The following is a 144,179-nucleotide window of genomic DNA, read 5'->3' as shown; positions in this document are numbered from 1 at the left end:
CCAGGCTGGGTACGCCCAACACCTGCCTCCGAATATGGCTCTTCTCCTGGCATGGCTTTGAGGATGCAGGAACACATTCAGCTCTCAAGAGGTCTGCGTTTCTGGAACTGAAGGTAAAACTGCCCACACTGCCTTCTTCCTGAAAGACTGCCAGGAGCCCCCACTTCGTGGCTAGGCCAGCAGCTCCCTAGTGGCAAGTGTGGAACCAGGGCAAAAGGAGTTGAAGGTCTTAGTGGAAAGTGAAACTGGTTTCAATAGCCAGTCTTAGAAGAGAAGTTTAAAGCAACAGTTCATCAGAATAATCACAAAAGTGCCACAAAAAAAAAAAAAAAAAAAGTAAGAAACAAGAAATCTGAGACAAAATATAAGTGAATGAAAGCCCATCAGGCCAGGTTAAGAAGCCAAATATAGAACTGAAACTTTGAGAGTATTCCTATTAGAAATGTTGTCTTGTTCTGGAACATATGTTCTGTTTGAACATACCCCTTCTCTGTTCTAAGAATATACCGACGAACTAGATGGAAATCGCAGGTGCGTGTGCTGGCAAATGTTTATTGGTGTTCCTTTTTATCTGGACTCAAGACAGTACCCAACCTTCTGTTTGACAACATCACCTCAAACATGTTACAATTAATTATACCACTTTTCTTCACATCACATTTTAATTTGGAAAGACGTGGGAGACGTCTTTGTTTCTTAAGGAGATTTGCAAATTAATCTAAACTCACTGAAAATACATTTACAAACTCACAGTGGGTTAGCTATGTGTATTCTAACCTCGTTCTCATTTTTCAACTTCAAAGGATGGTTTTCTAACTGTGTGTCTGAAGTCTGAGGATATTTTGCGTCGTTTGAGAGATGAAATGAACTATACATTTATTTGTTTACTTTATACTTTGGATTTTAAATAAGCGGAAAGAATATGACAATTTAAAACATTTCTTCTGTGTCTTAAACCCTGATGAAAGCAATGGAGTGAAAGAATGTTCTTCCATGTCAAGACAAGCACTCAGGCAGTGGGCGGAAGGCAGGACTGTGTGCTAGGCAAGTCAGTGAGCAAGCCTGACCTGGGAGTCCGCCTTAGGGCTATCAAATCCAACAGTTAATGAGTAAAACTACAGAAACAACAGAGAGCATGAGGACAGGTAAGAAGGTCAAATGCAAACTGGTCAGAGCTGAAAATAAACCTAGGATTAATTATAAGTGAATTAAGCCTACCAGTGCAAATGAAGTAGCCAATTTTGCATTTGACATGTATATTTGTTAGTATCAGTTTTATATGTGTGTGTGCAAAGAGAACTTATTCTATTTGTACTTTTTCAATATTCATTAGGAAACTTCTTATTCTTTTAAAAAAAAAAAAAAAAAAAAACAGTATTTTAAAAATGCATGTGATGTTTCCTGTCAGTAGGGTTGGTTTTGCAAGTCATGCCCCTGGGAAGTTGTTTTCAAATCTTTATCTGCATCAGAATTACTGGGAGTCTCTGAGGCAGGAGGGCCAGGTATCTGCATTTTGTACACACTTCTCAGTTGAGTCTGAGGACCAGTAACGCTTGAAACCCATCACTCTACAAAACAGCTCTCTCTTCCTCTACAGCACGTGAGCTACGTGAGTAATTGCTACTTAGTGCTTTTATTCTCTCACTTCGCTCTTTCATTTCTACTTAGGAACTCCTTAGAATATAAGGAAAGTCACCTGGTTATTAGGAAGAACCTCCTTGAGATGTTATCCCTACCTCCCAGTTACTTACCAGGAGAACCTAGTAGGAAGACAAAGCATAGGCACGGAAGGTCATTACTAATATATGCAACCTGGGATGAGGTAAGGGTGGGAGTGTCCTGTTGGCACATATCTAGAAGTTTAGACAAGCAAAAGATAGGGGTACTGTGACTGGAGATGACTTTGTAATAAAAATGAGTTTTGGGAGTTCTAAAGGATGGGTAGTGTGTACAGAGACAAGTACTTGGAGGTGTGTTGCCAGGTGAGAGAAGGCTGCAACTTGAGGTTGCCGAGCAATTATCAGGGTTCCTCTTTGCTGTGATAATATGCTAATTAAAACTGCCTTCAGCTTCCACAGGCACTATCTAGTTAATGCTCAAAAAGGAGGAATTTTTAAAAAATGAGTCCATAAAATTTAGTATCAACTTAATTTTTATTCATTGTGAATCAATGCAGAAGCCAGAATAGACCTAACACATCATTGTTGAGTGTGTTTTGGAATCACGACACATTCTTGGCTGGAATCAGAAAGGTGTGAAAACTAAAGAGAAGGTCCCAGGTCTGCAGTTCCACTTGGGCTTGCACTTTTGCCCTTGGCATCTTCTAATAGGAACATCTCCAGGAACAGGAAGTCAACAAAACCCATTAATGGGTATAGGGTAAATCTATAGGGTGTATATACAGTACCACCCTGGACCTGGGTAACCAGGGCCTCTGCCCTTGGTTCCACAGTTTAGAGACCTCTGTGGTCCACCCCTCTTCCCTCTTATCCCCTTCTCAAGGGTGACGAGTCCACAGGTGAAGAGACATGCCCTCCAGGAGCCTATGACCTCCCTTGTAGATGACACTCTGGGTACTTGGGACACTGGAATTCCCTGCCCTTCACAAGCCACTTCTGCAGGTCCATATTCCCAAGGGTGGTCAGTGCCACAAATGTGTGCACCCCTCATACCCACTTGTACAAACAGAGCTTGGACAAGTGGGTAAAGGCCTTAAAGGATGGATGGGTGAGAGTTGAAGTCAGCAAGGAAAGAGCTAGAAGATGGGCTTAAGGGGCCTCAATTTCTACCCTTCCCTGGACCGTAGTAAAAATATTAAGGAGGTCACCAAAAATCCCAACCCGTTGGGATTTGTGACAGCCCCTTTCTATTTTGTGTCCAAAAGTCAAATATTAGGGGGCCATACCCTACATCTTATGTTTTCATGGCGAAAAGGACATGCCACTTCATTCCCTGGGAAAGAACAATAAAACTCCATTCTCTCTCCACTGCCTCTGGTTCTCCCCAAAGGAGAAGAAGTGACCTATCTGATTGGTGAGGTTGGAGAAATGTTTGTAAATGCGTAATTCAGCCCTTCCTGAGCTCTCTTATAGGCTCTACCTGCCTGTAGCCATCACCTTTTCTCCTCCGTGTGAGGATTAGGTCCATGTGGGGATTAGAGGGAGGCTCAAAGATTTTCTATTCTGTGAATGATATATTTGTAGATCCAATTCAGGGAGGATGAAGTAGAAACCCTGTATTTGGCCACAGATCTGACAGCAATCATAGCTGTCTCCAGCTGCAGACCCAACGTCATCTTCTGCGTGTGGAAATGGACCAGCAGCTCCACAATGCCAGGTCTGAGATAAGCCATGAGGGTCTTGATGGAGAATAAGACAGTAGGAAGTGAGAAGGGGGAGGAGACAGGAAACGTCTTATCAGTTTAGGAGGGAAAATAACTAGAACAAGGGATGAGGAACTACGGGGAACAAACTGTAAAGGGCATTTGAGGGCAGTTGAAAGAAATAGCTTTGTCTGGATACAGTAGAGGAAAAGGGGATTGAAAGGGAGATAGAAGATAGGGGACAAAGCATTAATGGAATTTAAGTAGGCCATGAAGCAAAGGATTTTCAGGTTCAAGAGAACCTAAAAGGGCTCTGGAAAGTGCAGATAACGTGCATAGGAGTAAAGGCCCAGAATCTAGTGATCTTAAGGGCCAAGAATGACTGCAGGATGTAAAAGTTCATCTACGTTAAGCTTGGTCAAACTGCATCTAATGAATGACTAAGTTGAATGCATACACCTATTTCTATCTGTGTATACCTTGAAACCTGGAGCTCCTCTCACTGTAAGGAGGGAGTTTGTGCAAGGAACAGCTGGTTGAACAGAAGCATGCTTTTGAACCTGGATGAAACCACAGTGCAGAGCTCAGTCACAATTTCAAAGTTAAAGCTAAAAATGACAATAACTCTCCAAGTTCCTGTAGCTGGAGGTGATGGAGGTGGCCATTAGGGCTGCCAGTTACTGCCAGATGTCCTGTTCTTTTATGCATACTTTTAGTTATCTAAATTAAATGATGGTTTGGCAGGGAGGGATTATTTCATTTTGTTTTGGAGTTTCCTGTCCACACCTTGGTTTAATTGAAGACACCGGGCTGTCATATAACTAATACTGGAGTTCATCATACTACACATTTGGGATGGTATGGACCCAAAGCTAGACCCAAATTAATATACGAAGGCATGGATGATGAGAAAATGGGCAACAAGGAGACATAGCTAATAGTTATTTCAAGAGAAGAAAATTTAGATGAAAAAAAGACAGAAACAGAGGCAGGAAGATTTTTTTAATTGGAAAGAAAGAAGGAAGGAAGGAAGGAGGATGAAGTAGAAAGGAGGCAAGGAGGAAGGGAAGCAAATAATTGGGTAGATTAACAGGGAATAGAGAAAGCAAAGGAGAAAATAAATGTTCTATAAGTAAAAATATCCTTATACGCATGACACAAGGGTATTTTCTGCATTTCATTCAACCTCTTTGTGGTTGTTTTGTTTTAAAAAGCAGCAGGGAATATCAAACAGCTGTTTTTACAGCTTCTGTCACTTTGTCAAAGCCAGCCTGCAGAGTCTGACTGTCAGGCACACCCAGACGGCCTGCTAGTGGCAAGGCGCTCTGGTGAGCAGATGGGCCAAGCCTGCAGCCACACAGAAAGGTCAGTGCTGATGCCCATCAGGCCCCTCAGGGCTAGAGCCGAAACCAAGACCCTGGGAACTGGCCGGAGAGAGATAAACACTCAAGGCAGCATTTCTCTTCCAGATTAAAAAGAAAGAAAGAAAGAAAAAGAATTCGCCTAGAGATAATCTTCCCTCAGTGCAAGCAGCAAAAAACTCAATGTCAGATGACATGGACTTAGGTCCCAACTCTGCCATTTCTGACCTATGTGGCCTCAGGCTGGTTGTTTCCCCTCTGAAAGTCTCAGTTTCCCCGTTTATGGAATAAGGATAATCCTTCACAGGGTTCTCATAAAGATTAAATGAGGTAACCCTAGAAAATAGAGGCCCGTGGTCAGTATGTTAGAAACTCAAGTTTGGAAAAAAGAAACCAACAAACATAGATGATAGACAGATGGAGGAAGGGTGAGAGATTAGATAGATAGGATGACTGACTGATAGGTAGGTGACAGACCCATAGATGAAGGACATCCTGCAAAGTCTTTCAAATAAATTTTTGGTTTCTGATAAATGTAAGAAGGGTCTTCTACTCTCTTCCTCTCCTCCCATTCCTGCCAGTAGCAGCCAGGCCACTTGGAAATCACAAAGGCGACTCTCCTTTCCAAGTCCCTTCCCAAACAAGCCCTCCAGTAGCACTGCTCATGGGCAAACACTGCCACGTCCAACAGAGAGGTTTTTATCAGGGTAGGGGACCCTCAAGGAAGGGGCTTCCTCCCTTGGTGGTGTGTTCCCTCCTAAGAGTTATTGCACTACTTCATGATGTATCTGTGATGGGATGGGAGTAGGGGACACATAGAGATAAGCAGTAGGAAGAAGAAGAGATGCGATCTCAAGAGCACCAGCATACGAAGGCAAGAGTAGCAAGTCTGTCTCTCCTCCCACAGGCTGGTGAGGTCATGGTCAAAGGTCAAGGAGGATGTACCTGGAAGAGGGCCCTTTCCTCACAAGACCACAGCTTACCCAAGTGCATCTTTACAGGGCTCCTGCCAGCTCACCAGCACCCTCATCTTTATCATTCTCTTCCCAGAGCAGAAGATTCCAGAAGACAAATGAGCCTTTTCTGCAGGGCCTGGAGAATCATGCAGTGTTCGCCTCCTCACTGAGCCCTTGGCTTGCCAGTCTGAAAGCATGGCCCTTGGCCTGGCCTCCTTGAGACACTTAGATGATAAATAGAGCCTGCTCTCGCCACCACCTGCACTTGGGCCCACCCCAAACACTTACCCAGGAGCACGATGGCTAAAATTATAAATCAAGTTAACAAACTGTTAAACAAAAATATACTCTACCCTCCTACCTTGACAAATATACCTTCATAAGCCTGGAAAGTTTAAATTTAGAGTTTCCCGGCTCCTGGGAGCTCACACTGGCAAATGGAGCTATGGGGAAAGATGACTTCCCGCCCCCAGGCTGCCCCCACCTCTTCCCACACTGGGCTCTGTCTTGCCCTTGAGAGACCTCACACACATGCGGACACCCAGCCCGCATGTCCAAGCTCTGTCCACAACCCCAGTGGGACAATCCATTCTTTAAAGGAAGTACTGGGAAGAAGCTTACACAGACTCAGCAGCAGGTGGGGAGCCATTTGGCAGGGAATTGCAGGTTCTCAGGTACCTGAAGTATGGTGTAGAAAGAGGGTCACTGTCCTTGGGTGGGTGTATCCTCCAGGCCTTAAGGATTTAGTGTCCTTTGGGGAGGACTATGGCTGGAAGGGGGTCAGAGCAGGCAGATCCAGAGCAGAAGTCCCTGTGCCCAGATCCTTGCTGTCAGCATCCTCATCAACATCATGCCCTACACCCAATAGCATGCTCATTCCCATCCCAGGCAGTGTAGAGAACATTACCATTGGATTCGCTGCCTGCTTGGGCCCTTGCTACACCCTTTTAGCCACAGTTTTACCAGCTCCAGCCAGGAACTCGAGTTTCTCAAGCCCGAAGCCCTTTTGGGAAGAGACTGCAGGGGCAGAGAGAGGAGAGCCAGGCTGGAGACTGAGGCAGGGTTGAATGGAGCGATGACTCCTGGGGCAGGTCCCATTGTTAAGCAGGCCCCCCACCAGATTTAATGGAGCGTTTCTGCTGTTCTTTTCACAGTGTTGTGGCTCTTAATAGGCTCCCCTGGCGGGCCTTTCAGAGCCCACTCTGCCTCTGAGCAGCTGCTGTGCTGAGCGAAGGAGCAAGCAGGCTCGTTTGCAGACCACGTGCCTGTCGCCTTCTTGGGAAGCCATCACAGCACGTCCTGGAACAGGCTCCCGAGGAGGCATCACAGTTTAGCGTAATTCATCAACTTCACAGCTGCTACTTGGGAGGGAGGGGGCCAAGGAAGCCAGCGCCAAGCCACTCAGGAATCTCAGGAGCATTCCCTAGGCCAGCAGCAGAGAGAAGGTGAGCCCCAGCAGGAGTGGGCAGAGCTTGCAACGTGCTGCTAGCTTCACCTCCAGCCCTGGCCCAGACCTCTACGCACCCTGAGGGTGCCAGCAGACTGGAAACAGGGAAACAGCTGGGTCTTCAGAGTCAGGGAGAGTGGACTCAAGCCTCCTCATCATCCACAATCTATGTTTCAGGTGATTCCGATGCACACTAAAGTTTGAGAACACCTGGTCAAGCCTCCCCCACCCCCATCCCAGTGGTCTCCCCATTTCTCCACCTTGGCCTCTCCCTAGAATTACCCTGACCTCCTGACAATCTAGCAACTAAAAAGGTCAGCGCCTGGCACGAGAGCAACCTCCAGGACCCTGCTCCAGCTGCCTCCATTCTGCTTGGTCAGTGCCCATTATTATACCATATCAGGCCTGCCTACCCTATGGGGTTGTTGTGGGCATTAAATAAATAATGCCTGTAGGGTGCATAACAGAACACCTGGCATAAAGAAAGCACTGGACTGGTGGAAGATACCTTGATGTTATTTTGGGGGTCCTTTACTTTCTTTGCAACCTCTGGGTGCACAGTTCTGCCCTGGGCCAATTTCCCATTTCTTGTCTTCCTTTCCTCTGCGGCAGAGAGCCAGCCTGCTTGCCGGCTTCCAGTGGTCACCAGAGCCTCCTTGGCCTCACCCACCTAGGAACATCACAGCACCTCTGTGTTCCACCCCACCCGTCCTATACCATGCATTCCAAAAGAAAACATACAACCTCAAAAAGTTAATGTTTTTTGGTTTTGATTTTTTTTTTTTTTTTTTTTTTTTTGAGATAGGGTCTCACTCTGTTGCCTAGGCTGGAGTACAGTGGCACAGTCATGGCTCCCTGCAGCCTCCATTTCCATCTTCCGGGCTCAGGTGATGCTCCCACCTCAGCCTCCTAGGTAGCTGGAACTACAGGTGCGCACCACCACACCCAGCTAATTTTTTTTTTAGAGATAGGGTTTCACCATGTTGCCCAGGCTGGTCTTGAACTGCTGGGCTCAAGCAATCCATCTGCCTTGGCTTGCCAAAGTACTGAGATCACAGGTGTGAGCCATCGTGCCCAGCCTGGTTGTTTTTTTAATAGATTGTTTTTTAGAGCAGTTTTAGGTTCACTGCAAAATTAAGCAGAAAGTACAGAGTTCTCATGTTTTCCCTTGTCTCCACACAAGCACAGTCTTCCTCACTGTTGTTTTAATCAATAAACCTACATTGACACATCATTATCACCCAGAGTCCATAGTTTATATTAGGGTCCTTTCTTGGGGTTGCAGATTCTGTGGGTTTTGACAAATGTAGAATGGCATGCATCCACCATTAAAGTACCATAGAGAGTAGTTTCACTACCCTAAAAATCTCATGCTCTGCCTGTTCATCCTTCTATTACCCCAAACCCTGGCAACCACCCATTCTTTTACTCTCTCTGTAGTTTGGCCTTTTACAGACTGTCATTCAGTTGGAATCACACAGTATGTAACTTTTTCAGATGGCTTTGTTCAGTTAGTAATATACATTTAGATTCCTTTACATCTTTTTATGGCTTGCTAGCTCATTTCTTTTTAGCACTGAATATATTCCATTGTCTGAGTGTACCCATGTATTCATTCACCTAATGAAGAACATTTTGGTTGCTTCTAAGTTTTGGCAATTATGAATAAAACTGCTATAAACATTCGTGTGCATGCTTTTGGGTGGACACAAATTTTGAACTCATTTGGGTAAATACCAAGGAGTACAATTGCTGAATCATATGGTTAAGAGTATGTTTAGTTTTCTAAGAAGTCACCAAACTGTCTTCCAAAATGGCTGAACCATTTTGCATTCCCACTAGCAATGAATGAGAGTTCCTGTTGCTCCACATCCTCACCAGTATATGCTGTGGTCAGTGTTCTGGATTTTGGCTATTCTACTAGGTATACGCAGTAGTGCAGCTCATCATTTTAATTTGCAGTTCCCTAATGACATATGCTGTTGAGCATCTTGTCATATGCTTACTTGCCATTTGTACATCTTCCTTGCTGAGGTGCCTGTGTGGGTCTTTTGCCCATATTTGCTTTCTGATTGTTGAACTTTGTATATTTGAGTTCTTTGTATATTTTGGATCACTGTCCTTTACCAGAAATATCTTTTGCAAGGATTTCTCAGTCTATGACTTGCTTTCTCATTATCTTAAGGTTCATTGATTTCTAATGTTTTGTTTTGTTCTCTTCTGTTTTGTTTTAGTAGCAAAGAGACAAAGGGTAAAAATAAGAACTATTTAGTAGAAGTGAATGTTATAAGCACTCTAAAAGGCCTCACAGTGGAAGTTCTCCTGAGGTCTAGGGACAGAGCACAGATGGCTTTCACAAGTCCCCCAGCTCCTGTCCTTCATTTCCATTCATCCACCCTTTGATTAAAAGCTCCATCCTTAAATAAGGAACTCCCCAGGCAAACTTCCTCAGAACAGTTTTTTGTTCCAATAGACAAATGATTAGCATTTCTCAACACCTTTGGGCCCACTGGCCTCTCTGAGAATCTAATCAAAGCTGCAGGCGCATCCCCATTAAAATGCGCATAGACACATAAGCCCACACTCTTACATGCCCTCTCAGGGTGTTCACAGGCTTCCAGAAGCCCATCCAACATTTGGTGCCACCAAATTAAGGAGCCCTGCTGGAGAAGAATAAAAGAGAGAACAGAGCTGCTAACAGGCAATCAGGCAGGGCACCAAGGAGCAAAGTTAAAGGCATTTTCTTTTCAAAGAAAAACCCAAATTCACAATTTCCTATCTTCAAAGCCCCTGAGACCACTCTCTTGTCAGCGCCTTGCTCTTTTGGGATCTGGGGAGGAAATAAAGAAATGCAGTCCTCCTCCCACCGCAGCAGCGCCACCCCCCACCTCTGCCCCTCAAGGCCCCCTAGTGGGCCATCAGTGGGTTTGCTGCCTGGGGCCTTCGTGGTTCACACAGGAGGCAGGTTAGGGCTAGGGCAAGGTGAGTAAAAAACCACAGTGCAAAATGTAAGGGGACACTCACTCTCTGGGCTCTGCAGAGAAGTCCATCTAAGAGACATTTGGCCAGTAGCCTTCACCATTTATGGAAACAGTCAGCTGCCAGGAGGGTAGAAAACTTTGGCCCAACCAAGATAGAGTTGGTTTGTACCAACCACAGCCACTTCAAAGCAAAGCTCTCTGGCATTTCACCAGCTCCCAAACCACCTCTGGTGACTTTTGAAATGAGGGCAGTCCAGCTGTCACATGGGAAAGAGAGCAGGGACCTTGTTATCACTTGACACGGAGCCCCAGAGAAGCGTGGCTGGGAGCCCTGAGGAGAGGGTCTTTCTCCATCCCCCTCCTGGGGTGGTGGCAGTCACGCTTGCTGGAGTGGCTCCTTCCCTGTGGTGAGATGAAGGGACCACCTCCAGGAGGTCTGAGTGTGGACGCTGGGGCCTGGTCTTCGCACACAGTCCTCTTTCTCTTCAGCGCCATTCACATGCAGCCTCCACGAGCTCACCCTTCCCATGGCTCCTGGGCATCCACACCACCCCTTTCCCTCTAGAAATAGATTCCACTGCCCCACAATCTTCAGCTCTGGGCTCCCTCCCTCCCCTCCCCTCTCCCCATCTGTCAGCTGCCTGAGGCTTCTCCAGTCTCCCCATGCCCAGGAAATACCAGCCCACCAGAGGAGGGGCAGAGCCCACCCACCCGCCTTCTGCCCCAACCCTGTGGCTGCGGTGGCTGAGGATAGGGGAGGGAAGTGTTGTAGAACAGACAGGAACTGAGAATGGCAGGGGAAGGGATCATCAACAGCTACTCAGGTGTGAAGCTGGTGAGCCCTGGAAAGTTAAATGGGGTGTGAAATTCATCCTTCCACGTCTTTCAGAAGTGGGAGTCTTCACTTGCTGGGGGGCCCCAGCCCAGATGGCCAAGGAGGCAGAACAGGTGAGGCCGGCAAATCCTCACGTAGAGGGAGACTCCCCTTCCTCTACCACGCACCTCTTTGTTCTCCTCACCTTCGCCCCATTACACAAACTTCATCCCACTCCCCTGTCACTGCTGTTATGTCAGGCCTTGGAAAAGACTGATGCTGAGACCACTGGAGGAGGTGGGGGAGCACACATGTGCCCCCCCGACACACACACACACACACACACACACACACACACACACGAGTAACCTGGAACTTGAAGGGCTTTTTCCTAAACCCCATCCCTTAGGGAAGGCGGTTTTTAGGATTTTCAGAATTTTCAGGGATGGGAGAGTGAAGGCAATGAACCTACACAAAAGTTGTCCTAAAATGATGAGACTATAAATAATTTAAAGTCTTCCTAACAAGGACTTGTTGTGCCATGGAAGACTTGAGGAAGACAGGACAGGAGTCCCGAAGTCAGCCATGTGACTTCATGATTCTCTGCCACTCCTCACTTGGAGACATCTAATGGCACATCTTGCCTTCCTGGACCTCTGGTTCATGACATAAATATTTAATGAGCATCCTCATTGTGACAGGAACTGTGCTAAGTATTGGAGATCAAGCTAATAACAGCTACATGCTTTTTATGTATGGGCATAAAAGTTCCACGTGTTCTAAGCACTTTGCTTATGCTATCTCACTTAATTCTCACAATAACCCTAGGAGGTAGACACTTTACAGATGAGGACCCTGAGGCACAGAGAAATTAAGCAAGATGCCCATAGCCACCCAGCTAGAAAGTAGTGGAACAGGGTTTGGACCCAAGTTGTCTGATCTCAGACCCTGCTCTTTACCACTATTGTATACTCCCTCTCAGACAAAAACAGACACAATCCCTGTTTCATGGACCTCATAGAGTTGGTTTGTACCAACCACAGCCACCTCAAAGCAAAACTCTCTGGCATTTCACCAGCTCCCAGACCACCTCTGGTGACCTTTGAAAGTGAGGGCAGTCCAGCTCTCACATGGGAAAGAGAGCAGGGACCTTGTTATCACTTGACATGGAGCCCCAGAGAAGCGTACTAGTGCAAAGAAGGCATACTAGTGCAAAGTATGCCCCGTGGTCCAAATCGAGTCCACTGCCTCTTTTTATAAAGAAAGTTTTATTGGAACACAGCCACACTCGTTTGTTTACCTATTATCTATGTCTGCTTTCATACCACAATGGCAGAATTCAGTGGTTATGACAAAAACTGTATGGTCCACAAATCTTAAAATATTTGCAACATGGCCTTTTGTAGAAAAACTTTGCAACTCCTGATCTAGTGGAATAGAATCATCTTGCCCTTCCCTGGGACATCAGGGGGACACGTGAGGTGATGATAGAGACAACACTTCGAGCTCATTGGGCTAAGGAGTCCCAGTGAAGCACAGGCAGAGTATGCCCAGCCTATTCATCCCCCAGGATGGCCAGCCAGGATGTGCTGGGAGCAGCCTACTCCTAACTGTTCCCACTATCACTCAGTGCCTAAGCCCAGGGGATAAACACCAGGCACTGGCTGGCAAGAGCCATAGCTACAGTCAGAGGATCCACCTAAAAGAGGGAATCAATACATTCTCTGGGACCCAGGCACTGCAGGCAGCTTGGGAGATAGTGAGCTCTGCCTCTACCCAGTGGGTTGCTGATTGATCTACCTTATCATTCAACATTCAATAAGTATTCACTGTGGGCCATGCCTAGAGTGAGTGCTGTGCTCATAGGGAGTCATGCTACGGATATGGCTCAGACACAATCACACACTGGACAAGGATTAGACAAAAAACACCATACTGTTCCTCCTAATTCTCGATGCTATGCTTTGATGTTCTCCCAGGGTTTGCGCATTTGCAAGGAAGGCCTCCAAATTTAGGTCACAGGTGGTACGCAGGAGAGGATCAAATTTGAATAAAGCTGCCCCACTACTTTTCTCGCTTCCAAGGCAAGCTTCCAGCTCTTTCCAAACCTACCCCATTAGTTTGCAGAGCAGCTCTCTCAGCAAATATTACAAATAGATATGGAAATATATATTTCCATATATATTTTTCCACATATATATTCCAAATATATAGTATACAATAAGCCCCAGATTATTTTATTCAACCATGATTAAATGGCAGCTAATGAAAAAAACATTCAGAACAAACATGAAGTAAAGAAGCTGTTGACATAAGTGCTTTGAAGATGTCAAACCTCAGGCTAGCATGGGACTTTGCTTAGATGAAAAAGGTGAGAACGTATTTACATATCTGATACAAAATTTAGGTTAAATCCATACTTTTTCTGTATCTTGTCATTGTTGAGTTTCCATCTAGGTCTACTTCTTTAAAAATGCAAACAATTTTCTACAGTATTGAATGGTTTAAGAGCTCTAAGAACTGTTGGCTTGTTAACTAGTAGACCACTGAAGTTTGCTGTAGGAGACAATGTGTGTTAAAATATTTGCTGTAGAAAATTGTTCACTTAAGGTAGCTAAGTTATGTTTATCAAAACAGGTTGAATTTTCTCACCAGCCTTGCCATCATTAATCCACTGAATACGACCTCCCTGGTCTTGTTATAATTCAACCAGTGAAAACAACTCGGTAGAGCCTCTTAAAATTAGGAGCATGACTAAAGGCATTCCTTCCCTAAAAATGGGTTAGTTTGAAAGTAAAATAAACAAGTGTTTCCAACAGATTAACTTTAAAACACCATGTAGAATCTCGATTTTCCACGACAGGGGAATTCTCATGTAAGGAGGTTTAATGAGACTCTGCCTAAAGAATTTTCCCTTTCTAGCACCAACACATCGGCACATCTTTAGGTCACCAGGGTGTATTTCTAGAGGCCCAGCTGCTGCTCATTCTTCCTACTTCATTCCAATTCTGAGAAAAATACACAAAGTGCATCTTTTCCACAAGCCACGAGCCAGAATCCTCATTACCTTCCCTGGAGCTCATCACCACAGAAGACTCTGGGAAAACTGGCAGGGAGGCTGGAGCATGGGGAGGCTCCTGGGAGGACTCCTGCTGTTCTCTGACCTAGCCCGGAGCCTCCCTGAGCCAGAGACCTGGGACTGGAGAAGTAATTTGCTTTTTAATATATTTCTCCCCTCAAACAGGATCAGAGAAGTGGTGATGGTTATTGCTGAAAGCTTTATGGGTTAGACACAAACATTAATGGAATGACAGCTGGAGAAAGACAAATATAACGTTATTATTCCAGGCATCTCTCGGGGGAGCTGGCTAGATGGCCATAGCAGGTGTACCAGAAAACCATGTGGTGGCATCCATCAGTGGCCTCCCAGGCCAGGCGTGTACAGACTAGAATGAATGACTTCTTCCAAATACGTCCTGCACACATTCCAAGAAAAAGCAGGGACATGCTGAAGGTGTGGCTTGCATGGCCCAAGAAAAGACTCAGAGCGGGGCTAGGTTTTGAATAATCAATTGCTCAGGTGAAAACAGATGAAACTGTTCTCAGTTTCTGGGTGAGGCTAAAGTGGGAAGCAGCTATGTTCCAGAGAGGCATCAAATCCTCATCTATTCTCAGGCGCTAAAAGACACCCAAGCATCCCAGGGGCAGCCCACCACCTCCCTTCCCACAGAGAAAACAGCCAACTCAAGATAAAAACCTCAAGGGGGGAAGTGTCTTCCTCCCTCCCCTTGCTTTTCCCTTTCTTTCTGTGTTTTGCACCATCTCAGCTGCTGCCTCTCTCTCCTTTTCTTCCTCTTCTCTTCACTCCTTCCACTTTCCTTCTCCTAAATACCCCCCTGACCCCCTCTCTATTCCCATTGTCTGGTGACCTCTGCCTGTTCACCTGAGGCTTCAAATGCTCACAGACAGGAGTTTCTCCCAAACTCAGGAGAAAAAGGTGTTTCTCAGTAGACAGACTTACTAGCGAAAACAGCCAACACCATGAGGAAGCCCAGGACGGAATCAGGGGGTCGCTTTCTCAAGCTTGACCTCTTCTTTATACCTCTACCTTGTTGGGAAGGCTGCAAGATACGGTGTCAGGACACGGGCTTTTAAGACAGAGATACTGAGGCTTGAATCCTGGCTCTAATATTTACAAACTATGTGGTCCTGGGCAAGTGACGCTACCTCCCTGGCCTCAGTTTCTTTATCTGTAACAGTGAGAATAATACCTATCTCAGAATTGTTATAAGGATTAAAAGAGTTAATGTAGATTAAGTGTTATGGCCCATGACTGGTGATCAATAAAGTGAGCCCAGCCCTTTCCCTTCCCTCTTCTTTCTGTGATTCAAAAGTGTGGTCCCCTAATTACTCATGACTTCCTTGGAGAAATGTCCCAGAAGACTGGTGTTCGGATCCATCCATATCACACCCCACTCCTCGCCCACATCACAGGACAAGTCAATATCTCCAGGGTGTTCTGTGTCTTCTACCAGGCTTCTGTTAGGCCAGGCCAGAAGGTTATGGTTAAAAGTCAAGTGTGATCAAACACTGGGAGCAGCCGCTTATGATGAGAACAGAGCTCTGGGTGGCTTACAGGATCAACAAGGCTTCTCAGGTTCTGTTAACAATTGATCCAATTTCACCTCCCTTTTTTAGTCCTGGTGTAGCTCAGCCCTCAAGCAGTCACTTTTAAGACAGCCAGCCCCGGGCTCTTCTGATGGACCCAGGTGCTGGATATCGCCACCCAGTGTCTATTTTGAGATAGGCCTACTCCTCCACAAATGGGCTCTTCCTCCTGGCAGGAGTCTTACCCCGACACCGACTCACACACACCTCCGTGCAGTCAGACCACTGCATATTTTCCAGTGGCCTCTCCTCTCCATCCTTGAGAAAATGCAGGGAGTATATGGAGCACTCCCAAAAACACTCCCTAGCTGTGCACACAAAAAGTTTTCTAGAATGAAAGCCATAAATGGTGCAGTGGCCATTTATGGCTGTAATCCCAACCCGTTGGGAGGCCACGGTGGGAGGATCATTTGTGCCCAGGAGTTTGAGACCAGCCTGAGCAACATAGTGAGACTCCATTTCTATTTAAAAAAAAAAAAAAAACACATTAGGCTAGGCTTGGTGCTTCACGCCTGCAATCCCAGCTCTTTGGGAGGCCAAGGCCGGTGGATTACTTGAGCCCAGGAGTTCGAGACCAGCCTGGGCAACATGGTAAAACCCCATCGCTACAAAAAATAGGGAAATTGGGCCAGTCATGGTGGCACACACCTGTAGACCCAGCTACTTGAGAGGCTGAGGCAGGAGGAACGCTTGAGCCTGAGAGGAAGAGGTTGCAATGAGCCATGATCATGCCACAGTACTCCAGTCTGGGTGACAGAGTGAGACCCTGTCTCAAAATTTAAAAATAAATAAAAATAAAATAAAATAAAAATTAGCTGGGCATGATAGTACATGCCTGTAGTCCCAGCTACTCGGGAAGCTGAGGCAAGAAGATCACTTGAGCTTAGGTGTTTGAGGCTGCAGTGAGCTATAATTACACCACTGTATTTCAAGCTGGGCAACAGAGAAAGACCCCATCTCAAAAAAACAAAAAACAAAAAACAGCCATAATAACAACCAGTATCATATTGAATAACCAGTAGCATTTTGAAATTTGAAACATTTTATCCATTTAAACTCTGTCAGAGTAGGCCAACTGCCACAAAGAATGACCTCCAGATTTCAGTGGCTTAACATAGTGAAAGTACTTCTGGTTCTCATCACAATTCAATATAGGGAGGTAGAAAGGAGAGGAAACTCTGTCCCTCATAGACATCAGGGACCCAGTCTCCTTCATCTGCGGCATTGCCATCCCACTAAGTCTTCCTTAAAGTCAGAGCCTCTAAGTCTTTTTTTCACAGTGCACAGACCAGGAAGGAGAGAGCAGAAGATCCTGGGGGATGTTTCTATGAGCCAGGCCTGGAAATGGGGAACATCAATTCCACCCACATTCATTTGCCAGAACTTAGTCACACGCTTACCTAATCGTAAGGGAGACTGGGTGCTTGGAACAAAGGAGACCACATTTGGTAAACAGATAGTACTGCACTGTCTCTGCTATAAAACCATTAGACAAGTATTTTTCCACAGAGAAGGAAACTATGGTTTGACACACCCAAGACGCCACTGTTAGTAAATGGGCTTGAAACCAAGTCTTGAACCCAAATCTTCTAGCTCCAGTCCATTCTTTAATTCATGCAGAATTTCTTCCTCCTGTGGGTACATGTTGCTGAGCAAGTTATGGAGTCTTAAGAATGACTAGGCCCTGCCCATGTCATCTCCTTTTCTCTTTACCTCCAGGCATTTGAATAGCCAAAGAGAAACATCACTAAATACCTCCCTTCCACTCACTCACAAGCAACCCTTCCTTCTCCTGCATTATAGGAGTGGGATCCAGCCCTCTCCTACTGGCATAGCCATGAAAATAAAGATGCTTGAGCACATCTACATCTTTGATCCTGCACTCATCCTTGGCTTAGAAGAGCTCACAGTCTAATGAGATAGACAGAAATGTCAGAAAAGCTATAACTAGTCTTGATTAGACAATAGCAGAGGCCTTGGCTTAGAAGAGCTCACAGTCTAATGAGATAGACAGAAATGTTAGAAAAGCTGTAACTAGCCTTGATTAGACAATAACAGAGGCCTCTACAATGTTGTACAGGAACACGATGAGCAAGAAATTGATTTTTTTAGAGAGTCAGAGGAAGTTACAGAGAACAGGTAATGTTTGTCCTGGGCCATGAGTCAGGAATAGCCTAACCGACAAGACAGGTGAGGCACCACAGCCCAGGGAAGAACATTTGCACAGAAACAAACAGGGGAAAGGAGATGCTCAGGCAAGTCCTTGACAAGGAGAATCCCAGAAGGCTCCAGAAGGCCCCCTTCTTACCTTCTGGTTCTTCTGGAAGCCTGGGAAGATGAGGGACTTTGAAGAAGGTCATAGTCTGGACAGAGTCCCAAGGTATTATGATACAAAAACAAAGGATGGTATCTCCACGTGGGGCCCAACACCTGCAGTAAAGTTAGCCTGTCACTTACACAACACTAATATTTAGAGGCACTTTTATACATTATCTCATTTCATTCCTTTTTTGCAGATAAGGAAAGCAAATCTTAGAGAAGTTAAGTTACTTGGCTAGCAGGCCACAGGACTAGAACTCAACCCCAGATCCTGGACTCTAAAACTCAGGTATTTTCCACTGGGACTTTTGTCCGTAGGACAGGAAGGGGTAGTATAATGAGGGAAACCACAGGGGACTTTTCAGGGTCCCCGTCAGGGTCCTTCCTAAAATGGATAGCTTATTTCAATTCTTTTTCCTTCCTTCCTCACACATAGAGTTGAGAGCTGATCCTGAGAACCTGCTCCTAGAGAGATTTCCTCGTCTATGTCCCCAACCTAAAGAATGAACGGATCTCCTCTGATCCTGGAGAGCCCTAGCTTTCCCATTCCCAGGTCATCTACAGTTCCTCTACCTTATCCTGATCATCCTTCTAGAAAGCCACCAGAAGACAGAAGAACAAGAACAGAAGCAGAACCCAACACAGAAGACAGCGTCATCTTCCCCATGCTCTGTGAACCCCACAGGCCCCCTCGTGACCTCCACAGAAAAGCACCTGAGCAGAAACAACTTTCTCTGCAGTGTCAACCCCACCTTCTGCCACCCCAGTGCCGAGGACCCCTCCATTTCTCTTTCTCCTAATCCTGCTGTTCTTTATTTTCTTTCAAATCAGAATTGGATCAAGAGAGTAAAGACTGATGATGCTGTTTTTGATGAGGTTCTCTGACCTCTCTGGAAGGTGACCCGAAGGGAGGTATCCCTTCTGAAGTTGATCAGGGCTCCTGTCTTCCTCTGCCAGAGAACAGCAGCTGGGGGGAAACACTGGTGGCCACGAGAACCTGGTGCTCCTCCCACAGAACCTGAGGACTGAGCGCGGTGGGGACTGCTGGATACAGCTAGAGGCACAGATTCTCCCAGGAGTAAGCAAATGTTCCATGGTAGAGGCTACTTTCTTTTTTTTCTTTTTTTTTTTTTTTTTTTTGAGACAGAGTCTCGCTCTGTCGCCCAGGCTGGAGTGCAGTGGTGCAATCTCGGCTCACTGCAACTTCCACCTCCCAAGTTCAAGCGATTATCCTGCCTCAGCCTCCCGAGTAGCTGGGATTACAGGCGTGCACCACCACGTCCAGCTAATTTTTGTATTTTTAGTAGAGACAGGGTTTCACCATGTTGGTCAGGCTGGTCTCGAACTCCTGACCTCAGGTGATCCACCTGCCTCAGACTCCCAAAATGCTGGGATTACAGGCGTGAGCCACCACGCCCAGCTGAGGCTACTTTCTGTCTTTGCTCACATATAGGAGCAGCCAGATGTTCCAAATCAAAAAAGAGGGATATAGTCTACTCAAGGGAATTTTTTTCTCACTTATATTTGTTTATATGCAAATTCCTATAAAGGTACACAAATTAAAACACACGAAGTTATCTGTTAATTGAATCACACTTACTCAAAAGAATAATGCTATACATAGATGTAGGACTCCCCCCCAAATCCAGTGTTTAGTGCTGCCAGGGGTACTAAAGAACATAATCCTTTCTGTAATCTTTTCTTCCCTGCAATGGTTCACAAAGAAAGAAACAGGAGAAATGTGGTGTTCAAAACTGAATAAGGAGATTTTGGAGCAGGGCTCCTCAGATAGCACCTAGGAGATGAAGGAATCTAGAACCTTCTTAACTGTGTTGAAAAAAATCCCACCATTACACGCCTCCCTGATTGTATTTGTCATACTACATTGTAAAACTTTTCCTACTTGTTTTTTGTATACACTAGGAGTGCTCTGAAGCCAAAGTCGTCACTGTGTTCATCTTTGAATCCCCTGTGCCTAGTGCAGTGCCTCACAAGGAACCCAGTAAACACTTGTTAAGCAATTCATGTATGAACTGGTAGACTGTAAGCTATGCCAACCAGGAACTAATGCTCTCTAAACTCTTTCAGATCTCAACTTTTCAATTTGTTTTGTTTCCTTGACTTCGAAGTAAAATTTCTTTTTTAAAAAATCCAGGCCAGGCATAGCAGAGTGGCTGACATCTGTAATCCCAGCACTTTGGGAAGCTGAGGCTTGGTTGCATCACAGAGGGATTTTGTCCATGCCTACGTACAGTGCCTACGCGTAGTGAAAGTGAGATAAAGATTCCTTTTAAGGATAGATGAAGACTCCACAAGAAAAAAACTGTTAAGTCTCATGCAAAAATTCTTAATAGAAACAGAATAAGGAGTGTGCGACTAAGCCCCAGGCTATAGAAAATTTAAGGGTCATTCAACACTGAGGAGCCAGAAAACCAGTCTGAGAGTGGAGATACGTCAAAAAAGAAAAAAAAAGGAGAGCATGAAACAGTTGGGCCAGGAATATCTGCCATCAACCTGCTAAGATGAATTTCCATCAAAAGAGCCCCTAGAAATTCATCACAGGAATCTTTTACCAATTGTGCTGTAGCATCTATCTCCAGGGTGTCTTAGGGGCAACACAGATCAAGTGGAAGACCATCATGGCTGCCTTTTGCTGACCATAGGGATCTCTCACAGAGTCTTCTTTGCTTGTGCCTTGAAAGTTCAACCCCTGATAAACCCAGAAGAGGGACTCACACACAGTGAGTTTGATGACCTTAGGGAGTTAAGGAGGACATGAGTGCTATCTGGGCAAATAAGGGAAAGCAGCTGGTTCCCTTTAGTTATTTAATACAATTCTGTTCCATTTGCAGGAATAGACAGATCTTCCTCACCAGGGAACTCAACAAAGCATTTATAGAGCACTTTCTATATATCAGACACAGTGAATACAACCATGTATTAATTAGTGCAGGCTTAACTTTGGTAACAAACACCAAAAGTTTGGGGACCAAAAACACAAGAAGTTGGTTTATTTTTCATGTGACAGCCTGGGGAGAACGGTTAAATCCTCCACAATCCTCCACAGCAGCCTCCAAGGTCACTGTGGCTATCACCAGCCCTTTGGGCCTTGTCATCATCTGCAGCAAGCCACAGAAGGGGAAAGGGAATGCGGAGGGGCTCATTCATTCGAGCCACTGCACTGCAGCCTGGGCGCCAGCAAGATCCTGTCTTGAAAAGAAAAAAAAGTCATTAAACAAATAATTTCCAAGAGCAATAAGATTTCTTTTAACCCTCCGGAGTTCAAGCGATTCTCATGCCTCAGCCTCCCAAGTAGCTGGAATTACAGGCGTGTGCTACCACACCCAGCTAATTTTAGTATTTTTGGTAGAGATGGGGTTTCACTGTGTTGGCCAAGCTAGTCTCCAACTCTTGACTTCAAGTGATCCGCCCACCTTGGCCTCCCAAAGTGCGGGGATTACAGGCGTGACCCACTGTGCCAGGTCAGCAATAAGGTATTTAAGGGAAATAAAACTGTCATGTGAATGAAAGGTCCAGGGTCAGAGGGCTCATATCAGCAGAGAGGCTGGAAAAGCCCTCTCTGAGACCCAGGAGAAGAGAAGGAGCAGCCATTCAAACACAGGGGGAGGTTTGTGCCAGGCAGCAAGTCCCGAGTCCTAGAAGCAGGAATGGGCGTGGCACATCTGAGAGTCAGCTGGATGGCCAGCATAGCTCATGCCCTATGGGAAGGGGAGTGGCCTGAGATGAGATCAGAGAGATCAAGGGCTCCACATCACAAAAGGAGAGCCCGGATAAGGTCATTCGGTCACTCTGCAAACATTTATTGAGCACCAACAAGTCCAGAGACTGAAGATACCACAGTGAAGATAAATCCCATGCTGGTAGAGTTCACAATTGCCAAGGAGACATAAAGTCAACAAATAAATGAATAAATAAACCATATTACATCAGGTAGTGGTAAGAACTCTAAAGGAGAAAAAGCAGGATAAGAGAGTCGATTGCTATTGTAGATGGGATGGAATGCGAGTCCTCTGGTGAGGTGAGCAGAGACTTGGAGGGGGAGAGGGAACAAGCCACACGCGTACCCAAGGGAGCAGCATTCCAGAGAGCCCTCAAGGTCACCAGGCAAAGCACGGGATGCCAAGTTACATACAAAATTCAGGTGAACAAATATTGCATGGAGCATACTTATATTAAGAATTCTTCATTGTTTCTCTGAAATTCTATTTTGACTGGGCATTCTGTGTTTTTATTTGCTAAATCTGGCAACCGTTGGAGAGAGGGAACAGAAAGTGTGAAGACTCTGAGGCAGGAACATGCGTGGCACATTCAAAGCACAGCATGGAGGCTACTGTGGGGCATGTGGTAGGAGGGGAGGCTGGAGAGGGAGGCAGAGGCCGGAGCACACAGGGTCACATGGGCCATGGTGAGCACTTTGGATTTCATTCTCAGTGGGATGGGGAGCCTGGAAGAGTTTGAGCAGCTCTGTGAAGGACAGCAACAGAAGACACAGGGTTGCTACTTTAATCATCCCCCTCCAGAAGGGCCATATGGAGGAGTTGGAAGTGCAAGCTTATTCCACGTCCAAGCATCCCACTGCATTACACCTGCCATCATGTAGCACAGAGATGGGAACTGAGGATTTCCAACTCGAATAGGTACATCATTCCATAAGCAGTGATCGGGGCACTCTCTCTCAACTTGCCCTTCTCTCATTCTGCTTGAGGTATCCTTGAATCAGCGGGAGTCAGAGAGTTAATCAGAGTATCCAAAGCTCCAGGCACCACTATTTCATCATCCTCTAGGGAAAATGCCATTCATGCTGCTTCCCACCAGCCTCTGGCCACAGCTGTGGAGCCCACTGGCACCAGCCTCCATGGAAATCTATGCCACTGCTTCTTTCCATTCAAAATGGGGCAGAGAAAGTTTCTATCCTGGGAGAAAGTTGCCTTAGATGACCGTCCTCCTCTTCCCTTGACCTGACTCCTCTTCTGTCAAGTCTAGGGTTGTAATCATGGGAAAGAAGGGACTGGGTTTCCTTTGGTCTAGCCACTGCCATTGACTCTTTCCCCTCTTGTCAGCAGTCGTGTGCCTACAGCCTCGGCTCCTGGTGCTCCAGCTGTCAGCTTTAATCAACAACAAGAGTAAATACAGGCAGATGCTGCCTGTTCCCAGGATACTCTGTAAAGCTTCTCACACACAGCTTGAAAAGGAACATTTTCTGGGATTGATTTAGGACATGTGACTCTATAAGCATCCGGAGTCCTGCTGAGAGGGGAGAAGGAAAGAGCTGGGGCAAGGAGGTGCTTCTCTTAAAGAAATGAAGGAAGCAGATTTCTCTGTAACTTCTTAACACACTCTAGACCTCAATTTCCAATAGCAGTATCTGATTCCAATTCCAGTGGTTGAATGATCCCCTACAAAAGCATTGATTTAGGGATAGACATAAGAGCCATAGATCTACCTAGAAGGGGTTCTCCAGTGGTTTGTCTCTGTGCTTGGCTTTGTCCTGTGAAATACCTACTTCAGCAGCTTAAATTCAACCATGACAGTTAGATTTACGGAAAACCCAAAACTAGGAGGTAGTGTAATGTAGGGGGAAAGTGCTGAGCCATCTAAGCAACCTTGGGTGATTTGCCGAACCACTCTGAGCTGCAGTTTCTGCATATGTAAAATGGAAATAATAAATCTTGCTTCTTTAGCTTGCTCTGAGGATTAACCAAGAGGCCCTCAGCAAAATCTGGCACAAAAGACTCACTCAAGAGGTCATAGTTTCCTTCCCTCAGTTTTGTCATCTGCAGAATGGGGGCAACAAAATTACAAATGTTGTTAGAACCTGAAACCCAACTGACTCTCAAAAGGAAGACTTAGTTGTTGGATAACTACCACAGGCTAGAATACTAGATCAGAATCAAAGCAATGAACATTAATAAGCCATGCAGTTAAAAACTAGTAATAGCACCGAGAATGCAAGCTTGATAACAATTCCAATGAAAAAGACCCAAGAGTTTCAATCAGTCATAAGCTCAGTTTGAACAAGAATGGGACACATTTACCATGAGAAGCTATGCAACGTATATTACATCATAATAATAATTAACATATGTTGAACACATACTATGTCCCAAATGATACTCTAAGTACTGTACTTGACTCATTTAATACCTCCAACGATCCTATGAGATGCTGCTTTTATCACCAGTTTATAGGTGCCAAACTGAAGCAAAGAGAAGTGAATTGCCTATATTCACAGAGTTCGTGAATAGCAGAGCTAGGACTGAATAACTTCACTCTGTGCATAGTTCACGTGGAGCTACTGGGTTAGTTCTAAGTACCATGCCAGGTACAGCCATACTTTCCCTACCCTGGTGTCACCCCTGCCTTCAACTGTTCTATGCCAACAGGCTAAGGAGGATGTTAGGGATGGCACTGCTTGTAAATAAGCCACCCACCCAGGCCCAGGTTCTAAAGGCCAAGCCAAGACTTCAAGATGCCCACATTGCTCTCCATATCATCTCGCTGCAAGGGACTCTGTGCCTCAAGGAAGGACTCTGGGCGCCCTTATTGTCTCTAAATTGTCACTTAACTCTTCCCACCTCCCCTTACACACAATCTATTCAAATGATCCCCATAAGTTAATGGCTACATGCCATAAAAATGATGATACAAAAGAATGAGTCAAAGGATATTTCTTTGAAGTCTCATATTGTCTCCTAAAAATTCATGTAAATTTTGTACTCTGCTCCATACCATAGCTGGGTTGGTTTAAATATTAAAATAATATTTTAAGCAACTTAGCACTGAATAAAATTGATGCTGTAGTGTGATGAACCGCAATTTTCCTGCAGCTGATAGAAACCCTAGCACACTGCTACATGTCCCCATTTGAAAAGCTCAGAACTACAGATGCATATTTCATAACATGGAAAGATGTCCAAGGCATATCATTAAGCAATGAAAGCAGGTTACAAAACAGTACGGTTCTGTTTTTGTATACATTTTGGAAGGCTATATATATATATATATATATATATATACCAAAATATTAACAGGATATCTCTGGGCTGTAGGAATCTGGGAGATTTTTATTTTTCTCTTTTTCCTTCTCATAGTATTTAATCTTTCTAAAACGAGCATATGTATTGTTTGTGGAGGTAGAATATAGGGTTCTGTGATGATAGATTTCTTTGCAGAAGATGTGGTTAGTTTTGGTTTGTAAGATTTAACGGCTCATGGCTGCCTGAATTGTGCAGACACCTACTTCAGCAAACTACACCTTTCACATCCTGAGACCCTCTGAAGCAGGGAACCAAACCACAAGAAAACGTCATGCAGAAGAATGTAATCAGGCGTCCTCCCTGGTTCCCCACCTTGTTGCTTTGTTAACTCTGCCAGCTGTGACCTCAGATTCCTGGGATATTCACACAACCCCTCTCACCTCCAGAGTTTTCTGTGGCGCACTCCAGTGGCCAAGTCCCCAACACTGCTTAATCTTTCAGCAATAGGTTTCCTGTGTGCTGCCCACACTCTCCCAGCAGCCACCTCCAGGATTTACCAGGTTTTGCCTTTAATCTCATTTTAACACCGACAGTTTGCATGCTTCATGCAGACGAAGAAGTAGAAGATTCCCCAGATTGGACTGGTCTTCCTCACACTGGATGCTGCCTGAATCTTGTCACAGCTCACCGCACAGTTGGCACCTGTGGCTTGACTCTCAGCTTATTTCCCCAGAGGCTGTCCCACTGCAAGTTCAGTTCCCCATCCTTCTGTCACTACCTAGACCTGAGGTCTCAATCCAGATCACCCCTCCTATCTCACTCGTGATGTCATTAATCATAGTTAATAATTTATTGCCTAATTATTGTGTGGCAAGCACATGCTAAGTACTTTTTATGCATTGTCTTTTAATTTTCACAGTAATCTTCTAAGGTAGACTTCATAGTCCTCATTTCACAGGTAAGAAAACTGAGGCTCGGGAGCTCCAGCAAAGCCTAAGATCACTGTTCTGATGATCTATTGCTACATAATAAATCACTCCTAAACTTAATGACTTAAAATGATTATTTTATTCTGGGGCTAACTGGGCTTAGCTGGGTGATTCTCACCTGAGCTCACTCATGATGTTGCAGTCAGATGGCAGCTAGGGCTGGAACCATCTCAGTGACTTCCTCACAACACGTCCGGTGCTTGACACTAGCTATAGATGAGGAATTCAGCTCGGCTATTAGCCAAAACACCCACATGTGGCTCTCCATTGGTTCTTTCCACCTGGGTCAGCTTGGGCTTCCTCGCAGCATGGTGACTGAGTGCCAAGAGTACACAACCAAAGAGGACGAGGTGGAAGTGCATGGCACTTCTGTGACCTAGCCTCACAGCAGCACTTCTGCCATCAATTACTGGCCATGTAGTCACAAATGTCAGCCCAGGTTCAAGTGGAAGGGACATAGACTCCACCACTTGATGGGATGCGTGTTGCCACACTTTAAGAAGAATATGCAGGACAGGATGTATTGTGCTAGCCATCTTTGGAAAATGCAGTCTGCCACAATCACACAGCTATTAAATTGGGCAGGGCCAGGATTTAAACCCAGGTCAGCCCAACTGCAAAACCTGTGCTCTTAAATCATGGCAGTACACCGCCAAAAGAGATTCATAACATCCCAAGCACTGAGCCTGAGATACAGAACGCAACACATCAGGGAGATATTAACCAACAGTTCGTACGCAAAAGAGAGGCCAACATGTTGAGATGCCTGGAAACAATGTCATATGATTTAACAAACAGTTGAGGCTATTTAGCTGGAAGATGACAAAACTAAAAAGGGACATGACAGCTTTCTTCAAATATATTAAGATCAAGTGTAGAAAAGGGAAGACATTGTGTATTGCAGCCTCCAGCAGACGAAAGAGGCAGGGAGGCCGACAGGGCTATCAGCTCTTCCCACTACATCGAGTCCTCTGTTAGACAGGCATAAGAACTCAGGATCCACCAAGTGTTGGGTACCAGCTCGGAACTTTAGGATCCATTGATTTATTTAGCTGCGGCGGGGTGGGGGGTGTGGGGGGCTATGAATCAACAGTATTCTGGCCTGCCTTGGGCACAACGGGCCCAAGGGAGGGATGGGTCAGTCAAATCTCAGGGTCACCACAGGGTCTCAGTGCCCTGCCAGGGACAGCATCCCCAGGGCAGGACAGCAGTTTCCTCCCCCTAACCTGCCACTTCTCCCCTACGAATGCTGTCATGCCTGTGGTAGGTGTCACAGTGATAAATTTCAGTCTCTGATGGTAAAACTCCAGGGCCCCATCCCTGTCTGCCTGTTAAGCTGCAAGACCTTTCCCTGGCTCACCAGGGAAAACCTCGGAGAAAAGGGGAAAAGACTGGGTTTCCAGAACATTAAACTTCCATTGCCACTACTGCCTGCCAATCTCCCTGCTAATCACTTGGTGAAAAGAAAGCCAATGTACCTCTGAGGAAGTCAGGAATGGGGGCCTGCTCTCCACAGCAGTGCCTGCTGACAAATCCTTGTCTTTTCAGCAGGAAGAGACCTTGGAAGGTCAATTCATCTCTTCTTCTGCCCTGGACTAGACTCACTTCACGCAGCGAAAGAAGCCTGGCCGAGCCAAAGGGACAGTTTTCCCTCCATATTTGGTGACAAAAATATCAACCAGAGTTTACTCAACAGCCAGCAAATATTTAGTACTTGCCACGTGCCAGACACCAGGCTGATTAAATAGGCCTCCAACATTCTGTCTCCAAAGTGTATAATCAGGGGCTTAAGCAACAAAGGCCAAGGAAGGGAATGGTCCTCCGATTTGAGGATATAAATGTTGAAAACCTTTCTTCCCCAGCCCACTCTACCACCTCCAGCAACCCACAGTGTGCACATTCTTCTTGCCTTCTTTTCTGACATGGCTAGACTAGGAAAGATTTTTACGTGCAGCAGCAGACTGTGGCAACACACAGGTTCAATGGAGTTTGGCCAGCAGTGGGATATAGCAAAAAGACCATGCACTGAACATAGAGGCAAGAGCCCGGACCACAATGTGAGCCTGGACCACAGTGTGAGCCTGGACAAGTCACTCAATCTCAGTGATTTTCAGTTTCCTTATAGGTAAAGTGGGATTAATTATAACTCCTGTTTCATAAATTGTTCATCCCACTCCAGTCTCTTCAAACAAGCCTAGCTCACCATGCTGGCATACATGACTGGAGGACATTTTAGAAAACATGCACAGAAAGGGTGTAGGTAAATGGGCCTTGTTAGGCACTGTCAGTGGAAGTATAAGTTGGTGCACCCTTTGGGAAGATAGGTGACAAAGTTTCAAAGTAAACTTCCTGTACTCACCCTTTTCCTCAAAATCTTTCTAGGAATTTACTTTGTCTGTGAAATAATACGTGCTGCAACAATGGTCATCACAACACCATTTGTAATTTGTCTGTTTTTATTATACCATAGAAAAAGTACATGTAATCAATATTTACATTTTAAAGAATAGCCATAGGCCGGGCGTGGTGGCTCACGCCTGTAATCCCAACACTTTGGCAGAGGCGGGCAGATCATGAGGTCAGGAGTTCAAGACCAGCCTGACCAACATAGTGAAACCCCATCTCTACTAAAAATACAAAAAGTAGCTGGGGGTAGTGGTGTGCCTGTAATCCTAGCTACTTGGGAGGCTGAGAAAGGAGAATCGCTTGAACCCGGGAGGCAGAGGCTGCAGTGAGTCGAGATCACTGCACTGCACTCCAGCCTGGGTGACAGAGCAAGATTCCATCTCAAAAAAAAAAAAAAAATAGCCTTAATGGGTTGGGCGCATTGGCTCACACCTATAATCCCACCACTTTGGGAGGCGGAAGCGGATAGATCACCTGAAGTCAGGAGTTCGAGACCAGCCTGGCCAACATGGTGAAACCCATCTCTACTAAAAATACAAAAATTAGCTGGGCATGGTGGTGGATGCATGTAATCCCAGCTATTTGCGAGGCTAAGGCAGGAGAATCTCTTGAACCCAGGAGGAAGAGGTAGCAGTGAGCCAAGACCGTGCCATTGCACTCCAGCCTGAGCAACAAGAGCAAAACTCCATCTCAAAAAAAAAAAAGAATACCCATAATGAAAAAAATAAGCAGCCAGTACCCAGCACCCACCTTAAGAAACAGAATGTTTAAGATACCTCAAAGCTAAGCCCTCTGCATGCCCCATCCTATTCCCTCCTCCTCCCTTCCCAACCTAGTCACCCACTACCCCAAATTTATTTATTTATTTATTTACTTACTTACTTATTTATTTTGAGACGGCGTCTTGCCCTGTCGCCAGGCTGCAGTGCAGTGGCGCTATCTCAGCTCACTGCCACCTCCACCTCCTGGGTTCAAGAAACTCCCCTCCCTCAGCCTCCCGAGTAGCTGGGACTACAGGCACGCACCACCACACCCGGCTAATTCTTTGTACTTTAGTAGAGGCAGGGTTTCACCATGTTGGCCAGGATGGTCTTGATCTCCTGACCTCGTGATCCGCCTTCCTCGGCCTCCCAAAGTGCTGGGATTACAGGCATGAGCCACCACGCTTGGCCCACTACCCCGAATTTTATACTAATCATTCCCTTTCTTTCCTCTATAGTTTAATCACACATCTATATATATCTAAAAAAGAAGTTTCATTTTTCCTGTTTTGATCTCTATTCAAATATGGTCAATTTGTGTACTTTTGTGCATGATTTTAGTTCTAACTTGATTTTTACCTTTATAATTTCAGTTTAATAATGATAAATTAGGTTTTATTATTTTACATAATCAATATTTATTTATACATATAAACATTTACTATTTTCTTCACCATTTCTTCTTGCATTTCAAACCTCCTTCTGGGAGCACGTTTCTTCTACCTGGTGTGTATCCTTATACATTTCTTTAGTAAGTGTCTCTTAGTGTATATTGTACCAATTGTGTTTGTAAAAACATTTTTAAACTGTCCTTATTTTGCCCTCATGTTTGAGAGGTAATTTTGGTGGGAGTAGAATTCCAACGTAATAGGTATTTTCACTTAACATTTCAAAGCTACCATTCCATAGTCTTCTGGCTTCCATTGCTGCTGTTGAGAAATAAGCAGTGGATTGAATTTTTACAGCTTTGTAGATAATCTATCTTTTCTCTCTGACTCCTTTTAGGACCCTCTCTTTATCTTTAGTGTTTTCAGTTTATCTTTTTCTTTAATTATACTTTAAGTTCTGGGATACATGTGCAGAACGTGCAAGTTTGTCACATAGGTATACACTTGTCATGGTGGTTTGCTGCACCCATCAACCCATCATCTACATTAGGTACTTCTCCTAATGCTATCCCTCCCCTTGCCCCCCACCCCACAACAGGCCCCAGTGTGTGATGTTCCCCTCCCTGTGCCCATATGTTTTCATTGTTCAACTCCCACTTATGAGTGAGAACATGCAGTGTTTGGTTTCCTGTTTCTGTGTTAGTTTACCGAGAATGATGATTTCCAGCTTCATCCATGTCCCTGCAAAGGACATGAACTCATTCTTTTTTATGGCTGCCTAGTATTCCATGGTGTATATGTGCCACATTTTCTTTATCCAGTCTATTATTGATGGGCATTTGTGTTGGTTCCAAGTCTTTGCTATTGGGAATAGTGCTGCAATAAACATACATGTGCATGTGTCTTTATAGTAGAATGATTTATAATCCATGTTTTCAGCTTTTCTATAAAATGTGGGTTTCTTTTCCTTTATCCCACTTAGGATTCACTGAGCTTGTTAGAGCTGAGAACTGTTCTTTCATTAGGACTGGACATTTTTCAGTCATTATCTTTTCAAACACTTCTCTCCCACTCTCACTGTCATTCTTTGAAATTCCAATTATATGTATATCGTATCTCCCCACTCTGTTTTTTATATCTCCTAAATCTTTCATATCTTTGTCTTTCTGTTGTATTCTAGGTCATTCTTCAGAACAGCTTCCAGATCGCCAATTCTCTTTTCAGCCGTGCCTAAGTTATCATCATATTTATTTAGTTGCTAATTTCATTGATTTTTTTCCTAAAAGCCCTATTTATTTCTTTATTATATCTAGCTAGGTTACTCTCAGTCTTTTGTTTCCTCATTATACTTCCAGTACTCTCTTTTATTTCCTAAACAAATTAAATATATTTCTTTTGTATTTGATATTAAATAAGTAAATCAAGGTCATTACAATTTTCTAGAAACATGCTGTTCTCACTCAGGGTAATTTATTTTCTTATGTGTTTGTTGAATTTTGATTGTGAAGTCCATGTCCTCTGGAACTTCATCTGTGAGAATTCTCTGAGACCAGTGCTTAAAGAATGTTCTATCCGGGAAAATGTGTTGCTACTGTTATTTGAGCCCTAGGGATAGTACCAATCTAGAAAACTTCAAATTTTTGAGAGATATCTAAGTTTAAGATTAGAAATTCTCCAAGAAAGATTTTTCTTTGTTTTTTTCTTCTATTCCACCAAGAGTCAAGGATGACAACCAAATATCTTCACCAACTCTCTTTCTCCCTCTGGGTGTGTTTTTTCTAGTTCATCTACTGAGAATTTCACCCCTCAGGGATCCCAGCTTTGTATATAGATTCAATCTGCTTGATCCCTGGACTATATCTCTCATCTCTCATGTATATGACCCACATTACCTACTGACACCCAGTTAGACCCCAAGACAAAGACTAGCTCAACAACTCACTTATTCTTTTCATTTAATGTTTTTTTGTTGTTTCTTATTCCCTTTGGCTGGGTGCGGTGACTCACACCTGTAATCCCAACACCAGGAAGAAGGAACGCTTGAGCCCAGGAGTTCAAGATCAGCCCAGGAAACACTGCAAGAACTCAACTCTACAAAAATAATAACATCAGCCAGGCATGAGAGTATGCTGCTCTTTGTTATGCACCTGTAGTCCTAGCTACTCAGGAGGCTGAGGTGGGAGGCTCACTTGAATCCAGGAGTTTGAGGCTGCAGTGAGCTATGATCGCACTCCAGCTTGGGTGACAGAGCTAGACCCTGTCTCTAAAAAAAAATAAATAAGCCTGGGTGACAGAGCAGGATCCTGTCTCTAAAATAAATAAATAAATAAAATTTTGTGCCAACTCAACCATGCATTCATGTATTTTTAAAGGTGGGGCAGGAACATATATATGTGTGTGTGTATGTGCACGTGTATTAGTCTTTCTATATATACATACATGTATGTGTACACAAACATACCATCATTTGGAGGCATACTGTCCCTGGAGGAGTTTCATAGAACATCTAGTCTACTATATTTCATGGAAAGATACATTTAATTATATTTATTGGCAAGGGAAGATGTCAATATAAGGAGCGAATGTAAAAAAATCAAGTAATACAACAGTGTTCTCTTTGTATTATGGGTTAGGTGATGCTTGCTTTGTCTTTGTATTTTTCCAAATTGTTTTACTTTTTTGTAATGGGAATTTATTATTTTAACAAATCCCGTTGTCTCAATTCTACTCATGTTTTATGCAAATATACAAAACATTTATGGCTTGTTTCTCTGTAACGTGCTTACTTGTGCTTCTGGAGTCTCCATCCTAGTGAAAAGTACAGGACTGTGGAATAGGAGTCTACTGTACCAGACACAGTGTATGGGTCTCACCAGATTTGCTCCACTTGCCTCTCCCCTCAACCATATATTCAATGGATAGTCCCAGCAACTACCACCACAGCCGCATCTACTGACATCATATCTATCTCAGCCTTCTCCGTGGTGAGGGCTTCAGCAGGTACTCTCGTGTCTCCCATGGCAGAAGACAAGGCTCTATTGCTCAGGTCTGACTCAACGTGACTTATGAAGGTTCAAGTTCCTCTCACCACTCCCAGACTCAGAAAAAGGGTATGTTATTACCTATTGCTTTTTAACAAATTACTTCAAAACTTGTGGCTTAAGCAATAAACATTATCTCACAGATTGAGTGGGTCAAGAATCTGGGAGTGGCTTAACAGGATGGTTCTGGCTGAGGGTCTCTCATGAAATGACTGTCAGGATGTTGACAAGAACTGCAATCATCTGAAGGTTTGACAGAGCCTGAAAGATCTACTGCCAAAACGCCTGACTCTCATGGCTGTTGGCAGGAGGCTTTAGGTCCTCACCATGCAGGCCTCTCTATGGGCTGCTTTAGTATCGTCACAATGGAAGCTGGCTTGTCCCAAAGCAAGGATAGTTTACCTTTAAACAGCATGGGTTTGAACCAAGAGGATAAACTTACATGTGGACTTTCTTCTATGTCTGCCACCCCTCAGACAGCAAGACCAACCCCTCCTCTTCCTCCTCCTCCTCAGCCCACTCAAGGTGAAAACTACAAGGATGAACACCTTTATAATGATATACTTCCACTTAATCAATAGTAAATATATTTTCTCTTTCTTACAATTTTCTTATATATAACATATAAAATATGTGTTAACTGTTTATATTAGTTATAAGGCTTCTGATTAATAATAGGCTATTAGTAGTCAAGTTTTGGAGGGAATCAAAATTATACATGCATTTTTGACTACGCAGGGGTTGGCACCCCTAACCCCCATGTTGTTCAAGGGTCAGCTGTTGTTTAAGAGTAAGGAAGAAGACACAGCGCCTTTTATGACCTAATCTCTGCAATCACACAATGTCACATTCACTTTATTCTATTTGTTATAAGCAAGTGCCGAAGACCAGCCCACACTCAAGTAGAGGGGAATTAAGCTCCACCTCTTAAAGAGAGAATTATGAAAGCATTTGTGGACATATTTTAAAACTATCATAAAGGACTATGGCTTGAGCCTTGGAACTCTAACTTCTTCAGCATCCTACCATAGGGAACAGGTAATATAACCTCATAGCGTAGTAGAGTTAATATACCATGGGGCAAATGGTGGTCATTGAAAGACAAGAAAGAAGAGAATGCAACAGATATATTCAAATCACCCCTCCCCACACAGACTATTCTGAGGTATGATGGTCCTCATTGCTCATCTGGATGAAGTCACATATGTCTGAAACCAAATGAGCTTTTTGTGAGACTATGGCTTACTTCTCTCCTTCCCTGCCTGGCTTTTGTTTTTTCTCTTATTTTTGCTGCCCTAGGCCTGCACCATTCAGTAAAACTTTAGCATATAATCTTTATCTCAAATTCTGTGTTCTTAAAACCTGGTTTAAGACAATAAGCTAAACTTGAAAATTACTAGCGCTGACATAAACATATTTTCAGATGGTTCAGTTTCTCCAGGGTAAATGTTCAGACTTCTAAATTTCCTCCCTAGACACTCCACCACTACCCTGACTCTTCCTTATTGGTAGCAGGCACATCATGGATCCTACTTCACCTTGTGGTAATGGGAGAGAACTAACCTCTGGTCTAAGCTGACCTCTGCCTGGGTTATTTGTTTAGTTTGTTTCCTAGACTCTTTCATAACCAATCATGACTTGTCAGAATGATGCATGAGCTCCCACCACTAAAAGCCACAGTTTCGGTCCTTTCTCTCCAGTTGCGAAGTCCCCTGTTCAGTGAACACTGTGTTCCATCCCCAAGCCTCTGCTGGACTACAAGCTCTCTCAGCACCTCAACCAGAGCACATTAGGACTCCTAAGTTCCAGCGTACAACATTTCCAGGCCATGGAGAACAGGAGCATTGCCTCAGTCTCATCTAATTACCCATGTCCTTTCACTTTAGCTCCTGTACCATGTTGAGGGGAATGTAAGGCTGGAGACAGCAACCCCATGTTCTTAGCTTCCTTCATATCTAGCTGAATGTTTCTTTCTTTTTTTTTTTTTTTTTTTTTTTTGAGACGAAGTTTCACTCTTGTTGCCCACACTGGAGTGTGATGGCATGATCTCGGCTCACCGCAACCTCTGCCTCGTGGATTCAAGCGATTCTCCTGCCTCAGCCTCCTGAGTAGCTGGGATTACAGGCATGCACCACCACGCCTGGCTAATTTTGTATTTTTAGTAGAGATGGAATTTCTCCATGTTGGTCAGGCTGGTCTCGAACTCCTGACCTCAGGTGATCTGCCCGCCTCAGCCTCCCAAAGTTCTGGGATTACAGGTGTGAGCCACTGGGCCCGGCCTCTATCTGAAAGTTTCCGCTGTGTTCAGTGATTTGGCCTACAGGAATAAAAATGAGGACCCAGCACTCTGACTCCATTGTCCTTCCTCCACCTCTCCCTTCTTTCTCCATGCCCCTCAGGTGAGAAGGGTTGAGCTTCCCAAGTGACTTCCGTCATACCATAATCTGAATTATCTCTACCCTATTGTTTACAGGGAAATTCTATGATCATATTATTGGGAGGTTGCTGAATTTAGAAATTTATTTGCTTTCTACACAAAATCTTACTTTCAAGACTGTTTTGTCTTGATGGACTCAAAAACAAGAACTTGGCTCTGAGATTTAAACTGAACAATAACCTTGTGTTGAGGTGGTTCCTGCCCTTCCTAAAGCACTAAAACCTATTGCTTTCATAGGTGGAGAACCCCAGGAAAACAAAATGTACAGGATATGGATACACACCCAAAATACATTTTAAACATGCTATCTCTGTCTATTGCCTTAAGCAATTGGAGTATTTTCTCCAAAACTACCATTATTGTCATCAATTCTTCATTGAGGTCAACTCCAACTTGCCTATTAAGGATACCCTCCCTCTTCCTCCAGACCCTAGTCCCAGCTACTAAATCCCTCTTTATACACAGCTCAGTTTGGACCCATTGTCCCGGCTTTGAACTTAGCCATTCTTCAAGCGTGTGAGTTCCAGTACTGACCCTTCTTGACTCAGGGTAAGAAAGAACTTACCCAGCCCTATTTCTTCACCTCACAGTCAGGAAAGGAAGATCAAACACAATGATGTTTTAAAACATGGAAAGAAAACATGTATGTGAAGTCACTTTGCAAACTGTAACACACTGTACAAATATCAAGTATTATCTCATGAAAGAAGCCTTCTCAAGCAACTGAGAATGGTTCTTTTCATCTTTTGAACCACAACAGTTGTCTCCAGAGTCCAGGAAAGATAAAGTTAGTGTCAGAAGGGAGGCTTAAGTCATTGAAGAAAAAGGATGAAGGAAAAGGGGCCACCTGTGGAAAGTCAGTTTCAGATGCATCTTATCTGCCCAGACAACCACGGCTTCAGACTTCTGCTCATAGAGCAGTATTAGAAAACACAGCTTAGGGATGGTACTGACAGAGGTCCAAGTCACAATGTTGAGATGGTGGCAAACAAGGACATCAAAAACTTCAGGCTGGCATCTTCTGTGGCCATGGGCAGAGATCTACTCAGGCTGCTGTCCAAATTCACTCTGTTGGGCAGAAAGGAGCTGATTTATGTCTCCAGCAGGTATGCCAGAGAAAATTCAAATTGATCAAAAATTAAATATTCATAGGACATTATTCATTAAGATTCATCTCACCGAGTGGATGAAATGAGGCAAGGGAAGAAATTAGCTTGCTTGAGAGTGTCAAAGTGATTATGTGATTAAATTGCAATTTATAATTTCTCCTTCAAAAAAAGCATCACTTCTTGATTTGTGTTTCTCCTCTTGCTGTGCCCCCTTTGTTGCCTAGGCCTGAGCCAAGGACACTCGGGGTTAATAGGAGACAGGAAGGCTCCTAACACAGTGCCTGGTCTTCCTCCCCTGTCCTTCCCCATCCACCGCTGACTCCGAGAGACAGGCCTTTCTACCCAGCCTCAGGGCTCTACTCTGGAGGCTGAGAACAGGGCTTCCAGAAGCAGAGGCCAGACTAATCCCCACAGTGCCACTCAGCCGGGGGATTTCCCAGCCTCAGGCCACTGCCCATCCTTCCTCTGCAAGAAAAAAGGTACAACGTACAATTTCCCGGTAGCTCACCAGTCATCCCTGTAGAGCATAGCTGAATGGTCTATAGGGAAGTCCCCCCTGGCCACCTTCCACATTTAAAGAGAAGGGATATGTTCTTCCTGTACTCCTGGCCTCCCCTCCTGAACTTGATGTGGAGCTATGACAAGCCTCCTCCAGGCAAAGTCTGGATCAGGTGGTTGGCTCTTGAAGCTTACCAGCTGAGATGCCATCCTTACCTCAAGGTCAACAAATCAGTTCCTCAGTTCCTGCCAACAAAGATCTCCAGGGAAAGTGAATATCAAAGTTCAAGGACCAAACATGTTCAGAGCAAGAGAGCAGGCGTTCCCTTGGGTAACCCACCTCTTTTACCAACTGGCGTATCCACTCTACCACACCCCCTTTCTGGGGGACTCTCAAATTGGGCTAAGCCTAAATCCAGAGAAGAACCAGGAACACTCCCAAAGGCTTGCCACCCACAGGCCAAGCAGCTTTCATTTTCCAGCTGTGCTCTCCTGAGCCCTGAAGACCCAGAAGACACAGGGCCTGCCCTGTAGCGGAAGAGGGGAGGGGCTTGGAGGAGCAGCAAGCTCCAAATGGGGCAGGTGCACTTTCATCTGCTTTATACATGGCCCTTCTGTGTATGATTTCATTTCAGGAAAAGGTTCTGCTGCTAAAAATAATTCTTAAACCACTGAATTAGATGACCTCTCACAAGCCCCTTCCAGTCCAGGAGCCTCTGATTCTCTGACTTCAATGATATGGAAGCAAAATGTACTCTGAACTTCACAAAGCCTCTATTTTCTCCTATCTCTCGCTCTTAGGAAACACAGTCTGTCTCTCTGTCTGTCTGTCTAGGATTCAGAGTGTAGCTAAGGTGATACGGATGGGTATGGAGGCAGATGGCTAGCTGCGTTTATCTTCCTCTGTCACTCTATCTGCTTCCATCTTGGCCTCTTACTGTCTCTATAACTCTCTCTGTCTCTCTCTTGCTACTACCCAGTAAAGATTTAGAGGCTGGTTCCAGCAGCTGAGAATGGCAATATTAATTCCAAGCTTGTTTCCAAACACCATGGAGGTCTACTCGGGTTAATTAGTTGTGCAGGCTTTTCTACAAGTGAGCGAGCCGGCAGGGTTTTTTACAGCTCTGTCACTGTGTTTATTTGTTCGTTTTCTGTTTTATTTGGAAATACATTTATCTGACAATAAATAACATCCGCCATGACTAGAGCCGATAAAGGCAATGAACAGCCCCTTCAGGGCCTTGGGGGCCGTGGTGAGAAGGCTTCAAGATCGGGTCCCCCTACTCCAAGGGGTACTACCAGCCCTTGAGAAAGATGAAGAGGATGTGGGTCAAACCAGTGTGGGGAGGCTAGAAGAGACAGGATCAAGGGCCATGGACATGGCTAAAAGTGAAGGAAATGCCCACGGAGAAACAGAGACCATAGAAAGGAGTCAGGAGCCTGAGGCTCTTGGCAAATGGCAGTAAGGATAACCCCTTTGGCATGACAGGGTGGAGGCAGAATATTTGGCTCTGGATCCCAGTTTCAGCACATACAAGCTGTGTAACCTCAGACAAGTTGCTAACCTCCATGCCTCCATTTCCTCACCCAAGAAACAAGAGCGATATTAACACCTTCTGCTCAGAGCGGTTGCAAATATATCTAGGAGACGATGAAAGTACATGCACTATGCAAACAATAGAGATTCTCATTTTTCAAATGAAAAGTATTTCTCAGGAGTATATAGTCAGGATTCTAGGCCTCCCTGGGAAAAAATTAATCTAAGATATTAGAGCAGGATTTGTCCTTGTGTCCAAAGGCTCTGTGCTAATGATTTCAACATGACCACACAGTTTGGCCCATTTATTTGTTGACCACAGTCTCACCAGGGCTAGTTCAGCTCTTGCACAAGCCCCAACTGGGAAGATTCCATTAGTGTAAACAAAAAAAATATTATGGGGAGTACTTCACTGTGATCCACATATACTTATTTAAGGCTTTCAGGGTAAGGGATGAGGAGAGGTGAGGAGGCAGAGGGATCACAGTATGAAACCAAGTAGGCAGAACAGAATATCGGTAGACAGTAGAAGCTCCGAGTTCAGCGTGCCTCTTTACATCACTTTCTGACTGTAAACCTAAGGGATGCTATTTAACATTTCTATCTCAGTTTTCTCATTTGTAAAATGGGGACAGTGACAGTACCTGGCTCATTGGATTGTGGTGTGAGGAGATGAGATGAAGTATGTGACATGCTTGGGACAGTAGATGGCACATGGAAGCGCTCAATAAACACTAGCTATCCTCAAAACACACGAAAACTACTCAAGAGACATTTCATTTGTGGGCACATGAACTTACTACCAATTGAGAGTCTGAGTGCTGAGGGTGAGCAGTGAAGGAGCATGTCAAATGGTAGGAATTAATCAAGAAATCCTTCCAGGAGGAAAGACAACTTCAACACAGGTTAAAAGAGAAGAGACAGGATAGCACTGCCTGCAGCTGGACATGTCCTAGCTTGTTTCCCCATTATGCTAGACCCGCAGCCAAGAGGAGCCAAGTAACCCCACAGAATTACCAGCAAGTCACCAGCAGATGGAGCCAGCCACCTCCACACACCGCTGCTCAAGGCAGCAGCAACCTCTAAATGGACCGGCACCCAGCCCATCTCCAGTCAAGAGCAGAACTGAGAGAGAACAAGGGAGAGTCACCCTCCTCGCCCCTGTGGAGATGATAGGTGTGTTTTCCTGCCCCAGTGTGAAGGGAGAGGGAATCCAGACTCTCCCTGATGCCTCAGAGGCACAGACCGCTATCAGAGTCCTTGTCATCCTGGGAGCCTAGAACTGCAGCCCAGTGCCCTTGTTGTTCCCCTCCCCAGCTGTGAGAAGGAAAAGCGGGATGCCTGATGAACTTACTTTGAGGGCTGGGACTGCACTTGAATGTAGAGACTGGTACCCATCTGAGTCCGGGAGATTCTGAAAGCAAGAGGCCCACTACAGTAGCCTCTCTAGCAGGGCTCGAAGGATCCTGGGGCAGCATGACTGGGAAGAAGATGGGGGCAGCTCTCCCTTCCCAGGGTTGTGGGGCCCTTGAAGGATTATGGGAGAGGATCCCTACAGGCCCGGCAGCTCTACATGGAGATGCACGAAAGTCAGTAGAAGGGCAGGAGCTGAGGGTTTGCCCAGGTACCCGTGGCCAAGTCAACAAAGGGTCATTGGGCGCCCGTACTATTGTTGAGGGTAAAGGGAGGTGCATCTGTGTAAGGGAAAGAGGGGGAAAGGGTGGTTTTCAGTGATGGAGGAGGGTGGTGTGAGATCTTCAGCATCTAACAGAGCCACACAGAACAGGAAAGGGTAAAGGACACTCCTGTAATGAGGTCTCTTACTCTTACTCTCCATCCCTCCCCTCTGCTCAAATACAGACGCTGAGGCCCGAGGAGGGAGGAGGTGAGGCACCTTCAAGCCGGGCCCTACTTCCCCTCCACTGCTCCAAACAGCCAGGACCCAACTCTCACTTGTCGTGGAGGGAATGGGAGAGAAGAGCTCTGAATCGAGTTGGCGATGAAAGTTTTAAAAATATAAGAGGCTGAGTCTTAATTACTGGAATGAGACTGTTATAGTAACCGAAAGTGGCTGAAAAGTTATGGAACCAGACCAAGACATCGTTAAGGGAGGGGCTCCTCAGCAGGAAAGAGAGATCTGGCACAGCACAGCCAGGGCAGTTACTGGAAGAAATAAAATCATTTCATGTTTATACCCCAACGAGGTGAGACTCCCCAGTGAATCAGGCACACAGGAAGTACCCAGGCCTTGGACACCAGTGTCCCTGTGGTCAGAATACCCCAAGAAGGATGACATCATGCGGAGCACATCCTCCTCTTCCCATTCAGGTGCTATCTCACCTCCCAGGGCAAGTGAAGCAGGAGGAATTTGTCGTCCAGCTTTAATGAGGCACTTACAAAGAGGAACAGGATGGTTTCTTCTTACAGGAATCTTCGATGGAATGCAGGCGCAGGCAGCTGAAAGAGATGGTGCAATTTGCATACTTCTGGTGGATTCCAGGAAGCATCAGCCCCATTTCACCCTAACAGCCGGTGGACTCTGCCTGGGAGGGCCAACAGTCAAAGAGAGCTTTCAGTCTCCAGGCTGAGAAAGTCAGGAGAGGAACAAGTCAGGGGACACCACCAGCCTTGGGACAGCATGGCAGCATATCCAGAAGATCAGGAAACTGCCACAGAGACTTGGTCCCCTCCTGGAAATTGAAAGAAAATGAAGTTTAGAAAGAGCAGGGTGGGAACTGGTTTGCAGAACAGAATGTTCCCTTGGCTTATTTTCATCTAGGGGAAAGGGAAGAACTAATACTTATCGAATGCCTGTGCTGAATCAGGCACTATGTTCATTCTTGCCTTATTTAATCCTCTCACAACCCTGTAAGGAAAGCATTTTCTCCACTTTACAGATGGAAAAACTGAAGAAGAGGGGTTGCCTAAGGTCACATGTTGTTGGAATTTGAACTTCATGTTTATCTGTATGGCAGACATGGAGATTCCATGCTTACATTGCCCCTTCAATAAAGGACTCACTCCCCTGCTACCAATAATGTTGGTTTTATTCGCCCCCAGCAATTAGTTCCTTCAAGGACCACCTCAGTTTTTAAGCCACAGTCACTCTCTTCTTAAGGCAGTTCCCAGCCAATGACTGAGCAAGGTGGTAGCACAATGGCCCATCCCTCTTCTACCAATGTGGAACTCCTCTAACAAGCGATTTTTGCTCGGAGTACCCCATTAGACTGGCAGAGGCTTTGTCAAGTCTGCATCAGAGGCCAAGAGCTCTTCCTGGCCAAACTGCTTCCTCCCTTTTCCATTCACAGATGTCCTCCCCGTTGCACTTCTACCTCTGTTGCAGCATCTAGTTCCAGAGAACCCAGTGGAGACTCCCAACAGCCCAACTGCAAAGCTCTCCCTTTTTCTGACACTTTATCTTCATTTTCACTTGTCCTTAGGTAACATTGCTGCAGTGCAGAGAGTGAGCTCCATCTTGGTAGCAGGGGCTTCTCCCCTTCCAGAAGGAAGCTACTAAAGGTTTAATGATTAGGGCAGTTCCCAAAGAGTTAATTATCCTTGATGATTATGTGCTCAATGCTCAAAAGCAGTTGCTAACATTCATACTTTGAGGTCTAAAGTCCAAGTAAAGAATCTACCCCCATCTTCTCCCTTTCCCTGATATCAATTCCACCCCCTTAAGTTGCTACAACATGGAATTAAGATATGGAGTTTTATTATTTGTTGTGCTTAATGGAAAAGCTTTAGGATTTCTGAGTTTAATTTAAAAAACAGATGGTCATAGCAACAAAAGAAAAAATAAATAAATTGGACTTCATCAAAACTAAAAATTTTGTGCTTCAAAGCACACTATTAAGAAAGTACAAAAATAAGCCAGCACCCATAATCCCAGCTACTCAGGAGGCTGAGGGAGAAGGATCACTTGAGCCCAGGAGCTCAAGGCCAGCCTGGGCAACACAGAAGACCCCATCTCTAAAATAATAATAATAACAAAGAAAGTAAAAAGACAACCCAATTAAAAATGGGCAAAGAATTTGAATAAACATTTTTTCAGATAAAATATACAAATAGCCAACATGCACATGAAAAGATGTTCAACATCATTAGTCATTGGGGTAATGCAAATCAAAACCAGAATGACATATCACTTCATATCCACGAGTATGGCTATAATTTTTAAAATGGATAATAACAGTTGTTGAAAAGAATGTGCAGAAATTGGAACTCTCATGCATTGTTGGTAAAACTGTAAAATAGTATGGCTGCCTTGGGAGACAGTTTGGCAATTCCTCAAAAAGTTAAATAAAGAGTTACCATATGACCCAACAATTCAACTCCTAGATATATATCCAAGAGAATTGAAAACATGTGTCCACATAAAAACTCATACTCAAATGTTCATAGAAGCATCATTCGTAATTTCCAAAAAGTAGAAAGAACCCAAATGTCCATCAGTTGATGAATGGATAAACCAAATGAAGTATATCCACACAATGAAATATTATTCAGCCACAAAGAATGAAGTACTGATACATGCCACAACATGGATGAACCTTGAAAACATTATGCTATATAAAGAAGTCAGATATTAAAGCCCATACATTGTATGATGCCACTTATGTTAAACATCCAGAATAGGCAAATTCATAGAGACAGAAAGTAGATTAGTGGTTGCCTGGGGCTGGGAGGAGGGAAAAATGAAAAGTGACTGCTTAATGGGTATAAGGTTTATTTTCGGGTAGAGTTAGATAGTGATGATGGTTCACAACTTTGTGAATATAATAAAAACCACTGAAATGTGCAACTTTAAAGGGTAAATTTTATGATATGTGAGTTATATCTCAATAAAAACATTTTTAAGCTGCTGAGTTGAATATTTTACATTTCCCTAAGGAGACCAAACCACTTCAATTAAGCTGGCTTATTAAGTGACCTTTGACTGATTTCCTCCCCCCAGGCTCATGGTCTTTGATAAAATTAAACTGCCTATCTTTGGTCTAAGAGGCTCATATTTCAGATACTTAAGGGCAGAGACTAGATTAAGTAAAGTCATTAAAGTTTTCATTTAGGGGAGAAAAGAAGAGAGCTAGCTGGGACCCGGTGAAAACCCAGATGTGGCATTAGGGGCAATCAGGAAAACTGATCAGTCAACCAGAAAACAGAAATACTAGTCTGTCCTTCCTGTTAGAAAATGAGTTCAACATCAGGGTTTAGAGGACAATCCAAAAGACAAAGGTCCGCTGGCCAAAGCTCAGTCCAGCACTTTGAATCCATTTCCATTGGTTCTTACAGTCAGTCATCAGACCCCAACAGTCTTAATGGTGAAGCAGAAGAGCAAGTTTGCTTTTCAGGAAGGCTCAGATGCTGCAGGGGATAAACTTGTAGTTGACTTCTCAGCCACATGATGTGGGCCTTGCAAAATGATCAAGCCCTTCTTTCATTCCCTTGCTGAAAAGTATTCCAGCGTGGTGTTCCTCAAAGCAGATGTGGATAACTGTCAGGATGGGATGTTCGCTTCAGAGTATGAAGAAATGCATGCCATCTTCCAGTTTTTTTAAAAGGAATGAAAGGTGGGTGGGCTCCAGTTTTTGGAGCTAATAAGGGAAAACTTGAAGCCACCATTAATAAATTAGTCTAATCATGTTTTCTGAAAACATAATGAGCCATTAACTATTTAAAACTTGTAGTTTTTTATTTACCAAAAATAATGAAGTATGGAGACTATATACCCAACTGCCATCTGATTATAAATGACAAACAAATATTAATTCTACCCTTTAAAACAAACAAAAAAAAAGTTATCTGGCCTTATAGGAATAATTCTGTCCTAATCTGAGGCCAGTGCCTAGACCAAGTTGTGAAACTAGATTCAACCACAAACCTCAAGAAAGGATCCAAGGCTATGAAGCATTACGTCTTCATAATGAACAACTGATATGGCTCATTAAGTTTATGAAATGGTCATGTCTTCTTTTAAAAAAAAAAAAAAGAACTAATGACCCACACATATATGGACAACTGATTTTTGACAAAAGTGCAAAGGCAACTCAGTGGAGAAACAATAACTTTTCAACAAATGGTGCTGAAGTTATTGGATATCATATCAAAAATAAAAATAAGGAGTCTCTCTGAGCATGCTCTGGCTGGAGAGGCTGCCCAAAGATAAAAAGATTAAATTAAATTTAAAATAAATAAAAATAAACTTCAATCCACACATTTTACTACACACAAAAATTAATTCAAAATAGATCATAGATCTAAATGTAAAACCTAAAACTATAAAACTTCTTAAAAAGTAGAAGAAAAATTTGTGTTAACTTGAGTCTCAGGTAAAAATTTCTCAGCTATGGCACCAAAAATACAATCCATAAAAGAAAAAAAAAAAATTGGACTTCATCAAAACTAAACATTTTACCCATTGAAAGACACTGACTGCTAAGAGAATGAAAAGACAAGCCACACATTTCAAGAGACTCTGCACAAGACGTTTCTGATAAAAGTCTTATGTCCAGAAAAATACAACAAACTCTAAAAATCCAACAAAAGAAAGCAACCGATTTTTCAAATGAGCTAAAGATTTGAACCAACACTTCAACAAAGAAGATAGATGGCAAGTAAGAACATGAAAAGATGCTCAATATAATCAGTCATTAAGAAAATGCAAATTCAAACCATAATGAGGCACCCTACACACCTATTGGAATGGCTAAAATTTTTTAAATGGCCATACAAGTATTGGCAAAAATGTGGAACCGGTGGAACTTTCATGATACAACCACTTTGGAAGACAGTTTGGTAGTTTCTTTAAAAGTTAAATACATACCAAACATATCCCAAGATCGTTACCTGAAAGAAAAGATAGCATAATTTCAGAAAAGACTTGTACAAGATTCATCATAGCAACTTCATTTGTAATAGCCAAAAAATAGAAACAACCCATTTGCCCATTCAGGGTAAAATGGAGAAACAAATTGTGGTGTATCCATACAATGGAGTATTATTCAGCAATTTAAAAAAACATGAACTATTGTTATGCAGGACAATGTGAATGAGTCTCAAAATAATTATGCTAAGTGAAAGACTCTTGAAAAAAGAAGTATGTATTATATGATTCCATTTACATAAAATTTTTAGAAATGCAAACAAATGAAAGCATATCAGTGGTTGCCCGAGGCTGGGGGAAAGGGGCAAAAGTGGGTGGGAAAGACAGACAGCAAAGGGATACAAAGAAACTCCAGAGGATGATGGGTATGTTCACTGTCTTGATTTTGGAGACGATTCTGTGGATGTGTTTAAAACTCATGAAATTGTAAACTTTATATGTAGTTTATTGCATGTCAGTTATACCTCAATAAAGCTAGAGAGGCAAAAAAAAAAAAGACAGAAAAAAAAAAAAAGAAAGAGAGAGAGAGAGAATTCATGAGTAAATGTACAATGTATCATTAGGCCGGGCACAGTGGTTCACACCTGTAATCCCAGCACTTTGGGAAGCCGAGGTAGGCAGATTACCTGAGGTCAGGAGTTCAAGACCATCGTGGCCAACATGGTGAAACCCCATCTCTACTAACATACCAAAAAAAAAATTAGCAGGGCATGATGGCAGGTGCCTGTAATTCCAGCTACTCGAGAGGCTGAGACAGGAGAATTGCTTGAATCCTGGGAGGTGGAGGCTGTAGTGAGCCGAGATTGAGACATTGCACTTCAGCCTGGGCTAAAGAGCGAAACGCCATCTCAAAAAAAAAAAAAAATCATGATAACATCCTACAAAATGGAAACAATGTGACAGAGACTGCAGCTCAGATCCTGTCCCACCCAAAGGACTTGGGGTTTTAGGATTGAATAATCCCGGAAAGCCCAGTTGGCTGACGCTTCCCCAGATCTTTTACACAAACTTTTCCTTTATTAGAACACCTTTCTCTCACCTTATTGCTGTTGAATACCAATGTATCTTTCAAGCCCAACTCAAATCTAAACTATTCCCTGAAGCTTTCCTTGTCTTCTCCAGGCAGAGTTAGTTTGTGGCTCAGTCTGTGCTCTCTCAGCAACTGGGAATCCAGTAATATATCCCCCTTGATATTCTAGGATGTAAGATTTGTGGTTTCAGCTGTTCCCAAAAGACCATAAACGTCCCCCAACTTGTACTGATTTTTCATTTTACTGAGGCATAAATTTGATTCCAGCCAGCTATGAAGTCCCTACAGAGAAGGAGAAGATGAAATAGTGAGTAAGACAAGCCCCAACCCACCCCCAAGACTTCATAACCCAAACCAACTTGGTTGGCATCTACTTAACAAAAACAAATTTTATTTTCTCTTTTATGAAGAATGGACTGCCCCCCCCCACCCCCACCTCTCCGCCAACAACAACAAAAAAACTATCATCTGGTGATGGAAATGATGAGTGAGTGAAACAGTCCAAAAATGGAATGGTCCTTAGCCAGAAAATAGCTTTATAAATTACTTTAATCTTTTATTAAGAATCTGGAAGGATCACTTAAAAATCTTAGTTGTACTTCACAGCATTTTATGGGGAGAAGTTATATACTATACTACAGTGGAATTAACAGGATTGGAAATTTGAAAAGGCTTTGGGCCTTGCCCCTCAATAATGTTAAAATTTCCCAGTAGCTCTAGTGGGTACTCATCACGTTGCATTATAATCATGTGTTTAGCTATCCCTCCAGCCTAAGAAGCAGTCATCTACATCCGAGAGCTACATCATCTGGGCTCAGATCTCAGTTCACCTAATAACCAACTTGAACAGGTTGCTTAACCTCTGGGTGCCTTGATTTCCTCATCTTTAAAATAGTAACATAGGCCAGGCACAGTGGCTCACGCCTGTAATCTCAGCACTTTGGGAGGCCAAGGCAGGCGGATCATGAGGTCAGGAGATCGAGACCATCCTGGCTAACACAATGAAACCCCATCTCTACTAAAAATACAAAAACTTAGCTGGGCGTGGTGGCAGGTGCCTGTAGTCCCAGCTACTCGGGAGGCTGAGGTAGGAGAATGGTGTGAACCTGGGAGGCAGAGCTTGCAGTGAGACAAGATCGCACCACTGCACTCCAGCCTGGGCAACAGAGCAAGACTCCGTCTCAAAAAAAAAAAATACTAAAATAGTACCTAACTAATCACATTAATTTTGAGGATTAAAAATGGCAATACATAAAAAGCACTTAAACCAGTGTCTGACCCGTCAAAAGTGATTGATAAATGCTAGTAACTAGTTTAAGAGTTTGCTCAAGGGCAGAGTTTATGTCTTAGGGAGCTTTTCAAAAATATCTAGTTCTCCAGTGGCTTAATGCAGTCCCTTGTGCATATGGTACATGCTCAATGAGAGCTGAAAGAGAGTGAAGGAGTCAGTGAGTAAATGAGTTATGGCTCTGCCACTTTGTCCGTAAAGTAGAAATTGCTTTATTCTAGTATAATGGCGGCATTTTGCCTTGGCTGGTCTGGTATTCAGACATAACTAATTCTGGCCAACATTCTCACAATTATCAAATCCACTACTGCAACCAATTTGCAACTTTTGAGAAACATGGTGCTATGATTGAGAGTGAATAAAAGGAGCAGAGAGGACTGATGGACGGGCAACGCTTGACCTCTGACATGGTTTGGATGTGTGTCCCCTCCAAATCTCATGTAGAAATGTGGTCCCTGATGTTGGAGGTGGTGCATGATGGAGATGTCTGGGTCATGGGGGTGGATCATTCACCAATGGCTTAATGCTGTCCTCATGGTAATAAGTGAGTTCTCACTTTATTAGTTCACATGAGAGCTGGTTGTTTTAAAAGAGCATGGCGTCTCTCTCTTGCTCCCTCTCTCACCATGTGACATGCCTTCTGCCGCAAGTAAAAGCTTCCTGAGGCCTCACCAGAAGCCAAGCAGATGCCAGCACCATGCTTGTACAGCCTGCAGAATCACGAGCCACATAAACCTGTTTTCTTTATAAATTACCTAGTCTCAGGTATTCCTTTATAGCAATGCAAAATGGACTAATGCCTGTTGACCATGGTGGAGAGATGAGGAATAGAATCTGCCAAAACTGTTCAAGAGATGCAGAAGATAGAGCTGCCTTGGTATTCAGGTAGCACGCACCCTTGCCCCCTGAAGTCTATGTTCAACCCAGCACCTGGTGTCATCCTTTTAAAATGTAAATTGGATCGTGTCACTTTCCTATAGAAAACCCTCCAGTGGCTCCTTGTCTCACTTGGAACAAAACCCAAAATCCTCCCAGTGGCCTGGAAGGTCTTGATACAACCAGTGGCGCCTCTCCCCTCCCACCTCCTACCTTGCTGCTCCTTGCACGCTCCACTCTTGCCTTTCTGCTGGACCTTAGCCTTCTTGCTGTTCCTCAGACACTCCCAGGAGACTCCTGCTTGGAGTCTTTGCACTTGCTATTCCCTCTGCCAGGTATGCTTCTCCCCAGAAGTTCATGGTTTGCTTTGCCACTTCATTTGAATCTCTGCACGAATACCCGCTCTACCTACCTAAAACTCCATGACTGTAGGGACTTTATTGTATGCATTGCTCCAGCACCAATACCTGGCCTAGTGTCTGGCACAGAGTATTCAATAAATACTTGTTGATTGATCTAGGTGAATAAAACCCCAGGAATCCACTTGGTTTCTGCTCCTATCTCCCTTCCAGGGCTAAGTCCTCCCCAAGTAGAAGCTTCTCCCTAGTAGTGAACTATCTGTGTCCAAACATAACTCCTGCACCCCCAGCAAAATAAGGGAGATAAAAATGTGTTATTGAAACAAAAAGGAGTTGCTGATTGTATAATCCTCTGGTGGGGAAACTCAGGGATCCTTGGCTTGACAAAATGAGTTTGCATTTGCCATTGTTTTCAAGGAAAGGCGTAAGGCACAAGGCGTTCAAAAAACGGAAGTCCTGATTACTGTGACTGTTCAACAACTAAAGTAATGGAAGGGAATATGGCATGAAAAGAGAGAGAGAAAAGGAAAAATCTAAATCATTCATGAGGCTCCCCCAGGGTGGGGTTCAAGAATATGCATTTTAACAAGTTCCTTGAGCGATTTTTAAGCAATCAGCTTAAGACAGGTCCTTGGAAATGGCTTAGAGATTTAATAAAGGATGAGTTCACACGTTATGGTGGGAAAGACATAAGCCATTACAGCCAAAAAGGCCTGGGTTCAAATCCTGCCATCACTGCTTATTATCTCTGTAACCCTCTGCTATTCATATCTCTCAGATGCTGATGTTCAATTTCTAGTTACAATAGATAAATACATCTATCCTATTGTACTGTTATGATGATTAAATTGAATAACATAGGTAATGTGCCTGGTATATAGTAGTCATATAGATGGTAGTTTATTACTATTAGTGTTATGAATTCTGTTTTCTGAGGGCTTACAACCTCCCTAGAATGTTCTGTGGCAAATTGGCATTCTTACCCCTCACCCCACTATGTGACCTTACAGAAGTGAAAACATATAGTCAGAAGGACCGATTCTTCTGCGAATAGGAAAATCTTCAGCCCATAGCTTCCCCAGAGTTCGTCTTCCCTAGAATAGATCAAGGAACATATTTTTGCTCTTAACTACCCATTAAGCATTAATAATAAATCCTTATATTTTTAGTCTTCACTCTATCAAGGCTTTCACATATATTTCCATTATCACTCAGTCTCAGAGGTCCAGCAAGTGGCCTGTGTGCCCACAGCTAGAATGTGAGTGCTCTGGGACTTAAAACTCATAAACCCTGTGAACGTTCCATTAGATGACATACCCCATCAAGACCTTCTCCTCCCCCGAGGCAATAGGGCTCTGCAGTAATGGTGGAGAATGAGGAAGTAGCAAAGTCAATCTCCCAAGCTTGGCTCTCCGTGAGAAGGTAGCAATCTCCCGAGCTTGACTCCACATACCGCAAGGATGATTCCATCCAAATCAGACGGTGGCAGCAGCGCCGCATTCCGCTCAAGGCGGCCAGCCTTCTGCGACTCCACAGCCCCACCTGCTGGAGGCTGCCTTGCACACAGCCTAACTGTCAGCCCGCCCCGGACTATTGCTCTCCCTGAGTCCCACACGCCGCCCCGCTGGGGCTGGTTTGGGGGCCACAGTACAGGCTGGTAGCCTCAAACTTTGACTGAGGGAAGCATCTTTATTTCTTTCACAGTCTATGGTAAATCTTAATCTATTCTGTTGAACGAACTCTTTGCTTTTTCTGAACTTCAGCTTCTCCCAAGTTGTAACCAGAGAGAGATTTCACCTCTGGCTTTCCAGGCCCTCCTAGGGTGTTACACCATAGAATAATAAGGCATCGACTCTGCCAGATGGAAAGAATTGGGACTTTGGAGAGAAAACTGCTATAAATTTCAGAACTAGGGGGATAAAAGCAGCAGCATTCCCCAGGAAACATGGAAAAATGAAGTCTCAGAGAATCAAAGTAAGAAGCCACAAGAAACGGACTGTATTCAGCCCTCCACTTGGCTGTATTAAATGAGCACCTACTATGTGGCTGATACTGTGATACATGGATGAAACAGTCTCCACACTTTAAGTCTTTTCACTGGGACTTTCACTTTCACTCGGACATCACCTTTCTCCTAGCCATCTTCCTGTCAGTTTTCCTTCTGTGTTCTTGGTAACTTCATTCCACTAAAAACAAATTCTTCTATATCCATAACAATCTGCAAGAACTTTCACTATACCTTCCTCCTCCTTACCGTAACGGAAGCCTGGCCTTGCCCCAAGAACACTGGTTCCCTTGCAGCCCTCTTAAGGGAAAGCTGCTCTTCCTCCCGCGAGTTCTATTTTCCAGCCAAGAAGGGGGCACTTGGGGTCAGCAGTCTCCCAGCTTCCCCTGCCAGTTCTACATGATGACTTTTCGACCTTTGTCAAAGTCCCCCTCATACCAAATGGTTCATTGCCCTGTACTTCTTCTGGCTGTCACTGACCCTGGCTCACAGCAGCTGAGGACTCCCCCATTTACCTTACACATTAACCTCCACCATCATCCTGAGACAAACTGCCGAACCCAATCCATCCCACACCCTAACCTTCCCCTAACTTTCCTAATCATTTCAAATAACCTTCTGCTCTACTTATACTTTTCAAGGCCACAGTTAGACCATTACTACCATAGCTCCACTGCCTCTCAAAAAAAAACTTTGGATCCTTTCGTAGTTCATAAGCGTGATGAGTGGGTTTTCACTTTCATGCGTAAGATGTGCCTCCCTCAAACTTTGTTACAACATTGGCATATTACCCTTGTGATGTGGAAAAGCATGAAACTTCAACATCCCACTTGAACCACAATCCTCCCAACTCTATTCTGTTCCTCCCACTTCACCACTCCTTGGCCTCACTGAGTTCCAGCCCTTTAACCCCTTGTGGCCTCACAGTTTATCTTTCCCTTCCCCTCAATCCCCAGACTTCAGTCTTTTAAAACCCAAGCTAGACCTCTGACCAACAACTTGAATTATTTCCCGCCAGCTCCCTCAATACCGATGCTCCCTTTTCCCTCCACTCATAAGTCCTGGAAAACCCTACAGAACCCAGTTCTACAGCTGCCCACCCTGGTCCTAAACCTGGAGCTCCGAGTCCTGGTACAGAAAACTGTACACTCTGCCATAGATTTGTGTTTTCAGAGGTTCATGAAGGACTATTAGAAATCCACCTCATTCTCCCCATCCCCTCATCAGATAGCCTGGCCTCCTGCTTCACTGAGAAAATTAAGTCCAAGAACTCTCAACTTATCCCCTTCTTTCAAAAATATACTTGCATTACCCACCACATAGTCTTCTTGAACCCAATAAAGACATCTACAGGCTGGGCACAGTGGCTCATGCCTGTAATCCCTGCACTTCGGGAGGCCACTTGAGCCTAGGAGTTCGAGACCAGCCTGGGCAACGTAGTGAGACTCCGTCTCTATAAAAATAAATAAATAAATAAATAAATAAATAAATAAATAAATCACATCTACAGTGCTTTGCCTGGGCAACATAATGACACCCCAGCCCTACAAAAAATAAAAAATTAGCTGGGCCTGGTGATGCACTCCTATAGGCCCAGCTTCTCAGGAAGCTGAGACAAGAGGATCCCTTGAGCCCAGAAAGTTGAGGCTGCAGTGAGCCACATTCACGCCACTGCACTCCAGCCTGGGTAACAGAGCAAGGCTCTGTCTCAGAAAAAGGTAAAAAAAGCAACTTAGTGCTTACATCATACTTCATGGTGAAAGAATGAATGTTTTCCCTCCCAAGATCAAGAAGGCAAAAAGATAGCTGCTCTTTCAGCTTCTATTCAACAATGTATAGCATTTCCAGCACAGAAGAGAGTAAAGGAGATAATACAAGTTGTAAAAGAAGAAGCAAAATGTTCTGTAGTCACAGATAGCGTGATTGTGCCCATGGACACTCCTAAGGAATCTACCACAAAAAATTGTGAAAATGCCAGGCGTGGTGGCTCACACCTGTAATCCCAGCACGTTAGGAGGCTGAGGTGGGAGGATCACTTTAGCCCAAAAGTTCAAGACTGGCCTGAGCAACATAGTGAGACCCTGTCTCTACAAAAAATAAAAAATTAGTCCGGGCACAGTGGCTCACGCCTGTAATCCCAGCACTTTGGGAGGCCGAGGCGGGTGGATCATGAGGTCAGGAGATCGAGACCATCCTGGCTAACATGGCAAAACCCCATCTCTACCAAAAATACAAAAAATTAGCCAGGCACAGTGGTGGGCACTCCCAGCTACTCGGGAGGCTGAGGCAGGAGAATGGCGTGAACCCAGGAGGCAGAGCTTGCAGTGAGCCGAGACTGCACCACTGCACGCCAGCCTGGGTGACAGAGTGAGACTCTGTCTTAAAAAATAATAATAATAAAAATAAAATAATAATAATAAAAAATAAAATAAAATAATAAAAATAAAAAATAAAAAATTAGTTGGTCATGGTAGTGCACATCTGTATTCCTAGCTACTTGAGAGACTGAGGTAGGGTGATTGTTTGAGCCCAGGAAGTTAAGGCTGCAGTGAACCATGATCATGCCACTGCACTCCAGCCTGGGTGACAGAGCAAGACGCCATCTCGAAAAAAAAAAGAAAATTAAATATAAATTTAGAAAATGAATATTTTTGGTCGGGCACAGTGGCCCACACCTGTAACTCCAGCACTTTGGGAAGTCAAAGGCAGGCAGATTGCCTGAGCCCATGAATTCAAGACCAGTCTGGACAACATGGTGAAACCCTGTCTTTACAAAAGAACACAAAAAAATTAGCTGGGCATGGGGACACACACCTGTTGTCCCAGTTACTTGGGAGCCCAAGGTGGGAGGATCATCTGAGCCTGGAGGTCAGAGGCTGCAGTGAGCCAAAGCCGTGTTACTGTACTCCAGCCCAGGAAACAGAGTGAGACCCTGTCCCAAAAGAAAAAATTTAAGTGAAAACTAATATGTGAATGTAACAAGGTTACCAAATACAAGGTCAAATATCAAAAATAAAATATTTCTCCATAGACTATGAATAAATAATTGGAATTTTTAAAAAACTTTAATACCATTTAAAATAGCATCAAGTAAGGAAAATGTTATACACACATACACACACACACACACACACGCACCATGGAATACTACTCAACCATATAAAAAGAAGGAAATCATGTCTTTTGCAGCGACATGGATGGAATTGGAGGTCATTATCCTAAGCGAAATAACTCAGAAACAAGAAGTCAAATACCACATGTTCTCACTTGTAAGTGGGACCTAAACAATGAGTACACATGGACATACAGAGTAGAAGAGCAGACATTGGAGACTACAAAAGGTGGGAGGGTGGGAGGTGGGTGTATTAGTTCATTTTCACACTTCTATAAAGAACTTCCTGAGACTGAGTAATTTATAAAGGAAAGAGATTTAACTGACTTACAGTTCCACATGACTGAGGAGGCCTCAGGATACTTACAATCATGACGGAAGGGGAAGTAGGCATGACTTACGTGATGGCAGGTGAGAGGGAGAGCGTGTGAGTGAAGAAGGAACCTGCCAAACACTTATAAAACTATCAGATCTCATGAGGACTCACTCACTACTATGAGAACAGCATGGGGGAAACTGCCCCCATGATCCAATCACCTGCCACCAGGTTCCTCCCTGAATACATGGAGATTACAGTTCAAGATGAGATTTGGGTGGGGACACAGAGCCAAACCAGATCAGAGGGTGAGGTCTGAAAAATTCTTTATTAGGTACAATGTGATAGGTACACTAAAAGCCCAGATTTTTTTACTTATGTAATATATGCATGTAATAAAGCTGTACTTCTACCCCCTAAATATATAAAAATAAAAAATTAAATAAAATAGCATCAGGACTTCTAATTCTGATCAACATGGAGTAACAGGGATCAATTAAAACTCCAGACACAACATAAGAAACAACAGCTTTCAGACATCAGGCATCAGACAGCACAGGCAGTGAACTCAGGAAACAAGCAAGGTGTGTTCTATGATTTTCGCAGTCTGTGATAGGAAAGGGTTTCCAGGCTTCGCCACAGGAAGGAGGAACGCAGGCAGAGCCCAAAAGTCTCCCTCAGTTCCGGAGATCATGCTGGGAATCTGAGGAGGCCAAGTCAGCTAGAGTTCACCCGGGAGAGCAACTGAGCTGAGAGAGCAGCACAGAGAAAGAGCTCCAGGGATCTGCGGAAGGTCTGCAGCTGAAGGCTGATCTGCACATTCACGTGAGGAAACTACCAAAGGCTAAGAAAAATTACACCTGAAAAAAGTACAGGGAAAAATCTTCAGCGTTCACCTACTAGCCACAGTAGAAAACCTCATCATTAACAGGTCATCAGGTAGAATATTCAGAAAGACGTTGCTGTAGTAGTGGGCAATATTAACCATACACCAAAGAATTCTGGTCATGCCGAACAAAGCAAGCCTCAGAGGGACCAAACAGTTTTCAAGTAACTTAACTACATCACAGAACAACACTCAAGAATGTTAATAAGAATACAGAAGTATTCAGCACCCAACAAGGTAAAATACATAGTATTTGGAATTCAATAAAACATTATAAGACACACAAATAAGCAAGAAAATACAATTCATAATGAAGAGAAAAATCAATGAGAACTAATCTAGAAATGACATGGATGATAGAATTAGTAGACAAAGACATTTAAGTGGTTATTAAAGCTATATTCATATGTTCAAGAAGGTAAAGGAAAGATTGGGCATGTTAAGTAAAAACATCAAAGATATTTTTAAATTACCAAATGGACTGACTGTCGTGGCTCATGCTTCTAATCCCAGCACTTTGAGAGGCTGAGGTGGGTAGATCACTTGAGTCTAGGAGTTCAAGACCAGCCTCGTGAACATCGGAAGATCTCATCTGTACAAAAAAAATTTTTTCAGAAAAAATCCCATAAGAAAAGATCCCATCTGTACAAAAAGAATTTTTTACAGAAATGTGGCACATATACACCATGGAATACTATGCAGCCATTAAAAAGGATGAGCTCGTGTCCTTTGTAGGGACATGGATGCAGCTGGAAACCATCATTCTCAGCAAACTATCACAAGAACAGAAAACCAAACACCGCATGTTCTCACTCATAGATGGGAACTGAACAATGAGATCACTTGGACACAGGAAGGGGAACATTACACACTGGGGCCTGTTGAGGGCGGGGAGAAGGGGGCAGGGATAGCATTAGGAGATATACCTAATGTAAATGATGAGTTAATGGGTGCAGCACACCAACATGGCACATGTATAAATATGTAACAAACCTGCACATTGTGCACATGTATGCTAGAACATAAAGTATAATGAAAAAATAAATAAATAAGAAATTAGTTGGGCATGGTGGTATGCACCCGTAGTCCCAGCTATTTGGGGATGAGGTGGGAGAATCGCTTGAACCTGGGAAGTCAAGGCTGCAGTGAGCCAAGACTGGGCTACTGCACTCCAACCTGGGTGACAAAGTTATACCCTGTCTCAAAAACAAATAAATAAAAATAAGAAGCCCAAATTGAACCTGTAAAGATAAAAATTAAAATATTTGAGATTAATAACAACACATTAGACATTGAAAAAAATTAGTGAAATCTAAGACAGAGCAATAGAAACTATCCAAAATGAAACATGGAAAGAAAAAAGACTGAAAAAAAATGGCCAGAGCATTAGTGAGCTACGAGGCAATCAGACTCCAAAGGGGGGAAAAGAAAGAGACGGAGGGAGTGAGAAGGGAGGTCAGAAAAAAGATATTAAAAAATAATAACTGAAATTTTCCACTTGTTATGAAAATGTGATGTCCAGAAACCTAAGAAACTTAATAAACCCCAGGCACGAGAAACATGAAAAACCAAAGCACATCATAAAATTGCACCAAAAACATAATATGCTTAGGAATAAATTTAACAAAATATGTGCAAAATCCATACGTGAAAAACTAGAAAACATTGCTGAGAGAAATTAAAGAATACCTAAATAAATTGACAGATATATTTTGTCCATGGATTGGAAGACACAATATTGTTGTCCACTCTTACCAAAATGATTGATAGATTCAATATAATTCCAGTGAAAAACCCTACAGACTTTATTTCACATAAATTGACAAACTGATTTTAAAATTTATATGGAAGTTCAAATGACCTAGAATACCCAACACAGTTTTGAAATAAAGACTAACAAAGTTGTAGGACTTGTATAACCTCACTTCAAGGCTTATGATAGAGGACCCTAAATAATACAATGTAATATTAGGGTAAGGAAAGACAAATACACAAATACAACTAAATTGACCAGAAATAGACCTGATGCATGGCCAATAAGCACATGCTAAGATGTTTAATCATTAGTCATCAGGTAAACAGAAATTAAAATCACAATGAAGTACTACCACACACCTACCAGAATGACTACAAATTAAAAATTGTGGCCGGGCGCGGTGGCTCACGCCTGTAATCCCAGCACTTTGGGAGGCCGAGGCGGGCGGATCACAAGGTCAGGAGATCGAGACCACGGTGAAACCCCGTCTCTACTAAAAATACAAAAAATTAGCCGGGCGCGGTTGTGGGCGCCTGTAGTCCCAGCTACTCGGGAGGCTGAGGCAGGAGAATGGCGGGAACCCGGGAGGTGGAGCTTGCAGTGAGCCGAGATCGCGCCACTGCACTCCAGCCTGGGCGACAGAGCGAGACTCCGTCTCAAAAAAAAAAAAAAAAAAAAAAAAAAAAAAAAAAAAAAAAAAAAAAATTGTAATGATACCAAGTTTGGTGAGAAAATAGCGCATCTAGAAATCTCATATATTACTGAAGACAGTATAAAATAGTTGAATCCTTATCTTGGTTATTGTAAATAGTGCTGTAATAAACATGGCAATGCAGATATCTCTTTGATATACAAATTTCCTTTCTTATACCCAGCAGTGGGATCGCTGAGTCATATGGTAGTTGTATTTTTACTTTTAGGTTTTTTTTTTTTTTTTTTTTTTTTTTTTGAGACGGAGTCTTGCTCTGCCGCCCAGGCTGGAGTGCAGTGGCCGGATCTCAGCTCACTGCAAGCTCCGCCTCCCGGGTTCACGCCATTCTCCTGCCTCAGCCTCCCGAGTAGCTGGGATTACAGGCGCCCGCCACCTCGCCCGGCTAGTTTTTTTTTTGTATTTTTTAGTAGAGACGGGGTTTCACCGTGTCAGCCAGGATGGTCTCGATCTCCTGACCTTGTGATCCGCCCGTCTCGGCCTCCCAAAGTGCTGGGATTACAGGCTTGAGCCACCGCGCCCGGCTACTTTTAGTTTTTTGAAGAATTTCCATGCTGTTTTTCATAATGGCTGTACTAATTTACATTCTCACCAAATGTGTGCAAGAATTCCCCTTTCTTCACATCTTCACCAGCATGTTATTTTTATATTTTTGATAATACTATTTTAATTGGGGTGAGATAATATCTCACTGTGGTTTTGACTTGTATTTCCCTGATGATTAGTGATGTCAAGCATTTTTTCATATACCTGTTGGCCATTTGTATTTCTTCTTTTGGGAAGTGTCTATTCAGAACATTTGCTCAGTTTTTACCTGGATCTAATTTCGTTCTTCTGCATATGGAGCTTCAGTTTTCCCAGCACCAATTTTTTTTTTTTTTTTTAGTTTTCTGACAGAGAGGTCTCTCTTTGTCACCCAGGCTGAAATGCAGTGGTGCAACCACAGCTCACAGCAGCCTCAACCTCCCAGGCTCAAGTGATCTTCCCATCTCAGCCTTCTGGGTAGCTAGGACCGTGGGAATGCACCACCACATGTGGATAATTTTTTTTATTTTGTAGAGTCTTTCTTGCCAAGGCTGGTCTCAAACTCCTGGGCTCAGGCATTCCTCCTGCCTTGGCCTCCCAAAGTGCTGGGATTACAGGTTTGAGCCACTACACCTGGCCCCCAGCATTATTTATTGAAGAGATTGTCCTTTCCCCAGTGTATGTTCCTGGTGTCTTTGTCAAAAATGAGTTGGCTGTAAATGTATGGATTTATTTATGGGTTCTCTACTCTGTTCCACTGGTGTGTGTATCTGTTTCTATGCCAGTACCATGCTGTTTTGGTTACTATTGCTTTACGGTGTAATTTGAAGTCAGGTTATGTGATGCCTCCAGCTTTGATATTTTTGTTCAGGATTGCTTTGGCTATTCAATGTCTTTTGTGAGTCCATCCAAATTTTAGGATTGTTTTTCTATTTCTGTAAAGAATGTCATTGGCATTTTGGTAGGAACTGCATATAATCTATAGGTTGCTTTGGGTAGTATGGGCATTTTAACAATACTAATTCTTCCAATCCTTGAACATGGGATATCTTTGCATTGTGTGTGTTTCCTCTTCAATGTCTTTCATCAGTGTTTTATAGTTTTAATTGTAGAGATCTTTCACTTCTTTGGTTAAATTTATTCCTAGGTATTTTATTATTAATTTTTTAGCTATTGTAAATGAGATTGCTTTCTTGATGTATCCTTTTTTAGATTGTTTGCTGTTGGCATATAGAAATGCTGCTGATTTTTGTGTGTTGATTTTGTATCCTGCAACTTTACTGAATTCATGTACTCTAACAGTTTTTTTGTGGAGTCTTTAGGCTTTTCTAAATATAAGATCATGTCATCTGTAAACAGGGACAATTTTACTTCTTCCTTTCCAGTTTGAGTTCCCCTTATTTCTTTCTCCTGCCTAATTGTTCTGGCTAAGAATTCCAGTGCTGTGTTGAATAAAAGTGGTGAAAGTGGGCATCTTTGTCTTGTTTCAGATCTTAGAGGAACGGCTTTTAATTCAGCATGATGTTAACTTTGGGTTTGCCATATATGGCCTTTATTGTTTTGAAGTATGTTTCTTCTATACCTAGTTTGTTGTAAGTTTTTATTATAAAGAGATGTTGAATTTTATCAAATGCTGTTTCCTGCATCTATTGAGATGATCATATAGTTTTGCTCTTTATTCTTTTGTACAATGTGGTATATCACATTTATTGATTTGTGTATGTTGAACCATCCTTGCATCCCTGGAATAAATCCCACTTGATTCTGGTGTGTTATCTTTTTAATGCATTGTTGGATTATGTTTTTTAGTATTTTGTTGAGAATTTTTGCATCCATGTTCATCAGGAATATTGGCCTGTAGTTTTATTTTTGTTGTTGTTGTATCCTTATCTGGTTTTGGTATTAGAGTAATGCTTATCTTATGGAATGAGTTAGAAGTAATTCTCTCCTATTTGTCCTTTTCGAATAGTCTGAAAATAATTGGTGTTACTTTGGAGGGAGCTTTTAATACAATGGAAATGTTCTACATCTTGAGCGGGGGCAACATGAGTGTATATACTTGTCAAAACTGCACCAGAACTGCCTGTTGGCTGCTCAGGCGGTAGCATCTGATGGTGGCATCTCTCTGGGAACTGTACATTCAAAATAGGTGCATTGGTTGTATGTAAATTACATCTCAATAAAGTTGATTTTTAAAAAGGGAATAGAAAAAATCTAATTAAATTAATCCCTCTCTCCTGATTCTCCACCAATATCTCTGGAGAGTCCTCCTTAATCTTCTTTATAAATTCTTCATTTTTCCCTTTGAAACTCAGGGGTTACTTGATGTTCCATTCTTGATGCTCTTCTCCCTCATATAACCATAATTATTTCACTCAGTATTTGTGTTACAACTACCACCTATTTGAGGATCGTTTCAAATCTATATTTCTTGCACAGACTTTTCCCTTGCACAGACTAGCCCCAGAGAGCTATATCCAAATGCTTAATGGAAAATCTGTATCTCAAGCTCAACATATCCAAAACTAAGATAATTACCATACATAGGCCAGAAGCAGTGGCTCACGCCTGTCATCCCAACATTTTGGGAGGCCAAGGCAAGAAGAAAACCTGAGCCCAGGAGTTCAAGACCAGCCTGGGAAACATAGCAAGACCCCATCTCTACAAAAAAAAAAAATAATAATTAATTAATTAGCCAGGCATGGTGGCATGTGCCTGTAGTCTTAGTTACTCAGGAGGCTGAGGTGGGAGGATTACTTGAGCCCAGGAGCTCGAGGCTGCAGTGTGCTATGACTGTGCCACTCTACTCCAGCCTGGGTTACAAATCAAGAGTCTATCTATCTCTAAAAAAAAAAAAATTAGCACACACAACTTTAAGCCTACCTTTTATACAATATTCTTTATTTTTCTTTTCTTTTTTATTTTTCTTTTGAGACAGAGTCACGCTCTGTTGCCCAGGCTAGAGTGCAGTGGTGCAGCCTTGGCTCACTGCAACCTCCACCTCCCAGGTTCAAGTGACTCTGGTGCCTCAGCCTCCCAAGTAGCTGGGATTACAGGCATGCACCACCATCCCTGGCTAATTTTTGCATTTTTAGTAGAGACAAGGTGTTGCCATATTGGCCAGGCTGGTCTCAAACTCCTGGCCTCAAGTCATCCACCTGCCTCATCCTCCCAAAGTGCTGGGATTACAGGCATTAGCCATCATGCCTGGCCCTATACAATATTCTTCATATGCATTGATGCGCTGTGGCTGACACATAGTAAACACTTTATATATTATTCGTTGAATGAATGAAATGTGAAATAACTAACAGTCAAATATGCCTTCAATTCTCTGGTGAGCACCTATATTATTAAGCTCATGACCAACATGCTTTGTGGAAATTATTTCCACAAATGTTAGTTCATTCTCTTATTCCTTTCTCCTCCCCACCACTACCTCCACTCCCACCCCAGATGGAGAGAGGGTGAGAATGGAGTTGGTACACATCTCTGAATGGCACCTCCTCAGATTGACAGGCTTCAGTATTTCAAAATAAGAAAAGCTGCTCTCCTCTTCCCCTTCTTTCCCCCTTCCAACATTGTGGTCACCACCAGAACTGCCTGCAATTGGTATTCTGGGCAGATGTAGCCAGCTGCAAGGCGTGTTATCTGATAGTGCATCTGTCTGGAAAACCAGAAAAAGGAAAACTGTGTTTAGAAGGTATATTTTTCTCCTCCCCAGGTAAGCAGGAGAAATAATAGAATTCAAATTGGAATGACCGTGCAGCAAAACTTCTGCGCACTAGGTGTTTATCCCAGTTCATAAAAACAACGGTTTTGAAGTAATGAAAAGAACTCCCTGTTGGGGAAGCAAATGGAACTACATGTTTCTGAAACAGTTTGAAAGAAAACATCACACTCAATGACCAGACAGCAAAAACATGTCAAGCAGATTGGCACAGTTTGCTTCACTCACAAATCTTCCCCAGATGAGGCTCCAGGAAAGGCTGGACCCCTTGAAATCATACTACCATCAGGAAACCACGTGGCCTCCTATTGTCAAACCCATACAGCCTACTCAGCTTCAGTGGGATGTAAAGTTCCCCTTTTTTCCTATACTCAGAGCCTAAAAGTTCAACTTCATTTCTATTTCTTTAATGGTATCCTACCAACTCTGAACCTTGGGACGCTGTCCCGCAAGTCCTTTTCTCTGTTGTCTCTAAAGACAAACACACAAGCTTTTATGGTTGGAAGAATTAACTGCTAATCACTAGAGGAAAATAGACACGGAAAAACAAAAGCAACAAAGACGAAAACGTTTATTTACCTAAGAGCTCTTATATACAGGGTAACCAAATGTCCCTGTTAGCCCAAGACGGTCCCGATTAACATCTATTTTCCTGGCATAATTACTAATTGCATCTGTTTCACTCTCAAAAGTATCATGTTTGGTCATAAAGTAGAATAAGTTATCCTATTTGTATGGCACTTACTTTATGCTGGGCATATAAACATTAACCTATTTGATCCTCAAAGCAATCTCATGAGATAAGAAACGTTTTCAAAGTAATCAAACCAAAGTATGGAGAGGTTGAGTAGCTTGCCCAAGAGTACACATATAGTCAGCATCTGAGCCAGGATTTCCCAACAGAGGCAACTGGCTTCAATGTCCTTGTCCTTAACCATTGTGGTAAGCTATGACAAAGCTTTAGGAAATCATGTGTTCTTTCATTTAATAAGTATAATTAATGCTTACTATATGCCAGGCACCGTGCTACTAACTAGGAATACAGTCATGAAACAGGCCGAGGATGTGCCCTGAGGAAACTTTCAGTCTGAGGGAAACACAGATACAACTAAAAGGACAAGGGGTACAGGCACAGGGTGCATGGAGAACAATCGGGATAGAGGTGGGGGTGGCATCTAATCAGGCATTAAGAGATGGTGGAAAGTTTCCTGGAGGAAGTGACATCTGAGGAGAGTGCTGAAGAAAGAGCATTTTATCTAGACTGAAAAGACCAGGAAAATGTGGTTCAGGCAGAACAGCAAATCAGATGGTCCTAAAGCCAAAGAAATCACAATGAATCCACATAGTTCAGGAGGGTTAGTGTTGCCTGGGGTCAGGGAAGGAGCAAAAGTTGGAGCTAGAAATATACAGAAAGGCTAGATCAAGAGGAGATGTGACTGACATGCTCACATTTGCACTTTGTCCTGAAGTTAATGGGAAGCACATGGCTTACTAGGAAATTAAGCAGATAAGTGACCTGATCAAATTTTCACTTTACAAAAATCATTAGTGCTGCCATGCAGAAATGGTTTGAAGAGGCAAGAGCCAGAGCAAACACAGGAAACTCAGACAGAAGGCTGTTGCCAGGATCCATTAGAGGGAGGAAACAGGCTTGAACTAAGGTGTTGACTAGAGATGCAGAAAGACTTGGTGGATCAAGGAGGTAGAACTGGCAGGATTTGGTGATGGGGAAGATGTGGTGGGTGAGGGGAAAGAAGGGTTACAGATGCCAGAGAGATGTCCTATCTGAGTCTGGAGCTCAGGAGAGAGACCTGGGCAAGAGACACACATTTGGGAATCACCCACATATAGATGGTAACTAAGCCAGCTGGTTAGGCGGCTTATCCAGGAGAGTGTGTAGAGTGCGAAGTGAAAGAATTTGCAAGACCAGGCACAGTGGCTCATGCCTGTAATCCCAGCACTTTGGGTGGCCAAGGTGGGAAGATCTGAGTTTGAGACCAGCTTGGGCAATGTAGGGAGATCCCATCTGTAGAAAAAAATATTTTTAATTAGATGGCCTGGGCCGGATGCAGTGGCTCATGCCTGTAATGACAGAACTTTGGGAAACGAAGGCAGGCAGATCACCTGAGGTCGGGAGTTCAAGACCAGCCTGACCAACATAGAGAAACCCCATCTCTACTAAAAATACAAAATTAGCTGGGTGTGGTGGCACATGGCTGTAATCCCAGCTACTCAGGAGGCTGAGGCAGGAGAATTGCTTGAACCCAGGAGGCAGATGTTGCGGTGAGCTGAGATCACGCCATTGCACTCTAGCCTGGGCAGCAAGAGCAAAATTCCGTCTCAAAAAAAAAAAATTACCTGGGCAAGGTCGCACGCGTCTGTGGTCCCAGCTACTAGGAGGCTGAAGTGGGAAGATCACTTGAGCCCAGAAGGTCAAGGCTGCAGTGAGCTATGATTCACACCATTACATTCCAGCCTGAGTGACAGAGCAAGACCGTGCCTCAAAGCAAAAAAATAGAAAAAAGAAAAGAAAAGAAAAAAAGAACTGGCCACATCATCCAGTGTCAGTGTCTCTCCTAACAAGAAAATACAAAGAAAAAACCTGGCCATGCTCCAGTTGGGGTGGCTCATGCCTGTAATCCCAGCACTTTGGGAGGCCGAGGAGGGTCCATCACCTGAGGCTGGGAGTTCAAGACCAGCCTGACCAACATGGAGAAACCCCATCTCTACTGAAAAAATAAATAAATAAATAATATTTTATATATATATATAAATTAGCCAGGAGTGGTGGTGCATGCCTGTAATCCCAGCCTCTCGGGAGGCTGAGGCAGGAGAATTGCTTGAACCCAGGAGGCAGAGGTTGCAGTGAGCCGAGATTGTGCCATTGCACTCCAGCGTGGGCAGCAGCGAGACTCCGTTTCAAAAAAAAAAAGAGAGAGAAAAGAAAAAAGAAGAAAACTGGCCACAAAGAGTTGGAAGGAGGAGAGATGAGGGAGACCGAGCAAGAAAGCTTGATGTCGTCATGGCCGCCAAGAGAAAAGGAAAAGGAAACCAGTGTCTAAGGCTTCAAGGGACACAAGTTTGGGCCCAGGCATATCCACACAGTTTATCAACAAGATGGTGTTTGCAAATCTTAATGGTGCAGTTTCACTTGCAGGCAGGAGTGAGACTGCAAAGGGAAGAAGAGAAACTGCAAGGTGGGAATGGGGAGCAGGCAGTGTCTCAGGGAGAACTGTGGGGGAGGTCGAAGTAGAAGTCATGTCCCAGAACAGAGGCATCCAGCACCCTGCTTTTGTGTATGTGTGGCAAGAACACTTAAAATGAGATCTACCCTCTAAATAAATGTTTAAGTATACGATACATTACTGTTGACTATAGGTATGATATCATACAGCAGATATCTAGAGCGTATTCATCTTGCTGGACCAAAACTGTATGCATGCACATTGATTAGTAACTCCCCATCTCCGCCTCCCCTCTCAGCCCCTGGCATTCCACTCTTTGCTTCTGTGAGTTTGACTATTTTATTTTATTTCATTCCAACAGCCTGGGAGAGTTTGACTATTTTAGGTGCCTCATACAGGTGGAATCATGCAGTATTTATCTTTCCATAACTGGCTTATTTCACTTAGCAGCCTGTCTAAAGTTTGGTCAAGGAGAGAGTCCTTGTCACCAGTTGGCTGGGGCACAGAGAGAGAGGAGGCAGATCTGCTCTGGCTTATCCTGGAGAGACAAGCAGCAGTCAAGGCTTTGCACATCTAGTTATCCTAAGAGCACTGAGAAGTTGTAATTGGGAGGGAAGTTATATGACATCATCAGATTGTGTTTTCTCAAAATCTACTCAGATTGCTGTGTGGAGAATGGGCTGGAGGGGGCGAGAAGGAAATGCTGGAAGACCAGTTAGATTGCCAGTACTATCGTCATGGATAGAGACAAGAAAACAGGCAGAACAAGGTGATGGTGGTGGTAGAAACAGACATAGAGGGATTTGACAAATGTAAAAGGTGAAACTGACAGGACTCGGTGATAGAGTGGTGGTAGGGAGAAAAAGGTATTAATAAATGGCTTGGCATCTCATTTAATCTTTACTACAACCCTGTGAAACACATTGTTATTTCCTCCATGTTATGGATAAGGGATTTGAAACTCAAAGCACTTGAGCAACATGACCGGATCACACAGCTGGTAGGTCTGGCTATAAAGTGATGCCCCCCTCCACTATGTTATACAGCAGTCAAGCAGTTCTTCCTTGAAGAATGCTCTCTTTCCTCTTGCACCACTGAAGGCTATACCTAGTCAATACTTCTACTAATAGCATGGTACTTCACCTACAATATTCTCATTATCTGTTTGCCTATAAAACAGGAAAATAAATAAGAATATTATCACAGAAGCCGGCCACAGCTTAAGCCAGCTGATCTCCAAGGACAGTACAAATCAATTCCTTTGCTGAAGAAAGTGACTTCTTGGGCTTATCTGGCTATAAAAAGTGAAGGCCCCTGAAGACAACTGAGATAAGAAAGGTTAGGGCAAGGAAGTTAACTTGCTCTGCATGACAAAGTTACAGGAATTTTGAAGAAGGAACCATAGCCATTAATATAGTTTGGATGTTTGTCCCCTCCAAATCTCAGGCTGGAACATGATCTCCAATGTTGGAAGTGGGGCCTAATGGGAGGTATTCGAGCTATAAGGATGGATGCCTCATGAATGGCTTGGTGCCCTCCCCACAGTCATGACTGAAGTTTCATTCTATTAGTTACCATGAGATCTGATTGCTAAAAAGAGCCTGGACCTCCTGCATTTCTCTCCTGCTCCCTCTCTTGCGATGTGACATGTCTGCTCCCCCTTTGCCTTCCACCATTAGTAAAAGCTTCCTGAAGCCTCACCAGAAGCTGAGCAGATGCTGCTGCCATGCTTGTACAGCTTGCAGAACCATGAGTCAAATAAACCTCTTTACAGTGCAAATTACCCAGTCACAGGTATTCCTTTATGGCAATGCAAAATGGACAACTACAACCGTCATGCTCGTCACTGTAACCCTAGTGCCTAGCACACAGGTACTCAACATATTTTTGTTGAATGAATTTGCTTTAAGAAGGGGATTATCTCTGGAAGAGAAGATGGGAGGCAGGGTCTGGAGAGAAGCAGGGACGGAAATTAATGAAGAAACAGGAGTGACTGGGCACGGTGGGTCACGCCTATAATCCCAGCACTTTGGGAGGCCAAGGAAGGCAGATCCTGAGGTCAAGAGATCCAGACCAGACTGGCCAACATGGTGAAAGCTCCGTCTCTACTAAAAATACAAAAATTGGCTGGGTGTGGTGGCCCACGCCTGTAGTCCCAGCTACTTGAGAGGCTGAGGCAGGAGAATTGCTTGAACCCGGGAGGCAGAGGTTGCAGTGAGCCGAGATCACGCCACTGCACTCCAGCCTGGGTGACAGAGTGAGACTCCATCTCAAAAAAAAAAAAAAAAAAGAAGAAGAAGAAGAAAAGAAAAGAAAAGAAAAAGAAAAAGAAAGAAACAGGACTGATGAAGTCAAATGGAATTCCTTGAAATGGGATGGTCCATGGCTTCTAGAAACAGTATTAACTGATACTAAATTTTAAATTTTCTGTTTTAAAAGAAAAATTGTTATAAAACTGGACTGAAATAGAACTTTGCATTACATAAATCATGTAAATTTCTGGTCAAATGTTTATACAGTTGTCTGATACACATTAAAGGCAAATTCTTTCTTATGGGTGATATTGGTGGCAGTGGTGGGCCATCCGGAGCAGCCGCTGCCACTGCGCCAGCTGCAGCAGGGAGGTGAAAGTGGTGGTGGCAGAAGTAGCTGTGTGAGCAGCAATGGTGGTGCATCCCCTGTGCCCCATGTCTGGAGACAGCTGACTGCACCGCCCCCACCCTTGCATGGCCAAGTGGGACCCACTCCCAGGCCCGGAGCCTCTACCACTCTGGACCCTGGCACCGCATCACAGCTCTTGCATGGTGCCCCTGCAGGGAGGGTACGGGGAGGAGAAATAGCTGCGCCTGGGACACTGCTGTGCTCCAAGGGAGCCAGCAGGAGCCAAGGACAAGTGGGAACCCCCCAGAGCCCACTGTGTGGGGGCTGCCACAGTGAGGCCAGCCGAGCCACCCACTAGCAGGGGAGGAGGGTGGTTGGGCATGCAGGGGTGGGCAGAGAGGGGCCCAGTGAGGACCTGGAGCCCCCCACTCCAGACTGCAAGGAGATGCCACCGGAGCTGCGTGCATGATCCAGGGACTGGGTGAGAGCCCCACCCTCCCAGGCACAGGACCTGGGCATCTCTGTACTCTGCACCCTCAGGGGCCCAGGAAAGTCCCTGCTGCCTCCACAGGCTCAAGGGTGTCTGCTCCCACTGCCTGGCCTCTCCCCACTCCTGGTGCCCGCTCTGATCTCAGAGCAGGACTGGGGCAGATTGCAGGGGCAATGGGGTTGGGGGAGCTGAGGTGGGGCAGAGGGCAGGTTGGAGCTGGCCTGCAGGTACCCCTTGGTGGGAGCAGCCTGGGCACCATGGATGGCAATAGGAGGCAGACAGGCTTCTGGGTAGAAGGGGGCAGGTCTCTGATGAGGCCCCACCTTCAGGCCAGGGAGGGCCTGAAGCCTGGAGGCGAGGTTGCTAGTCCCTCTGACCCGAGTGAGAACTTGTGGTGCCTTTTCTGGGCTGCCCATGGACCAACTGACATGCACTTCGTCCCCTCTGAGGCCCATAAAAGCCCCAGGCTTAGCCAGAGCTGGAGAGATGACAGCTCGAGCTGACCTGTGAATGAGAGCAAATGTGAAACAAGCTCTCAAGTATGTAGCAGATACTATTTTCTTCCCAAACATCCATCCCCACTTTTTCTGGTAATAGATAGAGATAGATAGATGGATGGATGGATAGATAGATAGATAGATAGATAGATAGATAGATAGATAGATAGATATAACATTTGGCTATAACTTTCCCCTACTCTTCATCCATGTCTGCAGGCACATGACCTAGATCTAGCCAATAAAAGCAGCCTATCCCTGGCCACAATGACTGGTTCAGGGATGAACACATGGTCCAAGCAGAGCCAAGGAGACAGTGGGATATGTCTCCCACTTCTGGAAAAGAGCAGGTGCTCCTTCCTATTGAATATGATAAAATATGAAGCCTGAGCTACTGTGCTTTTGCCAATTGAGGAAGAATGCATGTCTAAAACAGAACCAACACAGAGGAAGCAAAGTTGAGAGACACAGGGACAGAAACCTGGTCCTGGCTGGACACAGTGGCTTGCCCCTGTTATCCCAGCACTTTGGGAAGTAGAGGTGGAAGAAGCACTTCAGGCCAGGAGTTCAAGACCAACTGGGCAGCATAGTAAAACCCCATCTCTATAAAAAATTCAAAAATCAGCCAGGCCTGGTGGCTCACTACCTGGGAGGCTGAGGCAGGAGGATTGCTTGAGCCCAAGAGTTGAAGGCTGCAGTGAGCTATGATCACACCACTTGCTCTGTCACTCCAGTCTGAGTGACAGAGCAAAACCAGAAAGAGAGAAAGAGAGAGGAAGGAAGGAAGGAAGGAAGGAAGGAAGGAAGGAAGGAAGGAAGGAAGGAAGGAAGGAAGGGAGGGAGGGAGGGAGGGAGGAAGGGAGGGAAGGAGGGAAGGAGGGAGGAAGGGAAAGGAAGGGAAAGAAAGGGAAGAAGGAAAGAAGAAAGAGAAAGAAAGAGAGAGAAAGAAAGGAAGGAAGAGAAAGAAAGAAAGAAAGAAAGAAAGAAAGAAAGAAAGAAAGAGAAGGAAGGAAGGAAGAAAGAGAGAGAGAGAGAAAGAGAGAAAGAAAGAGAAAGAGAGAAAGAGAGAAAGAAAGAAAGAAAAGAAAGAAGAAAGAAAGAAAGAAAGAAAGAAAGAAAGAAAGAAAGAAAGAAAGAAAGAAAGAAAGAAAGAAAGAAAGAAAGAAAGAAAGAAAGAAGGAAAGAAGGAAAGAAAGAAAAGAAACCTGGTGGTCTTGGTAACATTTTTGAGAAAACTGATCAAGCCTCATCTGAGGTCAGACTACTCCTGGACTTTCTTATTGTGTGCTCCAATAAAAATCCTTTTTTCCATTTTGGATAACAATTTCTGTCCCTTACATCTGGAGTCTCAACGATGATGTAAGATAGGGATTTGAGTTATTTTATTTGGAAAGTACGGCTGCAGAAAGGAGTTACGCAAGTCTACCTCCATTCAAGACTGAGTGCCCTGAGGTCCAAATCCTGTGTTAGTTATCACTGCAATGTTAACAGGCATTAATGGTTATTTTTAGGAATAAAAGGAGGACAAGAAAAAGGCAAGTGGCAGAAAGAAAAGGGGATGGGAAATGTATAAACTCCTCCCAAGAAAGCGGGTCACCTGGTCACTTTGTTCAGGGCAGACTGACCCTGCAGGAGCCCAGCAGGAACCATGAAGCAGGAAATGAGGGCACAGAAGCCTCCAGCACCAGACTGTTCCAAAGAGCCATTTACCAGGAAATTGCCTAGAAATGACAGTGCAGCCATAACCGGGTCATTAGTTTCCCTACAAATATTTCTCCCTTTTGTGTGCAACAAGGACCCATTCAGCCAACTGTGTGGGGCTTCAGCTGAAATAACAGACCAGAGGAAATGTGTAATTGGCTTTCATCAAATTGAAACTGTAAGGCAGCCTAGCCAAGCTGAAGCTCTGTCTCTGGCCCTAGCACAGAAATTATTTTCTGCTTAATGTGAGGTTATGTGTGGGAAAGAAGGGGGAATAGAGGAGAAAAAGAAAGAGGACCAGCCTTTGGGTCAGCTTCAGCCCTTCCGGCAAGGCTGCTCAGAGCTTTGTCTTAGCAGCCAACAAGGACAGAAAAGGAATCTGGCTCCACACTTTTGGAGAGGAAGGGACCTGGGACAGAGGAAGAGAGGAGAGGCAGTAAGGGGAGGGGTGGGGAGAGAGGAAAAGAGTTACTCCTTAATGAAATAAGGTGACTTACAAATTAGCTTTTAAAAAATAGTTATCAGCTGATATCTTTTCCCACCAGACTATTTATATGAAATTTACACCTCGAAATAACAAACATAACGTCAACCAGTTTGCGAACTTACCACCTGGCATATGTGATGGTGACAATTTAATAATTGTTTAATAATTTAAAAAAGAAAAGTGAAGGCCGGGCGCGGTGGCTCAAGCCTGTAATCCCAGCACTTTGGGAGGCCGAGACGGGCGGATCACGAGGTCAGGAGATCGAGACCATCCTGGCTGACACAGTGAAACCCCGTCTCTACTTTAAAAAATACAAAAAACTAGCCGGGCGAGGTGGCGGCGCCTGTAGTCCCAGCTACTCGGGAGGCTGAGGCAGGAGAATGGCGTGAACCCGGGAGGCGGAGCTTGCAGTGAGCTGAGATCCAGCCACTGCACTCCAGCCTGGGCGGCAGAGCGAGACTCCGTCTCAAAAAAAAAAAAAAAAAAAAAAAAAAGAAAAGTGAAAAAGAAAATTTGTGACTCACCCAAAGGGACATAAAGCATTATTTCAGGCACTTATGACTAATCTATATTTTGGGTGTGAGGGGAACTTTGCTGGATGATTTGGGAACTCTGTGGTATAGCTTATATATTTACAGTAAATTTTTCTTTTTTTGAGAAGGAGTCTCACTATGGTGCCCAGACTGGTCTTAGATCCCTGGACTCAAACAATCCTCCTGTCCCAGCCTCTCAGGTAGCTGGGACTACAAGCACACACCACTGTGCCCTGCTTATTTCTGGTAATTTTCTATCTGAATTTTCTCTCTCATCTACTGCCAGGAATATTCCATCTACCTTTCCTTTTAGGTCCCTTTGAGCTTTGCATTCCCCATCCTGGCCCACCAGCTTCAGGGAAACATGTGAGGGAAACACAATTACTGAAGGGAGACAGGACTCAGCTCCTCTGACACCCTCCCCGGGGCCTCTGACAGCAATATAATTGTGCAGTTCCCATAGTGCTGCTCTGGTCACGTGCTTCCCTGAGCAAATTTTCCCCAGGATCCTTTGGACTTCTGCCTTGGTGTTTTCATTGCCATCATCTCAGGTGGGGAACTCCAAAAGACCACATGACCCTGGTTTCCTGGTTTCCTGGTCCTCAGGAAGAACTGCCAAGCAGCAGCAGTAATGGAAAGAACACTAAGTCACACAGGCCTGGGCTCAAGTCCCACCTCTACCACCCACCAGCTCCATGAGGCCATGGCGGAATGGAAACAGTGTGGGACTGGAAACACGAGGACCTCACTGTGTGACCTCAGGCAGCTTCTCAGTTATTCCTTTCTTACACTGTCCAAATCTCAGTTACCTCATCATTAAAATGAAGATTATGATCACCACTTTAAAGTGTTGCTGTGGGGAGTAAAAGAAATCATATGCCTGGTGTGGAGTAGGCACTAAATAATTGGCTAATGTTGCTCTCATATTGTTATTGCTATTATGTGACCTTGGGGAAGACACTTAACCACTCTGAACTTGGGATCTCTTCTGAAAACCTAGAAGTAATAAAAACTACCTTTCAGGATTGTAGCAATAATTATATATGTAAAGGTTACAAGGATTATTTATGTCACATATGTACCTGGTAAGCACCCAAGTTAGATTTCTATGCCTCTCACTTCTGGACTTCCCCTAATGCAACCTAGCATAAGAGTTTAAAGCTTCCGACTGGGCACAGTGGCTCACGCCGGCAATCCCAGTGCTTTGGGAGGACTAGGTGGGCAGATCACTTCTGATCAGGAGCTCGAGACCAGCCTGGCCAACATAGTGAAACCTTGTCTCTACTAAAAATACAAAATAATAATAATAATAATAATAATAATAATAATAATAATAAACAATTGGCGGGTCTTGGTGGTAGGCGCCTGTAATCCCAGCTACTCGGGAGGCTGGGGCAGGAGAATCGCTTGAACCCGGGAGGCGGAGGTTGCAGTGAGCCGAGACTGACACCACTCCACTCCAGCCTGGGCAACAGAGCGAGATTCCGTCTCAAAAAAAAAAAAAAAAAAAAGGAGAGAGAGAGAGTTTAAAGCTTCCATCATGGCCAAGCTGGCTCCTACATTTTGCCAAAAACCAAAGAATCTGTCTGTCCCTGAGGTGGATTTTTGAGCTGCCAGTCCTTGGAGTCCCCACCTGCTGTGCTGTGAGCTCACACCCATAAAAGGAAAAACTGTGTTGGCGGGAGGCATCAGAGGGACGGTCAGAAAGGAAGCCGACGGCTGCAGGATTCACTACTCGACACTAGGGGGCACAATAAGCTCAGGAACACTTTAGGGCCACACCCAGCAATCTCGTTTCCCGGTGCCCGAGTCTCCCCAGATAGGGCAGATCCAAGCAAGAAGAGAACGTTTAAGAACTGCCCAGAAAAGCCTTTGTGGGAACAAATGATGGGAGAAAATGCAGAAATGCAGGGGGCAGTGAAGGGCACACCTTCCCTTCGGCTTCAGCCTGGTCCCGGGCTGGAGAGCCCCGTCTGGCTTTCAGATTTTGACCTCCTCATCAACCCCGGGGAGAAGGGGCGGGGCCGGGAAGTGTGAGGAAAAGGAGATAATGAAGACAAGCCAGAAGCAAGCAAGCATTTCTTTTCATCACTTTTCCCACTCATTTCAACTTCTACGTCTAGCTCACTCAGCACTCAGCATCTTAATAAGTCCCAGTCCAGTGGGCCACAGCTAGAAAGAGCCTTATGGAGCCGCAGATGTTTAGTTGGAGGCTGGAACTCGGAGAAGAGGATTGAGCAAGATCTCCCAGGTAGTTTATACTTTCATGTACATCAGGTCGCTTGGATACTGACAACCACCTGGTCATGTAGACAGAGGCTATTACCTCATTTAACAAATAAGGAAACAAGTTCAGGTAAGTGCCCATAGCTCTCTTCCAAGCTATCAAGCCTTTATTGCCACCCACTATCCCCACTTCTCTTGCTTTCCCTTGTTTTAAAATCAGTCCAGGCCGGACGCGGTGGCTCATACCTGTAATCTCAACACTTTGGGAGGCCGAGGCAGGTGTGTCATTTGAGGTCAGGAGTTCGAGACCAGCCTGGCCAACATAGTGAAACCTTGTCTCTACTAAAAATACAAAAATTAGACGGCGGTAAGGCGCGCGCCTGTAATCCCAGCTATTTGGGAGGCTAAGGCCGGAGAATAGCTTACGGTATGCAGAGACTGGGCCACTGCGCTCCAGTCTGGGCAACAGAGTGAGACTCTGTCTCAATAAATAAATAAATAAATAAATAAAGTCCAAACTATACACATAATTCCAGGAAATTGCTACTCAGCTCCAAATATTCTATATCAAATTTGAAAATATTTGTTGCATTCCCCATCTTCCTAACCCACTTAGCATGATGGAGAGATGATAGAGCATAGTAATTTTGAGGGTGCACTTTGGAATCAGATCTAAGTAAATATTCTGTGTTCATCACTTACGAATTCCATGACCTTTGACCTCTGTGTGCCTCAATTTCCTCACCTGCAAAAGGGGACTGTTAACATCTATCTCGTGGAATTCTTTTAAGGATGAAATGAGATGTCATATAAAAAATTGCATAATGCTTAGCACATAATTGAATAGCTTGATTAATGCATCTAGCATATATCATTATATTAAATCATAGGCTGAAATGATCTTTAGGAATTAGTCCACTACTTTCATGCCTTTTATCAATGAACTTAAATGGAGTTAAGTGAGAAGGCTACTGTGCCAAGTAAGTTTGTGTATCAGGTCGAATGGTGTCCCCCCAAAATTCATGTGCACCCATCTCACACTGTGAATTTATTTGGAAATAGGGTCTTCACAGATGTCATGAGTTCAGATGACATCATGGTGGATTAGAGTGGGCTCTAAGTACGACGTGAGTGGGTCCTTTATAAGAAGAGGAGAGGACATACAGAAACGCTGAGACATAGAGAGAAGAAGGCCATGTGAAGACAGAGGCAGAGATTGGGATGATGTAGTTACAAGCCAGTGATCACCAGGAACCACCAGAAGCCAGGTGAGAGAGACATGGGATGGAGCATCTCTCAGAGCCCCCAGAAGGAACCAACCTTGTCAACACCCTGTTTTGTTTTTTTTTTTTGAGACGGAGCTTCGCTCTTTGTTGCCCAGGCTGGAGTGCAGTGGTACGATCTTGGCTTACTGCAACCTCCACCTTCTGGGTTCAAGCAATTTTCCTGCCTCAGCCTTCCAAGTAACTGGGATTACAGGCTCCTGCCACCACGCCCAGTTAATTTTTGTATTTTTAGTAGAGACGGGGTTTCACTATGTTGGCCAGGCTGGTCTGGAACTCCTGACCTCAGGTGATCCGCCCACCGCAGCCTCCCAAAGTGCTGGCATTACAGGGCTGAGCCACTGCACCTGGCCAACACCCTGATTTTGTACTTCTAGCCTCAAGAACTGAGACAGAACACATTTCTGTTGTTTTAAGCCACCCAGTTGAAAACTACTATAGTTGATGACAGAATGAGAACTAGACTCCAGATTTTTTAACCTCTAGTCTAGGCCTCTTTTACTCCATTGCTGCCTCCCCAAGCCAGCAACAAACATTTATGGAATACCTTCTTAGAAAGTTTACTTATTTGGAAAAAATCGACACAATCTATAATTTTTAAGCACTTTAAGTTGTTGCCTGACACACAATAGGTATTTAATAAATATTTTACTGTCCAATTGATAAAATGATAGACATTAAAATGTTATATTTTGTTATACAAATCTAAGATATTGTTATGAACCATTTTTTACCTCTGCATACACCTATGCACCAGACTCTAAATTTATTTACAAGGTTTGTATATTGAAGAATCCCAAGGCTCCATAACTCTCTCACTGCTACCGTCTCAAAGATACACGAGGTTCACAAGTCCTGCCTGTTCCCTACTTCTAGGGGTGAAAAATTAAAAGGAAAGCAATCTGAACAGCCTTAGGACTCTGAATCCTACAAGGGTTGTTTTCATTTTTGCTGAGTCCATCTACACTCATTTAGGAACACGCAGAGGGAAGCTAGGAAATCAGGGGAGCTGCCCATTGCTCTAAAGGAAGTAGGTCACAGGGCACTGCTCCCACCCACTTAGCCAGGGAAAAGAATGGGTGGTGGTGGGTTAACAGTTACAAAGGGAATGAGGGAAAGTAGGGAGGACCTGCCGGGCATGGTGGCTCATGCCTGTAATCCCAGCCATTTTGGGAGGCCAAAGCGGGTGGATCACCTGAGGTCAGGAGTTCGAGATCAGCCTGGCCAACATGGCAAAACCCCATCTCTACTAAAAATACAAAAATTAGCGGGGCACAGTGACAGGTGCCTGTAATCCCAGTTTCTCGGGAGGCAGGAGGCGGAGGTTGTAGTGAGAGATTGCGCCATTACACTCCAGTCTGCGAAAAGAAGCGAGACTCTGTCTCGAAAAAAAAACAAAAAACAAAAAACAGGGAGGAGCTGATTCACTAGAACAACTCTTAGAGTGACTCAGAAGCTAGCAGAAAATAGCCTGTTCTCCCACATCTGCTTCATTGTCAGGCGATGAGGCACTTCCTCATTGCATACCCATAGGCAGAGCAAAGGGGAGGAGGAGGAAATGGGATTTTTCAAGTTCCTTTGCCTGTTCCAGCACCTAACACTCCATATTTGTAATCATTTCAGACATTTTATTTCCAGTCAGTATTTATTGAGTACCTACTCTGTGCCGGGCCCTTCATCTTACCTTTCAGATTGTCAGTGTTCAGAACACAAGGCATGATGCCTTTCTGAAGTTCGGTATATCCTACATCATTACTCCAGATTCACTTATGCTGCTATTGAGCACCTCCACACATAGTCTTGCTGTCCTTCATGTATAGAGATGACCCTCCCAAGCCTAAAATCAACAGGGGGAGGCATGGAGCTTTCCTTCTGGCTCTAATGTTTGCTTTACAATCATCCACACCCATTCTTAGTCCACCATGTGAGAGCCAGTGTGAAGTGAGCAGAATATGGCATAAGTTTGGAGTCATACATCCTTACTGGAAATTATTTACTATTTACTAGCTCTATGACTTTATTTGACTTCTCTGAATCTCTATCTTCTCATCTGTAAATTGGACACAATGGTGTCTATCCTACACTGTAGGACAGATTTCTTATACAGTACTGAAGATGACATCAAATACCATTTAAATGAAAGTACATGGCACAGTGATAACATGATAAATACTCGTTTACTTCTTTCAGACTATAATCGCACAGACTGATCACATCCCTCGGTCAGACTGTAAACTGCATGGGGCAGGCGGCATCTGCCTTGAGGACTGTTTGCCTAGGCAAGTACTAGGTCCCTAATGCTGTCTTGCGAATTATAATTGCTAAGTTTAGGGATAATGTATTAAGTGTGCTACATTATTTGTGCATTATAAATATTCGTCTCAAATATTTACTATATTGTATTTAAAATAATGTGGTTATCGTAAATGTAACCAGCTGAATCAATCTGTGAGCTGACAGCCATTCTGTGGAAATGGAATTCAGAAACTTTGACTTCAGGTAGGGATACAACTAGTTATACATCCACTCCCCTTTCTGAGTTACTTGGTCCTGCCTAAGACTTGCTGCCACCAAGATCTGCATTCCTGTGTTCACAAGGCAGACATTCCTTGCATCCTCTGTACTCTCCATTGTTTAACTTCACGGCAAACACCATTCCCCGCAATATAATGAGGCCAAGGACAGAAAAAAGTCGCCTCAGCTGGCAAGCATAGTGTGGAAAAACCTGCCACACAAATTTGCAATTATTCGACTTCTGCCTGGAAAGCAGGTCGGCTGGATTTATGTCCCCCAAAGTTAGTATTCTCTTCTGTACAAACTGTGGTTGAGAGAAGGGTGATCTCCAGGTGTTTCATCTTTGCACCCTTGCTTGCAGCACCACGCCCACAGTCGCGTCCAGAAAAAAAGAAAAAAAAAGGGGGGGAGCAAGGAAGCCAGGTTTTCAACAACTAATTCATTCTAATGCAGACATCAAAGCCCACTTCATTTATTAACATTCTGGAAAAAATCCCAATCGATCAGGCCACCAGAGCCCTCCTTTCCTAAACTCCCCGTACAGTCAGGGAAAAGCACTAAGCACTAGCCACGGTCCTGCCCAGAAACCACGCAGAGGTGGAAAGTTGCAGACCAAGGGCCGGGAGGGGCACGAGCCCATCCTGAAGCCCGGGACCGAGGACGGCGCTTCCTCCCGGAAGTGACGCGAGCTCAATCCCAGCCTTGCTCTTCCCAAACAAAAGGGATCTTGGGGCCCCGGGAGGAGCCTGAATGACATTGGAGAAGCTCCGCCTCCAGCCGGCGCGGATTGGGGACAATGCTGGAGAAGCAAGGAGGCGATTGGCGCTGGTGAATGCCAATGCCCCCGCCGGGCGGCTGAGGGGGCGGGGCCTCTGCCGCTGTGGATGGGGAGTAGAGGCGGAGGGGAGCGGAGCCCGGTGCGTCGTGGAAAGGTAAGAACCACACTCCCTGGGGCTTGATGATGGCTGAGAGGCCGGGTTCTCAAGAGCAAAGCAAGTATAGGGGCACCGGTAGCTTCCCGCCGCTGTCCTAACGGCCTCTGGGCCCATCCCCTGAGGGGGCGGGGCCATCTCCTCCACCTCCCGGTATTCCCCGAGGAGGCGGCTCCTCATCCTTTGAGGGTCCTCACAGCTACTTTTTGTCCCTCGTCGATTCCCAGCTCCTCAGAAGGGGCTTCCCTCTGATACCCCTCATTCAAAGGCTCTTCCCACCCCGCACCTCAGCGTTGGAGGAGAGGACTCACAGGTACCGTACCGATTCTCTAGGCTGCCGCCCCCAACCCCGTTTTGCACCCCCGGAAGGCCAGACATCCCTCCCTACACCTGTCTCTGCTCTCCAGGGTGGGACTGGAGCTGCTTTCCTCCGTAAGATAAAATTAGTGTTTCCCAAAAAAGAGGGATGGGGCGAAGCAAAAATCAAAGACCGACCTAGACAGCCAGCTTTACCGAGGAAACGGCTTCTCCCACTTAAGTTCTTCCCATCCCCCATTCTCTGATGCTCGGTCTTCCTCCCGCCGCCCCTCGCATCCTCTGGCCTCTTGTGAGGAGTCGAGAGCTCTCCTGTTTTGGGACTTCTTTGGACTCTGAAAGAGGGAGAACTAGGACCTCCTCTCCCTCGCCCTTTGTACCTTTCTTCTACTTTCTGTTCCTTCTGGGAGAACCCAGCCTTTAAGGGTTTCTTAGGTTTGAATTGCGTTTCATTTTTCCTTTTCCACCCTATTTCTTCTCTGAGAACTTGATGAAAAGCCATCTTATATTTCACAGTGAGGTGGGTGTGTTGGATATCTGCAGAGTTGGCTTTGTGTGGGCAGGAATGCAGTGTATGTTGCTTGACAGTCAATGAATAACACCATGTTTTCAAATGAAACAGTATACATAAGTAAATAAATAGCAGTGGATTAGGTATGAGTATATCCCAGTCTAGGATGGGCTGGTCCATTGCTCAGGGAGACTGCAGTTAACCTTGAAGGTATACTGCAGTTTGAAACAAAAGGCAGGAAGTGTTTGAAGAAAATTCAGGGTCAGTCATCTAGGCTTATGATTAATCTAGTCCTGTGTCCTTTGGTTACTCTCTAACCCCTTTTTTATAGTGTCTCCCCCGCCCCCAGGAAACATTCATGTATATTTTGATTGGTTTTACGATCATCTATCAAAATTTAGACGATGAAAAGTAATTTTTTAATCTCAGAGATCAAAGTAAATAAAGGCAAGGTGTTCTAGCTATTCATGTTTACCAAAAAGTGCCTCTAGTGTGCTCCTAAAGGTTTTGTCAAGTGGCCTTCATTTCAGCAGGTGCAAAGTGTTGATTTTGACCTCAAGTTAATGTCGTTGAATCCCCAGTAATCATCTATCGCTAGCACTTTTATATATTAAAATTTACCATATTTTTAGCATAGTTTTTTTTTTGCTTTCAATCTCAAGTCCACCTCCCCGCTGTCAACTATAGCCAAAGCTGATGGCAATGAAGTTCAAGGAGTTGGAATCACAGAGGGTGATTGTAATGACTGTTGTCTTTTACCTTCTTGATTAGACTTCCTGAGGGTAATTATTTTTGAATAGTTAGAATTGAAGGTTTCAGAGTGCTCACAGATCTTCTTAGTGAGCGTTTCCAAATCTCCAATAAGAAAGCACAAAGAAGAAACTGGAGGGTGTCTCTAGCAAACACAATGTGTGCTGCAATAGAAGGGTAAAACATGGGCTCCCTGCAATAACAGCAGAAAAAGCTAAAAGTAGAACAGAAAATCCCAAAAAGATAAGTTGTATTACATCAGCAGAGAACAGAAAATAAACTAAGGTAAGAGACTAAGCAAACCAAAGTTGTGGTGATTGCTGAGCTTTAATAGGAAAAAGCAAATAATGTTCTTTTATTATTTAGCACAGTAAGCAAGATCTGTTTGTTACACTTTTGGGTCTTGAAAATCTTTCCTTTAACCTTTTCAACACCTGTTTGGTCATGCCAGATGAAGAAAAGCGTAGTATGCAGGGGATATATGTCTGATCTCTCTCCTTGAATTATAAATTCTTTGAGGGCAGATAGTAGTATTTTTTGTTTTTCGTCTTTGTCTCTTTCACAGTTCCTGGTATATAGTATGACTTAATGAGTGTTTGTTTAACTTAGTTTGAAGCTGTCACCTTAGGGTAGACTGAAAGGCAATGCACTGATTAGATGTGGCACAACTTGTTAGTATAAACCGTCTACTTGTTGTCTTCATTTAACTTGATTTTCCCCATCTGCTGTCTTATGAAATTCCAGTGTCTTAAGTGACTAAAATGTTGAATTTCTTATAAAGAAATATCTGTGAGGCAGGATGTGGTGGCTCATCCCTGTAATCCTAGCTACTTGGGAGGCTGAGGCAGGAGGATTGCTTGAGCCCGGGTGTTTGAGGTTACAGTGAGCTATGATCATGCCACTGCACTCTCCAGCCTGGGCAGCAGAAAGAGACCCTGTCTCTTAAAAAAAAAAGCAGTTAAAAAAAAAAAAATATATATATATATATATATATATAAAATCTACTGGTTAGAAAATACTATTTTTACTGTCATGAAATTTGCACCAGACTTAAGAACATAATGAGTGCTAATCATTTCAGGATTTTATTGTTTTAAATATCTGACCCGATAGGAATGAAGTGAATTTAGAAGAGCTCACTAGGGACTGATTGTTTACTGATTTTTGCTCACGAATAGTTTCTGAGGCCAGGCTCCGTGGCTCACACCTGTAATCCCAGCACTTTGGGAAGCCGAGGCGGGTGGATCACGAGGTCAGGAGTTCGAGACCAGCCTGGCCAACATGATGAAACCACATCTCTACCAAAAATGTAAAAAATTAGCTGGGTGTGGTGACACGTACCTGCAATCCTAGCTACTCGGGAGGATGAGGCAGGAGAATTGCTTGAACCCGGGAGACAGAGTTTGCAGTGAGCTAAGATTGCATCACTGCACTCCAGCCTGGGAAACAAAGTGAGACTCTGTCTCAAAAAAAAAAAAAAAAAAAAAAAAAAAAAAGAATAGTTCCTGAGTGTTTGGTTTTAACAAGTTACTGATCTACTTTGGGACTTTTAAAATGGATTTTTAGTTGATTTTGTGTTTTTAAAATAACATTAAAAATAGGAACGGGGCACAGAACAGCGTTGGGTCCCTAAGTGTAATTATACAGGCTGATTATTGATTATGGTGGGCATAATACAATCGGTCTTCTCAGGATTTGTATCTCGGCAAAATCACATTTGCAGTGCTACCAGTTAGTTTGCAGAACAGAATTTGAATTCTTGGTTTTTCTGAGTGGAGCAGAATGGTGTTTCTTGGGGGTTTCCATATAATTGGTGTTTGGCGTCATGAAGCAGGAAGCAGAGATATGCTTCTAGAGGAAATTTGTTCAGTCTGTGGTGGTTGGCCCCAGGAGTGGCTTGTTAGTCTGTTTTCTAAAGGCCATTTTAAAATTTTTGAATATTTGGCTGAGCATGGTGGTTCACACGTATAATTCCAGCACGTGGGGATGTCCAGGCAGGCAGATCACCTGAGGTCAGGAGTTCGAGACCAGCCTGGCCAACATGGTGAAACCCTTTCTGTACTAAAAATACAAAAATTAGCCAGGTGTGATGGTGGGCACTTGTAATCCCAGCTACTAGGGAGGCTGAAGCAGGAGAATGGCTTAAATCTGGGAGGCGGAGGTTGCAGTGAGCCGAGATCACAACATTGCACGCCAACCTGGGCGACAAGAGAGAACCTTCATCTCAAAAAATAAAAAATTAACAAAATTAAAATTTCTGAATATTTGCCGCTATTAACTAAAAATTAAATCTTCCAAAGTTCAATTTAAAGCATTTTAGTGAGAAAATGGCTTATTTATTATGAGCCTCAAGAATGTAGTTATTTACAACACAGACTTTAAAGGCAAACCTAGGTTCAAATCCCAACTCTGCTACTGTTCACTGTGTGATCCAGGGCAAGAGAAAAATTTTCTGTCTTCACCATAGCTCAGTCTCAGTTTCCTCAGCTGTGAGATAGAAATAACTTGGAGAGGTTTCTTTAAGGATTACACAAATAGGCCAGGTGCAGAGGATCACACCTGTAATCGCAGCAGTTTTGGAGGCCGAAGCAGGTGGATCACTTGAGGCCAGGAACTCAAGACCAGCCTGGCCAACATGGCAAAACCCCATCTCTACTAAAAATACAAGAATTGCCAGGCGCAGTGACTCACGCCTGTAATCCCAGCACTTTGGGAGGCCAAGGTGGGCAGATCACCTGAGGTCAGGCATTCGAGACCAGCCTGACCACCATGGAGAAACCCTGTCTCTACTAACATACAAAATTAACCAGCGCATGCCTGTAATCCCAGCTACTCCGGAGGCTGAGGCAGGAGAATGGCTTGAACCCCGAGACGGAGGTTGCAGTGAGCCAAGATCGCGCCATTGCACTCCAGCCTGGACAACAAGAGCCAAACTCCGTCTCAAAGAAAAAAAAAAAATACAAAAATTAACCAGGTATGGTGGCACATGCCTGTAGTCCTAGCTACTCAGGAAGCTGAGGCATGAGAATTGCTTGAACCCAGGAGGCGGAGGTTGTAGTGAGCTGAGATTGCGTCGCTGCACTACGGCCTGAGTGACAGCAATACTCTCTCCAAGAGAAAAAAAAAAAAAAGGATTACATGAATATACATACACACGCACACATATCACAAAGCAAGGTACCCAGGATATAAGAAGCACTTAGTAATTGACAGGTATTATTATTAGCACTTGGCATGTGAGTTAAGGAATTTAATATTAAACATTATTTTACTCCTTCAGCATTTTAGCAAAGGTGAAGACTTAGTGTTGGATTTTAGTTATTGATTGGTTTTGTTTTAAATTTTTCAACATATGACTAAGTCCTAAATAGAGGGAAAGAAAGCTTGCTTGCATATGTCATGATCTCAAGCATCTGAGCCAAGGAGTTTTAGGAGAGTGTATATCTGTCTTGGAGTATGTGTATTTAATAATTTTGTTATGCAAATTATCTTTCTTGAGTTTTTTGGTCCAAGGAAAAAAGAAAAGCAAGGGATTCAGCTAGCTGATGTCATCTTTCTGAATTGTCAGTTGCTCCACTCCAAGCTCTACTCTTTAAGTAGCACCATCCTGAATGTCATATAAATGGTTTCGTGGATACTGTGATTACTGTGCAGAGTTATACCTTCTGTGAAATTTAAGGAACTTTTAATGGTAATTTTGATTAAAAGTGGTTTTTACCTTACTTTTGAAGACAACCTCCCCGACTGTCCCCAAAGTAAGGAGCGACGATAGGAACAACCAAAACTGGAGTGAGAAGAAAACATGGATAGGGGAGTTGAGAAGAGGTGGGGGAACGTGAAGGGTGGGAGTTTGTGGGTTAGAGAAAACAAGACTACAAGGAGGCATCGAACTACATAATGCAATATGCTGTAATATGGCTCATCTTTGCCAATTATTTCCAAACTCTACATTTCAGGTACAGAGCCAGAACTTCCAATCTAAATGTGTCATTTGCTGTTTAATGAATCCTTTCCAACTTCTGGAGCCACGAAGAATATAGTTCTCAATTGTTACTGAATTTAAAGAATGCAACCCTTAATTGTTACTGAGTTTAATAGAAACAAGAAAGGACAATAGGAAAGCACAGGGTGATGGTGTCTACAGACAAAGATTCCTGACCCTGAGCTTTGGGAGCATCTGCATAGATTCTATGTGCAAAACTGTTGGGAAAGACTAGGCTGAAGCTGAAGTGTACTCTGGGTCTACCCACCATAGAAAGGTGAGAGCCAGGCCAGGCATGGTGGCTCACGCCTGTAATCCCAGCACTGGGAGGCCGAGACAGGTGGATCACCTGAGGCTGGGAGTTCAATACCAGCCTGACCAATATGGAGAAACCCCATCTCTACTAAAAATACAAAATTAGCGAGGCATGGTAGCACATGCCTGTAATCCCAGCTACTCAGGAGGCTGAGACAGGAGAATCGTTTGAATCCAGAAGGCGGAGGTTGCAGTGAGCTGAGATTGCGCCATTGCACTCCAGGCTAGGCAACAAGAGTGAAACTCCGTCTCAAAAAAAAAGAAAGGTGAGAGCCAGGGAAGGAGAACAGAAAGGAGAAGCGGGGATAAATTGTTTTAACACGAGATAAGAATTGTAAGTGATAATGGAGAGAAGGATGAAGGATAACTGACAGGTAGGTTATAGGAAAAAGAAAGAAGCACAAACTGGTTTTTTTGTTGGAGAATGGGGGCTTGGGGGAGGCCCTCATTACTTAGTTTCTGCTAAATAGTCCTTTCTGTTGTAGCAGGTGCTACAGAAGTAACAACAGAACCAATCTGGTTCTTAACTGACTTAATGTTTGAGGGTATAACAATGATCTGGTCTAGCCCTATATATCAGTTTCATCTTGTTGCCTCTTGTCCTTAAATTGAGGCCACAGAATAAATTTCCTTAAAAGGCTCTATCCCCAAAGACTTCTTCACTTCTAAACCCTTAGCTGTCACCACACTAACAGACTCTTAACATGTTCCTCTTAGGGGTTGAATTACTTCTCATTCGGCCTGTCTCATATCACAGTCATCATTTCCCCAGTAAACGCAGTTCCGTTTCTGACATCCCTGTTTTTGCTATTGGTATCATCGTTCTAGTCACCCAGTCTCAAAACTTCAACTGATCTGGGATTATTTCCCCTCTTACCTCCCTAAATGAAAATCAGTCATTTACAGTAAGTAAATTCTTAAATAACGAAGTAAATTCTTTTTAATGTCTCTTTTGTCAGTCTCTTCCATTCTTATTGCTACCATCCTAGTTCATACATTTTTGCCTCATACCTATGCTGTTAAATTTTTCTCCCGACTACTCTTTCTGTTTCCCTTTTCTTTCAGTCAAGTCAGCTCTATACTGTAAGCATTAACCTTCCTGAAACTATGCTTTTGTTATGATTTTCACCAGGTTAAAAATGTTGAGTGGCTTCTCATTTTCTAAAAGGTAAAGTCCAGTTGTGTTGGCTGAGATTGAAAGTGCTGTACATTTCTTTCCAACCAGCATTTTTTTAGTATTTCTTTGAACCAGAGACTCCTAGTGCTAAGTGTGATCAAGTTGAACAGACAGAGTAGTTGTTCAGATGAGTTCAGAGTCTTGTGAGACAGAAGACAGATATGTAAACAGATGAATTGATGTAATAGAATGTGGTAACTGCTCTTGAATTACGAATGTAGATACATGTCCATTATGCATTTAATTAAATGTAAAAAAGAGCTGTGATATTTTTAGGAAACCCATTTCTCAGTCATCACAAGTTAAAGTTGTGACTTGATTAAAACCTGTTAAAATTCAGTAGAAACAAAGGCATGCATTTACCTGTATGCTAAAGGCACAAAAAACTAAGAAGAATGGCCTTTTCTTTGCCCAAGTATTGTGCAGATAAAGTTGGTTTGAACATGTCCCTAAACTGACTTTGCCAGGAACTGGCCAGGCCATCTCTTTCTTTTTGGAGCAGATCAACCTGCCAGAAGTCAGAAGTAAACTTGTTTTGGTTTGTAAATTAGACATATGAATAATAGACAATGATGACCCATTGGAAAAGGGTCATTATCCTTGCAGATGAAACCAAAAGTATGCTCTTTAAGGATGAGAAATGAGAAACTGACCAGTCACTAACTCATTTAAGCCATGCAGCCTCCTGTTACAGTATGTATTGTTATGTCCATTTTATAGATAAAGAACTGAAGTTCAAAGGTTAAATTGATCAAAGAGCAAGTGGCAGAGCCAGGATGCAAACTCAGCTCTGTCAGATTCCAAAATCCATGTGCTTTCCACTATAACACATTGTCTCCCGGCAGAATTACTGTCCCTGAAGAACCATAGAACAAAAATTGACAGGCTTGTTGTTGGTAGTATTCAACTGATACTAAATTGTTAAAGTTTTTTAAGTCAGTTATCTGACTTAGAAGATTAGAAGACAAAACAACATTACCAGTTATATTTCTGTTAGAGGATTATTTGTAGTTTTTTTTTGCAATTCAGATAAAGTCAGGTTCTGGGCATAGCTAAAACACAGATTCCTTAACTATTTGATGGTTAATCCTTCATACCATACTCTGTGGAGTTTCTTCCCAGTGTGGAATCTTAGTGGAATCAGTGACGTCATCATCCTACATTAGCATTTGAAGGGTTTGCGATCCAGGCTGCCTCTAGAATTGTGGCCCATGAATCATCTTACTGAAAATAATCAATCTACGTGTTATTGTTCCCTTGTTGTGGTATTTTACAAGTTATGGTGACATTATTTCAGAAAAGCAAAAATTTGGGGGACTGATGGACAGACAGTAGAGACGGTCAGATACATATTTGATTGAAATCATGTTACAATTTCATTTAAACGAAATAAAGCCATCTAACAAATTATGTAGAAATGATTCGGCCGGGTGCAGTGGCTCATGCCTGTAATCCCAGCACTTTGGGAGGCCGAGGCAGGCGGATCGCCTGAGGTCAGGAGTTCCAGACCAGCCTGACCAAAATGGAGAAACCCCATCTCTACTAAAAATACAAAATTAGCCAGGCATGGTGGCACATGCCTGTAATCCCAGCTACTTGGGAGGCTGAGGCAGGAGAATCTCTTGAACCCTGGAGGCGGAGGTTGAGGTGAGACAAGATTGTGCCATTGCACTCCAGGCTGGGCAACAAGAGCAAAACTCCATCTCAAAAAAAACAAAAATTTTATTATTATTACCAGTCTCCTGGTAATAATATTCTGATGTTAAAAGACATTCTTTTTTAAAATGTTCAATAATAAAATATTTATTAATATAAAAGTTGTTATTCATTTTCATTAACATCCATTCCAGTAGCTTAACTAATGTAGTTCTAGTTTGGCCTTGTCTCAGATGAGAATACTTGAGGTGGTGTAAACAGATACCCAAGTAGACAGACCTTTTGTTTTTGTTTTTGTTTTAAGATGGAGTCTTGCTGTGTCTCCCAGGCTGGGGTGCAGTGGTGCAATCTCAGCTCACTGCAATCTCCACCTCCTGGGTTCAAACAATTCTCTTTCCTCAGCCACCTGAGAATCTGGGATCACAGGTGTGTGCCACCACGCCCAGCTAATTTTTGTATTTTTAGTAGAGATGGGGTTTCACCATGTTGGCCAGGCTGGTCTTAAACTCTTGACCTCAGGTGATCTGCCTGTCTCGGCCTTCCAAGGTGCTGGGATTACATGCGTGAGCCACTGCACCCAGCCCAGACCTGTTTTTAATAACTTTGCGCTAATGTTCTCATTTGAGGGAAAAGATATTTGAATGTTTGTTTATGGGCCTAAGGCTACTTCCTTCTTTTCTTCAGTATACATATAAATCTTGCTGATACCATATATGAGAGACAGAGAAAGAGACAGATGTGTACACACACACACTTACACATTCACACTCACAGAGAGATACAGCACAGTTGCATGAGTCTTAGAACTAAGCAAAATAAAAACCTGATACCTATTATGTTGTCGCAGAAAGCAAATTAGACTGGATCTTAAAAAGACATGTGTGTTAGACCTAGTTTTATTTAACTGTATTCACATTAGCAACTCTGGCCTCTGTAAAATGAGAGTGCTGAATTAGATTATTGCAGAGGCTCCTTCCAGCTTTGTGGATCATTCTTTAGCTGAGGTTTTTCCACCATACAATTCCTAAGGCTGATAAAATGAGAGGATCAGATGTAAGCAGTGGTTACCAAGGGAGTCTCTGGAGTCAGTTTACCTGGGTTCACATCCCATTTCTACCACATACTAGCTGTGAGGCTTTGAGCAAGTTTTTTAGCCTCTGTGCCTCAGGTTTCTCATCTGTTAAATGAGGAGGATGATGATAATGATGAATTTGTTGGGGATGGTTGTAGCATATCACCTAAGGTTGTTGTGAAGACTGAATTAGTTAATACCTGTACATGTCAAGTACTTAGAACACTGTCTGGCATACATTAATGTTTAGCTCAATAAATGTTTATCTTTTTTTCATTATTACTATTATTGTTTAAATTCTTCTTAGAAAACTATGCTACAGAACTCTGAAGTGGTGATGATTATTGCTGATCGTGTATCATAATTAATTTCTCTATTAAGCATAGATCCAGATAATCTGGTAACCTGGAATTTGCTTTAATATAAATAGAGCACTATGTATTTGAATAGAGTACTACAGTGTTATAAATGTTGACCCTAAAAATTACTAGCTTAATTATAGAGCTGATCTCTTGAGGCCTACTTCAAAGTCTATGTTGGCAGTATTGTATAAACAAGCATCTTGATCCCTTGGCACCATTGTAATTTCTTTGTAAGTGCACTATTCATATTATATTTCAGGATAGCTCAAAACATCCTTCCTCGTGGGATCCCGAAATTGATTTTCTCTAAAAATGTTCCCAAACCATTCTGTTTTATATAATGCTATCTATAGTGTGGCTGGGAAAAAACAGACTGATAAGGCAAAATAAGGCATTCTGAGAAATACTATGTTGTAGTGCTGTCATGATAAGAGGAAGGCTTAGATCCCCCTTACTTACAATTAGATTAGATCTAGTTGTTCTAACAGTCTGTCAAAGTAGTTAGTGGTTAACATGTTGCGTGAGTTTGCTAGGGCTGCCATAACAAAGTACCACAGATGGGGTGGCTTAAAAAATAGAAATTTATTTTTTCACAATTCTGGAGCCTAGAAGTCTGAGATCAATGTGTGGGCAAGATTGGTTTCTTCTGAGGCATCTCTTCTTGGCTTATAAAGATGTCTGTGTTCACATTGTCTTCACTCTGACCCATATATCTCTGTTTCCTCTTCTTATAAGACACCAGTCATATTGGATTAGAGCCCACCCTAATGACCTCATTTTAACTTAATTATCTCTTTAGAGATCCTGTTTCCAAATTCAGTCACATTTTGAGGTACTTGGGCTTAGAACTTCAACATACGAATTTTGGGAGGTACAATTCAGCCTGTGTTATGTATATTTAACACATGTATTGTAGTAATCCAAATATTCCAGTAATATCTTTCACCTTCAACTGAGAGAAGCTTGATTTGAGATATAATAAATCTTATACTGTTTAATATTGGAATTGAATAAAATGAGATTAGTTATCATACCTTAATTTTAGAACTTTTGTAAATAGTAACAAAACGGCTTTCCTTTTTTTTTTTTTTTTCTTTTTTTTTTTTTTTTTGAGACAGGGTCTCGTTGTACCGCCCAGGCTGGAGTGCAGTGGCGTAATCTTGCTTCACTGCAACCTCCACCACCTGGGCTCACCGCAATTCTCCTGCCTCAGCCTACCAAGTAGCTGGGACTACAGGAACACGCCACCATGCCTGGCTAATTTTTGTATTTTTTGTAGGGACGGGATTTTGCCATGTTGTCCAGGCTGGTCTCAAACTTCTGAGCTCAGGTTATCTGCCAGCCTCAGCCTCCCAAAGTGCTGGGATTACAGGCATGAGCCACGGCCTTCAAAAACAGCTTTCTTTAACAAATGTACAAAAGATCTGCTTTTCTTAACCAGAAAATTCTTTTTTTATTTTATTTTTTTTTTATTTTTTGTAGAGACAAGGCCTTGCTATTGCCCAGGCTGGCCTTGAACTCCTGGCCTCAATTGATCCTCCTGCTTTGGCCTCCCAAAATGCTGAGATTATAGGCATAAGCCACCACACCCAGCCAGAAAATTATTTTCTAGTAGCACGTTGATATGTTTTGCTTCCTAGCCTAACCTTTAAATGCCAAAGAGGAATGAAAGGGACCATTTAGAATGTTGTCACTCTTTTATTCCAAATGAATAAATAATCCTTCTGAAAAATTAGAATCTTAAATATTTTGAGATAGTCAAGGTAGTGTGTCAACACCTTCTACCCCCAATATGAGGTTGTTTTGAATACATTTTAATTTTTTGTTAAGGAGCAACCCGATTAACTGAAGCTTTGAATGCATTTTTTAAAATAGCAGTGCATTTCTGTTCATATTCAGATTTAGTGTTTGTAAATGTGGCAAGTTTCTTTTTTATTATTATTTCATGTATACTGGGTTTTAAGAAAGTGCATGATCTAGTGGGAAACTATCAAAAACACCCATTTCACCTGTCCATCTTGGCTCTTTGAGTTTTAAGAATTTACTGGCCCCCTGTATTTTGGCTTGGCTTATATGTATTGAAAGAGTCTTTACGGGCTGGGCGTGGTGGTCACACCTATAATCCCAGCACTTTGGGAGGCTGAGGCGGGCGAATCACTTGAGGTCAGGAGTTCAAGACCAGCCTGGCCACATGTTGAGACACCGTCTCTACGAAAAATACAAAAGTTAGCCAGGCATGATAGCATTGCCCTGTAGTCCCAGCTACTTAGGAGGCTGAGGCAGGAGAATCACTTAAACTGCAGAGGCAGAGGTTGCAGTGAGCCAGGATTGCGCCACTGCACTCCAGCCTGGGCAACCGAGTGAGGCTGTATCTCAAAAGAAAAGAAAAGAAAAGAATCTTTTTTTTTTTTTTTTTGATACGGAGTCTTGCTCTGTCACCCAGGCTGGAGTGCAGTGGCCGGATCTCAGCTCACTGCAAGCTCCGCCTCCCGGGTTTAGCCATTCTCCTGCCTCAGCCTCCCGAGTAGCTGGGACTACAGGCGCCCGCCACCTCGCCCGGCTATTTTTTTGTATTTTTTAGTAGAGACGGGGTTTCACCGTGTTAGCCGGGATCGTCTCTCGATCTCCTGGCCTCGTGATCCGCCCGTCTCGGCCTCCCAAAGTGCTGGGATTACAGGTTTGAGCCACCGCGCGATTGGAGTCAATCTCCTTTATATCTTTGCTCACTGATCACTAATCACTTTGCTCACCAATACTAAAAACTCACTGAATTACCTTAATCTGAGTTATTTGTAGTCCAAATATAAATTTCTTAAATTTGATAGCTGAGTATAAATTTCTTAAGTTTGATATCTGAGTATATAATTAAAAAGTGATTTTTATCCAGTGTGGCAAGAATGATCTCCTAGGTTAAATTACTGATTAAAAAAATTAGTCCAGTTGATTTATTTAAATAGATCTATATAGATTTTTTTGAGGCATTTCTATGTCAGGAACTATCTAAAGCCTCATCTAAAAATGTTGTTTTCCTACCTTATGTGGAAAAACCTACCACCTGGAAAGAAAGAAAGCCTCAGTTCTATGTAGATATGCTCACACCCAGATAATAGAGAGACAAACATCTTGCTTGTACTCCACCCTGCCCTGCCCTGTCCTGCCCTGTCCTACTGTTTACATAGCTATAGAAGCTGTTTGGGGTGTTTCTTTTTCTGCCACTCAGTCTCTATATGATAAAATGGCAGGAATGCTTGTTATCTTATGGAATTAAGTCAGAATTCCAGAGCAGAAACTGGGACTTCTTCAAGGAAAAAAAAAAAAAGCATAACCGAAACCAGAATGAGTGGAGCTTGGATAATATCCAGAAAGGGGAAAATATCAGAATAAAATGAACAGAGCCCAAGCCCTATCAACATACTTCTAGGCAAAATCAGTACTACAATTAAGGAGGCACAGTGGGGTAGTCGGGGGGATGCAGTTTTTAATACCCATAACTTCTGACTATTGGCACAATAAAGTTCATCTAGAAAAGACTCATGCTCTCCTGGCTATTGGCCTAAGGTTTCATCGTGGGATGAAACCTGTGAATAGACCAAATGGTATGCTGGGCAGGCTCATTTGAAATCACTTATTGATAACATAAAAATAAGTGTAGGCCGGGCACAGTGGCTCACACCTGTAATCCGAGCACTTTGGGCGGCCGAGGCAGGTGGATCACCTGAGGTCAGGAGTTTGAGACCAGCCTGACCAACATGGAGAAACCCCATCTCTACTAAAAATGCAAAATTAGCTGGGCGTGGTGGCGCATGCCTATAATCTCAGCAACTCAGAAGGCTGAGGTAGGAGAATCACTTGAACCTGGGAGGCGGAGGTTGTGGTGATCAAGATCGTGCCATTGCACTCCAGCCTGGGCAACGAGAGCGAAACTCCATCTCAAAAAAAAAAAAAGTGTTATACTTAGCCCTTAAATGGGTTTATTTTTCCAGACTATTAAAGTATCTTTTTTAAAGATAAATATCTTTATCTTTTTTATTGTATATATTTATATGTGTATTTTTTATTGAGAAAACTATAAAGCTTAATATAGCTATAGCTGGCTATACCACAGTGTATGGTAATGTATCCAGACAATTTGTCTACAGGTGGTTTTTATTTCAGATTTATAGACTGTAGCATTCCTTAGAAATATCTGTCTAAACTCTGAGGAAAGTTGGGTCTTGGAAGGAATGAGCTGAGCATTTAGTTGAAATGATCTTGTCCTTCAGAGTCACTGATGATGAAAATGACAAGTGACAGCTTACTTAGAAAATAAGTAGGAAATGAGTCCATAGACTCATAGAAATATCTGTGTCTAAACTCTAAGGTAATTTGGGTCTTGGAAGGAATGAGCTGAGCATCTAGTTGAACTGATCTTATCCCTCAGTCACTGATGATGAAAATGACAAGTGACAGCTTACTTAGAACACGAGTAGGGAATGAGTCTATAGACACAATGTGGCATACCAAATATCCGTCAATCATATTTCTGATAATGAATATAGGGCTAGAAATACGCTTTTTCTGAATATCCTTGGCCACATAATTCTGCCCATATATTGGGCAGAAATTGCTGGAATAGCTTATTCAGTGGTTTGTGTATATGTTGTTGGGTCTATCTATATTCTTGACTGTTTAACAAACTCATACTTCCTGTCCTAACTTGAGAGATTTGTAATTAGTTTAATTACTGATTCTTGTTTTAATGAAGCAACCAAGGACTTATTGCAGCATTATTTCTTCCTTTGACACTGTCCCCATTTGACTGTTAGGTTTCAGCAACTCAAATGGGCTTTCAGACTTAGTGCCTTAAAATACAAAACAAAGATTACATTTTATCAAATAAAAGTGAAGGCCTATCATTTTTAATAAAAATTTTTGGGCCTAATACACTGTTAGGAAATCATAAACAAAAAAATTACGTATAATTTAACATTTAACATCTGATCATAAATGTGAAAGAGTAGAAGCTGAGGATGCGTAATCAACCTTATAGACAAAGTCGAGATGCTAAGAGGCTGATTTGTTTGTTTATGGATTGTTGGGAGGTGAGGAGATGAGAATTTTCCTTATATGAATTTGGCAGTTTAAAAATTTCCGTTGTAATTATTATTTTTTTCTTTTTTTTTTTCTTTTCTTTTTTTTTTTTTTTTTTTGAGACGGAGTCTCACTCTGTCGCCCAGGCTGGAGTGCAGTGGCATGATCTCAGCTCACTGCAAGCTCTGCCTTCCAGGTTCACGCCATTCTCCTGCCTTAGCCTCAGGAGTAGCTGGGACCACAGGCACCCGCCATTACGCCCGGCTAAATCTAAGTGCATTGTGCTTAAGTCATGGTGATTCAAGCAAATAGGTTTTTGTCATTTCAGAAAGAGAAAAGTCAGAAGTTAAAATGGCAGTGGACATCTTAAAGTAGGAAAGATCTCAAAAGCCTCTACCTTTCCTTATTTTAGTTACCATAGGGAAGTCAGATTCCTGGTATTTTTCATATATTATTCAACTTCAACTTGAAGAACTGGCTATTTTCTTCTTTCTTGTCATTATCAACCTACAGCTGTCAGACCTCATCAGTGATAACAGTTGACATTAATGGGATTTACCAAATTGTTTATAGTATAATCACATGAACAATAGATTTCTCCTTATTTTGCAGCATTGGACACATTTCCACCATGCTAATGGCATTTTAAATGTATTTGGCAATTTTCCCAATTTTTTACTGAAGAAAACTTGAAGAGTTTATACTTGAGGACTGAAGTGTGATTCTGCTGATTGTCAGGTCAGTATCACCCCCACCTCCAAGAATATCACTGCTCTTCTAAAATCTAATGCAGTTTTACTATCCATTCTTTTATATTTCAGGCAAAAATTTATTGCATTGTCCTATATATTGAGATTACATTCAAATGCATAGAACAGAAGGAATTGTTAAATTTTAATACTTATAAATAGTGGTTATTGGAATATGCAAAAACAGATCTGTTGGTTCTTACATTACACAGCAGTGGCCTTTCTTTCCTTCTGTGTAATATTTGTATTGTATTCATGTAGACACTAAGCTGAGTTGGTATTTTTTTTTTTTTTTGAGACAGAGTCTCACTCTGTTGACCAGGCTAGAATGCAGTAGCGTGATTTCGGCTCACTGCCATCTCCACCTCCCAGGTTCAAGCTATTCTCCTGCCTCAGCCTCTCGAGTAGCTGGGACTACAGGTGTACACCACCACATCCAGCTAATTTTTTGTATTTTAAGTAGAGACAGGGTTTCACCATGTTGGCCAGGCTGATCTTAAACTCCTGACCTCAAGTAATCTGCCTGCCTCCACCTCCCAAAGTGCTGGGATGGGATTACAGGCACGAGTAACCATGCCCACCTGAGTTGGGACATATTAGTGAAATGTTCCAGTTATTAACATTTGTGTGCAGAAGTGATTTGTAAACACAGAGATAATAAAAGAATTCTTTGTCATTGACAAGGAATAGAACTTTTTCTTGCCTGGGCTGAACTGTTTTGTAATTAAAGTGACTCTGAAGATTGTTTTAATTTTACTCTTTTACAAGGATGTATATTTATCATAACAGATTAAAGACTTTTTTCATTTTACATGTCAAAGACTTTAGGTACAATGTAATTTAGTTCTTTGTATATGTACCTCTTATTTTTATTTAATTAGACTATAACAAATAATACTTGATTTTTACTTAGAAGCTTAAAATGGAACCAAGAAGGACTTCCCAATTGCAAAAGGAGAGCTGAAGTTATTTCTGAGGTCATCGATCTTGGCTGTCTGCAATTTTTGATAGTGCCTTTCTTAAATTCTTTTGAAAAATGAGACAGGGTAATAGTTACTAATAATGAAACCATTAATAATGAAACCAGGTATCAGCAATGTGGTAAGATGTTCTACATTTATTAACTCAATCTTCATAGCAGCCCTGTGAGTTAAATATTATCATCCCCCTTTCACAGATTAGAAAACAGAGTCAGATAACTTGCCCAGTCACACAACTAGGAAGATGCAGATGTGGCATCTGACTACCAAGCTACATGTTCTTTCCAATATAACCTCTTATAAAGTGTAGCTTTATTAGGTTTGTTAGAATTTTTTTGTTTAGTTTTTAGTTTTTAGTTTTAAAATAAATGTTATGAGATATATCCCTGATACTAAAATGAACATCATTTACTAGTTGCTAAAATTCACTTGTTAGAAAATAGAGGCCGGCGCGGTGGCTCACACCTTTAATCTCAGTGCTTTGGGAGGCCAAGGTGGGCAGATCATCTGCGGTCAGGAGTTGGAGACCAGCTTGGCCAACATGGTGAAACCCCATCTCTACTAAAAATACAAAAATTAGCTGGGCATGGTGGCATGTGCCTGTAATCCCAGCTACTTCGGAGGCTGAGGCAGGAGAATCGCTTGAACCCGGGAGGCAGAGGTTGCAGTGAGCCGAAACTGCACCATTGCTCTCCAGCCTGGGCAACAAAAGCGAAACTCTGTCTCAAAATAAATAAATAAATAAATAAATAAATAAATAAATAAAAAGGCCAGGTGTAGTGGCTCACGCCTGTAATCCTAGCACTTTGGGAGACTGAGGTGGATGGGTCACCTGAGATCAGGAGTTCAAGACGAGCCTTGCCAACATGGTGAAATCCCGTCTCTACTAAAATACAAAAATTAGCCATGTATGATGGCGGGTACCTGTAATCCCAGCTACTCAGAGGCTGAGACTGGAGAATTACTTTAACGTGGGAGACGGTGGTTGCAGTGAGCCGAAATCACCCCACTGCATTCCATTCTGGGCAACTAAGACTCCATTTCAAAAAAAGAAAATTAGCAATTAGAGCTGAGGTTACATTGAAGATGTTTTACTGCGCTTTAAAAGGCTTGTGCAGCGTGTCTTGGAACACAATCTAACAACAAAGTGAAGTATGCATTTTATACATGTTCACTTAAAAGCAGTAGCTCTGGAAGGAATCACTTCTTTTTTTGTGTGGCCCCTAAAATTTAGTAATAGTGATAAATTACTGGAGGATGTGTGAACTGGTCATATTGTGATTCATTTTCCTTAAGAGTGGCAATTTGGAAATAAAAAGTGGAGAGAGAAATATTTGTTCTACTTTGGAAATTATAAAGTATATCTTAACCGTACACACTGGTCAGAAGGCCCTTCCAAGATTGTACAGCAGTCTAACTTCTATCTTTATGTGTTTTATGAGAATTAGTCTTGTAGAAAGGATTGAGCTTGTGCCATGCAATTTGCCATTTAACATACTTTGGAACATGCAGATTCTCAGAGAAATGTGAACTTATTAAGTCAGATAAATTCAGTTTGTAGTAGCCTAGCCAATTAAGATGTTTAAATAGGCCTGACACAGTGGCTTATGCCTGTCATTCCTGCACTTTGGGAGGATAAGGTGGGAGGACCGCTTGAGCCCAGGAGTTTGAGTCCAGTCTGGGCAACACAGGAAGACCCCATTTCTACAAACAATAAAAAATAATTTAACCAGGCATGGTGGCATGTATCAGTGATCCTAGCTGCTTGGGAAGCTGAGGCAGGAGAATCGCTTGAGCCCAGGAGGTTGAGGCTACAGTGAGCCATGTTTGCACCACTACACTCCAGCCTGGGTGACAGAGCAAGACCCTGTCTTAAAAAAAAAAAAATGTTTAAACATTATACTTTGAGAATTCATTTGAAAGTAAGTTTGCATATAGTTGAATTAAGTCTATTTTACTATATAAAATATAAATATTGTGATAGCTATTGTCTGTGAAGGTAGACAATTTAAAAGAAAAATTTCTCCCGTACTCCCAGCAACATTATCTCTTTGCCCAAATTTTATTTTAACCAATTGAATAGGGATATCAGAATGTTTTATATACAGTTTTGGAAATTGATTATCTAAAACTGGGAAATCTTTTGATGGTCTAACCATTTTTCAGAGAAATGGTATTCATTATAACACAATTTTACCTGAAAAATTAGTGGCTAATTTTTTTTTTTTTTTTTTTTTTTTGAGACAGAGTCTCACTCTGTTGCCCAGGCTGGAGTACAGTGGCGTGGTCTTGGCTCACTCCAATCTTCGCCTCCTGGGTTCAAGTGATTCCCCTGCCTCAGCCTCCTGAGTAACTGGGGCTACAGGCGCTCACCACCATGCCCAGCTAATGTTTTGTATTTCAGTAGAGACAGGGTTTCACCATGTTGGCCAGGATGGTCTCCATCTCCTGACTTTGTGATCTGCCCACCTCAGCCTCCCAAAGTGCTAGGATTACAGGCGTGCGCCACCGCGACCAGCCCTAGCGGCTAATTCTTTCTGAGATTTTTCTAGGATGTTTGTTTGTAAACATGTCTGGAGGAAATACGAAAAATTGATCTTTGTGAGTGGTAGTGAAATCAATAATTAAAGTGAATTTTATTTTCTGTTGCTGCTCAGTTTGTGATTAACATCAGAAAACTTATATTTCTATTTAATTGCAACTATTTCCTTTATTAAGGCATTTGATACTATAATTGCCCTTATCTCTCACTTTATTTTTTCTTTAATTGTATCAAATTAACGATGTCTTTGGAGATTGTCTGATTGTTACCTTTGTTTTAGGCTTTCAAGATGAATCTGGAAAAACTCAGCAAGCCTGAACTCCTGACACTATTTAGTATTCTTGAAGGAGAGCTTGAAGCAAGGGACCTTGTTATAGAAGCCTTAAAGGTATGTTAAAAAAAAAAAAAAAAGAGAGGTCATCATACATTTTGAAAGTCATTCATTGGTTGTAATTTATTTATAAGGTATTTCTGTAGTTTCCATTGAAGTTGAATGGAGGACAGATACTTGGATAGGTAGCCACCTACATGGTGTGATATTAGGGACACTGGTGAAACCTTTGTGTTTTCAAAATAGTTGCCTTAGTTTCTCGATCCAATGTCTAGACCTTGAACTTCATTCTTTTTGAGACCGAATGTCACTCTGTCACCAGGCTGAGGTACAGTGGTGCTGTCTTGGCTCACTGCAACTTCTGCCTCCTGCGTTCAAGTGCCTGTGCCAGCCTCCCGAGTGGCTACAGGCACACACCACCACGCCCAGCTAATTTTTGTATTTTTAGTAGAGACAGGGTTTCACCATGTTGGCTAGGATGGTCTCGATATCTTGACCTGGTGATCCACCCCCACCCTCGGCCTCCCAAAGTGCTGAGATTACAGGCGTGAGCCACCGCGCCCGGTAGAACTTCATTCTTTTAGTTTAGTGGCCCTTAGCTGTTTTTGAATGCTACCCCTTTTAGATTTGGTAAGACCAACTTCCTAATAAATGTGTATACATCCATATATCAGAATTTGAAATATAGTTATCTGAGAGATCAAGGATCCCATGAAAACATCCACGGATTCCTTGGACCCCAGATTAAGAATTCTTACTTTTGGTAGTTTTAGCCCATTTCTAATTCTCACCACTAATTGCCTATTGTTATTCTCACTTCTTTCCCCCATTTATCGTCTGTCTCAATCCCTTCATAATTAGGATAGGAGTGGGGGTGACAGCTGCCTCTAATGGAAAAATCAGAGGATGACCTTGTTTTCTCTTTTATAGTTTTACCAAGATAACGTCTCTGCTTTTCAGCCTTAGAAACTGTACAAACCTGTAGTGGTTTATATCTCTGTTTACTAATCACTGTATCCTCAGTACCCAGCTTAGTGCCAGGCATGTAGATGCTCAGTAAATGTTTGTTGAACAAATGAAATGATTGCACCATTGTGGTGTGTTACTTTAAAAGACTACCATAATACTTCTAAGTGGATGTTGTGAATTACTAAATTTTAAAGCCTCTTCTTATGTGCTCTGCAGCATACACTGCCTTCTGGTTTTAATGTTAACAGATGCTTAGATGCTTTTTGCACATGTTTTCCTAAAATATATTTTTTTCTGCATGAATCCAATTTTGGTTACTATAGGCAGTTCTGATAAGTTGAAAGAGAAGCCTGAGAAGCAAGAGCTAAAATTAAGGGAGCATTTTGATATAAGATACCATTCAGAATCAGGCACAAGTGTTGTATTTAGTCTGCATATGGTCTGTAGGTGATAAAATTATTCTGAGGCTTAACTCTGTGCAGTTTAGGTGAAATGAATAGCTTCACCAGAAGTGACACATATTTAAACAATCTATTGTTAGATAAAATAGGGGGCAGCTGGGATTAAAATTGTTTCAATCCTTTGAGAAAAGGAACTGCCATAGCATTCTTTAAACTGAATGTCATTTTATCTATGGAGTTTTGGGGATTTTTTTATTGTTATTTGTTTTGGTTCTCCAATATATCATGATTTTACTGCATTATTTGTATAGCTTTTGCTTAACAATAAACACTTGTTGGACTTTATGAACTAATATGGCAACTTACTAATTTTCTTCCTTTTAATATTGGTTCCTAAATGATGCTTAGTGGGTTGAAAAGGTTTTGGTCTTTGTTCTAAATAGCTATGATTTGTTTTTCTTTTCTGTTTTGCTTCCAGTAAAAAAAAAAAAAAAAAATCTTTTTATTTTCTCCCTAGCTTCAAAATAGATTTTTGTCTGTACATAAAATCTATTCTTTAACCTTATATCTCTAAACAAAACCATATGGCTTACTGTCACTTCTCTGGCAAGGCTTGAGTTTCTTTCGGGATATGTTATAAAGCTCCCATAGGCTATAAGTTGACCTTACCTGTAGAGTTAGAATTGTAAAAGAGCTATATTCCTATTCCAAAATTTCTGCAAAGTGCCAGATTGCAGCTATGCTCTTCTAGAGCCCCCATAATTATGTTCTTTTTCTTCCCAGAAGCCTCCTCACTCACTCTCTGTTGCAGCCAAGACATGTTTGGCATAGAACCAGGGAAAGCCAATAGAAAATAATTTAACAAATTATTCAGTGTCTTGTGTATTTCAAATCTAATTGTTACAGAGGGGACCTATACTATATTTCGTCCTAATTAAATTTTATTTAAAGTGGTTTTCTGATTTAAAAGGAATCATGTCAGAAAAAAAAACCTTCTTTATGAACATCTTTCCCTTTTATTACTTTAATTTCATGAATAAGAACACTAAAGGAATACCCTCTACAAAGAAAGAAAATTACATTGCTCATGAACTGTCTGGGGGAAGCAGAGAGTGGAACCACACAGTTCAGCAGGAAAGCCTCAGTTCATTAATTCCAAGCAAATCTAGTAAATGGCTTCCTACCATAGTCTGTGATTGCTCCAGAGGAGAATAAAGGAAGGTTAATCAGTGATCATTTTTAAAAACCTGAAAAATAGATTTGACTGCTAATAAAATTTAGATTAAATAGTTTATTTCTGAATATTCCACATCAGGTATATTACATCTGCACATCTTAGATCTGATGCAAAGCTGCACTAAATGGCTTCTGTGACTAAATAGAATCCACCTTGCATTTATTGGTATCACTTTATTTTAAAGCATTCTTTAAATCATCTATACAATTGATAAATGGTGAAATATTACAGCTTTCATGTGGAATTAAAGAGTCTTGAATTCCTTTTCACTGATGCCTCAATCATAAAACAGGTATAACTCTTTTAAAACTGAGGATAGAACTTTGTTGTGTTTGGCCAAAGGCTGTTGCAAAATTCCCAAAGCAAGAAGATTTACAGGCAAAAATGTTGCAGACGTGACAAAGTTAGAAGTATATTTAGAGTACGAGATTATGTAATACATCATTCTATAGGTTTAACTGTGAGTTTTTTCAGCCACAAAGGTTAAAATGAAAAAATCTAAATTTTATGTCTGTGTTGAAAGAAATAATTTACTTTCACTGAAAATATTCTTGAAAAAATAATCATAAGGATCTAATGACAGTGCCAGATACAGAAAACAAAATAAAAGTTACCATGGAAGGTGCTGTGGCTTAAGAACATCACAGCTATGATCATATAGTGGTTAGTACTCTGTGTTGTGCCTGCAGCAACCTCAGTTTGGATCCAAATTGTGGCACCAAAAATTAAAAAAAGATAACATCTTAAGTTCACTGTAAGTCCATAGTCTAACATCTGCTTTTGGTCATGGCCTTGTACTTATTATGGAAGCAGATTATTATAAAGACTGGTCTGAAATGGAAAAAGGTAAAATTGAACTTAGCAATCACCATACATTGTCCTATACTAATAAGCCTATGAAGGTAGTTTGCATTTTTTTAAAAAATCAGATATTAGCTTGCTTGATAACAGATCTTTGAAAGTCTTAAATGGACTCAAGTTGAAACATTCTTTGGCACCCATAAGCCTGGACCTAACAATTCTTTGGCCAAAAATAATCCCATTTTAATAGATGGTTTTTAGGAAGAGCTTTTAAGATTGGGATGGGTGGTTTCAATCATTGAGAAAGATCACCTGAACACATGAACATAGGCTATAACTGACAGAAGTCCAATTTCTGTCTAGTTCCCAACTGGGATATAGGGTGAAAACAGAACTTTATTTAGGTTACTGAGTTATAAGGTTTTTATATTTACATTCATGACCTTTATTATAAAACATGTTAATGAATTAATCAGTGACCATTTGTGGCCGTGTTTTAATGTGTTTTTTAGAGTTGGAGTGGCTTCTTTTTTTTTTTTTGAGATGAAGTCTCGCTCTGTTGCCCAGGCTGGAGTACAATGGCATGATTTCAGTTCACTGCAGTCTCCGCTTCCTGAGTTCAAGCAATTCTCCTATCTCAGCCTCCGAGTAGCTGGCATTACAGGCATGCGCCACCATGCCCAGCTAATTTTTAAATATTTTTGTAGAGATGGGGTTTCACCGTGTTGGCCCGGCTGGTCTTGAACTCCTGACTCCTGATCCACCCGCCTCAGCCTCCCAAAGTGCTGGGATTACATGCGTGAGCCACCACACCCGGCCTGGAGTGGCTATTTTTATTCCTATGCTCTCTCTCTCTCTTCTTCTGGAGACAGAGTCTTACTCTGTCATCTAGGCTAGAGTACAGTGGCTGGAGTGCACAGCTCAGTGCAGCCTCAACCTGCTGGGCTTCAGTAATCCTCCCACCTCAGCCTCCTGAGTAACTGGGACTACAGGGGCTTGCCACTAAACCTGGCTAAGTTTTGTATTTTTTGTAGAGATAGGGTTTTGCCATGTTACCCAGGCTGGTCTCAAACTCCTCCTCAATCAATTCTACTGTCCCAGCCTCCCAAAGTGCTAGGATTACAGGCATGAGCCACCGTGCCAGCCAGTTCCTGCTCTGTCTGAGTAAAGTTTATACATGGATTCCTGGCTTTTCAAAAAAGAAACATAAAGATAATTACTAGGCACTCTTCAAAACTATCAACCAGAATATTCAATTAAGTTTAGCTGTTAGGAACGTGAGCTTTCAAGTGAGATGGACTTAGGGTTTGAGCTGTGCCACTCAATTGTAGTGTGATCTTAGACAAATTATTTTACCTTGTAAGTTTTATCTGTAAAATGTTATGGTTATTATGAGGACCAGATGAGATTGCAAATGCTAATTGAAGTGCTCAGTGCTCATTTACTGTTAGTTATTATTATTAGAACATAGGTTCAAAGTCCAGCCATCCATTTAGGGACAAAGATACATTCCATAAAGCAAGAAATACTAATAAGGCCAGGCACTGTTGCTTATGCCTATAATCCCAGCACTTTAGGAGGCCGAGGCAGGAGGCATTATGTTGGCAAGGCTAGACTCAGACTCCTAGCCTGAAGTGCTGAGAGTCTGAGTCTAGCCTTGGCAACATAATGAGACCCCCTTTTCTACAAAACAAACAAACAGAGAGAGAGAGAAGAAGAAGAAGAAAGAAATACTGATAATATGCTGTCCTTCGTAAGGAGAATGACAGTTCTTCTCAATTAAATCTTTGTTGTTATTAGTGGTGCTTGGCCATTATCTTGTTTTTCTTGTTGTATTTGACAGTTTTGAGTTGACGCATTCCCATCCACACACTGAAAAGCGTGTATTTTGAGACAGCAAAGGTTAAGGGCGTACTCTGGGGCATGGAGCAGATGTTATTGTTCCTTCTCTTTATGATGAAAACAGGAAATACAGGGATAATGCAGAAGGCTTTGTAGCAGATCTTTTTTTTCGTTGATTTGTTTATTCTTCCATTGTTTGATTCAGCTTATTTTGTTTTTTTGAAACAGCTTTATTGAAGTATAATTGACATATGATAAACTGTATTTTTTGATATGTGCAAATTGATGTTTTGATATGTATTTCCCCATGAAACCATTATCACAATCAAGATAACAAACATATCCAAAATTGCTCCCCCAAATTTTTATGCCCCTTTGTGACCTCTCCTGCCCAACTTTCCCCACTACTCCCTGCCCCTTACCCCAAACCACTGATCTGCTTTCTGTTATTAGAAATTAGTTTACTTTTTCGGAAATTTTATATAAGTGGAATCATACAGAACATACCCCATTTTTGCCTGGCTTCTTTCACTCAGCATAATTACTTTGAGATTTATTCATGTTGTTGTGTATACTGATAGCTCATTTCTTCTTTGTTACTTAATAGTGTTGGCATTATATATATATACCACAGTTGGTTTTATCCACTTATCTGTCGATAAATATTTGTATTGTTTCTAATTTGGGACTTTAAAGTTGCTGTGAACATTCATGTACAAGACTTTGTGTGGATATATGCTTTCATTTCTTTTGAATAAATAGCTAGAAATTGAATGGCTATATCATATGATAGACGTATATTTAATTTTAAGAATCTGCCCAAGTGTTTTTCAAAGCGATTGTACCATTTTACATTCCACAGATATATCCAGTTGCTGCATATCCTCACCAAAACTTGGTATAGCCAGTCTTTTTCATTTTAGCCATGCTTATAGGTGTGTGATATCTCATTATAGTTATAATTTCCATATTGTTGGCTGTTGTTGAGTATCGTTTCATGTACCTACTAATTTGTTCTCTGTATTGTGGGGTTTTTTGTTTTGTTTTGTTTTGTTTTTTATTTGTTTGTTTGTTTGTTTTAGAGATGGGATGTCACTTTGTTGCCCAAGCTGGAGTGCAGTGGTGCAGTCATGGCTCACTGCAGCCTCAACCTCCTGGACTCCAGCAATCCTCCAACCTCAGCCTCCCCAGTAGCTGGAACTACAGGCACACACCACCATGCCTGGCTAAGTTTTAAAATTTTTAGTAGAAATGAGGTCTCACTATGTTGCTCAGGCTGGTCTCAAACTCCTCACCCTAAGTGATCTTCCCACCTTGGCTTCCCAAAGTGTTGGGCTTATAGGGATAGTCACCAGCCCAGTCTGTGTTGTTTTCTTTGGCACAGTGTCTGTTAAAATCTTTTGCCCATTTTTTTTAAGTTATTTATTTTCTCGTTATTTAGTTTTGAGAGTTTCTTATATATCTGGATGCAAGTCCTTTATCAAATATATGTCTTGCAAATATTTTCTCCCAGTCTGTGACTTATTTCATTCTCTTAACTCTGTTTTTTTTACAGTTAAGATACTTAACTGTTATAGTCAATAACAATGTATTGTATACTTGAAAAATCACTGAGTAGATTTAAATGTTCTCACTACACAAAAATGATAAGTATGTAAGATAATACATGTTAATTAGCTCCATTTTGCTGTTCCACAGTGTATACATATTTCAAAACATCATGTGATGCACTATAAATATTTACAATTTTTTATCAATTAAAAAATAAATTTTAAATAAATAAAAACCCAACCATAATCTAGACCAGGAAAAAAAAAGTGCATCTTTTGTAGACAGGAAAAAAGAAAAGATACCTAACTGTGTCTCATTTCATTCTCTTAACTGTATCTTAAGAAAAGATACTTAACCTTGTCTCATTTCATTCTCAACTATATCTTTTGAAGAGCAAAAGTTTTTCATTTCCATGAAGTCCAATTTATCAGTTTTTTGTTTTGTTTTGTTTTTTGAGATGGAGTCTCGCTGTATCGCCAAGGCTGTAGTGCAATGACGCAATCTTGGCTCACTGCAACCTTTGGCTCCTGGGTTCAAGTGATTCTCCTGCCTCAGCCTCCCAACTAGCTGGGATTACAGGCACATGCCATCATACCCGGCTAATTTTTTGTGTCTAGTAGAGACAGGGTTTCACCATGTTGGTCAGGCTGGTCTTGGACTCCTGACCTCAGGTCATCCACCCACCTCAGCCTCCCAAAGTGCTGGGATTACAGGCGTGAGCCCCTGCGCCCGGCCTATCAATTTTTCTTTTATGGATTTTGTTTTTAATATTATATCTAGGAAATCTTTGCCTGTTTGTCTCCTGTTTTCTCCTGTTTTTTTTGGTTTTTGTTGTTTTTCTTATAAGTCTCATAGTTTTAAGTTTTACACTTAGGTCTATGATATATCTTCAGTTAATGTTATGTAGTACAATGCGTGGACCCTTTTTTTGTTTTTTGGTTTTTGGTTTTTGGTTTTTTTTGCATATAGCTCTCCAGTTATTCTAGCACCAATTGCTGACATTATCCTTCCTCTTTAGAATGGTCTTTGCATCTTCGTCAGTCAGTTATCCCTATATTCATGTGTTTACTTCTAGACCCTCTGTTCTGTTCTTTTGATCTATTTGTCTGCCTTGATGCCAATATCACACTGTTTTGATTATCATGGCCTTGTGGTAACTTAAAATCAGTTAGTGTTAGTCCTCCAACTTACATTCTTTTTGAAACTTGTTTTTCTTATTTATGGTCCTTTGCATTTCCATATGAATAGAATCAGCTCGCCAATTTCTCTAAAAATCTTGTTGGGATTTTGATTGGGATTGTATTTAATCTAGAGATCAATTTGGAGAGAATTCATATCAACAACATTGTGTTTTTCGATCCATGAATATGCTGTATCTCATCATTTATTTAGGTTGTCTTTAATTTCTCTCAGCAGTGCTTTGTAGCTTTTAGTGTATAACTTTTTCACATTTTTTTGTCGGATTTACCCTTAAGTGTTTCATGCTTTTGATGATACTGTAAATGGTATTGGGTTTTGTTTTTGTTGTTTTGGTTTGGTTTGTTTTCTTTTTTTTTTTTTTTTTTGAGACAGAGTCTCGCTTTGTCGCCCAGGCTGGAGTGCAGTGGCCGGATCTCAGCTCACTGCAAGCTCCGCCTCCCGGGTTCACGCCATTCTCCTGCCTCAGCCTCCCGAGTAGCTGGGACTACAGGCACCCGCCACCTCGCCCGGCTAGTTTTTTGTAGTTTTAGTAGAGACGGGGTTTCACTGTGTTCACCAGGATGGTCTCGATCTCCTGACCTCGTGATCCACCTGTCTCGGCCTCCCAAAGTGCTGGGATTACAGGCTTGAGCCACCACACCCGGCCTGGTTTGTTTTCTTGAGACAGGGTCTCACTGTCACCCAGGCTGAGTGCAGTGGCATGATCATGGCTCACTGCAGCCTCAAGTCCCCAGGCTCAAGTGATCCTCCTGCCTTAGCCTCCCAAGTAGCTGGGACTACAGACACACACCACCATGCCCAGGTAAATTTTTTTTTTTTTTAGAGAGATAGGATCCCACTATGTTGCCCAAGTTGGTCTCGAACTCCTGGACCCAAGTGATCTTCCCATCTCAGCCTCCCAAAGTGCTGGGATTACAAGCATGAGCCACTGCACCCAGCCACTATTGTTTGTTAAATGTTAATTTCTGATTGTTTATTGCTGTTTTACAGAAATAAAATTGGCTAGGTGGGGTGGCTTACACCTGTAATCCCGGCACTTTGGGAGGCTGAGGCAGGCAGATCACCTGAGGTCAGGAGTTCAAGACTAGCCTGGTTAACATGATGAAACCCCATCTCTACTAAAAGCACAAAAACTAGCCGGGCGAGGTGGCACATGCCTGTAGTCCCAGCCACTCAGGAGGCTGAGATAGGAGAATCATTTGAACCTGGGAGGCAAAGCTTGCAGTGAGCTGAGATCATGCCACCACACTCCAGCCTGGATGGAAGAGCAAGACTCCATCCCCTCCAAAAAAGAAACAAAATTGATTTTTGTATACATTGATTTTATATCCTGCAACCATGCCAATAAACTCACTTATTAATTCTAGTAGCTTTTAAAATAAATTCCATGGGGGTCTGCCACAGTAGCTCATGCCTATAATCCCAGTATTTTGGGGCCTAGGTAAGTGGATCATTCGAGTCCAGGAGTTCAAGACCAGAATGGGCAACATGGTGAAACCCCTTGTCAAAAAAAAAATCAGCTAGGGGTGGTAGCCTGCATCTGTAGCCCCAGCTACTAGGGAGGCTGAGGTAGGAGACTTGATTGAATCAGTGAGATTGAGACTGCAATGAGTTATATATAATTGCACCACTGCACTCCAGCTTGGGAGATAGCATAAGACCCGGGCTGAATCAATAATCAGTCAGTCATTTTCACTGGATTTTCTACAGACAATTATGTCTGCAAAGAAGGACAGTTTTACTTACTTCTTTCTAATCTGGATGCTGTGTGTGTGTGTGTGTGTGTGTGTGTGTGTGTGTGTGTGTGTGTCTCTGTCTTACTACATTGACTAGAACCTCTAGTACAATGTCAGGTAGAAATGATGGGGATATCTATGTCTTCTTCCCAGAAAGCATTCAGTCTGTCAAGTTGTTAGCTGTAGGTTTTTCGCAAATGCTCTTTATCAGATGGAGGAAATTTCTATTTTTAATTTGCAGGGAATTTTTATCAGGAATGGATGCTGGATTTTTGTCCTGCTTTTTCTGTACCTATTAAAAGCATAAAAATTTTTATGTCCTTGTTGTGTGTCTGAAGTATTGTGTGAAAGAGAGCTTCATCCCCTTTTTTATTGACCTTCTCTGAGATCAAGTAGAGTGATGTGGGGTAGCTTTTTCAGATTTATTCTGCTGCTTTTTAGAAACTAAATTCTGTAATTTAATTTTTAAAATGTTACTGTGCTGGGCACACTGGCTCACACCTATAATCCCAGAACTTTAGGAGGTCAAGGCAGGAGGATCACTTGAAGCCAGGACTTGAAGACTAGCCTGGGCAATATAGCAAGACCCCATCTCTAAAGAAAAGAAAAAAGAAAAGAAAGTAAAATTTTGCTGAGTAGAGTCCAGTAATTAAATCATTTTCCCTATCACAAAACTTTTTGTTTTGTTTTGTTTTGAGACAGAGTCTTGCCCTTCACTGAGGTTGGAGTGCAGTGGCATGATCTTGGCTCACTGCTGCCTCTGCCTCCTGGATTCAAACAATTCTGCCTCAGCCTCCTGAGTAACTGGGATTACAGTTGCCCACCACCACATCCAGCTAATTTTGTATTTTTAGGAGAGACGAGGTTTCACCATATTGGCCAGGCTGGTCTCAATCTCCTGACCTCAAGTGATCTGCCCACCTCAACCTCCCAGCGTTCTGGGATTACAAGAGTGAGCCACCACACCTGGCATCCCAATGGCAAAACTTAATAATTTAAAAATCATAAACATTTCAACAGAAGAAACAAAGAATAACTCTACTGCTTTTGTGAACTCCTCTCCTTTAAAGCAACTTTCCTTTGTCTTTTATTAGTTTTAATATTTTATTGGCTGTTTATGATCATTTTTCCAAAGACAAAAATACAAAGTGTGAATTTTTATACCTGATAGAATATTATTACCCCTTTCCCAAGAATAACAGAAATAATCTATTTGAAACAATCTTAAAGGCTCCTTTTATGGTAAACCATTTAAATTGATTTTTAGTGGGTCAGTCAGGAAATAGACATCAAAATGTACCATTCCTTTAGTATTTTTCCAAAGGCATTTTTTGTCATCGTTAATCTGGGAGGACAAGAACATGCATTTTAAAGGGGATTGTGTTCATAGATGACATCCTCTATATCCGAATGCTGCTCCAAAGTCAGTAGTTGCAGAATAAGTAAACATAGTATTGCTTCTCTGTTTTACTTTTGGGTAAAAAAATTCAGGGTTGGTTTCTTTTACTGAATTTACTAATCTTAAGACACCTATTGAGGAGAGTTGCTGTAGTCTACATGATTTTACTTAAAAATCCATTTACGAAACAACATTTTGTATAAGTTACTTCCAATTACCCCTCAAACAACCCATGATAACATAGTTATATTGATCTGGCAATTAAGTCTTCAGAAAAAGTAAATCCTGCTGGGTGCAGTGGCTCACGCCTGTAATCCCAGCACTTTGGGAGGCCGAGGCAGGCGGATCACGAGGTCAGGAGATCGAGACCATCCTGGCTGACATGGTGAAACCCCATCTCTACTAAAACTACAAAAAAATTAGCTGGACGTGGTGGCACACGCCTGTAGTCCCAGCTAGTTGGGAGGCTGAGGCAGGAGAATCACTTGAACCCAGGAGGCGGAAGTTGCAGTGAGCCAAGATCACACCACTGCACCCCAGCCTGGGCAACACAGCAAGACTCTGTCTCAAAAAAAAAAAAAAAAGTAAATCCTTTATTAATAGCTACATGAATTGGGTGGTATATCCACATGATAGAACATTATGAAGCCATTTTATGATAAGATGCGTATGAAGAATTTTTAATGACATAGTAGTGTTCCTAGGACAAAATTAAATATATCCTTTAATCTCAATTATAAGTATTTTATATATATATAATATATATATATACACACACACAAACACACATATACACACACATAAAAGACTCAAGCAAATACATTGGAATTTGTAGTTTGAGTGTTAATAGTGGTTGGCCCTAGGTAGTAGAATCACATGCATATTTCAATTTTTTCTTCAGAACTTCTGCTTTATATCTTAATTACTTTTATTTCAGAAATGTTGATTTTGTTAAGTAACAATAATCTTGTACAACACATTTTTTTTCTCAACTGTCAGTTTATTAACATTCTTGCCCAAAGAAGATACTTTAGCCTTCTATTATTCACTTTGTAGGAAAATACGTTAGAGCTAATCAGACCTACCATTAAATTTTTCTTTTTTTGTTGTTCCTGATATTAAGTTAATGTTATTTCTTTCCAACCCACCTGAAATAACTCACCTGTCTCTGCCTAAAAAACCAACCTAAATTTCCAAACTATCCAGTAAAAAGATTGCAGAGTTTGGGGGAAGAAAAAAGAAGACTGGAATAAAGATACCTTTTATTGTACCACAGTCTAAAGAGTTGTCTTTTAAACATTTTTGAAATACATTTCACATTTCACCATAATCCAGGACATATATACACACCCATATACTTATATTAACTAAAACCAAAATTTCACTAGAATTTACTTTGTGTTTTACTATACTATAATATTTGCACTATACCATACTGTACTGTAATATTTTCTGTTATACTTCATTTTTCTTTAAATGCTGATTATGACCCCACTAGACTAGTTTTATGATCCACTAATGAGCTGTGATCCAAAGTTTGAAAAACATTAGTCTAAAGCACTTCTTGTAATGTCTTAATTTGTTTTATAGTGGCAAAATTGTACTTTGTTTCATCTTGCCAGGTCCTGAGACTGGAAATAAGATTTATTTAGGTATGTTTCTTATACAATTCTAAAAGAATTTTGCTAAGCTATGGAATCATAAGCTATTCCCAAAGTTAATTCCTTTAACAAGAACTAGCATTGTATATAGTCCTCTATAGTTTTCATAGTATTTCTATGTGTGATATGTTGCTGAAATCTCTATGCCCATGTGAAGTTGATATTCTAGATGCAGATCCTGGAGCTCATCTCTTGTAATTTAACATATTATTTTCAGATTAACTGTGCTCAGCTAAATGAACTATAGAATCTGACCATAAGAGATAAAATATATTTCATTACAAACTGTACCTGTAAAGGTGAGGAGCAACTGGCACTCTCCTATATTGTTGTCCTCAACTGGTTGAGGAGAGTTTGGAAATATCTATCAAATTTAAAAATGCAGAGCCAGGCATGGTGGTACTCGCCTATAGTCCCAGCTACTTGGGAGGCTGAGGTGGGAGGATCATTTGAGGCCAGAAGTTCCAGGCTATAGTGTAAAATGATTTTGCCTGTGAATAGCTGTTGTACTTCAGCCTGGGCAACATAGCAAGACCCTACCTCTTTCTTAAAAAAAATGCATGTATCTAGAAGAAATTTCATTTCTAGGAATTTCTGCTACAGATGTTCTTAAGCCTTTACAGTACAGATGTTCTTAGACCTCATCTTTACACAATAAAGTATATGTGTAAAGATACTCATTGCAGCATAATTCGTAGAAACAAAATGCTAGAAACAATTTAGTGTCTCTTATTAGGGTTCTGGTCAGTAAATTATGGTATGATTGTAGAATAAAATACTGTGAAACTGTTAAAATGAAAGATCTTTATATATAATAAAGAAAGTCACAGAGCTGTGTACTAAATTCTTAAAAAAAGACAGTATTAAGTTGCCACTGGTAAAGCCAGAAATACATCTCACAAAGCCTCTTCCTTCCTTCCTTCCTTTTAGCTTGGTTCTCTTGAGAATGGTAAGAACTCCTCTAATGATCTGTTCTAGGAAGAGCATGAAATTAGTAAGAGGGAAGTGCCAGATTCAATGGTAGAGTACTCTAGCAGAAAAGAGCCAAAAGGTACAGGACAGGCTATTCATATGTGTTGGTTGTTCATAAATTGGCTATTTATTAAAAAAAGGACTGCATTCTTTTTTTTTTTTTTTTGAGACGGAGTCTCACGCTGTTGCCCAGGCTGGAGTGCAGTGGCGCGATCTCGGCTCACTGCAAGCTCCGCCTCCCGGGTTCCCGCCATTCTCCTGCCTCAGCCTCCTGAGTAGCTGGGACTACAGGCGCCCGCCACCGCGCCCGGCTAATTTTTTGTATTTTTAGTAGAGACGGGGTTTCACTGTGGTCTCGATCTCCTGACCTTGTGATCCGCCCGCGGCCTCCCAAAGTGCTGGGATTACAGGCTTGAGCCACCGCGCCCAGCAGGACTGCATTCTTAAGCGAGTAAATATCTTTGCTCCATTCAGAAAAACATCAAACCCCATGTATAACAGCTAGCTCTTTTGTTTCTTTCTTTCTTTCTTTCTTTCTTTCTTTCTTTCTTTCTTTCTTTCTTTCTTTCTTTCTTTCTTTCTTTTTCTTTCTTTCTTTCCTTCTTTCTTTCCTTCTTTCTTTCTCTCTCTCTCTCTCTTTTCTCCTCTCTTCTCTTCTCTTCTCTTCTCTTTTCTTTTCTTTTCTTCCTTTTTTGAGACAGGGTCTCACTCTGTCACCCATGCTGGAGTGCAGTGGCGTGATCTCAGCTCACTACAACCTCCGCCTTCTGGGCTCAAGTGATCCTCCCACCTCAGCCTCTTAAGTAGCTGGGACTATAGGCATGCACCACCACACCCACCTGGCTAATTTGTTGTTGTTGTTGTACTTTTTTGTAGAGATGGGGTTTCTCCATTTTGCCCAGGCTGATCTCCAACTCCTGACCTCAAGTGATCCACCCACCTCAGCCTTCCAGAGTGCTGGGATTACAGGCGCGAGCCAACACACCAGGCCATAGCTAGCTCTTTTTTTTTTTTTTTTTTTGAGACAGAGTCTCACTCTGTTGCCCAGGCTGGAGTGCAGTGGCATGATCTCAGCTCACTGCAACCCCTGCTTCCCAGGTTCAAGCGGTTCTCCTGCCTCAGCCTTCCAAATAGCAGGAACTACAGGTGCATGCCACCACGTCCAACTAATTTTTTTGTATTTTTAGTAGAGACTGAAATACATGTTAGTAGAGACTAGAATACATGTTTGTAGAGACTAAAATACATGTTTCACCATGTTGGCCAGGATGGTCTCCATCTCTTGACCTTATGATCTGCCTGCCTCTGCCTCCCAAAGTGCTGGGATTACAGGCATGAGCCAGTGTGCCTGACCATCTAGCTCTTAAAAATTATTGTCTGGCATCAGCTGTTCGCTGTATAACTTTTTATCATGTCATCATTCATATTACAAATTGTGGCATTTAGGGGTTCAAGAATGAAGATGCCAGAAGAGTAAACATATTTCTCGTTTAACTGATGTCTTCCTGTGGGTTCTGTGTTTCGTTTTGTTGTTGTTGTTGCTGTTTTAATGTTTTTGAAGAAAGGGGAAATTCAGTTCATAAAACAGTACCTATTTAGAGAACATATAGTTTTCCAGCAGTTATGGAGGAGCTCAGGAAAGATTACAGCAGTGAGGAATTTCATTGCATTTATTCAGCCTGTAACTAAAACAAATAAAAAAGGGAAATAGCTTATTCCTATTTTGACTTCCTCTTATTGTATCTTCCTTGCATGTGTTAGCCTTGTGATTTGAGATTAATCAGGGGTTATTTCTAGTTGTCCCCATAAAGAGAAGAGAAGCAAAGGAAGACAAAGAGGTTGCTTCTAAAACTAAAACCCATGGTGTATCATTTAGTATTCCAGTTAGCCAGTTGTAAGAATAATTTGGAAGATAGGAGAAAACCATCTTGTATGTTTGCTGAAAATCTTTATGGAAAGGAGGCATTTATAGAATGAACTGGGAGTTTTATTATGTAAAATTGTTTTGTTAGAAAAGCATAGTAATATAACTCTTCTACAAAACAGTCCTCTCACATATGCACAAGTTTGCTTATTGCAGCATTGTTTAATACAGTATTGGAAACTGTAAACAACATAAATGTTCATCACTAAGTTCCATCAATGGCTGCAAAAACTGGTGCATCCTTAGTATGGAATATTATATAATTTTTTTAATGAGAAAAAAGCTACGTACTGACTTAAAAAGATCTCTTTCAGACAGTGAAAACAAATTGCAGAACGGTTTTACACAATAATATCTATGTAATTAGGTTTTATACACACAGACACCACACACATGTGAATGTATATATATTCTTGGAAATGGAGGCTGGGCACAGAGGATCACTTGAAGCCAGAAGTTTGAGACCAGCCTGGGAAACAAAGCAGGACCCTGTCTCTACAAATAATTAAATTAAAAAACTTAAATTAGAAAAAGAAATGGTCTGGGAGGATACCTAACATACTAAGAACTTTTAGGGAGGAAAGTGAAAGGGGGTTATGGTCAGGAACAGCTTCAGCTTTATCTATATAGTTTGATTTTTTTTTTTTTTTTTTTTTTTTTGAGACAGAGTCTCACTCTGTCACCCAGGCTGAAGTGCAGTGGTACGATCTCAGCTCACTGCAAGCTCCGCCTCCCAGGTTCACACCATTCTCCTGCCTCAGCCTCCCGAGTAGCTGGGACTACAGGCGCCCGCCACCACGCCCGGCTAATGTTTTGTATTTTTAGTAGAGACAGGGTTTCACCATGTTAGCCAGGATGGTCTCGATCTCCTGACCTCGTGATCCGCCCACCTTGGCCTCCCAAAGTGCTGGGATTACAGGTGTGAGCCACCGCACCTGGCCTATAGTTTGAATTTTTATGAGAAAATATTTACTGATGATGGAATTACAAAAAAATTTTTTTTTTTTTTTTGTGAGACAGAGTCTGGCTCTGTCACCCAGGCTGGAGTGCAGTGGCCGGATCTCAGCTTACTGCAAGCTCCGCCTCCCGGGTTCACGCCATTCTCCTGCCTCAGCCTCCTGAGTAGCTGGGACTACAGGCGCCGTCCACCTCGCCCGGCTAGGTTTTTTGTATTTTTTTGTAGAGATGGGGTTTCACCGTGTTAGCCAGGATGGTCTCGATCTCCTGACCTCGTGATCCGCCCGCCTCAGCCTCCCAAAGTGCTGGGATTACAGGCTTGAGCCACCGCGCCCGGCCTAAAATAAAAATTTTTAAGAAATACAGTATGCACAATGGGATGTCAAGGAGACTGGATTCATTGGTAGAAATGAGTATATGATTGTATTATTTTTAAGTCTCTGTTCTTACTGATTGGAAATGTCTAGAGATTTTTTTCATCCATTTAATAATACATTCTTCTTTTCTTACACCACCCTATTCTAAGAGTAATGCCACCTGTCCTCTTGATCTTATCTTTACCCTGTTTCTTCATGACCTTACTCCATCAGTTACACCTTGCCTTCTCGCTTAGTGACCCAGTTTCTTCTTTTAATACTACTACTTATCTTTGGCTAAAGCCTGTTTGAAACTTTCCATTCTATATTAAAAAAAAAAAAAAAAGAAGACACCTTCTCAATCTTGCCGTCCTTCTGAGTTATCACCCTATTTCTCTTTCTCTCTTTACACTGAAATATTTAAATGTAATTTGTACTCCTGCTTCTAGTTTCTCATTCCTCATTACTCATTTGCCTTTTGTTTCTACTACTCTAATGAATTTTACATTTTGAAGTTAAAAGTAACCTCTGATGGCCTCTTTTAATTAGATTACAGTTACCTAACTCAGCATTCAACGGCATTGACCATTCTCCTTGTTAAACTTCTTTCCTTGGCTTCTGTGATATTCTTGTCTTGGTCCTTCTCAGACTCCTTTGTGTTTTTTTCTTCCATATTCCTCTTAAATTTGATATCTTCTGTGACTAGATAAAATGTCCTTTCCTGTAGTTCTCATCGCATACTGTTCAAAATCTACTATAGCACTTTTCATAACTATATTGAAATAGCATTGTCTCTTGCCCTATAGACTTTTAAGATCCTAAAGGGTAGAAGCCGAAATGTTACTCATTTTTCTGTGGTTGAGTGTGTGTTTGTTTTGTTTTAAAATTCCCCATGGCTGGGCGCAGTGGCTCACACCTGTAATCCCAGCACTTGGGGAGGCCAAGGCGGGTGGATCACTTGAGGTCAGGAGTTCGAAACCAGCCTGGCCAAAATGGCAAAACCCTGTCTCTACTAAAATACAAAAATTAGCCAGGCACAGTGGTGCATGCCTGTAATCCCACTACTCAGGAGGCTGAGGCGGGAGAATGGCTTAAACCCGGGAGGCAGAGGTTGCAGTGAGGCAAGATTTGTGCCCCTGCACTGTAGCCCGGGGAACAGAGCAAGACTCCATCTCAAAAAAGAAAAACATAATAATAATAAAATTCCCTGTATCCTCAGTTTCTACTCCCATGCCCTTCTTGGTCTCCATAAGCAACTATTCTTATACATTTTTTATTTGTATATATTCTTGTGAAATGTATTGCCTTGTGTGTATCAATTTGCATAAATGGTATTGTGTTATCTAGCTCATTCTGTTTCTTACTTTTTATAATTACTGTGCCTTTGCAGTCCATCATGTTGCCATGTCTTCACACGATCTGTTGCTTCTATCTGCTGTGTCATACTCCATAGTATACACTTATTTTACTGAGTCTCCTATGTGGCTTTTTTTTTTTTTTTTTAAAGAGACAGGGTCTTGCCATGTTGCCCAGGCTAGTCCTGAACTCCTGAGCTCAGGCAATCCTTCCGTCTTGGCCCCCCAAAATGCTGGTGTTGCAGGCATGAGCCACCATACCTGGCCTCCTGTGTGACTTCAGGTCTACACCTAGCATAGCACAGTGGTATGTAGAATATGTTAGCTGAATGAATAATACATAAACAGATATTTCCTGATACTTTGTTCTTAGCCCTGTCACATCGTAACCTATTTGCTCCTTTCCTCAGTGGATGATTTCATCTGTTTTATTGGTTTCTATGGGTTGTTAACACCCAGATTTGTTATTTTCTTATACCTAGACCTATATATCCAAGTGCCTTTTTGACATATGAACCTAAATATCCCATATCACAGTCTCTGCATCCTTCCCTAAAAGCCTGTGTGTTCTGCCTTTGTTCTCTGTTTTGGTTAAGGGTATCACCAACCATCTACTCACCCAACCTAAATACTTCAAAGTATCTGTGTGTCTTCCCTTTTCATGTCTAACCAGGTGCCAAAACCTGTAGGCTCTTCCTCCAGAATACCCCTTAAATGTGGTATCTCTTTCCCTCTTATATTTTGACTTTAGATCCAAATGGTGTCTGGATCCAGCCTCCTATGTGACACTTGGCTACTCATCTTATATCCTAGATTTGTAGCCTAACCATCGTTAGTATCAAGTTGATCTTGTCATTTTTCTCTTTGAAAACTTCTCATGACTCCTTGCTGCCTAGAAAATTAAGCTTTAAATACATTACATTCAAGATATTTACAGACTGGCTGGAACCTAGTCTCATTTCCTGCCAGTCTACTAGCTATAAATCTGACCTCCGTAGCCAAATTATGCATTTTCATTCTTCCATAACCTTGCTTGAACTGTTCCCTTGCTTGGAATACCATTTTCCTTTCCTTCTTCTTCACACCTAGAACTTTTCATATAAAAAGTGTATCCAGCTGGGTGTGGTGGCTCACGCTGGTAATCCCAGCACTTTGGGAGGCCAAGGCAGGTGGATCATCTGAGGTCAGGAGTTCAAGACTAGCCTGGCCAACATGGTGAAACCCCATCTCTACTAAAAATATAAAAATTAGCCGCGCGTGGTGGCACACACCTGTAATCCCAGCTACTCGGGAGGCTGAGGCACGAGAATCACTTGAACCCGGGAGGCAGAGGTTGCAGTGAACCGAGATGCATGCCATTGCACTCCAGCCTGGGCAACAGAGGAAGATTCTGTCTCAAAAAAAAAAAAAAGTGTACCCAATAAATGTTCATAAAATTGAATCATACGTAACATGGTCTCTCTTTTTCTGTTGTCTACACTGAATTAGTGATATTAGGAAAATTTATATATTTGTGCTGATAAGCATCACAGATTATAGGGATTTGTCTACTTTATGTTTACTTTTTTTTTTTTCACTAAATGTAAGCTCCTTGTGGGGGGGGGGGGGCAGGTCCTTAATCTTATTTGCCACTATATCCCAGGTATCTCGACCCAAGTAAGTACTTCATAAGTATTTGTCATACAGGAGAATGAGTTCAGGCCCTGTAAGTCTACTTTGAATGTATTCAAGGCTCAAAATAGATTGCTAATTATTAATTCATATTTCTCAGAAAAGAAGCTTAACTTTAGTAACACAGTTTTATAACTTTTACTGTTGTTGATAATTTCCATTTAGTGACATTATTTACATCTTACCCTGTACTAAGAAGGAACAATTTGTTCTTCAGACAGGAAATCATTGCGTTGTGTTTGTTTCTTTATTGGTAGTGAAGGATACCACATAATTGGAATATGTACTTTTGCTCACTATTTTGTATTCATCTAAAGAAAAAATCGTTTGGAAATTATTTCCTATTATTTGTTAATTTTCAACTGACATTTAATCTTGGTATCCTTTCCTATCAAACTGCGATGTGATCATCTGCATTCCCTGACTGGTTATTTTATCAGATAAAATAGTTCAGTATGAAAAAAAAGAGTACGGTGTTGCTTGTCTTTCTTCATCTGGATACATACAAAAATATTATTTCCCAGACTTTTTAGCTAAGGGCCTTTGTGGTCATCTGTCTAAATTATGCAGGTTCTCTATCTTTCAGAATGTATCGACTGATCCTCCATTTCGCTGTGATTTTTTTTTTTTTTTGAGATTTGCTTTTTTATTTATTTTTTGTCCCGTTTTACTGTTGTTGTTTGTTTGTTTCTTTGGCTTTCACAAAATCTTTATCATCCCCCTTTGTCTGTTTGCTTTCCAAATTGATAACTTTTAGTTCTTTAACCTTTAAAATGTCTTTTTCAGGCTCTTGTCCATCCTTTTCTATGAATATCTGTCATAGGACAAATGACTGACATCTTCACAACAGACCTAGAAATTATTAAAGGAAGAAGGTGCCAAAACAGAGTCTAAGAGGCCTAGACTAGAGCCAGTTTTCCTATTATAGGATTAAAATGGAAAAGGGGGTCTTGGTTATTCTATTCTTATCTGGTGACATTTGAAGTTTCCATATGGTGTTGCCACCCTTCAGAATGAAAAGAAGAGCTCATGCCACCAAAGGTCACTCCTGTTCTTCTTATCCATCTGTATCCCAATCCTCTTTAGCACACTTCTTTTTTTTCTTAGAGATAGATCTCACTATGTTGCCCAGGCTGGTCTTACATGTCTGGCCTCAAGTGATCTTCCTCCTTCAACCTGCCAAGTAGCTGGAATTATAGGCATGAGCCACTGTGCCTAGCTCCCTTTAGTATACTTTTTTTTTTAACTTTTATTTTAAGTTCAGGGGTACATATGCAGGTTTATTATATAGGTAAACTAATGTCATGGGAGGTTGTTGTACAGATTATTTTATCACCCCTAGTACCCAGTAGTTATTTTTTCTGGTCTTCTCCCTCATCCTACCCTCCACTGTCAAGTAGGCCCCAGTGTCTGTTGTTCCTCTCTTTATGTCCATGTGTTCTCATCGTTTAGCTCCCGCTTATAAGTGAGAACATGTGGTATTTGGTTCCTGCGTTTGGTAAGGATGATGGCTTCTAGCTCCATCCATGTTTCTGCAAAGGACATGATCTCATTTTTTTTTATGGCTGTGTGGTATTCCGTGGTGTATATGTACCACATTTTCTTTATTCATTCTACCACTATAGGCACTTAGGTTGATTCTGTGTCTTTGCTATTGTGAATAGTCTGCAGTGAACATTCATGTGCATGTCTTTGTGGTAGAATGACTTATATTCCTTTGGGTGTATATTGAGTAATGGGAGTGCTGGTAGTTCTGTTTTTAGGTCTTTGAGGAATTGCCATACTACTTTCCACAATGGTTGAACCAGTTTACACTCCCACTAATAGCAACCTCACCATTTGTTATTTTTTGACTTTTTAATAATAGCCATTCTGACTGGTATGAGATGGTATCTCATTGTGGTTTTGATTTGCATTTCTCTAATGATCGGTGATATTGAGCATTTTAAAACATGCTTGTTGGCCACATGTATGTTTTCTTTTGAACAGTGTCTATTCATGTCCTTTGCCCACTTTTTAATAGAATTGCTTGGTTTTTTTTCTTGTAAAGTTGTTTGAGTTCCTTCAGGGTTTCTTTGTTTGTTTTTGTTGTGAGACGGAGTCTCACTCTGTTGCCCAGGCTGGAGTGCAGTGGCGTGATCTTGGCTCACTGCAACCTCCACCGCCTGGGTTCAAGCGATTCTCCTGCCCCAGCCTCCCAAGTAGCTGGGACTACAGGCATGCGCCACCACACACAGCTAATTTTTTGTATTTTTAGTAGAGACGGGGTTTCACCGTGTTAGCCAGGATGGTCTCGATCTCCTGAACTCGTGATCCACCTGCCTCAGCCTCCCAAAGTACTGGGATTACAGGCGTGAGCCACCGCACCTGGCCAAGTTCCTTCCTTATAGATGCTGGATATTAGACGTTTGTCAGATGCATAGTTTGCAAACATTTTCTCCCATTCTGTAGGTTGTCTGTTTACTCTGTTGATAGTTTCTTTGGCTGTGCAGAAGCACTTAAGTAATTAGATCCCATTTATCAATTTTTGCTTCCGTTGCAATTGGATTTGTTGTCTTTGTCGTGAAATCTTTGCCAGTTCCCATGTCCAGAATGGTATTGTCTAGGTTGTCTTCCAGGGTTTTTGTAGTTTTGGGTTTACATTTAAGTCTGTAATCCATCTTGAGTTAATTTTTGTATATGGTGTAAGGAAAGGGTCCAGTTTTAATTTTCTGCATATGGTTAGCCAGTTATCCCAGCAACACTTATTGAATAAGGAGTCCTTTCCCCTATTGTTTTTGTCAGCTTTGTTGAAGAGCAATTGGTTGTAGGTGTGTTGCCTTATTTCTGGGCTCTCTATTCTGTTGCATTGGTCTATGTGTTTGTTTTTGTACCAGTACCATGCTGTTTTGGTTACTGTAGCCCTGTAGTATAGTCCAAAGTTGGGTAGCATGATACCTCCAGCTTTGTTCTTTTGCTTAGGATTGCCTTGGCTGTTCAGGCTCTTTTTTGGTTCTGTATGAATTTTTAAATAGTTTATTCTAGTTCTGTGAAGAATGTCATTGGTGGTTTGATGGGAATACATTGCACCTGTAAATTGCTTTGGTCATTATGGCCATTTTAATGATATTGATTCTATAGTTCATGAGCATGGAGTGTTTTTCCATTTGTTTGTGTCGTCTCTGATTTTTTTGAGCATTGTTTTGTAATTCTCATCGTAGAGCTCTTTCACCTCCCTGATTAGTTGTATTCCTAGCTATTTTATTCTGAGTGTGGCAACTGTGAATGGGATTACGTTCCTGATTTGGCTCTCAGCCTGGCTGTTGTTGGTGTGTAGGAATGCTGGTGATTTTTGTATGTTGATTTTGTATCCTAGACTTTGCTAAAGTTGTTTATCAGCTGAAGGAGTTTTTGGACTGAGACTATGGGATTTTCTGTAGTCTATATTTCTGTGTCTATTCTAGATATAGAATCATGTCATCTGCAAACCGGAATAGTTTGACTTCCTCTCTTCTTATTTGGATGCCCTTTATTTATTTATCATGCCTGATTGCCCTGGCCAGGACTTCCAATAGGAGTGGTGAGAGAGGGCATCCTTGTCTTTTGCCAGCTTTCAAGGGGAATGCTTCCCACTTTTGCATATTCAGTATGATGTTGGTTGTGGGTTTGTTGTATACTTCTGTTATGAACAGAAGATAAAGGCAGTCTTAGGTTGGGATTACTTGAACTTAATAGTTGCAGTGGTCAACTTTAGCATGCACGATTTCACCATATGTTTGTGCCTTATTGCAGTGATGACCATTGCCAGGTCATATTCAAAATTATCACTAAACACCCTGCAATGCAATGATAGCCCACATTTTACTTTTTAGTTTTGACCTTTTTACTCTTTCCCCATTTTGTTCTCTAAAGAAGAATGATCCTTCCTTAATTTGAGTCCCAATCTATCTATTTGACTGCTGGTTGAAACCAAATAGCTAGCTAGCTACTTCTCTCTACGTAAGGCTACAGTGACAGCCGAAATTGCTCCCTTTCCATCTGCTGACTTGTGACATAGGGCTTGTTCTTTCTCTTAATATGTTACTTGGATACTCTATTCCGTCTTCTGTCATTAGGATGTATGAATACACTGTCCTTGCTTCTGTTTGCCTGCCCTGGCATCCTGCTCTCACCATGCTGGGGATCTTAAAGTATTACTCTCCCCTTTTTCATTCTGCCCTGTCTCTTTTCACACCTCCACCTCCACTTCCCCCACAAATTTCTTATTCCTGTTACTTGATTACTTCTAAATATGAATAGTTTCTACTTCTTAACCACGATAAGGCCCTCTTCCCAGACCTTATTTTTGAGCAGCTTGTTTCTTGGCATGTTTCTGTGTGATATCAGTCTGTTCATAATTTAAGAAACTTGCTTCAAATAAATTTTTAGAGTTAAGACCCATCTCACAGTTATGCAGCTTCAGATCTCTCTCCCATAGAGTACTTGTAACGAGAGGAAATGAAGATATCCTTTAACATCTTGTTTACTGAGCTCTTTTAAAATATATTAACCTTGAAGTTTTCTTCACTCTCTGTTAATAGTGAATGAAAGAGCCCAGCACATCTCCAACAAAGGTTTTTCAAGTTCATAGGGTTAATTTAAAGTGTCACACACAGCTATAGTCTGTAGGCTGGGCTTCATTGTGTAATACTTCAGAGAGAGTTTTGGGTTGTGTGGGCCCCCTACCCGAACCCCGCCAACCTCATGGTGTTTCCTGTAATTCATTAAATTGCCGATTGCTCCATTTATCTGCCAGAACCCACCCACTTCCAGGGTTGGCCTTTTCCTTCCTATTCCTTGTGAATGTAAAGTCGAAGTCTTAGAAAATTCCCATCTCAAATAAATTGTACTTGGTGTTCTTCTAAACATTAATGATACCGTTTAGAAAACATTTAAACAGAGAGGCTATTTGTTCATTGCTGATGTTAGGCCTTATACTTGTCTAGCAAATTTTAAGCTCCTTGAGGGCAGTGGACTACATCTTACATAGTCACCTCTCTATTCCCATGTCATTACTCATGTCACTTATAATACACAGTACTCAGCAAACATTAAGTATTCAATCAAACCATTCAAAGCCTAGGCTCTGCAAATCACACACAAGTCCAGAAAACTTTCCCAGATTTCTCCAATAATATTTTGGTTGTTTAACCCTGATAACACAGAAATGTGTTGTGTTGTTTGTTTTTTGTTACATTGTGTATATTTGATGTTAGACCAAACCTCTCCTGGTTTATAGACTTTATAACATTTGTTAGTTTAAAATAAAACAATAATACTGATTATCATTTCTGTTAGAATTTCCACGTTTATCATAGCTTAAATTGTTTAAAATGATAGATTCAGGATTCAGATTTCTTGCATTCTTCATTCCATTTTAGTGTTTCTCAAAGTTTTTGGACAGTAACACATTAAAAAGTAGACTTTGCAGGGTACTTCTAGCATAAGAATACAGGGCACACATCTGTATTCTTATGCTAGAAGAAAAGTTCCTCAAAATGCATCTTGTAACATTCAGTGCTCTGCAGTGTTTTTTATTCTGTTTTGTTTCATTTTTAAGTTACTGATCAAGACCTACTAAGTTGAAATTCATTCCTTCAAAGTCCTGGGGATGTTTCTGTATTACTCAATCAGCTAACATAGTCAGCACTTAACTATATATACCACTTATTGTTCTTCACTACTTAATTAGTTTTGTGACCTTGGGAAAGTCACATGTTTAATGTTCAGTTTTTCTACAAAATGAAGATAATAGTGATGTTAACTTCATAAGGAATGTTGTTAGGAATAGATTAGATATGTAAAATACTCAGCACTCACAATAAACGCTCAAGTGTTAACGTCTCTGTTGTTTTTGCTGTCATTATTGTTAAAATTACTTTGATTTGACCTTCCTATCTGTTTTGGAAATACTGTATGTAAAACATATACTACATATAACTTGTTTCCTTTTAACTTTTATTACATATATTTACATTTTACATTGTTTAGGTGGAGGTATAATTTGGATATAGCGAAATGCACAGATCTTAAACATTTCAATTCAGTGTGTTTTTACAGATGCACACATCCACATAACCCACACTCCTATCAACACTCAGAACATTCTTATCACACCAGGAGCTTGTGCCCGTTCCCAGTCAGTCATCCCCCTGTCCCCAGAGGAAACCAGTGTTCTGATTTTTTGTTCACCATAGTTCAGTTTTGTTTATTCCACAACTTCATCTAAACGGAGTCACGTGGAACATACTCTTTTATGCCTGGCCTCTTTTTTTTTGTTCAGTATGATGTTCAGGTTCATCAGTGTCACTGTATGTATCAGCACTTTGTTCCCTTTTTTTTTTTTTTTTTTTTTGAAATGGAGTCTCGCTCTGTCGCCCAGGCTGGAGTGCAGTGGTCGGATCTCAGCTCACTGCAAGCCCTGCCTCCCGGGTTTACGCCATTCTCCTGCCTCAGCCTCCCAAGTAGCTGGGACTACAGGCGCCTGCCACCACGCCTGGCTAGTTTTTTGTATTTTTTAGTAGAGACGGGGTTTTTACCGTGTTAGCCAGGATGGTCTAAATCTCCTGACCTCGTGATCCGCCCGTCTCAGCCTCCCAAAGTGCTGGGATTACAGGCTTGAGCCACTGCGCCTGGCACTTTGTTCCTTTTTATTGCTGTCTAGTATTCCATTTTATGAATGCACCACATTCTGTTTATTCTCCTGTTGATTGATATCTGATTGTTTCTAGTTTGGGGCTGTTATGAATAGAGCTGCTATAGGTAATTGTATAAAACTCTTTTGTAGATATGTCTTTTTATATCTTTTGGATTAATATTTAATACTTAGAAGTAGAATTACAGGTAGGATTTGTCTAACTTTATGAGACATTTCCAGATCAGTTTCCAAAGTAACTGTACTATTTTATACTCTCACTAGCAATGTGTGAGTGTTCTAGTTACTCTATATTCTTTCCAACATTTGATGTTGTCAGTCTGTAATATTAGCCATTCTAGTGGCTGCATAGTGGTATCTTCTTATTTTTTAACTTATACCTCCCTGATCCCTAATGACTTGAGCACTTTTTCATATGCTTTTGCCTATTGCAATTTTCTCTTTAGGTATGTGATGCATTTCTATTTTTGTATATGGTGTAAGGTATGCATCTTCTCATTGTATTTTCAGAAATGTACAGTCTCCTGAAAAAAGACATTAGGATCTAATGTATCATTTGAAATAATACTTTTTTCAGTTGGAACAAATGTACCACTTTGGTGATGATACTGATAATGGGGGCGGCTGTGCCTGTGTGGGGCAGAGGATATATGGGAGATCTCTGTATCTTCTACTGCATTGTGCGGTGAACCCAAAAGTGCTCTAAAAAATAAAGTTGTTTGGTTTTTGTTTTGTTTTGTTTTGTTTTGTTTTGAGATAGTGTCTCACTCTGTAGCCCAGGCTGGAGTATAGTGGTGTGATCTTAGCTCACTGCAGCCTCTGCCTCCCAGGTTCAAGCAGTTCTCCTGCCTCAGCCTCCTGAGTGGGGACTACAGGCATGTGCTGCCATACAAATTTTTATATTTTTAGTAGAGACAGAGTTTCACCATGTTGGCGAGACTGATCTCAAACTCTTAACTTCCGGTGATCTGCCCACCTCGGCGAAAAATACATTATTTTTAAATTATACTTCAAAATTCTTAATTTATATTCAGAGCATTCTCCCTTTATTAGTTCATTAATCTGTTCGGTACTTGTTGAATTCCTAAACTCATTTTCTTCCCCACCTCAAAAGGTTATTATTATGGACTCAGTTCAGAATGTACATATAATTTCTTTCAACCACCTACCTACACTGAACAAGTAAGACAAAAAAGAAAAAAAAAATCTCAACACGTTTGATTTCAGTTTCATTAGAACATTTCACAGGACTCTGGAAATTGAATGTTGAAGCAGCTACATTATGCTGTTTACTCATATTCCTTTTTTTTTTTCTTTCTTTTTTTTTTTAAGAGACAGAGTCTCGCTCTGTCACCCAGGTCAGAGTGCAGTGGAGCAGTCTCAGCTCACTGCAACCTCCGCCTCCCAGGTTCAAGCAATTCTCCTGCCTCAGCCTCCTAAGTAGCTGGGATTACAGGCACCCGCCATGACGCCCAGCTAATTTTTGTATTTTTAGTAGAGACGGGGTTTCGCCATGTTGGCCAGGCTGCTCTCGAACTTCTTACCTCAGGTGATCACCTGCCTCGGCCTCCCAAAGTGCTAGGATTACAGACAGGCGTGAGCCATCGTGCCCAGCCTGTTTACTCATATTCTCATGCTGTCAACAAGCAGCCTAGGGGCTAGAAGTGCCACACTTGTACCTATTTATACAAAACTATTTTTAGTCTTGAATTTAGTACACTTCAGTCAAATAATAATAAATGGTCATCAGTCCTTATGTAAATAATTGCTCTTATAAATATTTATGGTTGCAGGTTGACTCCAAAGGGAATATTTGAAGTTCATTCTATTTCACAGTTAGTTAAAATATTTTTGAGACAGAGTCTCACTCTGTCACCCAGGCTGGAGTGCAGTGGTGCGATCTTGGCTCACTGCAACCTTCCCCTCCCAGGTTCAAGCGATTCTCATGCCTCAGCCTCCTAAGTAGCTGGGATTACAGGCGTGCGCCACCATGCCCAGCTAATTTTTGTATTTTTAGTAGAAACGGGGTTTCACCATGTTGGCCAGACTGGTCTTGAACTCCTCACCTCAAGTGATCTGCCCACCTTGGCCTCCCAAAGTGCTGGGATTACAGGTGTGAATCACTACACCTGGCTATTTTTTGTATTTTCAGTAGCAACGGGGTTTCCCCACATTGGCCAGGCTGTTCTTGAACTCCTGACCTCAAGTGATCTGCCTGCCTTGGCCTCCCAAAGTGCTGGTATTATAGGTGTGAGCCACTGAACCTGACCTGAAATATTTTTAAATCATGAAAATTTTCTCCCTTTACTGTCATGTTAAATTTTTATACTATTTTCCAAAAATTAAAGTTTAATTTAAATGAGGCTAAATCAGCTCTCTTATAGGTATCAAACATTAAAATCTAGTTCTTGTTCAGCAATTGTAAAGGAATTTCCAGAACCAGATTTTCTTACAATATTGTTATCATCTTTATCCAGAATGTTTGCTTTATTTCCAGTTGCTCAGGTTGCTATAAACTATTTATAGCTTATCTATAGTGTGAATTACTTGACAATAAATAGGTTCAATGTGCATGTGAAAATGATTCCTTTTAACGTGCTTTTGGTAGCATTAACCAAATGCTTGGAATCATATTCTTGTTCTGGTCCCTGACATGAAGTATTCAGATTTCTTTGAAGACCTATGATGTTCATATTGCTGATTACTTTTTAAAATATCACTTCAGAATTGTCTCATTAGTGGCAAAAATGCATCCTAATCCAGTTATGGTACCAGCCTTAGTCTTGAAAATAAAACCTTATAGTCGAATATAAACTTCCAATTAAATGGGCCTTAATTCTTCACTATTGAATTTTGAACCATTTTTCATGTTGGTGCCAAAGAATAAAAAGAAATTGATTTCCTACTTTAAGATTGGAATATACACACACACTATCCTGGGAAGTGGGGTGGAGATGACTACTTCGTATTTCGTTTTGAAGTTAGGAATAACACAACTGAAACTTCTGGAGAGCAAGTATGGCCGACTCTAAGAATATTATGTGATTTGATTTTAAGCTTTCAGTAGTGGTGTGTTTCATTCAGCCTGTGACAGTAAAAATGAATGAGTAATAGATGACTAGTGTGCTCTGGCTGCTGTGATAATACCCTCTGTTATTGAATCTGTCTAACCAGCCATTTATTTTTCTGTTGTCTGCAATTAAAGACCATCATGTTTTCTGACAATGTAGGAATTTCTGTTCAGTTAAAGTGTATGTTGTTACTGGATTAAAAATAATAAAATTGAATTTACTTTATTACTAAACCCCCCCAAAACATAAATCTAAGATCATTTAAAATTTCTTATAAAATAACTGAAATATCATTAATATATTAAAACCCAGCTTTGATAGTTTTGAATATAGGTGTTTGGTCTTCAAATTTTGACATGAGATATAAATGACAGTAGTAGCACATCTAGTCATTGACCTTGTAGCCAGCCTCCAAGATGGCTCCCGATGATCTCTACCTCCTGATATTCACACCCTTGGGTAGTCTGCCCCTAAATTTACCAGAGTTGGTCTGTGTGACTGATAGAATACATCAGAAATGATGGTGTGTCACTTCCAAGATTAGATTATAAAAGACATTGGGACTTGCATCTTGGTCTCTGTCTCTTTTAGGGGTCTGGGGGTCACTTGCTCTGTGGGAAGCTGGCACTTGTAAGGAGCCAAGGCCTATGCCAACAGTCATGTGAGTAAGTAAGCATGGAAGTGGGTCCACCAGTCACAGTCATGGTTTCAGATGACTACAGCCCTGACCAACAGTTTGATTGCAACCTCATGAGATCGTGAACCAGAACCACCCAGCTAAGCCCCTCCCAGATTCCTGACCCTCCAAAACTGTGAGATTTTTTTTTTATGTTTATTATTTAGGCTGCCTACTTTGGGGGTGATTGGTATGCAGGAATAGATCATTACACACCCCCATTAAATTTCTTCATTCTTCAAATCTTAATGTCTGTTTTGAGGTTTTATTATTATTTATACTATTAAACCTGTAATCCATATAGTTCACCTGATTGAATCATTAAGTTGATTGAAAAATACCATGTTCTGTCTTCCATGTTTTGATATAATAAATATAGACTTTGAATTCACCTTTCCTATATTTGATCCCATATTAGAATGTACTTAAGAGAATCGCTCTCTGACAAGGAGTCTTTTTTAGGTTATTCCACAGATCCTTTTCCTTTACAGGCAAAGCTGTCTGTATTATACAACTTGTAATTACTATGTAAGTGATTATGGAATTACTATGAAGTACTGCAAGAGAAAGCAGACAGCCAAACAACTGTTCTCAGGCTGAGACCTCACCAAAGAAGCTCTTTGTCTATTACTCATAACTCTGTGATGCTTATTAATTATACAGGGTAATCACAGTGTGGGTTTTAAAAGTCGTATTTTGGGGATTAGTTAACTATATACTACTCAGACCAGAGAGACAGCTTCTCAGCAGATCTGATGTCAAGGTCATGAATTGTAGTCTAGCTCCTACTCTTCCATCCCACTTTCTTCATGGTGCTCTGAAAAGGAAAAGGTTATTAAAAATATTTGGGTGTGCTTTTTCTATTTCCTTTTTGCCCTACTAAACCAACAATGCCAATAATTATTCCTTTACCATCACTAACCATACTGAAATGGCTATCATGAGTAAGAAATGTGACAGAAAAGTAGTATTTCAGCTGCATAAAGAGATTATTTTTTCTTTTGCTTCTTTTTCTAAACTTTTCTATTTTTCTAAACATGGCCTAAAAAAGTGGGGGGGAAAAAAAAAAAAACATAGCTGGGTGAGGTGGTATGTGCCTTTAGTCCCAGCTACTCAAGAGGCTGAGTTGGGAGGATCACTTGAGCCCAGGAGGTCAAGGCTGCAGTGAGCTTGCACCACTACACTGCAGCCTGGTTGACAGAGCCAGACCCTGTCTTAAAAAAAAAAAAAAAAAAAAAAAAAATTTGCTTTCAGTGAGTTATAGGTAATCAATTTCAGGTTTTTTATCTGAATTTAAAGACATTAAAAGAAACATGGTAAAAGGGAAACATTGATGAGTCCCATGTTGTTTGGCACTGTTGCTTTTAAAATATAACTAGCTTTTTCGTTTTATTTTCACTATGTTTTATTGATTGATTGATTGAAACAAGTTCTCCTTCTGTTAACTAGGCTGGAATGCAGTGGTATAATCAGAGCTCATAGCAGCCTAGATCCTGGGCTCAACCAATCCTCCTGCCTCAGCCTCCCAAGTAGCTGGGGCTACAGGCACATACCATCATGCCCAGCTAATTTTTTGTTTTTTGTAGAGACAAGGTCTCCCTATTTTGCCAAGTTTGGTCTTAAACTCCCGGGCTCAAGTGATTCTCCTGCCTCTGCCTCCCAAAGTGCTGGGATTACAGATGTGAGCCACTGCACCTGGCCATTCGCCATGTTTTAAAATAAGAAAAAGAATGACTGGTTCAGGAGTTGATCTTTTCTTTCTGCATCCTAAATGGACTAGAGGTTATTTTGAAATTTTATTGTGAATTTCCTTTTTAACTTGGAGCTGAAAAAAGTCAGGTTTCGTCTTAGACTCTGTGTTTTATACCTCCCCCACTTTAATTCACACACACACACATATACACACAATAAGGCTAGAAAGATGGTTATTAGTAACTTAAAGAAATGGATTTCTCTATTCATGTTTCCAGTATACAAATACCATCCAAATACTCCAGTAATGTCATAAAGTAAGATGGCTGTAGTCGAGCCAGAAGTAAAACCCCGAACTTCTAACTGCTTTGAATATTTGCCAGCTAATAACAACATAAAATTTTACCATAAGGCTAAGTGATTCCTGGGGCCTAAATTGAACAGTCAATGAAGAAGTCTTCAGATTTTCAGCACTGAAATACTTCTGTGTTAAAGAAACCCCATGTTTGCATTATTTTCTTAAAGATTCTTTTAAATTAAAGCATAGCCATTGAATTGCAAACTTCCGTTTCTTTTTAAACAGGCTCCTATTTGTGGATGGCGGTGCTAACATAACTACTGATTAAACAGTTTTTAAAAATGGATAAATAATAGTAGTTTTCATGAATAGATTTAATTTGAAAGCTTAAATTACATAGTACTTTGCTATAATTTTTTAGTTTCTTCAACCCTGTTAACACTTCATTTTTCATTGCAAAATATCTCAAGAAACTTTTAAATATCTGTGTAATAAGTAAAAAGTAATGTGCGTGTAATATGTGATGCTCATATGAAGTTCTTCAAGGTCTTGCTACAGAGATAAGGAAAGAGGGAAGGAAGCCTAGGAATATCTTTCCACCCACCTCCTGATCCTTATACTTCCAACTGGGTACCCAGGGCTAAAGCCCTTGACCAGACTCCAAGCACCACCTTGCATCCCCTTCTTACATGCACATCCCCAAGGCTCATCAAGCCTTGAAAGAGACAGAAAAGAGAATGGAAAGTAACAACCAAACAGAGACAAGAAGAGGGGGTGGAATTTGGCAGCAGGTGGAAGAGATTTTGTGTGCATTTCTGGTTGTGAGGTGCCTCCATCCTCCTTGACCCATCAACAACTGAGTAATGGTTCATATGTACAGATCACAAGTCATCCTAGATTGTCATGTGATCCTACTTACATTTTGCACACTTTATATATCTGCTGGCATTTTGTTAGGTCTCTAAATATATAAACTCATAAAATTGTCGTGCTTAACGTATTTTAGGAATGCTAGTGCCATAACATGGGAAAAAAATAAGATGTATCTGCTGGTAATATAAGCATTCATAAGCAGATACAAGCAGAGGCAGTAAGCACAGAGGTTAAGGACACAGATTTTGGAGCCAGGCTGCCTGGGTTTAAATGCCAATTCAGACAACTTGCTAGATGAGTAACCAGGAATAGTTTTCTCATCAGCAAAATCGAGATGATAGCACTACCTTACAGGGTTGTACATTTTAAACGAGTTAATATGACTATAAATATTTAGAACAATGTCTAATACCCAGTGCTTTATAAGTATTTGTTCTTGTTAATACACCATGCCACCTTTCTAATGCTGTTTCTTTAGATGGCTCAATCTGACTTGTAATTAGCAGGTTACATTTATACTAATACCACAACCTTTAATGTATAACCACTGGATAGCAAATACCCCCTTCTCAGTAGTTTTAAAAAACAAGATGCTTATTTTTTTTTTCCTCTTTCCCAGGCCCAACACAGAGATACGTTCATTGAAGAACGCTATGGAAAATACAACATCAGTGATCCTTTAATGGCTCTACAGAGAGATTTTGAAACACTGAAGGAGAAAAATGATGGCGTAAAGCAGCCAGTCTGCACAAACCCACTCTCTATTCTTAAGGTGGTGATGAAGCAGTGCAAGAACATGCAGGAGCGCATGCTGTCCCAGCTGGCTGCTGCTGAGAGCAGGCACCGAAAGGTAGGTTCCCCTCAGTTGATGTGTAAATCTTTGTGAAGTCTTGATAAATTATGCCTGATACTTTCTTGTCAGCTGCCAGTTTTTCACAGTAATTCAATTGGGCATCTCGCGGGTATCAAAAAACCCCTTAGTTTATGTAAGAGTCAGGAGATAGAAAAGAAAACACAGCTTATTCCAAGTGTTAAGTTTAGAGAATGTGCCAGACACATTATTTAAGACGGCATTCCTTCTTGATATATCACTCCAAAACACTTTGTATGTTTTTTCAGTTCTTGATCATTCAAACTTTGGGGTTTGGCCAAGCTCGTAGCTGAAGGGAGTGTTCTCTATTTGCTTACTTAAGAGATAAATAAAAAGATTAACAGGTATTTGAGGCATGCTATATCCAAGGGAGAGAAAGAATTTACCTGAGGATAAACACAGAAGCCAATAGATTATTTTCATTTATTCCTGTTATTCCTAGTTTTGAGTTTCATTGCATTTTGTTGCTCATGAAACCATAAATAGTCCCTAGGTTTATTTACCTTAAAGGTGTTCTACTCTATTAGTGAAGTGTTGTGTGTGTGTTTCCATATTTAACGAGCCCTAAATTAGGAAGACAAACCTTACAGTTATTTACCTTATTTACCTTAAAGCTCTTCTACCCTATTAGAAAAGAGTGTGTGTGTTTCCATATTTAACAAGCCCTACATTAGGAAGACAAACCTTACAGTTATTTACATTACTTACCTTAAAGCTGTTCTACCCTATCAGTAAAGAGTGTGTGTGTGTGTTTCCATTTCTGACAAGCCCTAAGAAGGCAAACCAGTGCTTTCCTCTGCTTCATCTTACTGGAATTCTAGTGCTTGTGAATTTATTCACCAACTTGTCATCTTGTCATTTACTGCTCAAATTTGGCCTGTAAAAGATGCTTGGCTACAATCTTCATTTTTAAAACACTATCAGTTTAGATTTATGCCAACAAGGCAGTTATCAGTGCATTTGGTAGGAAACATTTTCATCTGAAAAACTGGGTTAGCAGCTGCAAAATTTGGTGGACCTTACTTTTCTGGTTACCAGTATTAGAGCCATCTGCTTAAATTGCATCTGATAAATTTTCTAGGCTCTGGGTCTCGCACGTGATCTTTTCTTTCCCTTCACAGAAGCCAAATGAAAGGCCAGAGTGGAACTTCTTAACCATGTGGATAGGCCTCAGATGTTCCACAATCCCCCAGAAAATAGAATGTTCAGAGTTTATGTATTTTTGTAGGAAATGTATTTTTTCCATAGCTTTAATTAGACTCTCCAAGTTACCAGTTACCCAAGACCCAAAAAAGTTTTAACCTCTGATTAGAATGAAGTAATCTGAAAACATTTACACTCCAATTTAAAAGGTTATCAATGGGTGGGAGTTAGTTGCCTAAATTTGGGGCGGGGGGCGGCTTTTACATAATCCTCTAAAAAATCTTCACAACATTCTTGTTTAATAGGCAGGCTTTATTTCCACTTCATCCATGAGGTGACTGAGTTGTGTTGAAGCTAGTTGGGCTAGCTTTCATGCCCATGGAAGGTGTACTATGGACAGTTTGTGGCTCTAGGTGATTGGAGAGAGGAAGAAGTTAAAAATAATTCAAAATTTCTTAATACTATATTGCAGTGCTAAATGTTTTAAGTACTAAATTTTTGAAACAAAGTACCAACGTTTTTTTTTTCTTTTTTTGAGATGAAGTCTTACTCTGTCACCTAGGCTGGAATGCAGTGGTGCAGTCTCGGCTCCCTGCAACCTCTGCCTCCCAGTTCAAGTTTAAGTGGTTTATCAAAGTAGAATGCTGACTTTGTTAGAAATCAAAGAGTACCTAGAGGCTTATAATTAGAGTGCTCATAGTCTCAGCTTATGCCTGTCACCTTGGCTTAGTTATTAACCATATTCCCTTTGACTGTGAGAAATGTTCTGATTTGAATAATAAATTACATGGTCATTGTGCTTACAATGAAAAACAGTGTTTCCTATTCCACCTCTTATTCCCCATCCTCCCTAGTATTCACAGGCAACCACTTTTTTCTTTTAGCCATTCACTTTGGTAGCTAACCTCCATATTTCTAAATACTGCACTGTTCTCTCTTGCTTTATCAATTTTAGACTTTTATATTACTTTCTTTTGTATAGGTGCATATTTAGTTATCTTAACACCCTACCTCCCTTTCCTTAACCCTTGCCCAGAACAAATTTAATCCTCTTTTCCCACCACCATTCTCTGTCACACTATTTCTTGAGTGTGACAGGCTCAGGATTTGGGAATACTAAATGTGACAGATGCCAGATGCTGATGGTCTGTGTGCAGGAATCAGTGTGAAGGGACAAATAATTCTGAAAATACAGGCTTTAAAGGCCAGACATGGTGACTCATGCCTGTAATCCCAGGACTTTGGGAGGCCAAGACAGGCAGATCACTTGAGGTCAGGAGTTCAAGGCCAGGCCAGCCAACATGTGAAACCCTATCTCTGCTAAAAATACAAAAATTAGCCAGGCATGGTGGCGGGCCTGTAATCCCAGCTACTCGGGAGGCTGAGGCAGGAGATTAGCTTGAGCCCGGGAGGTGGAGGTTGTAATGAGCTGAGATCACACCACTGTAATCCAGCTTGGGTGACAGAGCGAGACTCTGTCTCAAAAACAAAAACAAAAAACAAAACAAAACAAAAACAGGCTTTGAGCCAGTTCTCCTGTTTTCTGTTCTACATTTCACTTCTCCTCTGTAGTACCTGCCACCTCCAGGTTCCATCTCGTTGGGGCTCTGCAAGGCAAAACAGCTTCCCTCCTTCAAATTAAAGTAGTTACCACTCCTCCAGCCTCTTTTCTTCTTCAAAATATTATTATTCCTTCTCTGCTAGAGGCTCTCTCCTTTGTCTTTGTGGGGTTTTAGTGTTTTTATTCCATTTCTGTAATTTTAGAGGACTCTCAAATGGGAGAAGATATGACTTACCACTTTTGGCCAAAAGCATGTCTTTCTATTAAATTGAAAAATTAGATTAAAAAAGGAAATGTGCCAAATTTTTTTTCTTTCTTTTATTTTGAGAGACAGGGTCTTGCTCTCTTGCTTGGGCTGGAGTACAGTGGCTATTAACAGGTGCGATCATAGCACCCTATATCCTGGAACTCTTGGGCTCAAGTGAGCCACCTCAGGTCCCAAGTATCTGGGACTACAAGCACATACCACAGCACCAGTCACTCTTTTTTTTTTTTTTTTTTTTTGAGATAGAGTTTCACTCTTGTTATCCAGGCTAGAGTGCAATGACACAATCTTGGCTCACCGCAACCACCGCTTACTGGGTTCAAGCGATTCTCCTGCCTCAGCCTCCTGAGTAGCTGGGATTACAGGCATGTGCCACCACGCCTGGCTAATTTTATATTTTTAGTAGAGATGGGGTTTATCCATGTTAGTCAGGCTGGTCCCAAACTCCCAACCTCAGGTGATCCACCCGCTTTGGCCTCCCAAAGTGCTGGGATTACAGGCATGAGCCACTGTGCCCAGCCTTTTTTTTTTTTTTTTTTTTTTTTTTGAGACAAAGTCTTACTCTGTTGCCCTGTTGCCTGGGCTGGAGTGCAACGGCATAATCATGACTTACTAACCTCGACCTCCCTGGGCTGAGGTGATCCTCCCACCTCAGCCTCCTGAGTAACTGGGACTACATGCACACCTCACCATGCCTAACTAATTTTTTACTTTTTTGTAGAAATAGGGTTTTGGGTTGGGCACAGTGGGTCACATCTGTAATCCCATCACTTTGGGAAGCTGAGGCAGAAGAAGCACTTGAGTCCAGGTGTTTGAGACCAGCCTGGGCAACATGGCGACACCCTATCTACAAAAAATCAGCAGGCCATAGTGGTGTATGCCTGTAGTCCCAGCTGCTCGGGAGGCTGAGGTGGGAGGATCACTTGAGCCTAGGAGGCAAAGGTTGCAGTGAGCCGACATGACGCCAATGCATTCCAGCTTCGGTGAGAGTAAGACCCTGTCTCCCCAAAAAGAAAAGAGAAGAGAAGAGAAGGAAGGAGAGAGAAAGGGGAAAGGGGAGAAAGAAATGGCTGGTCTTCAACTCCTGGGCTCAAGCGATCCTCCTACCTCTGCCTCCCAAAAGCACTGGGATTACAGGCATGAGCTCATTTGTATTTTTATAGGGCGGTTTCATGTCCCAGAAAATTTTCTCTCTTCACTCATAAAAATTTTTAGTGAGAAGACTAAGAAATGGCCTTTGGGACAAAAGTGCTCTACCCTGGAGGTCTGGGCCAAGGCACTTCTGAAGCATGAGCAGAAGCTACTAAGCAATCAGAGTATTTGCAGTTGTAGATGGGATTATGTGAAAAATGTCGCCTTAAATTGATATTCTCGGCCATGTGTGATGGCTCACACCTGTAATCCCAGCATTTTGGGAGGCTGAGGCGGGTGGATCACTTGAGCCCGGGAGTTCAAGACCAGCCTGGGCAAGATGGGAAAACCCCATCTCTACAAAAAATACTAAAATTAGCTGGGCGTGGTGGTGCACACCTGTAGTCCCAGCTACTCGGGAGGCTGAGAGGTGAGAGAATTGCTTGAGCTTAGGAGGCTGAGGCAGCAGTGAGCCGTGATTGCACGACTGCAGTCCAGCCTGGGTGACAGAGCAAAAACCCTGTCTCGAAAAATAAATATATTTGTCTTCTCCTTAAAATTGGGCTTAATCCTTTGGCACCAGGATAAGTGGAATAGGGGTAGGCAGGTTAAATAAAAGGCCTTATGAAAAATCTCCATTTAAGATCTGTATAATTGAGCCTTTTTTCATGCAGTAGGAAGTCAAGAGAGTCTTTTCACCTCTTACCTAACTATATAAAAAGGTATATTATTAGTTAAACAAGGCACACTTAGAATGTCACCTATTTGAAATGTTGAATTTCAGGCTCCTTCTTTGGTGCCTCCGGTGATTTGAGCATTGAGAGGAAAATCTCAGCTTTCAGGTTTCTGTGATCCTGTCTTGCTCCATCACCTGCACCTGGCCCCCAGTAACACCAAACTGCCTGCAGTTTCTTGGAATTGCCGTTATTTCTCGAAACCTCCTCAACCCCTCTAGCTAATTAGTTGCTCTCTTCTCTCTGTTTGCATATCATTCTCTGCATACTTCAAGTAAAGTAAATATCTTACTGTTAAACGCAGAGCTTTCATGTCTTTCACTGTAAGTCAGTGTGCTCCTTGATAGCCCCTGCTGGGTTTCATTTATTCATTTGTTTGATCTCTGGAACTATCTTAGGTGCCTGATTTGGCACTTAGTATTGGTTGTATTAATAAATGTGACTCCTTGATATTTGGAAATGAAATTTTTAAAATTCTTTAAAGGTGATCCTAGACCTTGAGGAAGAAAGGCAGCGGCATGCACAGGATACAGCTGAAGGAGATGATGTCACCTACATGCTAGAGAAGGAAAGAGAGAGGCTGACTCAACAGGTAATTAAGGTAGAGGGATTCACAGTAGCATTTGCCTGGAATCGCATTTCCCAAAGATTATTTTGCAGGATGCCAATTGGTATTGTTCAAAAAAGGGGCTTTGTGGTCAAATAAGTTTAGGAACTACTGGATTAACCAAAGTTAAACAGGTTTCTAACTTAGTTAGGATCTTTAGTATGCAGAAGCACATTGTGAGTCTTGAAGAACAAGATAGGGTATTCTGTGTTTAGAAAATCCATGGTTTTAGAAAATCTTTTATTGGCATAGATCCCTCACTGTGGGACTATTGTTCCATAGAACACTCTTTGGGGAATGGTAACTTACGGCTTGTAGCTCTCAATCTTTTGACTTAAAACCCCCAGTAAGAAATGATATTTTATTCACAACCCAGTATATATAGACACACACAGTTATGCGTGAAACAAAAATCTCATGAAATGATATATAACCCCTACTGCTTCAGTACACATTGATGTTTTCTATTTATATATTTTTTTAAAATTCTAGTCATGGCTCAATTTGTTTCCCCATCTGTTAATGGATCTCAGAGTTTGAAAAACACTGAGTTTCTTCAACCCTTACCTTCTCACAGAGAATCTCTGCCTCAAATAGGGTTGGGAAGACAATTAAAACAGACTATATTTGTGTAAAAAATATGATTCAGGCTGGGCACAGTGGTTCACGCCTGTAATCCCAGCACTTTTGGAGGCCGAGGAGGACGGATCACCTGAGGTCAGGAGTTTGAGACCAGCCTGACCAACATGGAAAAACCCCATCTCTACTAAAGATACCAAATTAGCCGGGTGTGGTGGCGCGTGACTGATCCCAGCTACTTGGGAGGCTGAGGCAGGAGAATCGCTTGAACCCACGGGCGGAGGTTGCAGTGAGCCAATATTGCGCCATTGCACTCCAGCCTGGGAGACAAGAGCAAAACTCAGTCTCAAAAAAAAAGTATGATTCAAATGCAACTGTTTGTGTTTGTTTGTTTCTAAGACCCAAGAAAATTATTGCTGAAACTTTAAAAGGTTTGTTTTCAGCAACATTCATCACAAAATGTGGTTGATACAGCTTTCTGTTATCTTGTTTTGATTGGTTCTGATGCTCTGCACATACATGAAACGCAAAGATACATCATATTCCCACTAATCACTCCAAGACAGTACAGGAACTAGAAGTGCCTCCCAAATCATCAAAGAAAGATTAAATCATAGTGTGTGCATTTTTTGTTAGGTGTTCTAAAACTTCAGAAATACTTGATCTAAGCACCGTGATATGCATGTTAATCCTGTATACCAGAGAACAGCTAACAAAGACACTCTCCTTGATCATAGTTTTTCAGTATATCTCTCTTTTCTTTTTTTCTAGTTGGAATTTGAAAAATCCCAAGTGAAAAAGTTTGAAAAAGAACAGAAGAAGCTCTCTAGTCAGCTGGAAGAGGAGCGCTCCCGCCACAAGCAGCTCTCATCCATGCTTGTGCTTGAGTGCAAGAAAGCCACCAACAAGGCAGCCGAGGAAGGACAGAAGGCAGGAGAGCTGAGCCTGAAATTGGAGAAGGAGAAGAGCCGGGTGAGTAAGCTGGAAGAAGAGTTGGCAGCTGAGAGAAAGAGAGGCTTGCAGACTGAGGCCCAGGTAGAGAAGCAGTTGTCAGAGTTTGACATCGAAAGGGAACAACTGAGAGCAAAACTGAACCGAGAAGAGAACCGGACCAAAACTCTGAAAGAAGAAATGGAAAGCTTAAAGAAGATAGTGAAGGACCTAGAGGCTTCCCACCAGCACAGTAGCCCTAATGAGCAATTGAAGAAACCAGTAACCGTGTCCAAAGGCACAGCAACTGAGCCTCTCATGCTAATGTCTGTGTTTTGCCAAACAGAGAGTTTTCCAGCAGAAAGAACCCATGGGAGCAACATAGCCAAGATGACAAACACTGGGCTGCCTGGTCCTGCCACTCCTGCTTACTCATATGCAAAAACCAATGGCCATTGTGACCCAGAGATACAAACTACCAGGGAGCTGACTACAGGCAACAATGTAGAAAACCAAGTGCCTCCACGGGAAAAATCTGTGGCACTGGCCCAAGAGAAACCAGTGGAGAATGGTGGGTGTCCTGTGGGGATTGAGACTCCAGTCCCAATACCCAGTCCACTCCCTTCCAGTGGGAGCTCACTGTCTCCCAGCAGCACTGCCTCCTCCTCTCTAACATCCTCTCCTTGCTCTTCGCCGGTACTCACTAAGCGTTTATTGGGGTCATCAGCTAGCAGCCCTGGCTACCAATCATCCTACCAAGTAGGGATCAACCAACGGTTCCATGCAGCTCGGCACAAATTTCAGTCCCAAGCAGATCAGGAGCAACAAGCCAGTGGCCTACAAAGCCCTCCGTCCAGGGATTTATCCCCCACCCTCATAGACAACTCTGCCGCCAAGCAGCTGGCCCGAAACACAGTCACTCAGGTGCTCTCCAGATTCACTAGCCAACAAGGGCCAATCAAGCCAGTCTCTCCCAACAGCTCTCCCTTTGGCACAGACTATCGAAATCTGGCCAATACTGCCAATGCAAGAGGTGACACAAGCCATTCACCTACTCCAGGGAAAGTGTCCAGTCCCCTGAGCCCCCTGTCTCCAGGAATCAAGTCCCCAACCATCCCCAGAGCTGAGAGAGGAAACCCTCCACCCATCCCACCCAAAAAACCTGGCCTCACCCCTTCTCCATCTGCTACCACTCCACTGACCAAAACTCATTCCCAGGCAGCCTCTTTGACCACCACAGAAGACCTTGCCAGCAGCTGCTCTTCCAATACTGTTGTAGCAAATGGTAAGGATGTTGAGTTACTTTTGCCTACCAGCAGCTAGTCCCTAGGAGGGAGTCTCCACGTTTGACATTCCATCAGATTTTGTCCAAGAGCTCAGTCAGACTTTTGAGTCAGATTACGTTATTTATTTTGATAGTAACTGAAACCATCTGTATAATACATTTAGTGTATTTCACCATTTTGTATTTTTTAAGTAGAAACTGAGTAGTTTGGATTTTTATGGCTCACATCTTTTTACTGAAGCCAGAAAGGCACCTCAAAGATGTCTCAAGCTCAGCAGTCACCGTCATGTTGTGATGAAGAAAGCAAATCACCAGGTGGTGATTTGGTATCTATTTGGGAACTAAAATCACTCAACACTCATTTTGAATTATGCAGAAGTGGTTCATGCAGATTTTTATTCCAGATGAACATGTTTTAAAAGTGCCTGAAATATGACTGCCATATGAATGTGATTCTGCAGCAAAAAACACAAAATGGATCATTTAATTGCAGAAAATGACATCCTCTGCGAATTTTGAATGTTAAAAACCAACACTGCTTTTGATTCTCTTTTAATGTTTTAATACAAGCTTTGTGTTCTGAAACAAGGCTGCATACGTAGAATGGGAATCCTTCTAAAGGTGGGTGTGAACTCACCACAAGCTGAGCTTTATAGAGCCCTTGAGAAACCCTCCTGAGAAAATCAGTTGGGGTGCTGATTTTCTTGTACTTTTGAAAAATTGAGTCACCCCCAGTTTCCTGCATAAGTTCTTGAACAGAATGAAATCACATCTCCATTCAAAAAATGTCTCAGACATCTACTGTTGTGTAAGGAACTTCTGATTCTGATTGCTGTTACTTGAATAGGAAATGGTTACTCATTCTGTATAAAAGTTTTGCAACAGAATGAAATTTTTATTCTGTAATCAAAAAGCAATAACTTGAAATTCACTCTTTGTAATATTATAAGTCAGAATTATACAAGTTTTACCAAATTGTTACACTTATTCTCCAAGCTACCAGAACCTGGTATCTGTATCTCTAAAACCAAATTAACTTTTGCTTAAATGGGAAGTATACATAGATCTGTACAGAAACATTACCCCTTTACATGTTTAACATACACACACTTAAACACATAAATATTAGTGTGATTATATCTTTGGAGTTTGCAATATAGCATAAAGGACAAGTAGAACTGCACATTAAGATTACCTACCAAAGCAACTAGATGTGGCTGGGACGCAATCAAAGGAGGAGTTTTGTCCACAGGATGGTGGGGAAATTCCAAATGAAGCCCAGATCTTCAGTATCATAAAAAGGCAGAGCTGGCCAGGCACAGTGGCTCATGCCTGTAATCCTATCACTTTGGGAGGCTGAGATGGGAGGATCGCTTGAGACCAGGTGTTCAAGACCAGCCTCATCAACATAGCGAGACCCCATCTCTATTAAAAAAAATAAATAGGCAGAACTAAACTAGCCCCAGTGTCACAGAACTCAACTGGTCATATAAATGAGTGAAACAGGCCTCTCAAGCGGTGTAAAACAGCTGGGAGTAGTGGGAGCTGTGGCAGACTGAAGTGCCCAAGCCCCATTTAAAAAAGGCATCTGTTCAGCTCCATCTGCTTGCTGCCATGCAAGAATGCTAAACCAGGATAACCAGTTCTTCACATTTTTTGAAATCCAGATTTTCATGAGAAACATTCTCATTTTTAAATATCAAGAACTGATTTTAAAATGTTTAAATAGTGCTGGTTAAACAAACACTTCTGCAGCTGGATTTAGGTTGCAAGCTGCCAAGTTGCAACCTCTTTCATTCTAGAAACTTCTGTCATTTTCATCATAGCAAATCTATGTGGACAAAAGCCTCCAAACTTTCCAACTGTGTAGGCCAGTACAGCTGGCAAGGTTCATAGAATATAATGACTATCCCCCTCTGCCAAATAAGACTATCCACAGCCCAGCTCAGACACAGTGGTTATATGGATTTTGTGTCCATACAGGGGAGGCCTTGGTGTCCTCACATACATTCTCCCAGCCAACATCTATCCAGCAGCCCTGACCTCCTGCTATAATTTAAGTCTATTTCCTTTTAGTCTAATAAGAGTTGATAGTAAAAAGGCAGGTGATGGAAATCAGTGTATAAATCACAATGGAGTATATTGGCGACTCCACAGCTTATAGTTTGATAAAGGCAAATACGTGAAAAATGAAAATGCTACTAATGCCCCAAGGTGTCTATCAAAATGATGTAGGAGGTATCTTAAACTGTCCAAAACAATCATGCATTGAACTTTATTCCTATGCAGAGCCAATAGTGTTGATAAAATAGTTAAACTTTCTAAACTGGAGAGGAGGCTACAGTGCCAGAGAGTTATTGTCTCTTTTGCTTTAAATGGTAATCTTAAAAGTTGCATTGTGCTCTTCCTTTGTTTGGGGATAGATATATATAGAGAGAGATACTATAAGGAAGTTTATTTCTTAGGAAGTGCACTGAATAATGCATTTCTTTTACAGTGTAATATGGGGGTGGGGATATGCAAAAGAAATGTGTATTTTTGCTAGTTGCCTATCTTCTGAGATAAATAAGCACAATCTTGCAATGGATCCAATAACCCAGTTAGGTATTATAGATTAGTATTTAAGTTTGCTGTAGATTGTGTGTGTGTGCTAAGTAAAAGTTCCATGATTCACAATTTTAGTATTAACCCATGTTGCAAAAGCTGTTACTGGCCAACAGATTGTAATGATGTGTACCATATAACACAAGCATTAACTAGGCATTAACGTTTGTAAAGCCAAATACACCGTGCAGAAGTCTTCATTTTTATAACAGACTACATTAAAACAAGTTAAATCATGCTGTTTGGGGGGAAAATAGTCTTGTTTGTACAAAGTGAAAAATGGCACAATTTGGGCATATTTTGTTGGGAAGAGGGGGTAGTATAGAGGGAGCACTTGACTGTGGCTTTGACAAACCAAATGAAGTCAATGACCCATCCAGGTTAGACTCCCTAAGGAACTAAAACATTGATTTTCTTCAGAGTCTTAGAGCTGGAAAAAGCCTTTACAATAATCCAGTCTGTGATTTTTTAAACCATTTGGTGGTTCTGGACCTTTTTGAGAATCTTAGAAAAGATGTAAAGTTTATCCCTAGAAAAATGAATATGCCTATATGCAAAATTTGTTTGATGGCTTCATAGGATCCAGAGACCCTGAAGCCATCCATGGCTCATGTATTCCTGCTTAAGAAAGCATAGTCTTGTTCTGCCCTCTCATTTTACAAATGATTAATGCAACCCTTTTCAACTACTCCAGTGCTGTTGCTGCTGCAATGTTAGCAAATGCAAGCCAGACAGAAGCACTTGAAAATCCTTTGATGTACAAAAAATGTTCAAACAGTGTGGATGTTTACATATCTGATGTTGCCAGCATTTAAGCCAATTAATGATCATTTCAACAAATACTAGCTATATCCAGTTTCCCTTAATAGCCTGTCAGCAGTGCTGCCTTGTCAATTTGTGTGCGTGTGTGTGTGTCTGTGTGTGTGAATTCATAAGGAGTGCTTCTGATGCGTAGTCCTTGAAATGGAACTTCAAATGTCTTTCGAAACGCTGGCTTCAAAATAGGATGTGTTTTCCTAATGAATCAGAAGTAGGCAGTGAGCATTGTTCCACAGGAATAATTTTTAATTTAATTTCTATCAAACTAGTTGAGAAATGAGAGCCTGTCTACCCACTATTTGTATATCAATGGCCAATTCATTAGTAAAAATAAAGGAGGAGAAAGG

General features: G+C 41.9%; 1 protein-coding gene, 1 long non-coding RNA gene, 1 other non-coding gene and 1 pseudogene across 5 annotated transcripts; 3 read left to right on the top strand and 1 right to left on the bottom strand.

Moving 5' to 3' along the window:
- Positions 1-20,656: 20,656 nt before the first annotated feature.
- LOC105479189 (uncharacterized) lies at positions 20,657-50,150 on the bottom strand. 2 transcript variants are annotated; one of them, XR_011621296.1, is made up of 3 exons: positions 50,006-50,150; positions 40,650-40,942; positions 20,657-21,078 (listed from the first exon to the last, which is right to left on the bottom strand). It is a non-coding gene; the product is annotated as an uncharacterized lncRNA (long non-coding RNA). The 2 variants fall into 2 exon arrangements; XR_985741.3 differs by lacking the exon at positions 50,006-50,150 and adding an exon at positions 45,076-45,097.
- Positions 43,571-43,890, top strand: LOC139356738 (thioredoxin pseudogene; annotated as a pseudogene).
- Positions 50,151-51,390: 1,240 nt separating the features above from the next.
- Positions 51,391-51,494, top strand: LOC112426216 (small nucleolar RNA U13). Its single transcript, XR_003017504.2, has one exon. It is a non-coding gene; the product is annotated as a small nucleolar RNA U13 (small nucleolar RNA).
- Positions 51,495-78,045: 26,551 nt separating this feature from the next.
- On the top strand, positions 78,046-143,250 carry LOC105479188 (CTTNBP2 N-terminal like). Of its 2 annotated transcripts, none has more exons than XM_011737062.3 (6): positions 78,046-78,176; positions 93,999-94,124; positions 97,938-98,045; positions 131,923-132,153; positions 137,493-137,600; positions 138,966-143,250. In XM_011737062.3, the coding sequence occupies exons 3-6, from the start codon at positions 97,947-97,949 to the stop codon at positions 140,445-140,447; spliced, it is 1,920 nt and encodes a 639-aa protein (XP_011735364.1). In that variant the 5' UTR covers positions 78,046-78,176; positions 93,999-94,124; positions 97,938-97,946; the 3' UTR covers positions 140,448-143,250. The 2 variants fall into 2 exon arrangements, with proteins under 2 accessions (XP_011735364.1, XP_011735365.1); XM_011737063.3 differs by lacking the exon at positions 78,046-78,176 and adding an exon at positions 78,212-78,489 and having other exon boundaries at positions 138,966-142,310.
- Positions 143,251-144,179: the final 929 nt, after the last annotated feature.

This window comes from Macaca nemestrina, chromosome 1 (genome assembly GCF_043159975.1).
Source record: "Macaca nemestrina isolate mMacNem1 chromosome 1, mMacNem.hap1, whole genome shotgun sequence".
NCBI classification, from domain to species: Eukaryota; Metazoa; Chordata; class Mammalia; order Primates; family Cercopithecidae; genus Macaca; species Macaca nemestrina.
The sequence above is the reverse complement of the archived record's forward strand: the minus strand, read 5'-3'. Positions and strand labels throughout refer to the sequence as shown.

What these genes read in the sequence shown, in the direction of transcription:
- LOC105479188 (XM_011737062.3), top strand. Translation starts at nt 97,947, where the DNA reads ATGAATCTGGAAAAACTCAGCAAGCCTGAACTCCTGACACTATTTAGT. An exon ending in TTGTTATAGAAGCCTTAAAG is followed by an intron (nt 98,046 to 131,922) that starts GTATGTTAAAAA and finishes CCTCTTTCCCAG; the next exon opens with GCCCAACACAGAGATACGTT. An exon ending in GAGAGAGGCTGACTCAACAG is followed by an intron (nt 137,601 to 138,965) that starts GTAATTAAGGTA and finishes CTTTTTTTCTAG; the next exon opens with TTGGAATTTGAAAAATCCCA.